Source organism: Silene latifolia, chromosome 9 (assembly GCF_048544455.1).
Source record: "Silene latifolia isolate original U9 population chromosome 9, ASM4854445v1, whole genome shotgun sequence".
NCBI classification, from domain to species: domain Eukaryota; kingdom Viridiplantae; phylum Streptophyta; class Magnoliopsida; order Caryophyllales; family Caryophyllaceae; genus Silene; species Silene latifolia.
In genome coordinates, this window is record NC_133534.1 from 158,536,466 (window position 1) to 158,680,644 (window position 144,179).

A 144,179-nucleotide genomic window follows, 5' to 3' on the forward strand; every position below is an offset into this window, starting at 1 on the left:
TTCTTGTCGAATTTCAAATGTGTTTGCAAATGTCCTTCTATTTATATTTAAAGCGATTAAGTGGGTTGTATCCCATGAAGGATTGCCTACGTATTCATTAAAAATGAAATCAATTCCTTGCGCGTAGTTCGAGTAAATGTAAAAGAATAATTGTTCTAAGCAAGAGCTTGTAATGAACTTTAGAAAATAAGCATGTGCTTTACTTACTCTGAAAATGCAATTTAGTTTATTTGATGATATGAGAATGACAAATTGTCAAAATGCAAGAGCAAGATGACATTAGCTTTATTCAGCTTGGCCAGGGGCCGTTTAGTTCGTGCCACAAGAGCGACACGTGAGGTTACGCGAGGCGCGTTTTTTGCTCCTATTCTAGGCATAATAACATTTTAATTGGTCAAGGTTTGTTGGGTTGGTAAATTCGTTCCGGTCTAGGTCTGTGCTCCTAACCGCACCCCCTGGATATATGGACTTGACTAGGAATGGCCCGGACCAATTGGGTTTGAATTTTCCTTGTGGATCGACAGGTAAAAGAGCCCTAATGGATTTGAGGACCAAATCTCCTTCCTTGATGTTCCTTAGCTTAACCCTTTTGTTGAAGGCTCGTTTGATACGCGTCTGATATATCTGCACATTATGTAATGCATGTAACCTTCGTTCATCCAGGAGGATGAGTTCTTCGTATCTGTCCCTCTTCCATTCGGCTTCGGGTATTTGACTTTCGAGTAAAATACGCAAGGATGGTATTTCTAGCTCGACTGGTTGTATGGCTTCCATGCCATAGGTCAAATAGAAAAGAGTAGCCCCAGTGGGCGTCCTAACGGATGTACGATATCCCCATAAAGCAAAGGGTATCTTGCTTGGCCAATCTCTATAGTTGTCAATCATTTTCTTGAGAATTGTGACAACGTTTTTGTTCGCTGCCTCTACCGCGCCATTAGTTTGTGGTCTATATGACGAGAAGTGGTGATGCTTGATTTTGTACTTGGCTAGAAATTGTTCAGTCTCAGCTTGGAAATGTGATCCATTGTCACTGATGATCTCATGTGGGCAACCATATCTACAGATGATATTGGTTTGTATGAACTTTGCCACATTCTTGGCTATAAGACTGGTGTAGGAAGCCACTTCTACCCACTTGGTGAAGTAATCGATTGCTACTGAGATGAAACAGTGACCTCCTGTTCCAGCTGGAGTGATCTTGCCGATGATGTCTATTCCCCAAACAGAAAATGGCCAGGGAGACGTCATGGTGTAAAGCGATGAGGGAGGAACATGTTGCACATTCTCGAAGATTTGGCAATTATGGCAATGTCTCACATATTTGATGCAATCAGATTCCATCGTGGTCCAATAGTATCCTAAACGTGTGATTTTCTTTGCCATCATGGGTCCACTCATGTGAGGGCCACATTCTCCGTCATGGACTTCTTCCATCACTTTTAGCGCATGTGAATGATCAAGACAACGTAGGATTACACCAAGAGGCGTTCTTTTGTATAGCTCTTCTTGCATGAGGACGTATTGGGAAGCTAGTAAGCGGATAGCGCGTTATCCCCTTTTGTCCATTTCTGGTGGATAGGTGCCGTTGAGTTTGAAGTTTAGGATTGCTTGGAACCAGGGTTCCTCCGCCATTTCCTCTTCATCGGTGATTTGGTGCACATAAGCTGGCTCTGATCATCGTTCGATGCATAAAGGCATTTCTACCATACTATCTGGCATGTTAATCAAAGATGCGAGTTTTGCAGGAGCATTCGTAAATTGATTTTCTTCTCGAGGTAGATGTAAGTAGGTTACTTGATCGAAGAATTGGGCTACTTGGTCTTTTCTGGCTTGATAAGGCGCCAAGCTTTCGCTTCGGATTTTCCAAGATCCCGTAACTTGATTGATTATCAAAGAGAAATCCCCATGTACTCGAAGATTCTTGATGGCTAAACTTACTGCCGCTTGCAATCCAATGAGACAGGTTTCGTATTCTGCAGCGTTATTTGTCACCTCGAAGTCGAGTTTGACAGAGATCGGTGTATGCTCGCCTTCAGGAGAAATGAGCAACACTCCTATTCCAAATCCTCTTAAGTTCGATGCTCCATCAAAATAGAGGTCCCAGGAGTCTACATCTGTTTGGAGTATGTCCTCGTCCGGGAATGACCAAGTGTCTATTGTTTGTGCATCATTGATGGGGTTTTCTGCGAAGAATTCGGCAACGGCGCGCCCCTTTATGACTTTCAAAGGTACATATTTAAGATCGAAACCAGAGAGCATCAAAGTCCATCTCGCTAGACGTCCATTGAGAACGGGTTTCTCGAAGAGGTATTTGACAGGATCCATTTTGGAGAATATTTTGACGGAGTAGCTAAGCATGTAGTGGCGTAGCTTCTTCGTTGCCCACACAAGAGCGAGGCATGTCTTCTCGAGTGGTGTGTATTTGCACTCTTACTCCAAGAACTTCTTACTAAGGTTGTAGATGGCTCTTTCTTCTTTTCCTACGGTTTGTGCTAGCATGGCGCCCATGGCCGTTTCAGTTACCGTGAGATATAAACCAAGAGGTTGATCTCGTTGAGGTGGCATGAGCACTGGCGGTTTGGCTAGTATTTCCTTGATTCGGTCGAAAGCCTTCTAACAGTCATCATACCACATGGTGTGATCTGTTTTCTTTAACTTCTTGAATATGGGTTCGCAGATCATGGTGAGTTTCGATATGAATCGACTTATGTATTGTACCTTTCCTAGGAATCCCCTAACTTCTTTCTCTGTTTGAGGTTGCGGTATTTAGATTAAAGCTTTGATCTTTGAAGGGTCTATTTCTATACCTCGTTGGCTAACCACATATCCCAGGAGTTTGCCTGATGTCACTCCGAATGCACATTTCTGAGGATTGAGCCTCATGTTGTACTTCCGTAGCCTCGAGAAGAATTTGCGAAGGTTCGTAATATGTCCCTCTCTTTCCTTGGACTTGACAATCATGTCATCTACGTATACCTTAACTTCTTTATGCATCATGTCATGTAAGAGCGTAGTTGCGATGCGTTGGTATGTAGCTCCGGCGTTAATTAAATCAAATAGCATAACCGTGTAGCAGTAGGTTCCCCATTGAGTGACAAAAGCAGTCTTATGCATGTCCTCTAAGGCCATCTTGATCTGGTTATATCCCGCGTATCCATCCATGAAGGATAGCATCGCGTGATCCGCTGTATTATCCACTAATATGTCGATATGTGGTAGAGGAAAGTCATCCTTAGGGCTTGCTTTGTTTAAGTCTCTAAAGTCAACACAAACACGGATTCTCCCATCCTTTTTGGGTACGGGTACTATGTTAGCTACCCAGTCTGAGTATTCGGAAACTTTGATGAACCCGGCTTTGAATTGTTTATCGACTTCTTCTTTGATTTTAAGAGCCCATTCCGTCCTCATTCTTCGAAGCTTCTGTTTCACGGGTTTGAACCCTGATTTGATTGGGATTCTATGCTCTGCAATCTCCCTGTCGATCCCTAGCATATCTTTGTAGGACCAAGCGAAAACGTCTTTGAACTCGTGTAGGAGGTCTATGAAATTGGCCCTTTCGGTGGGGCTCAGGGTTGTCCCTATCCTAAGTTCTTGAGGTTCTAGTTCAGTTCCTACGTTGATGGGTTCAGTATCTTCTATCACGGGCCCCCCTTCCTCCTCTTGTAGGATTTCTTTGGCTATGTAGGGAGGTATCTCGATTGAGTCAGGGTTTGGGTCATCCTCATCATCATCATAAAAAGAATTGCATTCAAGATAACACGAAGAGTAAGCAGAACCTGATTTATTCATATTAAGATTTAAGAAGAGTTGAAACAGAGAAGCCATCTTATCTGTGGTCAGTGGCGATAAAGGGACAACGGTTAGGATATTTCCCGAACTACTGTTGCTGTTCGACACTAGGCTAGGAGAAACGAGGGGAGTGGGAATGACGACAGGAGGAGACTCTCTAGGAACTTCTCTAGACTCTGACTCTGACTCCGACTCTGACTCTGACTCGAATTCATCGTCTTCTGGTTCTCCTTTGAACATCTCTCCTTCTCTAGTAGTGAGCTTGAAGAGTCTTCCTTGGTTGTTTGTCCACTTGATCGATTTTCTCCATCCTTTCTGCTGGTTGGTGTTGATTTATGTGATTAATGCGGTAGGGTTGAAGTGATCATCTTGAAGTATCATAGTAATGATCTCGTCCTGCGCGGCTCTAACAAATCGATCTTCTCCAAATAGTAGACTCACAGCTTGTTCGTCTAGGCAAGGTGCTTGACGAGTCTTGACGATAGGAACCGTTTCTGGAGGAATGAAGTAGCAATCGTGAAAGATCTCGATTCCGGCTAGCTTCCTTTCGAGATAATGCCAAGGTTCGGGAAATCCATGAAATAATTCTTGACTTCCTTCCCTAACGAAATATCCATTTAGGATAGGGAGGTAGGTCGTATTTGAATTCCCACATTCTTACGGTTTTGAATTTGAGCGAGCATCTTGAGAACTTCCTCTTTGGTGGGTTTGTATCCTAATCCAAGGGGTATTCTTTGTGAATTACCCTCCTTTTAGGGGGCAATGGTGCTCCTTCGGATAGGATTCAAAGGCATTCCCTGGAAGTATCCCTGAGTTTTGAGTATGTGGTTGACCACTAGGTTAGAGCAGGGATTGAAGTATAATGGTGCCAATTCGCTTTCTATGACGTTTATGATGTGAAAGCCCCCAAGTTCATGTACTGGATCTGTAAGGACTTGATTGCTTGACTTCTTTTCGATGATTGCCTTGATGGGCGACGAAGTGATCGTCACCACCTTACCATTTAGTGGGATTTTGATTTTCTGGTGGAGTGTGGATGTTATCACTTTGGAAGCGTGAATCCAGGGTCTTCCCAGAAGTATGTTGAAGGATGCCTCGATGTCCACTATTTGAAAATTGACCTTTCGTTCAATTGGCCCTGTGGCTATGGTTAGGTCAACAAGTCCCACCACCTTTCGTCGTGTACCATCATATGCACGAACACCTTGATTGGTAGGAGTCCACTCTGATTCTTTCATGCCCAATTTATATGCCGTTTTCAAGGGTATGACGTTGACCGCGGAGCCATCATCTACTAAGGTCATTGGCACATTCTTCTTTAAGCAAATGACGGTGATATAAAGAGCCAAATTATGACTAGCGCCGAAGGATGGCAAGTCCTCATCCGAGAAAGTAATAGGATTACTTAGCTTTGGTGATTCTTGGAAGACCAAGTTGACCACGTCGTCGGGTGTGGAGTTATGTGCCATATTTAGTTTAGCCAAGGCTTGCAGCAAAGCTTGGCGATGTGGGAATGAGCTTGACACTAGTTGCCAGACTGAAAGATCAGCCTTTGTCTTTTGTAGTTGCTTTAGTAGATGGTCGGTAGAGCCTTCTTCAATGTCATTTGGTGCGGCTACATTAGTTGGACCGTTTGCTATGGGACCATTTTGAGAAGTATTTTGGTATGGGCGTCCTAAACGAGTAAGGTGATCTACATCTTGATCTTCACAATTCTGGACTATTTCCTCACTGATTTTGACTGAGTAGTGTTCAGTGAGATACAGATCTTCGTCATCGTCAGCCCATATTCCATTGATAGCAACAAGTTCCCTCATTCTTATGATTTCAGCTTCTAATTGGATAATCTGGTCGACTAGTTCATCAACCACGGCTACTACTTCTTGCATTGTAGTATTTTGAGAGAAAACTAGCGGTGCACATTTTCTAGATGTGGCGTTGCGGCCTCGTAAGGTTGCCACTGCACTCTCTAGTTCCAAGACTTGTCTATCCACACTTTTTGCCCATGCGATGAAATCAGTGATAGTTGGGGAAATGGTGGAGTAGTTCCCTTTATTTTCTATTACATGAACTTCATCTTAGACTGGGGAGATGAGTTGTGAACAATCTATGGTAGATTCTTCATTTGTAATCACTAGAACTCCAAGAGGATTCTTAGTGTTGTTAGGCTTACCTCCAGGTGGTATTGGTAGGCGACCGTCTTCAATCATGTCTTGAAGTACATTTTTCAATTTGTAGCATTTCTCTGTATCATGTCCCTTACCTGTATGGTATTCGCAAGATGAATTCTCATCCCGAACTTGGATTTCTTTTACTGTTCGGTGTAGGGCCTATGGGTTGAAGTTTCCCAAGCTTTATCAATCTTTTCAGAGCGTTGGAATATGTGTCCCCTAGATTTGTGAATTTCCTTGGAGGGGTACTCTTTTTAGATGGCTCAAGGAGGTTAACTTCATCAGTCTTGCTAGTAGAGCCGTAAGAACGACTTGTTGAGCCTTGATATCCACGACCTATCATTTTGGACAAGAGCCCTTTACGAATGTCATCTTCAATCCTTGTCACTAGTACGGTCAAATCTTTGAAAGTCTTGATGTTTTGATACCTCAAATGATTTGCGTAGATGGGCTTTAGATTGTCCACGAATTTCTCCACAAGGGTAGCCTCATCCGGACGTTCAACAAGTTGAGTACGAGTCTTCCTCCACCGACTTAGGAAATCGGTGAAACCTTCTTTGTCATTTTGGGTAAGAACCTCTAAAGTGCGCATGTTGACTTGGATTTCAGCATTATCCGCATATTGTTTAGCAAACTCGATTGCGACATCGTCCCAAGTAGCGATTTTCTTGTGATCTAGCGAATAGAACCATTGCTTTGGGATGGTGTCAAGAGATGAAGGAAAGATTAAGAACATCTCGGGTTTAATGCCCTTGATAGACATGTAATCCTTGAAGGCACGGATATGGTTCAAAGGGTTTTCATGCCCCTTGAATTTAGGGATATCCGTCATGTTGAAGTTGGTTGGCAACTTGGAACTCACGGCCTCATACTTGCGATTATTCTCCCTATAAATGTCATCCCCTTTAAGATACATCAATTTCTCCTCTACGTATTGGAGTCGTTTCTCAGCTGCAGTGATACCCATGGGAGGGTTTTCATCCCAGAAGTCATTCACGAAGTCATCAACGATTTCACTTTCTCGAGGAGGCATCCTCATTTCTACGGCATATATTCGGCCCTCAATTGTGTCACGGCGATCATACACTTGGTCTTGAGTAACTTGGAGACGAGCTAGCGTGGTTAGGATTTGATCATTACTATCTTGGAGTTGATTGAAGTTCACGTCGCTTGTTCTAGGCATCTTTGGAAACTGGATAAGAGATCGACGATGAATCAAAACACGATCGACTACTCTAGCACACTTACTTGAAAAGAAATGTTTTGACTCGTGAAGTGGGAGTGTGCCACTTATGTCAGTGAGCTTTGAGGAAATGATAAAATTTGAAAAATGTTGGTCCTTGTCAACTTTAGCGTAGTTGTAGGAGTGGACTCGAAGTGAGGTTTTGAAATGGGTTTTGAGGCCCGAATTTTGACTCGACAATTGGACAGAGTTTCGGCTTGTTTTGCGCTAATATTAGGCCCAAGTTCGAAATTTTACATGTTAAAGAAGGATTTTGAATTTTACAAAAAATCGTCATGGTTTCGTTTAGAAAAGGGTGATCACGTATGGTACAAACAATATACAAGCATTATAACGGGATGCTGAGTGCATTTTAAATGGGTTTTGGTTTTAAAGGGTGGGTTTCCATACCGAACAATCAAACCCGAAGTCTGTGGAGAGGCTCGTACCAAACAAGAGTAAGGCCGATTCCTAGTCCATTTCCTCAAGTAGTGAAAGTCCTTGATACAAACAAGAGTAAGCACCATGGTATGGATGACGTCAATCACTATCCATCCTTAGGCCCAAATAGGAATTAGGATCGTTTAGACGGGACAATTGGTCGAATGGGTTGGGTTGGGCCTAGGAAGGCCGAATGAAACGATCTAAGAAGACCGAGTTATGAAAACCGACAATTTTCTTGTACAAACTATTCCCTAACCTTGTTCAGGTTTCACCCTTTTGGCTACACGTAAGTGTATTATCCCCAGCGGAGTCGCCAAACTGTGGACAATGGGCCCACGGGGGTGCTTGGGAGAGAACAAGCATTTGCATTTGTGGAGTCACCACCAATTTATTGTGGAAAATTGGAAACCGTTCGAATACCTCGTGCTATGTCAAGACACAAAGTAGTGACATGAACACCAAGAACTCGGTGAAACCTTCTTTGTCATTTTGGGTAAGAACCTCTAAAGTGCGCATGTTGACTTGGATCTCAGCATTATCCGCATATTGCTTAGCAAACTCGATCGCGGCATCTTCCCAAGTAGCGATCTGCTTGTGTTCTAGAGAGTAGAACCATTGCTTTGGGATGGTATCAAGAGATGAAGGAAAGATCCTTAAGAACATCTCGGGTTTGATGCCTTTGATAGACATGTAGTCCTTGAAAGCACGGATGTGACTCAAAGGGTTTTCGTGCCCCTTAAATCTAGGGATATCCGTCATGTTGAAGTTGGTTGGCAACTTAGAACTCACGGCCTCATACTTACGGTTATTTTCCCTGTAAATGTCATCCCCTTTGAGATACATCAATTGTTCCTCCAAGTATTGGAGTCGTTTTTCAGCTGCAGTTATACGCATGGGAGGGTTTTCATCCCTGAAGTCATTCACGAAGTCATCAGCGACTTCACTTTCTCGAGGAGGCATCCTCGTTTCTACGGTATAAATTTGGCCTTCGATTGTATCGAGGCGGTCATGCACTTGGTCTTGAGTGACTTGGAGACGAGCTAGCGCGGTTAGGATTTGATCATTACTATCTTGGAGTTGATTGAAATTCACGTCGCTTGTTCCAGGCATCTTGGAAACTGGATAAGAGACCGACGATGAATCAAAACACGATTGACAATTCTAGTACACTTACTAAGAAAGAACTGTTTTGACTCGGGAAGTGGGTGTGTGCCACTTGTGTCAAGTGAGTTTTGAAAAGATGACAAAGTTTGAAAATGTGTGTCCTAGTCAACTATAGTGTAGTTGTAGGAGTGGACTCGAAGTGAGGTTTTGAAATGGGCTTGGGCCCGTAATTTTGACTCGATAAATGGACAGAGTTTCGACTCGGTTTTGCGCTAATCATTGGCCTTTTTCGAAATTTACATTTTAAAGGGATTTTGATTTTACAAAAATCGTCATGGTTTCGTTTAGAAATGGTGATCACGTAAGGTACAAACATTTATACAAGCATTATAACGGGATGCTGAGTGCATTTAAAAGGGTTTTGGTTTAAAGGGTGGGTTGCCATACCGAACAATCAAACCCGAAGTCTGTGGAGAGGCTCGTACCAAACAAGAGTAAGGCCGATTCCTAGTCCATTTCCTCAAGTAGTGAAAGTCCTTGATACAAACAAGAGTAAGTACCATGGTATGGATGACGTCAATCGATATCCATCTTTAGGCCCAAATAAGAATTAGGACCGTTTAAACGGGACGATTGGTCGAATAGGTTGGGTTGGGCCTAAGAAGGCCGAATAAAACGATCTAGGAAGACCGAGTTATGAAAACCGACAATTGTCTTGTACAAACTATTCCCTAACCTTGTTCAAGTTTCACCCTTTTGGCTACACGTAAGTGTATTATCACCAGCGGAGTCGCCAAACTGTGGACGCGGGCCCACTGGGGCGCTTGGGAAACAAGCGTTTGCATTTGTGGAGTCGCCACCAATTTATTGTGGAAAATTGGAAACGGTTCGAATACCTCGTGCCATGTCAAGACACAAAGTAGTGACATGAACACCAAGAACTCGTTACCCTTAGTATTCTATGTTTAGAATGACTCTCTTGGATGCCAATGAACACGGATGTTCACAGAGATCTGGAGTAAGGGGTGAGGGTACGTATTAGGAAGCTCTTTTGATCGAACACCTAATCCCGCCCGCCTCGATAGCGGCCTCTACTAATGATTAGGGAAATTATCTATACTTGATATATTGTCGATTATATGCATGCAATGCAACATCCAACGTTTTAATCCTAAAATGTGAGAATTAATACTAAGTCGGTAAACAATTAATTTAGCATACAATTACGTCGAATCGGGATTTAAGATTGATTACATGTGAAAGCATAAAAGTGATAATAAAGAGATACAATAAGAATACAATAAAGGAAAATTACAATAAAGAAAATTACAATAATTACATCGGGTTTAATGATTTATGTCGAAAATACATCTAAAACGGATAATTTGGAAAAGAACAAAATGAATGAATTAACGAACAGGAATTAAGGTGATAATATGAATAATAGTTAATTAATTACGTAATTAAATAAACTAGGTCAAGGCAAAATGGGAGTTCAGAGACAGAAGTCAACCAGGAACAGGCGCAACAGAGCTACGCCCTCTGGAAGAGGCGCAACAGTCGCTGCGTCTATTCCTTGGCTCAGTTCTGCCTGTGAAGCCGGAATTGCAAGTCGTTAATGTTCGTTGGTGATTTTAATGCTTGATTAATAATATTTACTCGGATGAAAGTGATTAGCATATTAGTTACCTATGATTAAGGGTCATGAAAGCAATAAACATGAATAAAAACTAATTAGGACAAATTATTTACAAGATTAATGAGGATTAATTAACAAATTAACGAACTAAACTGATTAATTAGGTTAAACAGATGAATTAATGACGGATTAATGACGGATTAATGATAAATATGATAATAAACAGGTGAGAATATATCAACGATCGAATTCCAGAAACTCAATATGAATGAATCGAATTTCTACAACCCAGATTTGACTTTAATGACGAAAACCCACAAATATTAATTACTTGGGATTTAAGTCGGGAATTAATGAGAAGAATTAATATTAATGACGATGAACAATATGTTACATGTTAAATTATTATTCTATTATATCATGGAATCGAAGAACAAACGAAAACAAATAAAAACAAACGAATTGACAAAGGACGAAGGAAGAAGAAAGGAAGCAGGAACTGCGGCAGCCTCACGAAGAGGTGCAGCTGGTACTGCATCCCTTCGAAGAGGCGCAGCAGTTGCTGCGTCCTTTCTCAACGGTTGTCCTCTGATAATCCGTAAAAAGGGTTTTAAACAAAGGGTTTTATAAATCGGTTTTAATTGTATTTTCGACATAAGCCTTACAATATGATTACAAAGGATAAATAACAATAAATAAAAGAGAGATTTACACCCTCAGACTTACATGTTTGACGAAACGAGATGAATTAAGTTAACGTTTAGTGATGCTCGACTCGAATGTAACGAAAGTGCCCTCGTAAGAGCAAAAACGATTAAAGTTGATTAAAGTTGATTATGGTGGAGTTGGTCAAATTGGTCGGTCATGCAAAACGAGGCTGGTACTCAGAAAGATCCGAGCTTACGTGGTCGAAAGTTCAAGCACGTAGACGCCAAAAAGTAAGAACGTGGTCTAGAATGCAAAGGGAGAAGAGAAGGGCGGACACTCGCGTGAGAAATATGAGGAGCGAAGGCTCCTATTTATACTAATCACGTGGAGGAAGTAGGGTTTTCGGAGAGACTTTAGACGTGAATTTCGAAAAGATATGAAAAAGATACGAAAAATACGCAGAAAAGGACTTGGGAAGAGGCGCAGCAGGCACTGCGTCTCTTGGAAGAGGCGTAACACCTGCTGCGTCTATTCCCAAGTGGTTTCCTCCTGCGGAAGAAAGATTTCCGTGTTTAGTTTATGGAATAACGGAATAATTTGGTTTTCCTTAATATTTTGTGTGAATATTACGGGAAATTGTTTACCAAAGACTAAAAGATTTATAAAATATGGAATAGAAATATCCGGAATTCCAGAACATTCCGACTCGGCATTTTAATGGTTGTCAGAAAATGAAGGCGGTTTTAGGCCCGGACTCCAAATGTACTCTAATTACTGTCAAAACGACCGTATCGGCGCGTAGATGACAATTAAGAGGTAGACATAAATGTTTGAGCGATCACTTGACGATAAACTTACGAACTGTCACAAACCGTTCCGCGTACCAAACATGCGGCTCAATCATCACCGGGTGGTTTGCGGGAGGTGCAGAAATGAGGTATCTACAACACCCAAGTACCCCGTGAAAAACCCACGATACAAACCACACACAACCCGTTGAAACCGTGCTCAACACCCCAACCAAAACCCGTCCTTCACCACTTCCTTAACCACCATCAGCCCTGACAAATCCTGCCACCTCCTAGCCCACACCACGACTTACCCAACCACCCCTTTACCACATGTCAAACCACCACCAGCATCCCCAAAAACCGTTCCCTAACCAGACCCTTCACAACCGTCATCACATCACCAACTCAATCCCCGTGTAAAACACCCCTCACTAACACCACCACAGCCACCCACACCACCACTAGCCACCACCGTTGACACCACTATTCCACGGTGGTTCCAGGGGTGGTCCCCACTTCCCCAACGGTCGCCTTACGAAGACACGACACTCGTTTTTAAGACGGTATCATAACCGCACCCCTGCTCTGCCTGTTCATCGCCACCTCCCGCACAAACCACCACCTGCCACCACTACGCCACCACCAACCAGACCGCCCACCATCCCCCATCACAACCAACCCTTGCCCAGGTCACGACGGGTCAAAATAGGGGTTCAACTTGTAACACCCCCTCATACCAAGGTACCTTACCAAGGACTACCCTAGCATGAAAGGCTGTTACCATCTCGGTTGCCCGAGGTAAGTATATATCAAAAGCAACAATCCAAAAACACATGTTGTGGACAAGGCCCTCGGGAACTGCGTCCGCGGGATCCACACCAGGCATAATCGACTCGAGGTTCTTTCGAATCGAATTAAGACAAATTAGAGTCGCCACCAAGTTTTTTGGGAACTTGGAACCGTTCAAGTCAACTTTACACCTTTCATCGAAAAGCATAAAGCCAATCGACTACGAGTGATTAAAGATAAAGACTTGTACCCTATATCACTCGATTTGAATGACTCTCGTAATCCAATGGTATTTAGACGGATCCACAAACCATAGATCTTGAGTAAGGGGTGAGGGTACGTGTTGGGAAGCCCATAAGGACACCCAACCCCGCCCGTCAATAACGGCCTCTACTAAGTCAAGTGTCGAATTTCAAACAAGGTCATAGCTACTACGATGTATGATATGCAAACGTTGTTTTAACCCTATCATGTGACAACAATTTCTATGTCGTTTTAGATGCAACTAAACTAACTTTGTCAAAGTTGTAATTTAGCATGTGGGTTGATTGATCTAAACAACATGTAAACAAAGCAAACAAGGCTTAAGGGGGAATGGGGGAGGCGTTGGGATCTACCTATTACAAACCAGGCATTTCATGCCGACACAACAACAAATTAAAGATACAACTCGATCTAAATACAAATGCTACATACGACGCAATACGTGACAACACACACGGCCGTTTGGCCTTAAAAACCGTGCACATGGGGGGTGACTCACGGCCTACATGACACACGGCCTTGGGTCACTCCTCGTAATGCGTGCTTTCACTTAATCTCATCGAATTAGACATAGGGCCACGCGCCAAAGCATGCATTAGCATAAACCGGCCATGTTGCTTTAAACAACATGCGGTTTACTACGCTCCTACAAGCATTGGGGAACAACCGTCTAACCAAACAAGACTAAGGTTTTAAGAAATCATTTGACTCGATAAAAGAAGACTAATTACAAACAAATTACAAAACGCGACTCAAAGAAACATAAATTAATTACAAGTGACAAGACAAATAAAGAACGAACGATGCAAAAACAAACGCAATAGGAAAGGCCAAAGGCCACGGCCAAATCACGGCCCAAACCAAACAGGCTACCCTAAGTCCTAGGTTAAATTCATTAGTTAGATCAATTGATTGCAAAACGGGATAGGAAACAAGTTGGAAAACGAGTTAGAAACCACGTTGATCGATTGAGATAAAGTCGCGCAAAGGTGTATTCTACACGGCCTAAAAGGGGTCAAATTAGGTCAAATTCGCTAATTAATTTAACTCATCGAGTGTCAATAAGAAGGTGCTAATCACGCACTCTTATTCTAGCGAGAAATTAAATGAAAGAGAGAGATGCATTCAATTGTTTACAGAATCGTCGATTGATTTTATAACTCACATCGAAGCCACCTATCGTGTCTAATTAGGTTATTAAATTGATTTAAAGCCATCTAAATACGTCATAGGTTAACAATCAGAGGTTAAACTAACATGCAACGGGTCCTAGGGTATGTCGATTTGGCCGAAACAAAAGGGGGTCGAAAACGAAGAACAAAGTTAGATAATTGTTTTATTTATGCCCTACTTTGAACACGAGGATATGTAAATGAGACGGGGGTGTACGACCGACATATGTAGCGGTTTCTTTTCCCATCTCAAGTCAACGCGGGTGTTCATAGTGGTACTTTAACTCATACTCGGACTAACTAGTTTCATCGTTAATTTAAAACAATCGATAAACAAACAAAAACAAACGAAAAACAAACTAAAAAAAGCATAAAAAAAAAACGAAATAAAAAAGGAAAGAGAAGGGGATTTGATGCACCCTCAACCTACATGTATCGTTGACACCGTCTTGGGTCGTAATCGAAGGTAGATTTTATCTCGAGAGGCCGTCGTCGACGAAGAACAAAGCACACGCGCGTTTTGGAAAGTTTCTGGACAGCGATTTTAAAACAGTGATATCTCCCTCGTTTCACGACGAAAATTCGATTTAAAAGATGTTTTGGAAACTAGAAAGAATGGAGAACAAGGATATTAAAGCAACCCCTGCTCGTTTTGGGTTATTGGGCACGAAAAACGAGCACAAACAGAACTGGACAGACAAGAAGAAACCGCGAAAACAGAGTGTTATTTCACTCTGTTTTTCGAGGAATTTCGTGTACTCTCAAGGGCAATTTGGCTCGTAATTCTTTATCTAATGTGTAGATGGATGTTATATGGTTAATTAGGAACAAGAAACTCGAATTTTTATGGTGATTTGATGGAGGAACGAAAGGGTTTTCGAAGGAGACACACAAACAGTTTCAGTTTGTGTGTCGGTTTTGTTTAGGGTTTTTGGAGGACGTTTAGGGTTTGTTTCTGAGGTTTAAAGCTTATGGGTGACGGTTGGATGTATGTAGAACTTCGAGGAATGAATGTATGATGAAGGGGTGGTATTTATAAGGGTTTAAAATAGGGTAAAAGGGAGGAGGAAGCAGTCGGGCTCAATCCCGTATGGCTGCTGTCCATGGGTTTTTTTGAGGGTTTGAGAGGAGTTTTCTTGGTGATTAAGCTAGGATAATATGGGTAGGATACTAGGGTATGGGTTAGGGTTAATGGGTACGGGTCTTGGTAGTGTTTGGAGCGGGTTTGGGCTCGGGAATTGGCACGCAAAAACAGGGGACTGCATTGGTGTTTTGCGGGCTGCTTGTGGCCTGTTTGGGACGAGGATTTGGGCTGCTTGTGAGGGGGTTCGAACATGGGTTGATGGGTATTGGTTTAGGTGGGTTAGTGTACTCGAGATTCGTGCCAATTCGTAAAAGAAACGGGCTCAAAAATCGAGCTAAAATCGAGCTCAAAAACAAGTGTTCAAAACGAGTTTTCTTCGCTTTTCAAATCGATTTTTCAAATCAAATAATCCCTTAAAATAAATGACTTTTCAAATCAAAAATACTCATAAAATGATTTTTCAAATCAATTATTTATTTTATTTTCAATAAAATAAACTTGGAAAAATAAATTCAAAATAAAATAAATTAAATTGAAATTACTTTAAAAAAGCTTTAATTTAAATATCATTTAAATTAATAAAATGAACTCACTAAAAAACATTAATTTAAATATCATTTAAATTAATAAAATACTTCATCGACGACGCCCATTCTACCTCGTAAAACGAGCTCCAAATAATGACAATGACAACTAAAGAATACATGTGTCCTATCATCATCGGGTGTTTGTCGGGTTCTCTATAAATTCCAATATCGACGGATACGGGTATCTCTGAGCCCCCACTTTGACCGAGGCTTGGACAAGGCGAAAGTCAAAAGTATACCCCAGTCCCTTTCGACCGGGATTCTCGGGTCGTTTATTGTCCATTAGACTTGCGTATATAAGCTCGCCAGCCATAAGAAGAGATCATACCTGAAACTTCGTTGGGGTTGACTCTTGCTTCTGTTGCGTCGAAATATCATCGTTGGTCATCGACCCATAAATTGCATAAATGGTGGGTTGAGCCTTATCCTTAGGCGCCTACGTATCCGTTTCTGACGGAATCAAACCCGCGTCGTAGTTCGGCCACTGCTGACACTTGCCCAAAGTTTATCATCTGCTGGCGTTTGTCCGAATGGGACGGAACTTTCCGAGGAGGTTGCCGCCGCTTTCATCATTTGCTTTCAGCTACGGAATTCTTCCCTTTCATACTCTTGTATTGAATTGAATTCTTGGTGGATGTCATCCTTTTCATCTTGATAATGGTCTCTGAAGCCCACAGCTTCAGAGCCCCCAGTTTGCAATGGCTCTAAAGTCGAAGACTTTAGAGCCCCCAGTTGAAGCATATCCTGCTACATTTGAAACACAAAAACGCACTTGCAATAATCATCACATAAGCACATTTGGATCATCGATCTTGAAATTGGATCATTTGAAATACTGGGTCATCGACCCGAAAATTGAATTTGAAGTTTTTGAATAATTGGGTCATCGACCCGAATTTTGATTTTGAAAATTTTGGTATGTTGGGCCATCGACCCAAAAAGATTCTACTACTTGGATCATCTATCCACAATTCGAAAAAAGTTTTTGAAATTTTGAAATTTTGGCATTTTGAAATTTTTTGAAATTGAACCTTGATGGGTGAGCATGAAATACGACTCAGACACTCTGTATGACTCGTAAACAACGTGGGCGTAGCCCGCTACCGTAAAACAAAAAAGAAAATAAAACCCGAAGTGTGCACGGGTTTTAATTCAATCATGGACTTGTCGAGGGTAGAAATGTAAATCGGCCGTTCCGGCGCTCCCCAAAACGCGATAGATGTGCGAAAACCCGATGCATCATGCCAAAGACTGGTGTGAGCTGGGGCGGGCCTAATAGGCGCGCGACCCAAGGCCCACACGGCTAAAAAAAAACGGCACCCTAGGAGTGTCATCCTAGGTGCTTCCTTCCCTTATACTTTCTATATATATAAAGAAGAGCTGCACTGCCAAATTTATTCTGCCTTTTCCCCAAACTGGTGCAAATAACATAAATCATTATGAATAATTTAGTGAGTGCTATGCGAGCATGGGAGACCGACTTTACTAGCGCAGAGAGACAAGAATTAAGGACCGTTCACTTGGCGCAATTACTTCCCTTACGCCAGATCCCTCTTCAACCTGCCCTGTTGGAACACTGCCTCAGCTACTGGGATCCTTACAACCATGTCTTTGCTTTTCCCGAGGGGAGATCGCCCTCTACCCGAAGAGTTTTCTCGCCCTTGGAGGATGGGATGCTTGAGGCCATACTGGCTATACCTAAATTTCATTCGGGGTGGCGTGGAACATATCTAGATCGCCTTGGCCTTTCCGGGGCGGAGTCTGAAGGGATAGTTACTGGTGACGAAGTCAACCTTTTTGCTATACATCGGAGGTTTTGTATCTTGCGAGACAGTACTTCACTGCCAGCGTACTGCCGCAGGGCCTTTGGATTGATCATGCTACACCTTTATGTCTTCGAAGGTAGGATGAACAAGACCACTTGTGTAGGACAAGCGAAGCTTTTGTCTATTGTGTCTCAGATGGAGACGGGACATAACCCTTCCTGGATTATTCTTGCTGAAACCCTTCGAGGTTTAGATGCTAAGAAAATGAACCCTGGTGCCGATTGGTCGGGATGCTCCCGTCTATTGCAGGTAATAAGATTTATCCTCTTGATTTCGCATTCTTAATTGATTTTCTCTTCTTTTTTTTTTTTTTTTTTTTTACCACAATTCTTGTGTTGTTGCCACGATTTTGTCACGGTTTTGCTGCATTCTGCCACGATTTTGCTGTATTCTGCCACAATTCTCGTCACAAATCCGTTTTTCCTCTTTTTCTTTTTTTTTTTTTTTTTTTTTTCTTTCTTTTTTTTTTTTTTTTTTTTTTTCTTTTTTTTTCACGTTTTTTTTCTTTTTTTTCACGTTTTTCTCTTTTTTTTTTTTTTTTTTTTTTTTTTTTTTTTTTTTTCAGGTGTGGCTTTGCGAGAGATTTTGGCTCTTCGCCCCGCCGCGTGAGCCCAGCTCGTATCTCGCTCGTATGCTGACTATGCGTGCCAAGCGGTATGAAGACGAGCGTCAAAATGACCTTGCCTATTGGCGAAACAAACGACGGGGAGGGGAAGGTCGCCCTCTGTCTTTGGATCATGCCTTGGCTTCGCCTCAAATCCTTTACTATCCTTCCGGAAGATGACAAAACCAGGCGTTTGCAACTCACCGGGTTTAGAGAGGTCTATCCACATTTACCCGACCGCGTCTGCGTCGGATGGGCCGCAGACAAATGATTCCCAAGTGCGAGGTCATTGGGGACGAGCAAGAGAGCTGAATTCCTCTATATGTGATGATTGGCTCAAGAGGTGGCACCAAAGGCGTCTTTGGTACGTATCTGCGCGCCCTCAGACTACCTGGGTATCCCCATCTTATACTAAATGGCTTAAAGAGAAGACCGAATCAGGTAAGGACTTGTGTCGGAAGGATGAGCATGTCGACATCAAATATTATGACAGAAGCAAGAACAGTCGCGACTTCTTTGTTAACGATTTTTCGTCTGCATCTGGACCTGAAACTAAGACTGAGAAGACTCCTAAGACTGACTCACAGGCGGCAGGTGTGTGGAAACGGTTGGGTTCGAAGGTACACTCGGGCTCAGCCTTAGAAGGGAGGCTTGGTCCTCGCTTGAGTGTAAAAGATAGGCTGGGCCCTCGGGAGGAAATGACAATCCCTCCTAAGAAGCGCGCTAGACAGAACGCAACTACCCCTCCTCTGCAGGAGCCTCGGTCACGTGACCCAAAAGGCAAAGGGAAAAAGAAGATGTAGGAGCCTTCGACTCCAATTTATTATTTGAATACTACTACTTATTATTTATCGCTTGCTGCGTGTTGTTGTTTTTTTGGATGTTGTAATGGGCATCGCCCGATTTTAATAAGACTTACTATTTATTAAAAATTCCCAGTTTCTGCATAAAATTTCATTTTATTTAAAGGAAGGGTCGGTTGTACTCTTTTAAAGAGCTGCCTACGTATCTGTTATCAACAGAATCAAACCGAGCTCGTAGTTCCACAAAACAAACGCGCTACAATCATCGATTTATAACGCACAAAAGCAGCGAAGCAAAAGTGCCGCGGCCTAGACTCGCTCACGAGCACTGCAATTCAAAATTTTATTTTACGACATTGAGAATGAGTTATACGGATAGTATTTCTTCAGTTGATCCAAATTCGTCGGATTTGCGAAGTCGTTTCCATCTAGATCTGTCAGTCTGACTGCGCCTCCCGATAATATTTTCTTCACCAGGTAAGGACCGGCCCAGTTCGGTTTGAATTTTCCCCTCGGGTCAATTGGTAGTAAAGCGCGAACGGACTTTAGGACCAAATCCCCATCCTTTATTCCTCGAGGTTTCACCTTTTTGTTAAATGCCCTTTGTATCCTTTTCTGATAGAGTTGAACATGATGTAGCGCATTTAATCGTCGCTCGTCGAGCATGACCAAGGAATCATACCGGCTTGCGGCGATCGGCTTGAGGACGACTTTCTAACAGGATCCTTAAAGAAGGTACCTCTAATTCGATAGGCTGAACTGCTTCCATCCCATATGTCAAATAGAATGGAGTTGCTCCAGTGGCTGTGCGAATAGACGTTCTGTATCCCCACAGTGCGAACGGTATCTTTTCTGGCCACTCGCGATAATTGTCGGTCATCTTTCTGAGAATCACAGTGATTGTCTTGTTAGCGGCTTCCACCGCACCATTGGTTTGAGGTCGATATGGTGACGACTTGTGGTGTTTGATTTTATACTTTTCAAGTATTACGGCCGTTTCAGCCTGGAAGTGAGTGCCATGGTCGCTAATGAGCTCATGTGGCACCCCGTATCTGCAAATGATTTCATTCTGAATGAACTTTGCTACCTGCTTTGCTTGTAGAACTTTGTATGATTTTACTTCTACCCACTTCGTGAAGTAATCGATGGCGACCAGCATGAAACAATGCCCACCTGTTCCAGATGGGTTGACCTTTCCAATAATGTCGATTCCCCATGTTGAGAAAGGCCACGGTGATGTCAAAGTATATAACAGTGATGGCGGCACATGCTGTATGTTTGCGAAAATTTGGCAATTATGGCAATGTTTGACATATTGGCGACAATCTGTCTCCATCGTGGTCCAATAATACCCTAATCTCATGATTTTGCGAACCAGCATATGGGCATTCATGTGTGGGCCACACTCTCCGTCATGGACTTCTTCCATGACTCTTTTCGCAGTTGGTGAGTCTATGCATCGCAGAAGGATATTTTGCGCAGTCTTCTTGTACAATTGTCCGTCATTGGTCCTAACGAACTGAGCGGCTAGCATTCGAATAGCGCGCTTTCCGCGGTTATCCATGTCGGGTGGATACTCTCCCGATTCCTTGAATTTCAGAATAGCGTGATACCAGGGTTCGGCCTCGGCCTCTTCTGTGTCTCCGATTACATTAACATAAGCAGGTGATGATCTTCGTTCGACACATATCGGCATGGTATCCATATGATCCGGTATGTTGATCAGAGCAGCTAGCTTTGATAGTGCATCAGCAAACTGGTTTTCGTCTCTGGGGAGGTGCACATATTTGACCTCGGTGAACAATTTTTCTAGTTCTTCGATTTTTGCTTGGTACAGAGCCAAGCTATCACTTCGGGTTTTCCATGTCCCGGCCACTTGATTGATCACTAATGACGAGTCCCCATGTACTATAAGCTTTTTGATGCCTAACTCGAGAGCACTGTGCAAACCGAGTAGGCATGCTTCATATTCAGCCGCGTTATTAGTGACGTTAAAGTCCAACTTGATCGAAATAGGAACATGTTCACCCTCCGGTGAAATGAGTAGAACTCCTATCCCGTATCCCCTATAGTTCGATGCTCCATCAAAATAGAGGTCCCACGTATCATGGTCTATGTGAACGATATCTTCGTCGGGAAACGACCACGTATCCAAAACCTCAGTTTCTTCTATCGGGTTATCCGCCAGGAAGTCTGCAACCGCCCTTCCCTTTATCACTTTTAGCGGTACATATTTCAGGTCGAACTCGGAAAGCATTAGAGTCCATCTTGACACCCTGCCATTCAGAACTGGTTTTTCAAACAAGTATTTGATTGGGTCCATCTTCGAGTGGATGCAGACACTATGACTGAGCATGTAGTGCCGTAACTTCTTTGTCGCCCATACTAAAGCCAAACATGTCTTTTCGAGCTGAGTATACTTGATTTCATATTCCAAGAACTTTTTACTAATGTAGTAAATCGCTCTTTCCTCCTTATCAACTATCTGTGCCAGCATTGCCCCCATTGCAGTATCCGTAACTGTAAGATACAATAAAAGTGGTAACCCAGCCGTTGGTGGGCTAAGCACGGGAGGGGAAGATAGTATTTCTTTGATCTTATCGAACGCAGCTTGACAGTGATCATCCCATACGACGTGTTCCCCGACCTTCAATTTCTTGAAAATTGGCTCGCATATCATAGTTAGCCTTGCCACGAACCGACTTATGTATTGGATTCTTCCCAGGAAACCTCGAATTTCTTTCTCGGTTCTCGGGTGAGGCATTTCCATTATGGCCTTTATTTTCGATGGGTCCACCTCGATGCCGCGGTGGCTAACGATGTGACCCAACAGTTTGCCGGATGTGACTCCGAATGCGCATTTTTGTGGATTCAACCTCATGTTATACTTGCGCAATCGTTCGAAGAATTTGCGTAGTGTACCAAGGTGGCCATCACGCTCCTTTGACTTGACAATCATGTCGTCAACATAAACCTCGACCTCCTTGTGCATCAAATCATGTAACAATGTTGTCGCGGTCCTGCAGTATGTAGCCCCTGCGTTTATCAACCCAAAAGGCATTACTTGTGTAGCAATAGGTTCCCCATTGCGTTCTGAACGCAGTCTTATGCATATCTTCTTTCGCCATCTTGATCTGATTATAACCGGCGTACCCATCCATAAAGGATAGTAACGCGTGCTTTGCCGTGTTGTCAACCAAGATGTCGATGTGAGGTAATGGGAAATCGTCCTTCGGACTTGCCTTGTTTAAATCCCGGAAGTCAACACAAACCCGAACTTTACCATCTTTCTTAGGCACTTTGAACGACGTTAGCCACCCGGTCAGTATTCGACACCTTGATGAACCCGACTTTGAGTTGCTTGTCGATTTCTTCTTTGACCTTCGAGAGACCAATCGTATGCATTTTGCGTAGTTTACGCTTGACCGCTTATATCCTGGCTTGATTGGGATCCTGTGTTCCGCAATTTCCCTATCAATGCCTGGCATGTCTTTGTAGGACCATGCGAAAACATCTTTGAACTCATGCAACAAATCAATGAACCCTTGTCTTTCGGTGGGACTTAAAGTAGTTCCTATTTTAAGCTCCTGTGGTTCTAAGGTTGTACCTACATTGATAGTTTCGGTATCTTCGATGATCGAAGTTTTCTGTTCGTACTCTTCCAACCCTTTTATCAACTGTAGAGGTGGTTCCATTTCTTCTTCTTCTCCTTCTTCTTCGACCAACTTCTCATCCTCGACCTCAGTCTCAATGTCATTATTAAAACAATCATTTTCAAAGTTTGAATTGCAATGTAAGTAAGACAAGTCGTAAGCAAACTGGTTCATATTATTATTGATTTGAAATTTCGCGAAATGCGCTAACATTTGAGCCAACTGGTCAGAGCTCAGTGGCGAGATAGGGGTATTCGGGACAGGCCCCGGAATACCACCATTAGGAAAAGGTGCATAGGAAGGGAAAGCTAGGGGAGGGGTATTTTCAACACCTGACTCCTTAGACTCAAACTTAGGACCTAACTCGGACTCGGACTCGGACTCGACTCGGACTCGAGAATCGGTAACATCATCCGGCTTGAACATCTCTCCTTCTCCCGTTGTCAACTTGAAAAGAAGTCCTTTGTTGTCAGTCCACTTGATTGTTTTCCGCCATCCCGTGTTGGTCCTAAGAGGATCCACATCGGTGATGAGGGTAGATGGGTCAAATCGCTCGCTCCTCAGTATCATGCTTACCAAATCTTCGTTTGGTATTGGTGATTTCTTCTCTTCACCGAAAAGGAGACCCATGGCATTCTCGTCACTTATTGGATCCGGTTTGGCTTCTATTGGCATCACGGTCAGAATGTCTTCAGGGATGTAGTAGCAATCTTGGAATACTTCGATTCCTGGGACCATGATGTTCTTCTTTGGGTCGAGGATAGGTTCGGGGAAGTCCATGCAAGGGAGCTCTTCCCCAGCTTTCACGAAGTGACCGTTTAGAGTTAGGTGATACGGTCCCATTTTAATATCTCGATCTTCGACCGTCCTTCCCCTCTTTTCCCGTAGATCTTTCTCAGTGGGCTCATATCCAAGCCCGAAGGTTACTCCCTTGGCTACGGGTGGTTTCAACTTGAAAGCCTCCTCCCTTCTAGGATATAAAGAGAAACCGAAGTACTTCCCGGTTTTGAGAATCACCTCGCAGACGTGACTTCCCGTATATAGATCCATATTTTCGGCTTCGGAGTTCAGCTCGATCATATTGACAATCTCGAAACCACATGCGTCATTGGCAGTTTCGACCCTTACTTCAGAAGTAATGTCTCCTCCTGCCACAGTAATTGGCGTGGCGTCAATGGTGACGGTTTTGCCATTGAGTGGAACCTTGATTTTTCGATGCGGCGTTGATGTTACGGCCCTTGCGATGGATCCGGGGCCTTCCCAACAATAAGTTGAAGGATGAGCAAATGTCAATTACTTGGCAATTTATTTTCTTTTCCACTTGCCCGGTCTGTACTACCAGTCGACAAGTCCACTCACTCGACGCACGTGCCATCGAATGCCCTGACTGTCGTGTAGTGGGGATGAAGTCATTCTTCTCCAAGCCCAGAATGTGCGCCGTTTTCAGAGGGAGTACGTTGACAGCCGATCCGTCGTCAACCAAGGTCATAGGGATATGCTTGTTGAGACACACGGTAGCAATATAGAGGGCCAAGTTATGTCGAGGCCCGAACGGTGGCAGATCTTCGTCGGAGAATGTCACACCGTTGGTAGTCTGAGGCCGATTCTGGGCGATGTGGGTGACCATGTCCGTGGGAGTAGTATTTGACGACACGGTCATGTTCATCAAAGCTTGTAACAAAGCTTGACGATGCTCGAAAGAGCTCAGGATAAGTTGCCAGATAGATACGTCGGCTTTAGTCTTTTGGAGTTGCTTGATGAGGGAAGCCTCGGAGGTCGACCCTTCACCAAGAACTTCGACCACTGCCGGCTCCTTTTGAGGTGCCTTACTCGGGATATCCTTAGCTTTCTCCACACGATAGGGGCGCCCGGATCTAGTCAAATGGTTTGACTCTAGGGCATCTTGGCTCACTTTTAAGATTTCTTCTTGGGTGTGAGGAATTGTTGCACCTTTGACGAGGTAAACATCATCCTCATCATCAGCCCAAACGCCATTGATTTCATTGCCGCTTCGGAGAATGTAAGGAGTACAATCGACAACAAAATCCCCGAATGTAATCTCGTTTCTCGAGCTTGGTAGGAATTCGGAGCAATCCACGAATATTCTTCCGACGAAAACCCCTTTTAGACGGTATGGGCGAATCAAGTGAGAGTAATCGACACTATCTTCGGTAGAGACAAAGTTAGTGTGGTCGCCGAACGGATTGGTGACGTTGTTGGGCTTTATGGCCGGGATTGGGAGCGTTCCGTTCTCGATCATATCTTGAATTTCGTGCTTTAGTCTAAAGCACCTTTCAGTATCGTGTCCCTTCCCTTGATGAAAGGCACAGTAGGCATTTGGTTTGTACCATTTGCCTTGTTGTTCAAAGAGTGGATCCGGAGTTGGACCAATGGGCTTCAACTTTCCTTGGGCCATGAGCCTTTGGAGAGCATAGGCGTAAGTGCACCCGATATCGGTGAATACCCTCGGAGCTTGGCGCGGAGGCCTTTTTGACTGTCCATCTAAGAGATTGACAGTTTCAACAAAGTGGGCATTGCTAAGGGCGCTTTTGCTTTAGATGACGAAGCCCCTTGGTATCCCTTTGGCTTCTCAGCTTCAGCAATTCGGACATCGTCCTCTACCTTTATCCCGATCCTTATCAATTCTTTGAAAGAACCAAAATTCTGGTATTTCAGAGCATTACGGTAAACAGGTCGTAAATTCTTTACGAACTTATCTACCATTTCGACTTCATCAGGCTTCTTAGCTAGTTTTACGCTTTCAGCGCGCCATCTTGCGAGGAATTCAGTAAAGCCCTCTTTTTCCTTTTGCGTCATTACCTCCAAAGTTCTTATGTTGGTTTGAATCTCAACATTGTCAGCATAGTGCTTACAGAACTCCACCGTAATATCTTCGAAAGTGGGGAAGTTCTTGAGGTCAAGATTGTAGAACCAAGCCTTTGGGTGTTCACCCGAGAGATTGGGCGAAGATTTCGAGAGCATATCGGCGGTACTCCCTTCGATGCTAAGTAACCTTTATAGGCCTTAACATGGTGGACTGGATCTTCGGTGCCCTTGAACTTTGGGATGTCAGTGAGTACCATGTTCGTGGGCAGCTTGTCCTGAACCGGGGCGTAGGCCCTAGCATTCTCATAGTGGATGTTCTTCCCCTGGGAGAGTTTCAAACGGTCTTCGATGAACTTGAACCGTTTCTCCAGATCAGTCAGTGGTGGAGGGGGTGGAGGTGAATCTTCACTCAGCTTAGATTCGATTGCATCCATTCTAGTCATCATGAGGTTCACGGCCTCAGTAAGCTTGTTAACAACATCTTCCATTGCTTGACGTCGGGTTTTTGGCGGCCTTTCTACAAGGAAACCCCGTACTGAGTCAATATTTAAAGCAAGAGCCCCTGCACACTTAAGGACTCGACCCCAACTTGACTCAAACAAAGACTCGACTTGAGATTGATTAAACAAGGGTTCGACTCACGGTTTGATTTAGACATTGGTTCATTTTAGACTCGACAAAACGACATGACTCAAACTGTCATAACTCGATTCTAAACTGGACTTGGTGTGACCAAACCCGTGATTGGGCTAACATAGCCCATGGGTTCGTGTGAAACGTCCATAAGGGCCTAGCTTGGACGTTTTTGTGGACTATTCTAGACCAAAAGGTCGACCAACATGACTCGAAGCCCAAGAGGTGAGCTTGGGTGACCCAACTAGGTCGTGTTCTAGACTCTTAGAACAAAACAAACCCGGCCTAACACGGCCATGACCCGGACACGACTCGACGCATTTCATGCTTGGTTGAGGTTCGAGAAACAATTTGGATTGATTTTGAAAAAAGAAGGATTGATTTGAAAATGAGATTTGAAATGGGCAGCATGCCGGCTATAAAAGCTTGTTTTGGGCCGAAATTCTAGTCCTATTTGGGCGGCATTCCGCGTTTTGAAAATCATGCTAGGTTTGAAAGTAAGTTGTTCAAAAGTTCGGTTTTGAAAAGGACTTGGAATTTTCGAAAAAAAGGACTCGGGAAAACATATTGCACATTGTCATTCTCATGTTATAAGGATGTATGCTCCTAGACATTTCTAAGTCTCGGCAAGTCTTCTACAAGAAGGTCTATGCCCTCCATCCTTTTGCGGTCTTATAGAGCAAGGTGTCTTAAGGTAAAGTACCTAGAAGATCGTCCCCACTCCCAAGAACCACGCGAGGCGAAGTGGAAGCGAGCAATGTGCAGCTTCCTGGCATAGTGGGACGTCGCCCCCACGCATCACGAAGAAACGCCGGGGACGGCCTGGCAAGTCCTTAAGGGTTTATGCATGAATCGTAGCACTATGAGTAATGTTTTACTTTCCAACACTTTCTTTTCAAGTTTCACCTCGGAGGAAAAGACCCTAGAAACACAAAGTGTAACTAGTCCTCTTTTCCCCAGTGAGTCGCCAAATCAGGGACAAGGCCCTCGGAATCTGCGTCCGCGGGATCCACACCAAGCATAATCGACTCGAGGTTCTTTCGAATCGAATTAAGACAAATTAGAGTCGCCACCAAGTTTTTTGGGAACTTGGAACCGTTCAAGTCAACTTTACACCTTTCATCGAAAAGCATAAAGCCAATCGACTACGAGTGATTAAAGATAAAGACTTGTACCCTATATCACTCGATTTGAATGACTCTCGTAATCCAATGGTATTTAGACGGATCCACAAACCATAGATCTTGAGTAAGGGGTGAGGGTACGTGTTGGGAAGCCCATAAGGACACCCAACCCCGCCCGTCAATAACGGCCTCTACTAAGTCAAGTGTCGAATTTCAAACAAGGTCATAGCTACTACGATGTATGATATGCAAACGTTGTTTTAACCCTATCATGTGACAACAATTTCTATGTCGTTTTAGATGCAACTAAACTAACTTTGTCAAAGTTGTAATTTAGCATGTGGGTTGATTGATCTAAACAACATGTAAACAAAGCAAACAAGGCTTAAGGGGGAATGGGGGAGCCGTTGGGATCTACCTATTACAAACCAGGCATTTCATGCCGACACAACAACAAATTAAAGATACAACTCGATCTAAATACAAATGCTACATACGACGCAATACGTGACAACACACACGGCCGTTTGGCCTTAAAAACCGTGCACATGGGGGGTGACTCACGGCCTACATGACACACGGCCTTGGGTCACTCCTCGTAATGCGTGCTTTCACTTAATCTCATCGAATTAGACATAGGGCCACGCGCCAAAGCATGCATTAGCATAAACCGGGCCATGTTGCTTTAAACAACATGCGGTTTACTACGCTCCTACAAGCATTGGGGAACAACCGTCTAACCAAACAAGACTAAGGTTTTAAGAAATCATTTGACTCGATAAAAGAAGACTAATTACAAACAAATTACAAAACGCGACTCAAAGAAACATAAATTAATTACAAGTGACAAGACAAATAAAGAACGAACGATGCAAAAACAAACGCAATAGGAAAGGCCAAAGGCCACGGCCAAATCACGGCCCAAACCAAACAGGCTACCCTAAGTCCTAGGTTAAATTCATTAGTTAGATCAATTGATTGCAAAACGGGATAGGAAACAAGTTGGAAAACGAGTTAGAAACCACGTTGATCGATTGAGATAAAGTCACGCAAAGGTGTATTCTACACGGCCTAAAAGGGGTCAAATTAGGTCAAATTCGCTAATTAATTTAACTCATCGAGTGTCAATAAGAAGGTGCTAATCACGCACTCTTATTCTAGCGAGAAATTAAATGAAAGAGAGAGATGCATTCAATTGTTTACAGAATCGTCGATTGATTTTATAACTTACATCGAAGCCACCTATCGTGTCTAATTAGGTTATTAAATTGATTTAAAGCCATCTAAATACGTCATAGGTTAACAATCAGAGGTTAAACTAACATGCAACGGGTCCTAGGGTATGTCGATTTGGCCGAAACAAAAGGGGGTCGAAAACGAAGAACAAAGTTAGATAATTGTTTTATTTATGCCCTACTTTGAACACGAGGATATGTAAATGAGACGGGGGTGTACGACCGACATATGTAGCGGTTTCTTTTCCCATCTCAAGTCAACGCGGGTGTTCATAGTGGTACTTTAACTCATACTCGGACTAACTAGTTTCATCGTTAATTTAAAACAATCGATAAACAAACAAAAACAAACGAAAAACAAACTAAAAAAAGCATAAAAAAAAACGAAATAAAAAAGGAAAGAGAAGGGGATTTGATGCACCCTCAACCTACATGTATCGTTGACACCGTCGTGGGTCGTAATCGAAGGTAGATTTTATCTCGAGAGGCCGTCATCGACGAAGAACAAAGCACACGCGCGTTTTGGAAAGTTTCTGGACAGCGATTTTAAAACAGTGATATCTCCCTCGTTTCACTACGAAAATTCAATTTAAAAGATGTTTTGGAAACTAGAAAGAAAGGAGAACAAGGATATTAAAGCAACCCCTGCTCGTTTTGGGTTATTGGGTACGAAAAACGAGCACAAACAGAACTGGACAGACAAGAAGAAACCGCGAAAACAGAGTGTTATTTCACTCTGTTTTTCGAGGAATTTCGTGTACTCTCAAGGGCAATTTGGCTCGTAATTCTTTATCTAATGTGTAGATGGATGTTATATGGTTAATTAGGAACAAGAAACTCGAATTTTTATGGTGATTTGATGGAGGAACGAAAGGGTTTTCGAAGGAGACACACAAACAGTTTCAGTTTGTGTGTCGGTTTTGTTTAGGGTTTTTGGAGGACGTTTAGGGTTTGTTTCTGAGGTTTAAAGCTTATGGGTGACGGTTGGATGTATGTAGAACTTCGAGGAATGAATGTATGATGAAGGGGTGGTATTTATAAGGGTTTAAAATAGGGTAAAAGGGAGGAGGAAGCAGTCGGGCTCAATCCCGTATGGCTGCTGTCCATGGGTTTTTGTGAGGGTTTGAGAGGGGTTTTCTTGGTGATTAAGCTAGGATAATATGGGTAGGATACTAGGGTATGGGTTAGGGTTAATGGGTACGGGTCTTGGTAGTGTTTGGAGCGGGTTTGGGCTCGGGAATTGGCACGCAAAAACAGGGGACTGCATTGGTGTTTTGCGGGCTGCTTGTGGCCTGTTTGGGACGAGGATTTGGGCTGCTTGTGAGGGGGTTCGAACATGGGTTGATGGGTATTGGTTTAGGTGGGTTAGTGTACTCGAGATTCGTGCCAATTCGTAAAAGAAACGGGCTCAAAAATCGAGCTAAAATCGAGCTCAAAAACAAGTGTTCAAAACGAGTTTTCTTCGCTTTTCAAATCGATTTTTCAAATCAAATAATCCCTTAAAATAAATGACTTTTCAAATCAAAAATACTCATAAAATGATTTTTCAAATCAATTATTTATTTTATTTTCAATAAAATAAACTTGGAAAAATAAATTCAAAATAAAATAAATTAAATTGAAATTACTTTAAAAAAGCTTTAATTTAAATATCATTTAAATTAATAAAATGAACTCACTAAAAAACATTAATTTAAATATCATTTAAATTAATAAAATACTTCATCGACGACGCCCATTCTACCTCGTAAAACGAGCTCCAAATAATGACAATGACAACTAAAGAATACATGTGTCCTATCATCATCGGGTGTTTGTCGGGTTCTCTATAAATTCCAATATCGACGGATACGGGTATCTACACATGTATTAAAGTATAAAGAGTTAGCGATTACATAAAACTCGGCCGACTCAAAACAAAAGTATAAGGTCTCAATACAACTGAAATCAAAGACAGCTAAACTTGTAACAGCGGAAGCTAGACTCAAGTGATGACTCCCTATGACTGTCCAATAGCTAAACATCTGCATTACTTGTCATAATCTGCTCACCATCCCCGAATGGATCACCGCAGGTTTTACAAAACAACAACATGGGGTCAGTACCGTTCAATCAAGATAAGACAAACAAATAATGTAACCGGCTGATCATCCTCTATCCACGGTCTCCCGATCTCACACAGTAACCAACTACACACCAAAGTGTGTAGCCTTGCCAGATTACCCATCGCAACAGGTAATCCTCGCCGCCAGTGGGTGACCGCAGCCTATCCCCACCTAGTCCAGCTCTTCAACGAGCGACTAACAATCCCTGTCCCTTAATGTGCACATCCCCTCCCGTGACTGGTTCCACGGAGGGCGAAGTAGGGTGTGAAACCACTCCCGCAAGTGACTCCACCACAATCACACACACACAGCATCACAACTGTCACCACACCAACACCGTCACAACACAACCACACCAACACCGTCACCACAACACCCATCCTCCGATGATCAGCAGATAACAACAATTATGAACATATGCAATCTCAATCAATTAACAGTACTGAGTAGGAGAAACCCTACCTTTTCGCAATCCGCTATGCTGCAATCAATTATATAGTTGCACAACAATTACCACATCGTCACCTACAACAATTATAATCCACAATCAACACACATATGATGAACAAACCCTAAACCCCCAAATCACAAATTGGGGCAAAACCCTAAAAGACAACCTATTGGAAGATTACAACGAACTAGAGACTTACCCATTAAATTGAGACAAGAGACGGAAGTGTAGACTTGCGACCGATCAATTAGCCTTAAAAATGGTTAGGGTGATTAGAGAGAGAATTGAGCGTCGTTTAGTTTTGGAAAAATGATTCAGAAACCGTAAAAGTATAATTTATAATAATCTCTAATCACCTTAACCAAATCGCGTAATTAAACCTATCAGACCGGATACTCGGTCGAGTATAAAGTATACTCGGCCGAGTACCCTCTACTCGGTCGAGTATTACCCATACTCGGCCAAGTATTCCTGGGCAGAAGCCAAACAGAATACCCAACACACTTTACTCGACCGAGTAGGCCATACTCGGTCGAGTACTAGCCTATAAAATCCGTTGTATTACAGTCTTCCCCCCTTAAAAAGAACTTCGTCCCCGAAGTTCCAACCCAACCTATAAAACATGGACACCTAACACTAACTCCACTAACACGCTACTAGATAACAAATCCTCTCGGTATAAACTCCATAATATTATCGAATAACCACAATATAATGTTGCCAACCTTGTCTCACTTCCATAACACTCACTAGCAACTCAATACCAAGACAATTCACAAAATAAGATCAACCATCAAAACGGAATGTTACATTCTATCATCCTTAAAACGAACTTGGTCCTCGAAGTTTACTCACACACATAAACATCCTCACACAATCCGTTACTCACACTTCTAAACATCATACTACTACGAGCACTGCCATTACTTGTAATAAAATCGGCAATCACACAAATCCATCCTTATCCTGCACCAACACTCAAACTTCCAATTGCAACCTGTATGACCATCAAACTATCTTGTCGTATCCTACTCCTCTTAAGATAAATGTTACGTCCTCGTAACTCACTAATACTAGGTCCTTTGCTATACCTCCCATAATCCTCATTACTACTGCATGACAACCATTCTTATATCCAGGACTCTCTTTCTTTAACAGTTCTCGTGCCTCCAATTATTCTGCACTCCCGTAACATATATCATAAAATCCTCAGTATGACCACTACTCCATCTCTTCTACATTACCACAACACGACATACCTCTATATATATATATACACTCATCTCCACCATCTTATCTCACAATCCTCAAGTGTTACACATACTTACATTAGCTTCTCAAGTTCATCTTCTTTATTACCACTACTCCTTTAACTTGACAAGATACTAAGTCCTAAAACTCCGTACTTCCTGTCCCAAGGAAAAGTGCTAAACCACTTGTAGTTTCAAGTTCAATACCACACACAATTTCTTTTCACAACTATGTCCACCAATGCCTCATCTAACACAAGATCAAAAGCACTCAAACAACCTCTCACAACGGTGTCCCATTAACAGAATATTACTATGCCATGACATCAACAACACCATACCCAACTCTCTCTCATACCATACTCTATTCTCACTCCTAAGCTGACACTGGTAAGAAACATCAGGAAACAACACAACCGTCTATATGCCCCGACCGACACTAACAAGAAATAGCAGTAAACAAACAACGATCGATGACAACACGAAAATACTCGTATCACAACACGAATTACCGTGCCCAGTGCACAACACCACTTCGATTGTCATTGCAACTCTTACAATCTCATAACACTGACTCAACACAACTTCCTTGACCACAAGATTTTCTTAAAACTGCTCTACCAGATCACGACGCAGCACATTAGACTGGATCACAAATACCAACCTTATGAATATTATCCATACCATGATTCTTGAGGCCGGAACCTCATACCATTACTTACAGATATTATACATACACATATAAGTATAACATATGACGCGGAACACACATATAACGACTCGTAACTATCAAGCCACACCATTACTCGTGAGGCCAGGACCTCACACAAAGTTTTACACACCCCATGGACCCATAATCGAATCTAACTAGCCAATCCTGACCACGTAAGTTACCACTTGACAATGAATACCTCTCATCCCGACTTAACTCAGGTGCCTTTCATAACATATCCTCTCATACACGCAATTATCACCCCTCCGGCAAATGTAGCCATAACATTATTTATCAACTTCCAGCGAGCACCTCATATATCTACATCTTATACTCCCTCACAACCAAACATACTAATCACCTCCACAAGATCAACCTCATTAGGACAGCTAACTTCCCTAAAGTTACATCATCCCCAACCACTAGTGACAATACTATGACGCCAACATCCTTCATGTGATTACTCTCTTACTATCACTTCTTAATATAACAATCCGTTTCCTCCCTTTGGTTATCATCCCAAATAACGAACATTCAATCCATCAACAAAATCTACCTCAACATTATTCCCAATTCTATCCTTTATCATATCGTTACCTAACTCTCCACCAAAATCTCAGTTCGTGCAAACACTCTACCAGCTTCTTATTCCCTTAATACCTCGAAACTCACGGCTAACATGTCGTCCTGCTCTCCTATATAACTATTAACTCACACCCTCTAGTGAGGCTATCATGCATATCCATGATTTCCTACCTTCATGCTCCTTAACTCCGGTCAACGTTCTCTCAACTTACTTCCATCCCTCTTTCCCCTTTTACTCAATAACACCAATTAATAATTCATCTCCTTTCTCTTTCTACCTAACTCTTTAGTAATCCGATGACCTTCTTGTTACTCCACAACTCAAATTCCAGTAATTCATATCGATATCTTCTCTTTATTTCTTATCACTTATCTCCTCCCATCATACTATTCACTCGCACTTGTTACCATCAAGTCTACACACTAACGGTTATTCTTTAATAAGCCGTATCTCCCTGTCGTATCCCTAGGAAACCAAAAATTCATCTCATACCGTTAATTGCCCAAAGAATTACACACTAGGCTCACTTATTGATATTCCAAATTCCCAAATCAACCACTGTCTACTCATCGCGACATAACTTGACCTCACTATACACTATTCGTTTCCATCTCTCTATAGCGACCTTTTATCACCTATATCCTTAAGCAACTCAATCCAAACCATCTCCCTCCATAAATCCTTACATATCCCAATATGCCACTATTCGTATCCCTCATCTCAATCTTTCATTCTCACGTTTCTTTACACTTACATCACCCTTGCCCATATACACTTACTTTTATATTACCCAACCCACGACTATATCACTCATTATATCTCACAAAACATGCTCCTTGTCTCGATTAGCTCATCAATATACTCTTTTCTTGTTCCACTATCCCTCACAACCACATATAACTCATGTCCTTTATATCCAACACCTATCCCTCATACACCGGCATCCTCCCTATCATAGCATTTGGTAACTTACGTATCAAGACTGTCACATATATAAAAGAATGCGTTAAGACTCAAAACATACGTGTGCACATACCCCACGACTCAAAAAAAATGTAAGAACATAGCCACCGACTTAAATATTAAGGTGAAAATATAGCCACCGACTCAAAATAGCCGCCCACTGAGGTACTCGGTCGAGTACATAGCATACTAGGTCGAGTACAGGATACTCGGTCGAGTAACTATATTACTTGGCCGAGTTTTCGACTCCAGAAGCGAGCGTAATTATCACAGAGGATTACTCGGTTGAGTATTGGGAATACTCGGCCTAGTAGCCCTTACTCGGTCGAGTATTACTTTACTCGGTCGAGTACCAACACAATTCTCAGCATCGTCCAATTTTCGTAAAACAGTCATATCTCACTCGTTACTTGGTCGTTTTAGGCGTGTGACCTATCGTTAGAATCGTAAAAAGACAAGATATCACCTCAACTTAGAATCACAGCCATATCATTTCTAGAACTAGACATATGACAGTTTTAAGATAACCCTTCCGCAATCGATCTTCGTACAAATCAAATTTTCTAAACCCAAACAATTTGAACATGCATAAGGCAACAACAACAACTCAATACTTCAAGAAAGCAGTACATAATTGAACTCTTATCATACTCACATGAAAATTAAACACATCATTCATATATATATATAGACGCATGACCTTAATCACATGCTACTACCAACAACCAAACATTAACATCATCATAATCATATATACATGCACCACTACCCTTTTGAAAGCCACATATTAAACAGGTAACATGCTCAACATATTTCATGCTCAAGATCTATCTTATACGAATTCGTAATTCACCTTTCATGTTTTACCACGTTCCAACACTTAACATGGCAACATATTCCATGCTCAAAGTTTAAAATCAACAATCCTCAATACATCTTTCAACCACTATCACATTCCACTTCTTTCATCACACCATCCAATCATGCACAAGATTCAAACTATAGGTATTAAACACACATGACTCAAACATACAACAGTTTCCCCCCATGTGACCGGCTTGAGATCGTAAGGGCCTTAATGCGACTTCAGGACGTCTCCCAAGTCTTTGCGGTAGCTCCAAACAACTCTCCTCAGGTTCATTTTATTTAGACTCCCTAAGTTCATTGGGTTCATTAGTTTTAGGTGCCGGGATCATCGGCTCTGATACCACTTTGTAACACCCCCTTATACCAAGGTACCTTACCAAGGACTACCCTAGCATGAAAGGCTGTTACCATCTCGGTTGCCCGAGGTAAGTATATATCAAAAGCAACAATCCAAAAACACATTTATTAAATTATAAAGAGTTAGCGATTACATAAAACTCGGCCGACTCAAAACAAAAGTATAAGATCTCAATACAACTGAAATCAAAGACAGCTAAACTTGTAACAGCGGAAGCTAGACTCAAGTGATGACTCCCCATGACTGTCCCATAGCTAAACATCTGCATTACCTGTCATAATCTGCTCACCATCCCCGAATGGATCACCGCAGGTTTTACAAAACAATAACACGGGGTCAGTACCGTTCAATCAAGATAAGACAAACAAATAATGTAACCGGCTGATCATCCTCCATCCCCGATCTCCCGATATCACACAGTAACCGAGTACACACCGAAGTGTGTAGCCCTGCCAGATTACCCATCGCAACAGGTAATCCTCGCCGCCAGTGGGTGACCGCAGCCCATTCCCACCTAGTCCAGCTTTTCAACGAGCGACTAACAATCCTTGTCCCTTAATGTGCACATCCCCTCCCGTGACGGGTTTCACGGAGGGCGAACTAGGGTGTGAAGCCACTCCCGCAAGTGACTCCACCACAATCACACACACATAGCATCACAACTGTCACAACACCACAACCGTCACAACACAACCACACCAACACCGTCACCACAACACCCATCCTCCGATGATCAGCTGATAACAACAATTATGAACATATGTAATCTCAATCAATTAATAGTACTGAGTAGGAGAAACCCTACCTTTTTGCAATCCGCTATGCTGCAATCAATTATATAGTTGCACAACAATTACCACATCGTCACCTACAACAATTATAATCCACAATCAACACACATATGATGAACAAACCCTAAACCCCCAAATCACAAATTGGGGGCAAAACCCTAAAAGACAACCTATTAGCAGATTACAACGAACTAGAGACTTACCCATTAAATTGAGACAAGAGACGGAAGTGTAGACTTGCGACCGATCAATTAGCCTTGAGAATGGTTAGGGTGATTAGAGAGAGAATTGAGCGTCGTTTAGTTTTGGTAAAATGATTCAGAAATCGTAAAAGTATAATTTATAATATTCTCTAATAACCTTAACCAAATCGCGGAATTAAACCTATCAGACCGGATACTCGATCGAGTATAAAGTATACTCAGCCGAGTACCCTCTACTCGGTCGAGTATTACCCATACTCGGCCGAGTATTCCTGGGCAGAAGCCAAACAGAATACCCAACACACTTTACTCGACCGAGTAGGCCATACTCGGTCGAGTACTAGCCTATAAAATCCGTAGTATTACACAACTAACCATCCCAAACCCACGGTCAAACCCGTAGCACCCCTCCTGACCAGCCACCTTTAGCCACCCCAAAAACCACCCTAGGAAGGTCCACGTCGGTCAAATAAGGTCAGGTCAGAATCTCGGCAGTCCAAGGTTACTCTAGGTCCAAATCTCGAGTCCTATGGTGGTCTAGTTATCGAGTTATAATATGCTAAATTGTATACATAAGATGGTCTGAAATATTACCTTGAGGCGAGAATAAAAATTAATCCTTTTGCTTTTCTCTTCCATAATTCCTTTCTTCTTTCCTTTAGATTTCTTCCTTCTTATTTTATGAATTATTTCTCAGATTATTGTGTATTTATAGTATAAGATTAGAGAGAAAGCGAGGTCAACTAGGAAACTATTATAATTTACCTTATTCTAATTAGTATAGGAATTACCATTATTATTATTACCATTAAAAATTATATTATTATTACATGTATTATTAATCTTACCATAACTAAGATTTTCTCATATAATGTTTACTAATTTATTATTGCCATAACTTTATTATTATTATTGATATAATTATTATTACCTTTATATATTATTATTTCCATATTATATTATTATTAATTCCCGATACAAATCCCGATTACACTCATACCAACTTAATAAGTTTTGGCCCAAGCAACAATGGCACACGACCCAATGCTAAATATTAGCTAAACCCAATTCCCGACTTGCATTATTAATTTATTATTTAATTAACGTCTTATTATAATTACTATTAGAAATGTCTTTAATCAATTATTAAATTACATATATTACTTTCATAAATTATTATCAAAATACGGAGTATTACACTTACTATTAGTATTAGAAGTGTCGCTGTTTAAGTTTCTGAATTCCGACCAATTGGAAAAGAAAATTTGCAAAGTTATAGTCATCTCTATTATGATTGACTATTGCGAACAAATAAATTTAATTAAACGACTTAGGGTTATTTAAGACAGGTATATCGGGGATATTGAAATGGAGAAAGTATTATTTAAGACCGCTATATCGTGGATATTCGTCTTAAGCTTAAGACGGGTCAAGTAAGTAGAATAAAACATACATCCGTCCTAGGGAAGGCTAACAAACTTTAATACTTGGATTTTATTTGCATTTGAAATATAAAGAAATGGTTCATTTATAGTGTCAATCATTCCTAGGCATGGCTATATAGTTTAGTTACTTGAGAACATCATACAAATGTAATTTAATCACGCATTTTCGGCTCAAGATGTATTGAACATTGATTTTATGTTTCTTTTAATTTACACAATGATATTTTTCACTTATATATAGCTGTTAGAAATGGTGATGCTTGACCGTCCACCATATAGATTTTGTGATAGATTTTATGCATTTTCGGCCCACGATGTATTGGGCATTATAGAAATGTAACTCAACTAACATCATATTTTATATTTCTGCACATGTCCCTTCAGGTCCATATGACCTATTCAGGCTATACTAATTAGAACGGAGTAGTATAATGGGATGAATTGAATAATCCTTAGACCATGTACTCGATCCGTCTCAGTCTTTTATTTACTTATTTTATTTATGGGTGTCTCATCATTTGTTTACCTTTTTATACTGGAATATATTCGAACGGTAATTTAATCATCTACATAAGCCATCATTTGTTTGATCATTCACATAATCCGTCGTTCATTTGTCTAATGGTCTTATATTGGGTCTTTGCACCGAATTTTCCAACTATTTAGAACTAATAAATGGTAATCTATTTTTTTTGTGATATTTAAACATAGTACAACCTTAGAGAGACTTTTTTTTTTACTTTTGGGTTGGGTCGGAGACTCGTAGGCGCCTTGATTATGTCTCTGGAAATAGGATTTGTTGGAGGAGGTGAACGATTAAAATCATTAAGAAGATATCATTAAGAATTTAAGATGACTTCAAGATTAAGGATTTTTAGTGTCATCATTTTTTTATGGCATACTCATTATAAATTTGTTCGATTGAATATCATGGCACCCTCATAATTTCAGACTCTATTCACTTTTATAAGATGTTTGTACATTCAAACTAATATTTTATTTTTAGCTATAATTTAAGACTTTTTTATTCATATTATTTATTTATATCCATGCAATTTTGCACGTGTTCTAAGCTAGTTCTTTTACGTATTAAGACAACGATCAAACTCTATACATTTGATTAAAATCATTATAATTTACCTAACATGAAATTAATTTTAAAGCAATGACTAAAAATAATTCTACTAATCATCCTATACATAATAATTAGGGCAGAGCATGGATCAGATATCCGATCTGAAACCGATTTCGGATCGGATATCCAAGTATCCGTTATCCGATCCGATTTCAAGACTATTACTTTCTTTGTATTTTTCTTTATCTTAGAAATCGATTTTCAATATAAACTTTTTACAATAACTAGTTGTTGCATCGCGCGCGGTGCACGCGATACCCCAAGATATAGAAATCAATTTAGTTTTGTTCTCTTTTTTTTTTTTTTTTTCATTTAGGTGTTGTTTGGCCTTACTTATGGAAAATGAATTTTCCTTTTTAAAAGGAGTTTATTCACAAGTTACTTTTCGGAAAAATTTTAGTTGTTTGACCATATTTTTGTAAAAGCGGTTTCTCACAAAATTTATATGTTTGGCCTAACTACTTTAATACAATTTTTGTTTGCTTATTTGGTTCTTTATGTAAAAAGTAGAAGTAGAAGTAGTAAATATTTACTTCTACTTTTGGGGGGTAAATAATCAGTTTTTGACTTCTCAAAAGTAGCTTTAAAACTCTCTAATTTACCATGTTTGACCAAGCTACTACTTTCCAATTACAAAAGCACTTTTTAAGTTTGGCCAAACAACACCTTAATTTATTGGTATATAAGTGAATTATCTTGTATTACTCAAGTGGTTCATTTCATTTTACGCTTGCATTTCTAGATACTTAGTATCTTGTTTTTGGTGGGTGTTTAAACTTTCATTAGTCCATATCACTTCGCGAACGGTACCTCAAGATATGTATATCGACATAGTTTTATTCTTTGACCATGGCGAGATTTAAAAAGTCTCTACACAAAACACTCACAATTGAGACCGCTTTTTGAGACCTCTAAAAAGGGTCAAAAATGCAATTTTGGAGATACAATCGGTCCAAAAATTTTGAAGGCGGGTTAGTAACATTTGTGGTCTCTTATGTAATGGCAGAATTGTCCTATGTAGTGGTCAAAATTATATCTACATTTAAGAAACTCAATCACTAACAAATCAGGCGAAATTAATAACGTGAGTTTTTGTTTTCCAAATTCCACAATTATATATCCTTGGATGAGAGACAAAGGCTTGTTCTACTTGAAAGATTCAGGACTTCGAACAAGTGAAAATGAACCCCGTCTTTTAGACGCGTGCATAATGGCAAAACTTGGTCTACCAGGGAACTACTCCTTGCTTGTTCCCTCCTTGCTGAGCTTTAGTTTAGCCAGGGAATGTAAGACCAGAGAAAGGAAGGCAGCTCGTAGCCTATCATCATCTCTGAATGGTTCACAATTGAAGGGAGCGGTTGTGGCACTCCCTCTAGCCAATCTCGATAGAGGTATAAAGGGAGGTGTGTTCTTTCTTGCCTTGACATAGCGGGAACGGATGGTGGGTTGATTTTAGGATATAATATCCATATTCAAACTCGAGAACAGGTCGACTTGTATCTCTTGACTGGGAAATGGGTTAGCGAATAGCTGGTCTTGTTGGCTTAATTGAATTCACGGATGGACTTTACGAAACATTTGTTATTGGGAAATAAGCTAGCCATGCCAAGAACTCTTCCTCTTTTGCAGCGCCTCATCAAAGCCTATTATATGCACAAAATATCACAGTTTGGTAGCTTTAAAACTTGCTTGACTTGCTTCAGATTTTTTCACAAGTTCAGTTTGGACAGCAAAAATTGAATACATCATATTGCCTGTAATCAAAGTATCTGGGTGTGTGGCAATATAATCTCTAAATCTTCAATTAGGACCTGATTTTTGCTTGTTTTCATAAATGTTCAGAGTTTTATGTTTTTCATCTTTATCATGAAGGAGAAGTCATTTATGTAACTACCACCGACACAATTTTCATAATGGGTCATCCAAAACAACCCCTTTAAAGGTAAGGCGTGCATATCCATCAACTCGTCATCTTGCAATTTACAAAATCCCTTGTTGCGCCAGATAATAATTCTTCTTTGAAGTAAATATAGTGAGTTCATATCATTTACATAAATACAGGAAAAAAAAAATGCAGAATCAAGACAACAAGAACAAATCCCAAGGGCAGCAAACATATACCTTTTGTGTAGTAAAAAGAGCCTGCTCAAGGCATCTACACTATCAACAGCAACATTGAGAAGATTCTATCTTTTTAAACCAAAGCTTTGCGTTAGTTTGCAAAAAAGGAAGAGACAAAAGGAGACGGCATATAAAAAAAGATCGAATCAGTAAATTATCGAACCAATCACTACTTCATTATTTAAAGACGTAGAAAAATAACTTGACTACAAAATTACTCCATTTAAACACTAAATTATCGAACCAATCTAATCAAACTAAGCGGTGTTTGAACATTATAGCGGCCAGGAAAATATCATTCTTGTCCCCGGATGAAGTCAAGACTACTTCATTATTTAAAGACTGCTCCATTATTTAAACATTGAATTACCGAACCAATCAAATCAAACTTAAGCGGTGTTTGAATGTTATAGAGGACTAGAAAATATCATTTCTTTCCCAGGGTGAAGCAATAAACTCTGGTACTTACTCCATGAGAATAGTTTGGCGCTATTCTAAATATGTGAGAGGGGATCCCTCAAAAAAAAAAAAAATGTGAGAGGGGCTCAATATCTGTCTTCAGTAGCAAATGAATATCATATTTGACCAGTAAGGCAGTAACCAATATCAAAGCTCACATTATTAAAACAGAAAATTCAGATGGGTTTAGTATAAAGGGAATCGAATACTTAGTAGGCATAAAAACTTAAAACTTGAGATCATCATACCAACCTACCATACTACCAGTGGCATTATTAAGAGGGTTTAACAAGGGTGATCGCCCTTCCATAGATTAATAAGTTCACATCTTTTATTTAAGATTTCAAATATGTTTCCTAGTTTATCTTATTCTATTAAGGCCGCCCCCAAACTACAAATCCTAGTTACATCGCTGCTCACCACAGTAGTGGATCTAGGCCTCTAGGGGGCTAGTAGGGGTAATGACCTTTTAAACAATGGTAAATTTGAGATTTTCAGTCCGATTTTTTCTAGTTTACCTTAATCTCTCCCTTCCTCAGAAAACATTTTTTCCAAAAAACAAATCCCAGGGATTCTGCCAAAAACAATGAACCCAAACAAACAAATGAAATGAGGAAAGCATGCCTTGGAATAACGAAGAATGTTATCAACACAATGGCATAAGAAACCAGGAGTCCAAGACTACCGAAAGACGGAATTTTCGAGTGGGTCCCTTGTCCAACGATCTCGCATAAGCTCCCCACTCCAAAATTTCTCTAAAAGCTTCAAAAAAATTATGAATGAGGATGCAATTAGATTGCACAACTTAGATCATAGTTTCTTTACAAATTATGAAACTTGGTTAGTATAATTTTATACTCGAATTTTTGCCATGACACACTCACAGATGAAAAAACAAATTCCTTTGAACTTTAGAAAAAGAACACTGGTACTGATGTGGGTGATGTCGTCGGGTCACATCCAATCAAACATATTTATAATACTCAACAAACAACTAGTTAGCGGTAAGTCGAGGTCGATCCATGAGACGGTGTGCTTTGGGTTCTAAGTCTATCTATCTCAATTTATGCTAGTGTTACAATTGATGGGGTTTGTAGTTGTAATCTAAACTAATGAAAGTAATAAAGTAAAGCAAACAATGAACTAAGAAATGTAAACAAATGACTAAAAGCACTAGGATGTCATGGGGTCATATGGGATTCAAGGTGTTGATCATACAAACATGTTTACAAAGTTGCAAGCAATTAATGTTGTAAAGGAACCGAGTTGGTTTATGTCTTACGGTTCATAGGAAGAGTTGGGTTCCGGAGCCGAATCGATTAGATTGTACAACACCTACAAGTCGACTTACTTTCCTCCTATTCAACTTCTATGCATGGTCTAACAAGACTCGAGTTGGTTTATATCTTACAATTCTTGTTGAGTAAATAAGAGAAGGGTAAAAATGCAAGGATTCATAGGCTTAGCATTTCATCAAACATAACATGTGCATAGGTTGACATCACAACAAGCAAGCAATTTAATTATGAAAACATATTAGATTAAGCATGATTAATCCCATATTGGTTTCCCCTAATTACCCACTAATCCTAGTTAAGAGACTACTCACTTATTATCATGGTAAACATGTCATTAATGGTGTCAATCATCACAACAAGTGTTAACATGATAAGAGAATGAGGAAATAAACAATAAAGAGTAAAGGGTAAAATAATTATACCAACTTAAGATGATCTAAATAATAAAGCAAAGAATAATAGAAGAAACTTGATTGATTGACGAAGAGTTGTCAATCCTCCAATAATAACCCAATAATCTTCAACTACCCAAAAGTAACAAACTTGAATAATAAACTTGAACAATAATTAATGAAAGATTAATGTGTAATTTTGAGGAAAGATTGAGATTAATCTATTCTAATCTACTCCTAATCTAATCTAAGTGAGTTTTCTAATGTGGAAGCTCCCTTTGATTATCATCAAAATGGGGTATTTATAGTGGGGATTAGGTACATAAATTAGGGTTTACTAAGGGCTTAAATGGCGATTAAGTCCTTGAGGAATCGCCGGTCTCAAGAGAGACTCCGGTCTCCTTTTCGCCGGTCTTTGAAAAATATGCGCATCCTTCATAGAGGAAAAAGAGAACGTAAGAGCTGTAAGAGAATCCGAGCGGATTGGTCTCAGGACGCTCGGATTCTGGGCTGTGTATTTATCTTTTCTTTCATTCTAACAATCCGAGCGTCTTGTGGGGAAGACGAGCGGATTGGGTCTCAGGAATCCGAGCGTCTTGAGGGGAAGACGAGCGGATTGGGTCTCAGGAATCCGAGCGTCTTGAGGAGAAGACGAGCGGATTGGGTCTCAGGAATCCGAGCGTCTTGTGTCTCGGGACGAGCGGATTGGCGGACAGCTTCTTTGTTTGACCTCGGATTGTAAAACGGACGTCATTTTCTCATCCGGAGTCCTATTGGAGTGATTCAAAAGCCTAGATCACTTGATTTCTTGACGCCGTTCCATCTAGCATACTTTCAGAGCCAAAGGAGCAACTTTTGATTTGGGTTCCGAGCAATTTCTTCATGAATGGCTTCATTGCTTTTCCTCCTCTTGCATACCCATTATTCTTGTATTGTTGGCTCTCATTTTTGCCTCCTCTTTATACTAGTCCATCCAATATCATCAATAACCTTCCAAATAAGCATGAAAGACGGGAATTCCCGCCTCATTTATCTCCTTTTTTACAGAACATATGAAATGCGCTAGAAAAGCAAACAGGAAGGTTTTGACGGATAAATGGCCATGAAATGATATAATAGTATGCAAAATGGGTTCAATTAAGGGACTAAATATGCGCAAATAATGTTCACATCAAATATCCCCAAACCGAACCTTTACTCGTCTCGAGTAAAGAGGTGACTAAAACTAGACCTTTATTTAAACTATCCTACTAATATAACCGATATGAGACAATTAGCGGGTCTCACTCCGCCCCTTCAACTCACAACAAGACAACCATGAGGTAGGATGCCTTCTTGCAAGGCAAGGTGGGTCTTGCCAAAATGGCGACACATCCAAACATTAAAGCACACAAAACAAGTAATGGATGCATCTACAAAAGAATAACCACTTTTCTCATCTAAGTGGCGGAAATTATCTATAGGGGAAGCAATTCAAGGGTACACACTCCTTCATAGATGCAATTTCTTCAAACTACTAAGCCTAGAAGGATACCAATAAATCACCTCCAAGTTGTGTCGAGCTAGGGTACCTTTGTCCTCAATCGTTAAATGCTTTTGTCAAGAATATACTCCCTATGGTGTTAGAAACACTGGAGGATCGCGGAATTCCCCCTCTTGCCTAGACAAGAAGAAGGGTCGTCCCCTCTCTACCATGCACAAAAGTGGATACGATGGATAAAGGGATCAATAGATATTTGAGTTTCATTTGGGAGTTTGATTTTGTTGTTGTTTTTCCCCCCAATTTCTTGTGGCATATAACATTTGGGAACACTTTCTTTGCCATTTCTTTTGATGTTTGGCATTTTCAACACTTGACAACTTTTCAACTTTTGCATTTTTCTTTTTGAACATTTTCAAAGTCACCCCAATTAGTAACGAGGGTGCCTTATATTTGAAGCATACGAGTTTTCATTTTTGTTACTCCTCTTTTCTTTTGATGCAATTGCAAACTTTTTCTTTTCTTTTCATTTCTTGAACTCAAATTTTTGAACAATTTTTGTGCCCATTCCCTTTTTGATGATAAAATGTATGGTAGAACATGGATGAATGATGGTTGCATGGTTTCAAGGGTCACCTTGGAATAAACGGTAGCCAAAGAGTTATCACACCACAATGTACTCTTGACTAGGCCTTAATCCATGGGTCAAAGGATACTAGCATGACACATCCTAGGGTGTTTTACAAGTATTCTAACAAGCAAAGTCTTAAGAAGAAAAAGCATCTACTAGGGCCTATATACACTTGTCAAGCTTCCCAAGTAGACGGTTTCACAAAATTTTTCTAACATGCAACTACATGCCATGATGCGACTAACATTTATACATCCTAATGCATATGATTCTACTAACTAATGTGACAAATAATCTAAATGCATGTCCTAATTTCACATTGTTTATACCGCATCAATCAAAATAAAGCCACATAGTCATTAACATAGAGAGGAAAAATGAGATTGAAAAGATTATACCATGCGGTCTTCATATTCCTCATGCCTCGGATGTGGCGTAGTCAATAAATGTGAACAAGGATGAACAAACATAATATATACAAGTAATATACAAGACTACACAACAAAGGAAATGAACTTGTTTTTGGATTTTTAATTTTTCAAATTTTTATGGGTTTTGTTTTTATGAAATTAAAACAAATATTTTTGTGATTTTTCAAAAATTTTCAATTTTTATGCATTTTTGAAATATAAATTCCCATCCCCCACTTTATTTTGGACGTTGTCCTCAATGTACATGTAAAAGTAGGAATGAAAAAAGAAAGTACATGTTTTTGAATTTTTTGAATTTTTTGAAATGAAGTAAAAATGCAATGATATGATATGAATGAATGCATGCTCTAACTAAATGCAATTTTATATGACATATATAACAAATGAATGCAATCTAAACTATACTAGATGATGCATGTTTTTAAACAATGGTCACTTATGATCAAACCTCCCCAAACCGATTTAAACACTATTTCTAGTGTAGAAATGAATAGGTTTGGCCATTAGTGACTATGCATGAATTCTAGTCTATATGCAACTATCTACATGAATCATGTGAGATATATTACAATGCAACTATACTATATGAACTAACTAATGTAAATGCAATATGAAATAAAATACAAATGCAAGCTAAATGTATATGCAAGGTCTAGGGAAAGGGTATCTTACAAATGGTGGTTTGAGGGAGGACTCCACCAAACTCATTCCTTGTTGAGGTCCTTTTTTTGTCCATAGAGCTCAAGGCTCTTAGAAGAAGATTAAAAGCTTGTGAACAAGCTCCAAACAAGCATAAGTATGGGTTGCTCCATTTAAACGTGAAATTAGGCCAAGGAAGCTTGCCATAAGTTCTTTCTTTCACCTTGTCCTTGGTACTAGAGGTTTCCCAATGATTCAAACCAATAAGCCCATGATTCTCGTCAACACTAGGTATGAAGTATGGTTCATATTCGTCCGAAGACTTCCACTCACCACCTTCTCCTCTAAGTCCGGTGATGATGATAGAAATTTGATTTGTCAATCCTTCCAAAGTAGAAGGAGAATTCTCATAACATTGATGATCGGATACCTTAGGAGTTGAAATTGTGGGTGCCAAATCTCCACAAGCACGTTCATTTGCAAGTTTGTTCTTGAGCTTTTCCGCCAAGTACCCTTTATATGATGTTTTAACCTTTTGGAGAAGGTCTTCCACATCATCTCCAACAATCATAGGTTCCATAGTGGGTGAGAAGAGGTCTTTATGGTCAATAGGAAAGAGACATTCATCTTCCTCATGGAAGCATACTTCAAACTTCTCAAGGATAGGCTCCTCAAGCAAGGTGATATCACAAGTCCATTCTTCTTCCCTATTCCAAAGGTCCTTGTAAGACACATATTCCGCATAAGCTCCTTCCATAGGCTTGTCATCATCGCTATCTTCATACGAATCATAGATAGGGGCTTTATTCTTCTTCAAAAATTCTTCCTCCAACACCTCAATGTTCACATCAAATGACACACCCTCATACTCACAAAGGCTAAGAGTACTTGGCTTACTCAACCTCATATCTTCTTCATCAAATACCACACTTTCATACTCACAAGAGCTCAAAGAGATTGGCTCTTCCCACTTGTCATCAAAGGTAACTCCTTCAAACTCGCATTCATAGTCTAAGGAATGGTGAGGGGTAGTTATTTGGGCTTCCTTCATTTGGGCAATTTGAATCTCCAATTCCTCACCTTGGGCAACAATGCCTTGAACAACATTGTCCCTCTTTTGGCTTTCCTCTATCATTTGTTTGAAGAAGTTTTGTTGATCTCCCATCATTTGGAGAATCACATTTTGAATGGGTTCATCTTCTTGTTGTGGGTAGGTGTGAAAGTGGTTGTATTGTGGCAATTGAAACTCATTATGAAGTGGGTATTGGGTGGGTGGTTGTTGTGGATATTGGGTGTGGTGATTTTGGTGGGAAAAATTGGGGTAGTAGTTAGGATTTTCATTGTATGAGTAGTAAGGTAGGTTTGTGTTGACTTGCTCCTCAAACTCCCCATACCCATAGTCATACTCAAAAGATCCACCACATACTCCATATGTAAGTCTTGGGTCATCATTATAGCCAAAATAAATATACAACTACGAACAAGGAAACTACAAGAAAATGGTAAAACGAACCTTGAGGAACAAGTTCCTCAAGGTTAAAGCACAAATAAAGATAAACAAACAAGTAAAAACTTAATCACATAGCACCATCCCCGGCAACGGCGCCATTTTGATGTGGGTGATGTCGTCGGGTCACATCCAATCAAACATATTTATAATACTCAATAAACAACTAGTTAGCGGGAGGTCGATCCATGGGACGGTGTGCTTTGGGTTCTAAGTCTTTCTATCTCAATTTATGCTAGTGTCACAACTAGTTAGCAGTATACTCTACTCACTCTCAAAAGCCTCTTGAACCACACAATAATTTTACTAAAATCTGAATATGATGATTGCTAAAAGCCTTTAACAAATTATTACAAATTACCGACAAGGCCCTGGAAGACTGGAATCCCATAGGCAAGTTAGGCAACCATCTTAGACCCCGAATAGAAAGTCTCCAACATAGGCCCCCGAATAAATGATCTCCACCATAGACCCTCTAACAGAAAATCTTATATTTATATTAAAAAGTCAAAAAAGACTATTAGTTTACATATCCTAATTTACTAAATTACAAAGACGTTAAGGTTAGGTGTCATCTTTTGAGGATTATAACCTACAATTACAAATTAATCTCTTTCCTCCTACTTTAACTACCACCATGTTATACAAAAATGAGCGACTTTCTTTCCATTTTACTGTATTCTTAACTATTCAATACATTAGAATATTCATTACATTTTCTTAACTTTTATCTTTCATCATTTTCTTTCTCTGTTTAATCGAGATATCCGTGAGGTATAGTAAAGATTGCCCTTTTGGTCATACTACGATGATGGGTATGTCGTTGGTGTGGTAAAGATCGCCCTTTTGTTATACTATGATGATGGGTATGTTGTACTCTGTAAATATGTCCAAGCTAAGTTCACAGGAACTTGTTTATAAGGCATCAGAATTACACAAACATGTTATTTATGGACTTCAGTATGGCATCCAACCACACTGTATAATGGCAGCTTAGATCAACTGGCACACAACTTGAAGAAGACGGATTGATCCACTTCAATACACAACATACGTCAGAATCAGAGCTCTCCGATAAATTAAGGGCAGTATTTAACTGTCGGAAAAGATAATAAGAACAACTAAATGATAACATAAAAGAACACACTAATCACATCAAAACCTCAAAATTAACCATGAATTAGAACATAATATGGAAATTACCATTTTACCAATCAAACTAAAATCACCAAGTTGATAAAAAAAAAATAGGTCAGAAACTGAGTCAGAGTGACATAGAAACGATAGAATTCTCTCTCAGCATTTTCCTATAAACATCAATCCAATAGGCTACACAATCATTTAACATGTTATAAAATTTAGTTATTCATAAGCCTATGAAAGATTAAGCTGTATTAAGATGAAATTAGTACATTCTCCACACATTGGCTTTCATGTATCTTCTTTTACAGCAAAAAGTTATTCTAGAAACCCAACAAAAAGCAAATCAAAAGTAATTTTCTAAGTAACTTGTTTTGCGAGTCTCATGACCGCCACGCGGTCTCTTTCCTATCCCTCCCCCTCCTCACCATCCTCTATCCCTCCCTCTCCTTCTTTGATCAATATGTCGTACTCTCATTCCTCGGCTTACTTGTCAATTTGTCATCCATTGAGCCTTCCCTTGTGGCTCCCCTCTCTCTCTCCTCTGTTTTCCTTCCCCCTCTCTTCCTATTGGTACCCCACTGGTTATACACTAAGCTCCCCTCTCACCATACCCTCTCTTTCCCTCCTTTCCTCCCCCTCCCCCTCATACTCTTCCTATTTTTGTTACTGATGGGTCTGGAACCCATATCACGGAGTTTGAGTACCACCTCTTAACAATTGGGTCATTAGTTTGTCAATATGGTGATACTAATTGGCAAAACACAGTCTTTGAAGAAAGTATACCTCTATGCCCTTCATTTGTCTCATCTCAATCTATGATTATTCCATTCTGGAATTAGTTCACTACAGTTGGTAGCCTTGAAAGTGCCACATTTAGAGAGGTAACCATACTGTATTTTTGGTAGCAAGAGCATAGAATCAGTCAGTGAGTCTGTAAGTTAATAGACAACAACTTTAACACAATGAGTTTCATAGTCCACCCATACTATAGATATTAGGGAGGTATTACACACAGAGACAGACAGAGAGGCGTTCAACACACACACACACACACACACACACACACACACACACACACACACACACACACACACACACACACACACACACACACACACACACACACACACACACACACACACACACACACACACACAACGACCCCATAAAAACATATCGAAAGTAAAGAAAGCGTATAGAGGCCATGTTCAACAAAGATACCAAACACCCTATACAAGTGCCTCGCATTGGATCCACTCATCTGATATTTGACCCTTAAGCAAAACACAACGGTATGATAAAACTATTGAAGGGAACAACTTGCATTCAAAAATAAGCTCATAGCAAATAAAAATATATTGCTTCTCAGTGGCAATATTGAAATCGCACAATTGCAGTTACTTGTATCAATCAGTTACTTATCAATCAGACAAAAGAAGCATCTTCTGCAGATGAGCCTCTTCCTCATGAAAGTTGGGTTATCAACTGCGAGTACTATCTTCCCCAAATCAATGACTTCAAACTTCCTGATATCATAACAGCCTCCATATTGGTAACCTTTTGGATTATCACTGTGTAACCATTCTCGGTGCTTGGGGACAAACGCGGCAATGAACATCAGTTCCCATCCCGTGAATCCAAGCACCCACATGATGTATGTCTACAATATCAAAAACATCTTATAAGAACTTCACAGTTAGTAAGTTGTCGATAAATAAAATGATCAAATATGATCAAATGGTAGATCCGCACCGGCCCATATTTTTAAGAATGCGGTAGTCAATTTAGCTATTAGCAATGTAACAAGTATAGTTGTACTATTGAATTAGATGGATTAGCCTCACATTCAAATTAACTAAGACCATTTTACAAGATAGTAATCTGTAGATACCTCATTTCTGCACCTCCCGCAAACCACCCGGTGATGATTGAGCCGCATGTTTGCTACGCGGAACGATTTGTGACAGTTCGTAAGTTTATCGTCAAGTGATTGCTCAAACACTGATGTCTACCTCTTAATTGTCATCTACGTGCCGATACGGTCGTTTTGACAGTAATTAGAGTACATTTGGAGTCCGGGCCTAAAACCGTCTTCATTTTCTGATAACCGCTAAATCCTGAGTCAGAATGTTCTGGAATGTTCCGGATATTTCTATTCCATATTTCACAATATTTTAATATTTGGTAAAGAATTTCCCGTAATATTCACACAAAATATTAAGGAAAATAAGATTAATCCGTTATTCCATAAACTAAACACGGAAATCTTTCTTCCGCAGGAGGAAACCACCTGGGAACAGATGCAGCAGCTGCTGCGCCTCTTCCAAGAGACGCAGTGCCTGCTGCGCCTCTTCCCAAGTCCTTTTCTGCGTATTTTTTCGTATCTTTTCATATCTGTTCGAGATTCACTTCCAAAGTTTTTCCGAAAACCCTATTTCCTTCACGTGATTAATATAAATAGGAGCCCTTACTCCTCATATTTCTCACGCGAGTGTCCGCCCTTCTCTTCTCCCTTTGCATTCTAGACCACGTTCTTAATTTTTGGCGCCTACGTGCCTGAACTTTCGACCACGTAAGCTCGGATCCTTCTGAGTACCAGCCTCGTTTGCATGACCAACCAATTTGACCAACTCCACCATAATCAACTTAATTAATCTTTAATCGTTTTCCTCTTACGAGGGCACTTTCGTTACATTCGAGTCGAGCATCACTAAAACATAAACTTAGTTCATCTCGTTTCGTCAAACATGTAAGTCTGAGGGTGTAAATCCTTCTTTTCATTATTGTTATTTACTTTTTGTAATCATATTGTAAGGTTTATGTCGAAAGTACTTCTAAAAACCGATTTGTAAAACCATGTTTAAAACCCCTTTTTACGAATTACCAGAAGATGACCGTCGAGAAAGGACGTAGCAACTGTTGCGCCTCTTCGAAGGGATGCAGCACCTGCTGCGCCTCTTCGTGAGGTTGCCGCAGTTCCTGCTTCCTTTCTTCTTCCTTCGTCTTCTGTCAATTCGTTCGTTTTGTTATTTTCTTTCGTTTATTGTTCATTGTTCATATGACGACTTAAGCATGATAATTCTAATAATTTAACATATCGTTCACCACTGTTAGCATATAATTCATCGTTAATTCCCGACTTAAATCCCTTATAACCAATATTTGCGGGTTTTCGTCATTAAAATCAATCCGGGTTGTAGAAATTCGATTCATTCATATCGAGTTTCTGGAATTCGACCTTTGATATATTTCCATCTGCCTATTGTCATATCCGTCATTAGTTCTTCATTAATTCGTCATATTTGCCCTATTTAGTTCACTCATGTCACTAATCAATCTTTCATTCATGTAATTAATTCATATTAATCGGTTTTATCCATGTTTTATCGCTTTTATGACTCATTCACATGTAATTAATGTATTAAATCACTTTCATCGGAGTCATATATCGTAATCAATCATTAATTTCACCCACGAAATTTAACGATTTGCAGTTCCGGCTTCACAGGCAGAACTCAGCCTTAAAACAGACGCAGCAACTGCTGCGCCTCTTCCAGAAGGCGCAGTTCTGCTGCGCCTCTTCCAGGTTGATTTCTGTCCCTGAACTCCCGTTCTGCTTTGACCTAGTTTAATTAGTTTACGTATTTAATTAATTGTTATTCGTATTATCATTAATAATCTGTTCGTTTATTTCCTTTATTTCTTTTCTTCCCAAATTATCCGTTTTAAAGGTATTTTCGACATAAATCATTAATCCGTTGTAATTATTGTATTTATTGTATTTCTTTTATCGTATTGTTTGTATGCTTCCACATGTAATTGAATCGAAATCCAACTTTGACATTTATTGTATGTTAAATTAATTGTTCACCGACATAGTCTAATTCTCACATGTTAGGATTAAAACGTTGGATGTTGCATTGCATGCATATAATCGACAATATATCAAGTATGAATAAATTCCCTAATCATTAGTAGAGGCCGCTATCGAGGCGAGCGGGATTAGGTGTTCGATCAAAAGAGCTTCCTAATACGTACCCTCACCCCTTACTCCAGATCTCTGTGAACATCCGTGTTCATTGGCATCCACGAGAGTCATTCTAGACATAGAATGCTAAGGGTAACGAGTTCTTGGTGTTCATGTCACTACTTTGTGTCTTGACATGGCACGAGGTATTCGAACCGTTTCCAATTTTCCACAATAAATTGGTGGCGACTCCACAAATGCAAACGCTTGTTTCCCAAGCGCCCCAGTGGGCCCGCGTCCACAGTTTGGCGACTCCGCTGGTGATAATACACTTACGTGTAGCCAAAAGGGTGAAACTTGAACAAGTTTAGGGAATAGTTTGTACAAGACAATTTTCGGTTTTCATAACTCGGTCTTCCTAGATCGTTTTATTCGGCCTTCTTAGGCCCAACCCAACCTATTCGACCAATCGTCCCGTTTAAACGGTCCTAATTCTTATTTGGGCCTAAAGATGGATATCGATTGACGTCATCCATACCATGGTACTTACTCTTGTTTGTATCAAGGACTTTCACTACTTGAGGAAATGGACTAGGAATCGGTCTTACTCTTGTTTGGTACGAGCCTCTCCACAGACTTCGGGTTTGATTGTTCGGTATGGCAACCCACCCTTTAAACCAAAACCCTTTTAAATGCACTCAGCATCCCGTTATAATGCTTGTATAAATGTTTGTACCTTACGTGATCACCATTTCTAAACGAAACCATGACGATTTTTGTAAAATCAAAATCCCTTTAAAATGTAAATTTCGAAAAAGGCCAATGATTAGCGCAAAACCGAGTCGAAACTCTGTCCATTTGTCGAGTCAAAATTCCGGGCCCAAGCCCATTTCAAAACCTCACTTCGAGTCCACTCCTATAACTACACTATAGTTGACTAGGACACACATTTTCAAACTTTGTCATCTTTTCAAAACTCAATTGACACAAGTGGCACACACCCACTTCCCGAGTCAAAACAGTTCTTTCTTAGTAAGTGTACTAGAATGGTTAATCGTGTTTTGATTCATCGTCGGTCTCTTATCCAGTTTCCAAGATGCCTGGAACAAGCGACGTGAACTTCAATCAACTCCAAGATAGTAATGATCAAATCCTAACCGCGCTAGCTCATCTCCAAGTCACTCAAGACCAAGTGCATGACCGCCTCGATACAATCGAAGGCCGAATTTATACCGTAGAAACGAGGATGCCTCCTCGAGAAAGTGAAGTCGCTAATGACTTCGTGAATGACTTCAGGGATGAAAACCCTCCCATGCGTATAACTGCAGCTGAAAAACGACTCCAATACTTGGAGGAACAATTGATGTATCTCAAAGGGGATGACATTTACAGGAAAAATAACCGTAAGTATGAGGCCGTGAGTTCCAAGTTGCCAACCAACTTCAACATGACGGATATCCCTAGATTTAAGGGGCACGAAAACCCTTTGAATCACATCCGTGCTTTCAAGGACTACATGTCTATCAAAGGCATCAAACCCGAGATGTTCTTAACGATCTTTCCTTCATCTCTTGATACCATCCCAAAGCAATGGTTCTACTCTCTAGAACACAAGCAGATCGCTACTTGGGAAGATGCCGCGATCGAGTTTGCTAAGCAATATGCGGATAATGCTGAGATCCAAGTCAACATGCGCACTTTAGAGGTTCTTACCCAAAATGACAAAGAAGGTTTCACCGACTTCCTAAGTAGGTGGAGGAAGACTAGTACCCAACTAGTTGAACGCCCAGACGAAGCTACCCTTGTGGAGAAGTTCGTAGACAACCTAAAACCCATTTATGCGAATCATTTGAGGTACCAAAACATCAAAACTTTCAAAGATTTAACCGTGCTAGGAACAAGGATCGAAGATGACATCCATAAAGGGCTCTTGTCCAAAACGGTAGGTCGAGGATATCAAGGCTCAACAAGTCGTTCTTACGGATCCACTAGCAAGACCGATGAAGTTAACCTCCTTGAGCCATCCAAGAAGAGTGCCCCACCGAGGAAATTTACAAATCTTGGGGACACTTACTCCAATGCTCTAAAAAGGTTGATGAAACAAGGCAAACTCCAACCCATAGGCCCTACACCCGAACCAGAAAAGAAATCCAAGTTCTGGGACGAGAATTCATACTGCGAATATCATAGGGGTAAGGGACATGACACAGAAAAATGCTACAAATTGAAAAATGTTCTTCAAGATATGATTGAGAATGGTCGACTACCAATACCGCCGGGAGGTAAGCCCAACAACACTCAGAATCCTCTTGGAATTCTAGTGATCACAAGTGAAGAATCTACCTTAGATTGTTCACACCTCATTTCTCCAGTCGAAGATGAGATCCACGCAATCGAGAATGAATGGTTCTACTCTACCATTTCCCCTACCATTACCGACTTCATCGCATGGGCAAGGAGTGTGGATAGGCAAGTTTCAGAATTGGAAAATATGGTGACAACTTTACATGACCCCAATGCAACACCTAAAGAACATGTGCCACTAACTTTCTCCCAAAATGCTACTATGCAAGAAGTAGTCGCCGTGGTTGATAAACTAATCGACCAAATCACACAATTAGAAGACGAGATCATGAGAATGAGGGAACTAGCTACAGTCAATGAAGTATGGGCCGATAACGATGAGGACGAGTATATCATTGAACACTCCCTAGTCAAGGAAATAGTCCAAAATGGTGAAGACCAAGATGTTGACCACTTAACTCGTTCGGGGCGTCCATATCAAAGTACTACCCAAAATGGTCCAACCAACGTTATCACACCAAATGATATCGAAGATGACTCTACTGATCATTTGCTCGAGCAATTACTGAAGACAAAGGTTGATCTTTCAGTCTGGCAACTAGTAGCAAGCTCATTCCCACATCGCCAAGCTTTACTGCAAGCTTTGGCCAAACTAAACGTAGCACATAACTCCACACCCGACGATGTAGTCAACTTGGTCTTCCAAGAATCACCGAAGCTAAGTAATCCTATTACTTTCTCAAATGAAGATTTGCCACCCTTTGGCGCTAGTCACAACTTGGCTCTTTACATCACTGTCATTTGCTTAAAGAAGAATGTGCCAATGACCTTGGTGGATGATGGCTCCGCGGTCAACGTCATACCCTTGAAAACGGCATACAAACTAGGCATGAAAGAGTCGGATTGGACCCCTACCAATCAAGGTGTTCGCGCATATGATGGTACACGACGAATCATAGTAGGACTCGTTGACCTAACCATAGCCACAGGCCAATTGAGCGAAAGGTCAACTGCCAAATAGTGGACATTGAAGCTTCCTTCAACATACTTCTGGCAAGACCTTGGATTCACGCTTCCAAAGCGGTAACATCCACCCTTCACCAAAAGATTAAAATCCCACTAAATGGCAAAGTGATGACGATCACTTCGTCACCCATTAAGGCAATAATCGAAAAGAAGTCAAATAATCAAGTCCTTGCGGATCCAGTATATGAACTTAGGGGCTTTCAAAGCATAAGTGTCATAGAAAGTGAGTTAGCACCCCTGTACTACGATCCCTACTCCAACTTGGTGGTCAACCACATACTCAAATCCCAGGGATACTGCCCAGGAATGACTTTGAACCCTGCCCGAAGAAACACCTTCGCACCCTACAAGGAAGGCAACTAAAAAAGAATACCACTTGGACTAGGATATAAACCCACTAAAGAGGAAGTTCTCGAGATGCTCGCTCAAGTTCAAAGCCGTAAGCACGTAGGAGTCCAAATGCGACCATATCTCCCTACCCTAAATGGATACTTCGTTAGGGAAGGAAGTCAAGAACTATTTCACGGATTTCCTGAACCTTGGCACTATCTCGAAAGGAAACTAGCCGGAATCGAGATCTTTCACGATTTCTACTTCATTCCTCCAGAAACGGTTCATACCGTCAAGGCTCGTCAAGCACCTTGCTTAGACGAACAAGCTGTTAGTCTACTATTTGGAGAAGATCGATTTGTTAGAGCCGCGCAGGATGAGATCATTACCATGATACTTCAAGACGATCACTTCAACCCTACCGCATTAATCACAGAAACAAACGCGAACCAGCAGAAAGGATGGAGAAAATCAATCAAGTGGACCAACAATCAAGGAAGACTCTTCAAGCTCACCACTGGAGAAGGATAGATGTTTAAAGGAGAACCAGAAGACGATGAATTCGAGTCAGAGTCGGAGCCGGAGTCAGAGTCGGAGGCTAGAGAAGTCACTAGGGAGTCTTCTCCTGTCGTCGTCCCCATTCCCTTTGTTTCTCCTAGCTTAGCCTCAAATAGTAACAGTAGTTCGGGAAATGTCCCAACAACTGTCCCTTTACCGCCGCTAACCACAGATCAGATGGCTTCTTTGTTTCAACTTTTCTCAAACTTTAATATGAATAAATCAGGTTCTGCTTACTCTTTGTGTTATCTTGAATGCAATTCTGTTTACGATGATACTGAGGATGACCCAAACCCAGACTCAATTGAGATACCTCCCTACATAGCCAAGGAAATACTACAAGAGGGGGAAGGGGGACCATTAATAGAGAACACCGAACCCATCAATATAGGAACAAAACTAGAACCCCAAGAACTTAGGATAAGGACTACCTTGAGCTCTGCCAAAAGGGCCAGTTTCATAGACCTCCTACACGAATTCAAAGACGTTTTCGCTTGGTCCTACAAAGACATGCCAGGGATCGACAGGGATATCGCAGAACATAGAATCCCAATTAAGCCAGGTTTCAAGCCCGTGAAACAGAAGCTTCGTCGAATGAGGACATAATGGGCTCTCAAGATTAAGGAAGAAGTCGATAAGCAATTCAAAGCCGGGTTCAGCAAAGTTTCCGAGTACTCTGACTGGGTAGCCAACATAGTACCCGTACCCAAAAAGGATGGGAGAATCCGTGTTTCTGTTGATTTTAGAGACTTAAACAAAGCAAGTCCTAAAGATGACTTTCCTCTACCCCATATCGACATATTGGTGGACAATACCGCAGATCACGCGTTACTATCCTTCATGGATGGGTACGACAACCAAATCAAGATGGCCATAGAAGACATGCATAAGACCGCCTTTGTCACTCAATGGGGAACCTATTGCTATACGGTCATGCCGTTTGGGTTAATCAACGCTGGAGCTACATATCAACGCACCGCAACTACACTCCTACATGACATGATGCATAAAGAAGTTGAGGTATATGTAGACGACATGATTGTCAAGTCCAAGAATAGAGAGGGGCATATTGCGAACCTTCGCAAATTCTTCTCAAGGCTACGAAAGTACAACATGAGGCTCAATCCTCAGAAATGCGCATTCAGAGTAACATCTGGAAAGCTCATGGGATACGTCGTTAGCCAACGAGGTATAGAAATAGACCCTTCTAAGATCAAAGCTCTGATCGAAATGCCACAACCTCAAACGGAAAAAGAAGTCAGAGGATTCCTGGGAAAAGTGCAATATATAAGTCGATTCATATCGAAACTCACCATGATCTGTGAACCTATCTTCAAAAAGCTCAAGAAAACAGACCACACCATGTGGGATGACGACTGTCAAAAGGCATTCGACCGAATCAAGGAGATATTAGCTAAACCACCAGTGCTCATGCCACCTATACGAGATCAACCTCTTGGTTTATATCTCACAGTAACCGAAACAGCCATGGGCGCTATGCTAGCTCAAACCGTAGGAAAGGAAGAAAGGGCTATATACTACCATAGTAAGAAGTTCTTGGAGTACGAATTCAAATATTCACAACTCGAAAAGACATGCCTCGCTCTTGTGTGGGCAACGAAGAAGCTACGTCATTACATGCTTAGTTACTCCGTAAAAATATACTCCAAAATGGATCATGTCAAATACCTCTTCGAGAAACCCGTCCTCAACGGACGCCTAGCAAGATGGACCTTGATGCTGTTAGAGTTCGATCTCAAATACGTGCCTCTGAAAGTCATAAAAGGGCGCGCCGTTGCCGAATTCTTTGCAGAAAACACCATCAATGATACACAAACAATAGATACTTGGTCATTTCCAGACGAGGATATACTCCAAACCGATGTAGACTCTTGGGACCTTTACTTCGATGGAGCATCAAACTTAAGAGGGTTTGGAATAGGAGTGTTGCTCATTTCTCCTGAAGGCGAGCATACACCGATCTCTGTCAAACTCGACTTCGAGGTGACAAATAACGCCGCAGAATATGAAGCTTGTCTCATTGGACTACAAGCGGCAGTAAGCTTAGGAATTAAAACCTCCGAGTGCATGCGGATTCATCCCTGATCATCAATCAAGTTACAGGATCTTGGAAAATACGAAGCGAAAGCTTAGCACCTTATTAAGCCAGAATAGACCAAGTTGCCCAATTCTTTGATCACGTGACCTATCTACACCTACCTCGGGAAGAAAATCAATTTGCAGATGCTCTTGCAAAACTTGCATCTTTGATTAATATGCCAGATGACATGGTGGAGATGCCTTTATGCATCGAACGACGATCAGAGCTAGCTTATGTCCACCAAATTACCGATGAAGAGGAAGTCACAGAGGAACCTTAGTTCCAAGCAATCCTGAATTTCAAGATCAACGGTACCTATCCACCGGATATGGACAAAAGGGGACAACGTGCTATACGCCTGTTAGATTCCCAATATGTTCTCATGCAAGGAGAGCTATACAAAAGAACACCTCTTAGTGTAATCCTACTGGTCGGACTATATCTTTTCCGTTACTTGTCGTTAGGAGAACCTAGACCAAAACACAATTTATAACTTCACCAACAATTCTACAATTAGTAAAGAGGCAAGTAAAGGCCGGATCCCAAGGGACGGGAATTGAGATGAGATTTCTATTGCAACTAGCGGTGTCTTAGGGGTGTCACAATTGGGGTTGATGTAGAAGATCACTAAGCTAAATAGCAATAAAAGTAAACAAGCAAGATGAATTAAAAGGGATGTAAACAATTGATAAAAAGCACTAGGGTGTCATGGGGTCATAGGGGATTCATGGGAATTGATCATACAAACATGTTCTCAAATTATAAGCAAGCAATTATTGTTGTGATGGATTGAGTTGGTTTATTTCTTACAATCCTAGGAAAGCTTGGGTCCCGAAGCCGAATCGATTAGATTGTACAACACCTACAAGTCGACTTAGTCTTCCCTACTCAACAACATGCATGGTCTAATGAGACTCGAGTTGGTTTATGTCTTACAAGTCTCATTGAAAAGATAGGTGATGGGTAAAAATATGCAAGGATTCATAGGCTCGTATTTCATCAAACATAACATGTGCATGAGTTGAGATCAAAACAAGCAAGCAAATAAACCATGAAAGCATATTAATTTAAGCATGAATCATTCCCCATGTTGGTTTCCCCTAATTACCCATTAACCCTAGCTAAGGAACTACTCACTCATTATCATGTTGAACATGCTAGCAAGGTTGTCAATCATACCAACAAAGTGAAACATGATGAATAAATGAAAGTAATTAGCAGTAATTAAAAAGGGATAAAGAGAATTATACCTACTAATGATTCCAATAATAAAGCAAAGAATAAAGGAAGTACTTGATGCTTGATTGAGAGGTTGTCAATCTCCCAACAATAACCCAAATAATATTCAATTACCCAAAATAAAGGATGAACAAGAGAGAGATTAAGGAAATAAAACTTGTATTAAAACTTGATTAATTATTGATTACAATATTAAAGAGAGATTTGATTGATATTAACTATACTAAAGATTGCTAAGAAGAACATGCTCTTCTAATTAGACTAATGGGGTATTTATAGTGGGGATTAGGTGTAGGAATTAGGGTTAACTAAGGGATTAAATGACGATTAAGTCCCTAATTAAGGAAACGCCGGTATTTTTGGAAGGATGGGCATCTTTCTTGAAGCTTGAAGAAACGAAATTGTCTGCCTGGGAATCCGTGCGTCTTTAGCACGGGACGGGCGGATTCTGGGATCTCTGCCCGGGCGTCTTGGGGAGAAGACGGGCGTCTTCTGGAGTTGCTGCCCGGGCGTCTTGGAGTGAAGACGCACGGATTGTGAAGGTGGAGGACGGGCGTCTTCAGGACAATCCGCACGGATTGCTGTGCAGTTTCATTTCTTCTTCTTTTCTTCCTTTTTTTTCATAAGATCCTTGGGTATTTCCTCGGGGATGCAAGGATCTTTTCTCATCATTGCCCATTTACTATAGTATGTACAAAGGCCTTCTAATCTTGTTTGTCCTTGATGCTTTGTCATTTGAATTCAATCAATTTAGTCTCGTTTCGCCATGAAAATGCAAGGTTTGCACTCCTTTCCTACCAAGGACACAAAACCTCAAAGAATATGCAAAACAAAGAACTAAAGACAATAAATGACCCAAATATGCACTAAAAAGCATGGGAACAAGGCTAATTCGGGGACTAAATATGCTCTAATTATGGTCACATCAAATATCCCCAAACCGAACCTTTGCTCGTCCCGAGTAAAGAGGTGACAAAGACTAGGACCATTATTTAAACTAACCTAATAATATAGCCGATATGAGACAATTAGCGGGTCTCACTCCGCCCCTTCAACTCACAACAAGACAACCATGAGGTAGGATGCCTTCTTGCAAGGCAAGGTGGGTCTTGCCAAAATGGCGATACATCCAAACATTAAGCACACAAAATCAAATAATGGATGCATCTACAAAAGAATAGCCACTTTCCTCATCTAAGTGGCGGAAATTATCTACAAGAGAAGCAATTCAAGGGTACACACTCCTTCATAGATGCAATTTCTTCAAACTACTAAGCCTAGAAGGATACCAATAAATCACCTCCAAGTTGTGTCAAGCTAGGGTACCTTTGTCCTCAATCGTTAAATGCTTTTGTCAAGAGTAGACTCCCTATGGTGTTAGAAACACTGGAGGATCGCGGAATTCCCCCTCTTGCCTAGACAAGAAGAAGGGTCGTCCCCTCTCTACCATGCACAAAAATGGATACGATGGATAAAGGGATCGATAGATATTTGAGTTTCACTTTGGGAGTTTGCTTTTGTTTTTGTTTTTCCCCCCAATTTCTTGTGGCATATAACATTTGAGAACATTTTCTTGCCATTTCTTTTTGATTTTTGGCATTTCAACGCTTGATAACTTTCAACTTTTCTTTGCCTTTCTTTTGAACATTTTCAAAGTCACCCCATATGTAGTGAAGGTGGCTTATATTTGAAGCTTTAGGAGTTCTATTTTTGCTCCTCTTTTCATTTGATGCATTTTTGCAAACTTTCTTTCACTTTTCATTTCATTGAACTCAAATTGATATCTTTTTGTGCCCATTCCCTTTGATGACAAAAATGTGGTAGAACATGGATGATGGATGGATGCATGGTTTCAAGGGTCACCTTGGAATAAACGGTAGCCAAGGAGTTATCACACCACAAGGTACTCTTGACTAGGCCTTAATCCATGGGTCAAAGGATACTAGCATGACACATCCTAGGGTGTTTTACAAGTATTCTAACAAGCAAAGTCTTAAGAAGAAAAAGCATCTACTAGGGCCTATATACACTTGTCAAGCTTCCCAAGTAGACGGTTTCGCAAAATTTTCTAACATGCAACTACCTGCCATGATGCAACTAACATATAAACATCCTAATGCAAATGTTTCTACCAACTAATATGACATATACACTAAATGCAAGTCCTAAGTTCACATTGTTTACCGCATCAATCAAAATAAAGCCACATAGTCATTAACATAAAGAGGAAAAAGGAGATTGGAAAAATCATACCATGCGGTCTTCAATATCCTCATGTCTCGGATGTGGCGTAGTCGATCAATGTGAACAAGGGTAAAACAAACACAATATATACAACAATATATACATGACTACACTACAAAGGAAATGAACTTGTTTTTGGTTTTTCAATTTTTCAAATTTTTATGGTTTTTTCGTAATTTTTCAATTTTTTTGGATTTTGGAATAAAAGTTAAGTTAGAATTCCCCATCCCCACACTAATATAGGCATTGTCCTCAATGGCCAAAATGATGGGAAATCATGCAAGCATGATGCATGAATTCTACACTAAATGCAAGCTATACTAATCTACACTACATGATGCATGGTTTTTGTTTATGACGGAGAGCGTAATTTAGATTACCTCCCGTTGCGTATGCATGTACTTCCCCAAACCGAGTTAGACATTATTTCTAATGTCCTAAGGTTGGGTGTAGTTCATGCACACACGATGCAATGCATGAAACTAAATTTGTAATTTTGGATTTTCAAAAGTGGGAACAATGGGGCCGAGGTGTTAGTCCTCTATGTTGCTAGGACTACTCCAACCATGATTAAGATTGATAAAATACAAGTTAACAAAACATAAACTTCTTTCAAGAAAATTGAAACTTAAAGAGAGGAGATGAGGAAACTTCACTTAAGCTTGTGATGGGTGCCTCTCGCCCGCTCCACCTAGCTATGAAGTAATCCTTTAGAGATCGACATCATCTCCCTCTAGATCACTATCCCATATCTCCTTTGATGCATCACTCATATTCGGGTCCATGAACTCGTCCTCTTCACTTTCAAGCTCCACCGTGTCCCCTCCGCAAGAATTGTTGCTCCCCTCCTCTTGTCTCCCGTTTGCCCCTTCATTTGCCCTCTCCGAATTGAGGAAAAGTAAGTCCATTTGTGCCCAAGAGGGAAATGCTCCCTCTTCACTAACCTTTCCCTTATGAATCATATCGTGGTATTGAGGATAGAGTGCGTAGTAATTGTCCACGGTAGCTTCATATTGTCGGTAGTGCAAATCTTGTAGAATTCCCGTGACAAAGTCATCACAGGAAAGGATAAAGGGGTTATGATGGTTATACGGTTGATAAGGAAATAGGTAGGGAGGCACTTTGATCTTCTCATCTTGAGATTGTTGCTTTTGTTGTTGTTGGGGATTTGGAGGTGGTGGTGCTTGTCTTGCTTGAGTTGGGTTTGGAGGGATGAGGTAGGATGGGATTGGTGACAAAGGTCCTCTTCTTGGGGAAATCCGTGGTAGGCCGGTCATTGGTAGATAAATCGGATCACTTCTTTTCGTTATCCACTTGATCCGCTTATCAACCCCCTCAAGGGTTATCTAATGATGATGAATAAGAAGATCTTCATTTATCCTCGTGTTTCCCGAAAGAGGAGCATACTCATTATTCTCATTGAATCTCGGATTGAAATGCTTCGCAAGCCTAGTAATGAGCCCTCCATTTACAATGTGTTTCATCCCATCATCATCACCATTCCTAAACTTTGCCCATTTCTCGAGTAGCACTAGAGGTGCATTGAAGTGGTATGATGCGTGTCTTTTATATAAGGTTTTTACCTCATTTTTACACGCATTTCTGTACTATATATGTAGCGTCTAGCTACAAATACCCTCGAATATCCTACTTTGGTTCGTTTTATGTAATTTGCAAGAATTAACCGAAGAGGAGTTAAATCAAGCCTAATTTTTCCCAATTGCATGCATTCATGGAGAATAAGGAGCCGGAGCTTGGAATCTAACATTTTGGAGACGCGTGAGCTGGTTTCGGAAGGCGTTTCAAAGTCTAGCGTGCCTAAGTAGCTCGATCGAGTGGTTTCCTACTCGATCGAATGCTTTATTTGCTCAGGGTTGCTCGATCGAGCAGTTCAAGAAGCTAGTAGAGGAGACAAAGCAAGAAGTGCTCGATCGAGTAGTTTATTTCTACTCGATCGAGAGGATTGGTGCATAGTTGCTCGATCGAGTGGTTTATTTCCACTCGATCGAGTAGTTTGTCCTTCTAAAGACTTTTTCCGCCTAATTATTTTATGGGCTTTTGTAATTAGTCCATAGATTAGGTTTAAGAGGGATTTTTGGTATAAGACAGAGTAGAGGGACTACATGACGGTCTCTTCCTCTCTTCCCTTCGTTCGTTTTACTCTTTACTCTATCACTGGTTACTGTTCTTTGGATTTTGCTCTTCTTTTAGAATTTGCGACTGAGATTTGGATACGATTGGTACTATTGTTCTACTTTAATCTCTTAATTCTTAATCATTTGCTTTAATTCCTTCTTCCCTTTACTGTTATCATAATTACTTCAATTCGATTCTTATTAGTTTTATTATCATGTTTAGTTTTAATTATCTATTTGTTGTTGTTGTTGTTAATTCGATAATGATGAGTAGCTAATTCCCCTCTGCTAAGACTAAGGGGATCCATAGTTATGAAGGGATAGTAATCGGTTTATTGGGTTGATGCTGGTATAGTCTTTGTTGTTTAAATGCTGCACTTAACTGTTTCTGTCTAATTGAGTCGACGCGATTAGACATTTATATCTTAGTGACCCTTGACCTGGACCGAATGATTGGAAAAGGCGAGACTAGTAGCGAATAATACGGTATTGTAGTTAGGGCGAAAGCTAAGCTATTCAGGCTCTAGGGCGAATTGAGACCGAAAGGAGATATTCACTGCTTCTTAGACCGTATTTGTATTGACCTGAGACCTAGATTTGTTGACCGGATGATTATGGTGAACCATTTGTCTTAGCTGTTTTTCTCTCCTTGGTTAATCTTTCTTCTCTTATTTTCTCTTCCTTACCTTCTTGTTAGTTTAGAATATCACAATTAAAAACTCCCCAATTTGGTTACCTTGACGAACTTAGATTAAGCTGACAATTTCCTACCTCTCTGTGGATTCGACCCGACTTCCCTAGCTATATTAGTTAGAGCCAGTTGGTATTTTTGATAGGTACGCGACAGACGTGTCAAATTTTGGCGCCGTTGCCGGGGAGGTGGCGCAAATTTTTGTTGCTTTAATTAAGTTTGTCTCTCGTCTTAAGGAATTTATTCCTTGAGGCTGATCTTATTTCTGCAAAGTTTTGATAAGTTTTGCAGGTTGTTCGTTGCTTTGTAAGTCTATTTGCCAGAATGTCTAATTCACAGCCATGTGGTAGATGTGGCACAGAAGGGCATGACCCTATTGGGTGCATGGAAAGTGTAGAGCGCGTCCTTGCTTATCAGAAGTACAAGCAAGGAGTTCCTTTTTCTCAGCTGTATGAAGAAATAAAGAATGTCTCTACTCCTTCTACGCCAGCGCCGCAACCGGTTCCTCCTTCTGCAAATGAAGAATTTGCTGAATTAAAATCCTTTGTGATGAGCATATCACAACAGTTTGATGAGAAGTGCAATAGGAAAGAAACAGTCATAGCGGAATTGAGGGAACAAGTCGCGCAGTTAACACTCGCGAGTGACCAAGCCAAGCTTCTATCTACATGCAATCTAGTTAAAGTGGCGAATCTCCAAGTTGGCCTTACTCATGAAGAGCCAAAAGAACCTAAGACGGGGTTCGATAGGCAAGATGCCCCGGAGGATGATATGGATGATATGGATGAGTTTTTAGCCGAAATACTTGCTGCGTGTAATCAAGACACTCGATCGAGTGAATCAATTCATCCCATCACTCGATCGAGTGAAAATACTGGTCGGTCGAGTAGTGCAGAAATTAAAGATGGTCGATCGAGTGATATTCTTACTCGATCGACTGAATCTGCTGGAGAAATCACTCGATCGAGTGATAAAGATGGTCGATCGAGTATATTGCAATGTGAAACCACTCGATCGAGTGGTAATTGTGTTCGATCGAGTACCAGAAGTGGCGGAGATCCTATTTTACTATCTAATTCCGCTACCGTGTCATCTTCCCCTACTGTGGAGGTGTCACGCATTGATAAAGGTAAAGAGAAAGTTCCGGGTCCACTCATTGCTACCAGAGTGCCCTTCCCAGGTCGTCTGAAGGACGCAAAGATCGAGCGACAGTACGGTAAGTTTGTGGACGTTGTGAAGGACCTCCAGGTAACTGTCCCTTTTTCCGAACTTGTTACTCAGGTACCTACTTACGCTAAGTTTATGAAAGATATTGTGATGCGTAAGAGAAATTTAAGTGAATTTGAGACGATTTCATTTATGGAAGAGTCTAGTAATTTGCTTTTAAATAAAGGTCCACCTAAAATGAAAGACCCGGGCAGCTTTTCTATTACCTGTATTATAGGCAACATGGTCATTGATCAGGCTCTTTGTGATTTAGGAGCCAGTGTTAGCGTCATGCCCCTTCCTGTCTGCAAGAAGAAATCGAACATGAGTCATTTTAAAGTGACTAACATTACCCTACGAGATGGTGATAGATCTGTTAAGAAGCCCTTAGGTGTCTTAGAGGACGTGCACGTGAAAATAGGCAAGCTCTTTATCCCATGGATTTCATTATTTTAGATATAGCTGAGGACACCCGGACCCCAATTATCTTAGGAAGACCTTTCCTTTGTACAGCTGGGGCCGTTATTGATGTCAGACAAGGGCGTTTGACTCTTGCAGTTGGGAATGACGCGATCACTTTCAGTCTGTATAGTACTTTGGCTCGCCCAATGATAGAGGATACTTGTTATTCGGTGGATATTATTGACGAGTCTATCTATGATTTCTGGTCGGGTTCTTTTATGAAGGACCCACTAGAAGCCATTATGCTTTTTGATGAGTGTGCAGATAGCCCAAACGACGATGACGCTGCGTTGGATTTGCTTGTTGATGATTTGGATGAGCATGAGGGAGAGCAAGTGGAACAAATGATTAGCACTCTTTGCTCCATTGAGGTAAAGGTACCGGAACGTAAGCCTCTTCCTTCTCATCTAAAATATGTTTTCTTAGACGATACAGAGAAATATCCAGTCATTGTTAGTGCTAAGCTTAATGATGATCAGCCGACTTCTTTGTTAGCTGTACTTAAGAAAAACAGGAAAGCGATGTGTTATTCACTGGACGATATCAAGGGGATTAGTCCCGATATTTGTATGCATAGGATAGAGCTGGAGGAAGATCACAAACCTTGCAGACAGGGTCAGCACCGGCTGAACCAGAAGATGCAGGATGTTGTGATTGGCTGAGGTAATGAAGCTGCTAGATGCAAGTATTATTTATTCTGTCAGTAATTCTAAATGGGTGAGTCCAGTACAGGTGGTCCCGAAGAAAGGAGGGACAACTGTTGTTAAGAATGAGAAGAATGAATTAATACCTACTCGAGTAGTGACTGGTTGGCGGATGTGCATAGATTACGAGGCATACCGAATGCCGCCACCAAGAAAGATCACTTTCCCCTTCCTTTTATTGATCAAATGGTAGAAAGGTTAGCTTCTCATAAATTTTTCTGCTATTTAGACGGGTATTCAGGGTTCTTTCAGATCCCTATCCACCCAGACGATCAAGCTAAGACTACATTTACTTGTCCTCAGAGCGTTTTTGCTTATCGCAGGATGGATTTTGGTTTGTGTAATGCCCCTGCCACCTTTCAAAGGTGCATGATGGGGATATTTTCAGAGTATATTGAGTCTATTATGGAAGTCTTCATGGACGATTTCAGTGTTTATGGAAGTGATTTTTCTAACTGTCTGTCTAACCTTGAGAAAGTGTTGCAGCGCTGTATTGAGGTCAATCTTGTGCTGAACTGGGAGAAGTGCCACTTTATGGTCAACGAGGGAGTTGTTTTAGGGCACTTAGTTTCTAATAGGGGAATAGAGGTTGATAAAGCAAAGGTGGAAGTGATTCATCAATTACCACCTCCTGTTAATGTTAAGGGGGTGAGGAGTTTCCTTGGCCACGCTGGCTTTTATCGCCGGTTTATCAAGGACTTCTCAAAAATTGCTAAACCACTTACACAGTTGCTACTTAAGGATGCCCCTTTTGTGTTTACTGATGATTGTCTTTCTGCTTTTAACAGGTTAAAGCAGGCTTTAGCTGCGCCGATCATACAGCCTCCCGACTGGGACTTGCCGTTTGAGATTATTTGTGATGCGAGTGACTATGCACTAGGAGCGGTGATAGGCCAAAGGAAAGACAAAGCTTTAAATGCTATATACTATGCGAGCCAAACTCTGGATGAGGCTCAAGTGAAGTACACTACCACTGAGAAAGAGCTGCTAGCTATAGTTTATGCCTTAGAGAAGTTTCGTACTTATTTAGTTGGGTCAGAAGTTACCGTTTTTACTGACCATGCAGCTTTGAGGCATCTACTTGCTAAGAAGGAGGCTAAACCATGGCTATTGAGATGGATACTCCTTCTTCAGGAGTTTGATTTGTAGATTAAGGATAAGAAAGGATCTGAGAACGTTGTAGCTGATCACTTGTCGCGACTGGTGCGACAAGAAGGGGAAGATTCTCTACCTATAGATGATTCTTTTCCTGACGATACTTTAATTGCTGCTATATCGTCTATTGTTAACCAAGAACCTTGGTATGCAGATATAGCTAACTTCGTTGTCAGTGGCAAGCTTCCGCCTGACCTTTCTCATCGCCAGAGAGAAGCGTTTTAGTATAACGCTAAGCGATATTCGAATGATCCTTGCTTGTTTAAGGAATGTGCAGACGGTCTCTACAGACGGTGTATTCCGCAGTGGGAGGCCAAAGTAGTCCTGGAAGGCTGTCACTCCTCTTCATATGGTGGTCACCACGGTCCATCGCGCACCATGGCTAAGGTACTTGATCACCTGGTTTTTACTGGCCTTCTTTGTTTGCTGATGCTAAGTCTTTTGTTTCAGCTTGTGATGCTTGCCAACGATCAGGGAACATTTCAAAGAGACATGAGATGCCACAAAACGGCATCTTAGAGGTTGAGTTCTTCGATGTCTGGGGCATTTATTTCCAAGGACCATTCCCATCCAGTAAAGGTAACAGGTATATCTTAGTGGCTGTAGACTATGTGTCAAAATGGGTTGAGGCAATTGCCTCACCTCATTGTGATGCTAAGACCGTGATAAAGATGTTTAAAAAGATCATATTCCCCCGATTTGGTGTCCCTAGGGTCGTCATTAGTGATGGGGGAATGCATTTTAAAGAAAAGAAACTCACTTCTATTCTGTCTAAAGTTGGTGTCCAACACCGGCGAGGTTTGGGGTATCATCCCCAAACTAGTGGCCAGGTTGAGGTCTCTAACCGTGAGCTGAAAGAGATCTTGTCTAAGGTAGTTTCTAAATCACGGAAAGACTGGAGTCTTAAGTTAGATGACACATTATGGGCTTATAGAACTGCCTTTAAGACACCAATTAGTGCATCACCTTATAGGCTAGTTTATGGGAAATCGTGTCACTTACCTGTTGAGTTGGAATGTAAGGCTTGGTGGGCAATTCGTGAGCTTAATTATGATCCTAAGTTGTGTGGTCAGAATCGTCTTTTGCAGCTGGATGAGTTGGAAGAGTTTAGGCTTAACGCCTATGATAGCTCGCGCATTTACAAGGAAAAGACGAAGAGATGGCGTGACAAGCGAATTCTACCTCGGGAATTTCATGTTGGGCAAAAGGTGCTGCTGTTTAATGCCCGATTGAGATTGTTTCCTTTCAAGCTAAAGTCTAGATGGAGTGGTCCTTATACGGTGACAGCTGTTACCAAATTTGGATCCGTGGAGCTCGAAAATTCTGAAGGTCATAGGTTCAAAGTAAATGGCCAATATGTGAAGCATTACCACGAGGCGAATGAAGCAGACAATCGTGTTGAAGTCTTGCACTTTGACGAGCTAGACGCGCCAGTTAATTGATGCCAGAAAGGTCGTGCGGCACCTCATAAACCAGCGCTCTCCGGGAGGCAGCCCGGACTGTTTTATTGTATTATTGTTGAACTTTTTATTTTTCTTTAGCTTTTTGTTGAACTTTAGACGCTGTTTTACGAACTCTTTATGCCTCCCTTGCTTTGAAATGCGTGTTTTGCAGGTTACTTCACTCGATCGAGCAGTTTTCTACTCGATCGAGCGCTTTTTGGGGTAATTTTCACTCGATCGAGTGATATTCTTACTCGGTCGACCAAAGAAGAAATCACGTTTACTCGATCGAGTAGAAATCTACTCGATCGAGTCCTTCCATTTGCCAGTTACTCGATCGAGCTGTTCCAGGTTGCTCGATCGAGTAGTTTCGTCTTCCAGCGGCTGTTTTACGTCTATTGAGTTACTGCTTGACTCTCTTTGACCTCCCATGTTCATGGTCGGTTTGGGGAGGTCCCTCCTTATGACGTTTTGTAAGTTTTACGACTCCACTCCTCCTTTTATTTTCAGTTTGCATTTCTTTCCCTATTTTTGGTACAATAAGGGCATTGTACGGTTTGGTTTGAGGAGGTATGCATCCATATCTATGTCTGTCTGCATGTTTTCTTGCATTTTCGCTTGCACGTTTAATTATTTTCGCATGCATTGTTGTCTTATTTAATTCAAATATTATCATAAAATTCAAAAAAAAAAAAATTATTAGAAAAAATTTCAAAAATTCAAAAAAATTCACGTTTAATTTGAGTCGGAACGTTTGAACTTTGACGCTACATTGAATCTTTACTTGAGCCTTGCATATTCTTGACATTTAGTTGGCATGATTATGTGCATGATCTATGAGTTTTTTTTCTCTCTAATCTGAACGAATAGACTTGATTCATCATATTGGCAAGCTACATTACATTCTGAGGTTAGAGCTTTATAAACTGGTGACATTCATGACCGGTTTCATTTAGGATGTGAGTAGTACTCTCTTTAAGACATGTAACATCAATTTGCATAAGCATGAGTCTAGTCTTCTTAATACCTATATGCATTCGGTCTGTGGATGGTCACACATGTTAGGAGAGGCAAGTTCCCTTTATTTCATTCTACCCATGAGCTCCACATAGCCAAATTGCCTTTTTGTCCTATCAGCTACTTTCTATAATACTTCCTACCCTAGCCGAGCTAGCGACGAGCAGCTGTTGGAATGTTTTATTGCAATATGGTTATTTTGTCTGATTTTCAGAAGATGGTGGAAGAACTGAAGGGAATAAAAGGAAAAGAATTATAAAAAAATGGAACGAAAAAGAAGAAAAAAAAAAGAGAATGGAAAAAAAAAAAAAAACGAAATAAGAAAAGAAGGAAAAGAAAGAAAAATCATATGGATAAGAAAAAATTGTATAATGATTTTCACTCCCATGTTCTACCTATACTTTATGGGGAGTTGACAAGTATTGGCGTTTAGTGAGTTTAGTGCATGGAATTTGCACTGGTTCATTTTTGTGGCGTTTAGTGAGTTTAGTGCATGGAATTTGCACTGTTTTATTTTTGTTATATTGAGTATGAAGATGGGATGCAGTTATATTTGGATTCGTTGTTGCTAGCCTGGCTATTATCCCACATATCCAAATTCATTTTAGCCCCTTCTTACCCATTACCTCACTTACCCAAATGTAAGTCCTCGGCATGTGTCTTGGTCACTAGTATGGTTGGAATGCATATGTACGGTTTTAGAGACTTTATTCATGTTAACTGCATGCATGTTCTTATAGGTCGAGTTAGGTGAGTGTCTTTACATCTGTCTATCTTTCACATATATACTCACCTTGAGCCTAATTTTGAGTGACGAGCGACCCGTGAGAGTCCGATATCTTTTGAATCTTGCAAGGTCGACGGTTCAGTAAGTTTGAAACATTGATTTAACTAGTTTGCACTTCTCATTTGCCACTTTGTCAGTTATTGCATTAAATTGGTTTAGTGGGTGATTTGTAGCTGATGTGTTGGTCCCGTTCCACTGTTATTTCTTAGTTGCATTCATATTTGCTTGGGGACAAGCAAAGGTTTGGTTTGGTGAGATTTGATGCGTGTCTTTTATATAAGGTTTTTACCTCATTTTTACACGCATTTCTGTACTATTTGTTGGGAAATGTGTCCTCAACAATAGTGCGATCACATGATTTAAATATCATTATTAAATCTCATATAAAGAATACGTAAGGGATGATTTATTATATAGTCAACTGATCAACATAAATCGGTAACGATTGGCTTACTAGAGTTTGACGTTACTGTCGTGGGACGGTGGTGGTCAGTTGATCCCTTAAGGTTACACCTAAAGGATGATGCCCTTATCCGTAAAGCTGATTGATTGTATGATGATACAAGTTAATCAATTCCTTAAAATTGAACCATTCGATTTGTGAGAGAGAATATTGATATCTTATTTTAATGGGATTAAATAAGATTTATTTTAGTAATAAAATGCTTTATTACTAAAATTTTTTATTTTTTGAGAAATAATAAAGATAAGAATGAATGGTTGATTATAATTACAAGATATTGTGAATTATAATTATTTGACCCATTTTATTTATGTGATCAAGTATCACTAATCAATTTGTTGAATGTAATTTAATTAATTCGTAAAATGGTATTTATGAGATAAATATGCATTAAATTAATTAATAACATGTAATATATTACATGAGACATATTGTGTGACAAATGACAAATTGACAAAATAAAATGGTAGTCCATATTATGGAGGATGGACCGAATGGAGGGAGTTGTGATGGTGTAAGATTGATTTATTTTATGATAAATAATCATAGGCTTTGCTTTTGTACCCTTACACCTATCCTACTTTGTCTTACACACCTACACATTGTGAAGACAAAAAGAAAGAAAAAGATGCTTTCCTTGTCTCCTTCCCACCGTGTGCATGCATTAGAAATAAGAACTTTTGTTCTCATTTTTATTTACAAATTCAATCTCTTAATGCATGAAAAAGCTACACATGCATTCTTCTCTCTATCTTCATCATCTTTTTCAAAAACTTGAGATTTTTGATTCTAATTGTTCCAAAAGATTACTAAAATTATTAATTTAATATATGAGTGTTAGTAATCAATTTTAAGGTAAACTACTAAACTAATATCTAGTTAATATTATTTAGTGGGGATATGGGATAGTCTTGGGTGAAATCAAGAGGAAAATCTCTACTTTGGGATTTTTGAATGTTCATCCTTATATATGGATAGCTCAAGAACTAACAAGAAGGAGATCTTGTTGGTGCCCATTTGACCGAAATTTATTTGGTGAGAAATTGATTTTCTTATCTTTTGTTTTAGTTTGCATGCATAAGATCTAGTTTTAATTTTATGACTAAATTAAAATGATATATATATGAATATGTTGTATAATGAGATAGAGATTTCCAACAAGCGGTATCATGAGCACAAGGTTGTTTGCATGCAAATCGGTTATTATTTTTCCGAGTTATATGATTAACAAACAAAACTTGTAAATTTGTGATATTACGATATATCACGAAAATAATTTATGCAAGTTAACGTTTATGATCCTAAAATGTATTTAAGATATTTTGGTTCATTTATGGATTTTATTGTTCATTTTATATAATATTGGCATTAAAATGTGATTTTTATGATAAAAATGTCATTTTTGGACGAAAATTAGCTAAACTTCGAATTTTCCAGTGGTTTTTGGATATGTTTTCACATATATTATTTTTAGATGATTTGGAAATTTTCATAATTTTATGAGTTCTTATACTCGAAATATGGATTTTTCATGTTAAAAATCGAATTTAGATGAAAAATAGGTTAATATGAGAAATATTTCGAATCTGGTCATAGAAATTTAGTATGTTGTCACATGCAATTTTACAAGATGTGTATAAAATAATCGGCTATAATGAAGTCTTCATGCATGATTTATTTATTTTTGATGAAAAATAGCATAAATAGTGACTTAATTAGTGAATAATTGCTAAAACATACTTCATGACTAAGGAAAAACGTCACATGTTGCATTTTATTATCTTTTTCAGATCTAAAATTGAAAAGTTGATGAATATAATTTTTCTCATGTTTTATGATTTTTATTGATAAATCCGATAAACCGCAACAAAGTTTTTCCGATAATATTACGAAATTTTAACCTAAGTTTTTGAATATTATGAGTGTCATGGTATTTTTCCAGAATGTTCACAAGTTTTAAATTTCAAATTTCAAATTTATTTGAAATTTTGTGATTTATTTGAAGTTTATAGCTTTTTATTGTTATTTTAAGTCCTTTTATGAACAATAATAAGAAATATGAGTTAATTATGGTCAAATGGTTAGTGGAGACTAATTTTTGAGTCCTAAGAAGTTAGGGTAATTAACTTGTGCATAAATATGAATTTATGTAATTTTAGTGATTATAAAACGTTGAATCACGCAAATCCTTAAAAACCGAGTAATATACGATATTGGCTAATTAAAGGCGATTTAGCATAAAATTGGGCATGTTCATACATATTATAATGCTGCATTTTCTTTATGATTGTCATAATTTTAATTTATGTAATTTTTGAATTATGTAATTTTTACTTAGTATGGCCTTAGTTTTAATTGGTATTACCCGAAATGTATGGGAATATCGATTCGGTTGTAATTTATTGTGATCTCGTATCACCGTCTTGTAATTTAATAGATTTATTTTTATTTTAGTTACAAATGTATAATAGGAAATTATGTAATTTGCTATGTAATTTAATTTATCTCGGAGTTCCCCAAGACGGATTTCTTCAAGATGACGATACATAAAGACAGTGTTACCTCGAGATGCGTGCCACAACCGAAGTTCAAGGGACCAATGGAGTTGGTTTCCGAATTTGTAATAGTTAAATAGTTTTTCTATTTTAGGAAAGGCCATACTAGGATTTATTTTATGCTTGCATTTTATTTTATGTCACATGCATCGCTAAATCGCCATAACTAAAACATGCATCATCTTCTTCATCGAGTTTATCGACCGTGTCAATTCGAATTATCGTAGTTCACCGCTTTAGTTCACTTAAAACGTGATAGATAATAAATTGACATGACCTCGCGCTAAAACAATTAATTGAGACATAGCCTTACCAAATAGTAGAAACCATGAAAACCTATTTCGTGAGGGAGTGCACTCGGCCACACCGGGGTACAAACCTTGTTACGTAGGAGATTTGGGTGATAAATGTCTATCCACCGAATTCATGTTGATGAGGGTTTCATCGGCCACACCGTGCCCAAGTTAATATGGGTTTGGATCATGGACACATTTATTCGAAATTTGGATTGAACTCAACAAAAGTTTTTCGATAAGGGTTTTATCGGCCACACCGTCCCCTTGTTGAATGTGTTTTGGGCTAAAGATAAATGTTAATGTAATATTATCGACCAAGAGTTCTAAAAGTAGAATCGATTAAAGCGTTAATCCACCGAGTTATATTGATGAGGGTTTCATCGGCCACACCGTGCCCAAGTTAATATGAATTTGGGTCTTGGAATCATTTATCATAGTTGGGTAGAGGTCACTATGTAAATCCTATACTTGTTTTTCAAGTATTAATAAAACGATAAATGTTAAGTTTTCCACTATTCCATTATTATATTGTTCTATTTCTTTACCACAATTCATATACGATATCATTTCGATTCAAATCTCCATTAAAACATCGTAACTAAAGACAAATTTGAATTTTCTTCTAAAAACCTCGGGGTACTCTGGGGGCTCGATGCTCGCCGCCTCAACCTCCTGCAAAGACAAAGAGTTGCCATTAAATCGATGATCATTCATCATGCTTTCGAAATGGTGATAAGGAGAGTAAATGCTCACCACAACTGGCCAGTACGCCAACCTCCCATAGAGGAACGCCGAGTAGTCCTCACCTAGAAGCAGAAGGGCGTCACCACCAACGCCAGCCAAGTCAGCCTCCCTCTCAGCCTCAGAAGGTTCCCTGTACATCATTCTAGGAGGATCGATGGGAACCGTCAAGACATCCCGAGAGCACTGGCGAGCCAAGCGCTCACCCAAATACCACACGGGACCCATCGACGTCCTCAACAGCAACCGGCTCGAGCTCCTAGGTCGAAGGACCTCAGCCACGAAAGGAGGAACGCCAGCGTACTCCGCCCAAGGCCTGGGCACCCACTGGGAAAAGACAAGCAAGAAATCATTCTTATGATCGGTAAAAAGTAATAAAGAAGCAAAACAAATATAAGTGAGATGCTCACGCTGTCCAGTTGCAGAGCGTTCACGTCCCGCCGGTAGATACCGTGAGAGGAACGCTTGCTCCTCATGCGACACATCACCCAATCCCTCACAACGGGATAAGCCTTCTCCAGCGGCTCCTTCCTCCTGGGCGAGAGGCTCGGAAAGTAGGAGTACACCCACGCCTGTGAAGCAAGATAGTCAATAATGATCTTTCGTAATTCGATAAGGAAAAGAAGTGATTTCAGTCTAAATGAAGGTTCGTACCTTCAACAGTAGTCTAGGGGCGACACCACCAGGAGAAGTCCTCTTCTCCATCAACTCCGGATGAACCATGGCCCTCATGAAGCGGGTGAGGACCGCAAAACCAGCAGTGACCCAGTCCCAACGTCCTAGGGAGCTCAGGTCAGAAAGGAAGGGAAGAAGCTTCGTCGACAGCCTCTCTCCCTTGTCTCCGAGGTAGATCGAAGACAAAAACCACCAAAGACACAAACGGGCCCTCTGCTCAGCTGTACAGGGAGGAGGAGCCATCTCGCTCCCGTTAATCACCACCCGCGCCGGGGTCTTCCTCGCAAAGTAGTCTCGGACATAAGAACTAGGCACCAAACCAGGAACTGTAGCAGCCTTCGGTGCCAAGTTCCAGCCGATCAACCTCCTAGCCTCGGCCGAGTCCACCCTCATGGCAGTCTCCGGCCACTCCACCGCCTCGGTCCCACACACGGACCCAGATCATGCCGTAGTCCTCCAACGTGACTCCCACCTCACCAAAAGGCATGTGAAAAGTGGAATTCGTATCCCAAAATCGGTCCAAGAAAGCGCAGACCAGGCTAAGGTTAGCCCGCAGCTTCCTCTTCGCGATATCCCTCCTAGCCTGCACCAAGGCGCCGAATGCTCCCCGCTCAATCATGGCTCGCTCCTCCGCCGACAGCTTCTCGTAGAACTCCATCGCCGTTGTGTAGCCCGAGAAGATCTGATGTTCCCGGCCTCCTATGGTGATTTGAAACAAAAGCTATCTTTAGTTTGAATGAAATTGGAAAAGATATGAGCAAATGAAATGAAAAAAGATGAATGATGAGTAATGAATCCAAGATTACCAAGCTCTTCACCGTCCTATAGGACAGGTGACCCTTCGCAGCCCAAAGCAAGTGCTCATTGTCCCGTGTCTCGGCCACGCAGTAATCCCCTCGGACGACCGCCTCGCCCAACGTTGGCCCGCCTCGGGGCCTCATCCTCCTCCACCTCGTCCTCAGCAACTGCCTCCTCGAGAGCACGAGAAGCGTCGACGGCTGTGTCTATGTCCATGGGAGCTCTCCCGGAAGTAGAAGCCTCGTCACCTGCAACGTTAAAGTAATTTTAGGCCGCGTCAAGTGACGACGAACCTTGATTAGGGGATTTTCGAGTTTTAGAAGCCCCGAAGTCGCTCTTTTCTCGCCATCTTTGGCCGTATTCCCACAAACCCGATCACTCAGGTGGTAATTTGGGTTAATTCAAGCCTAAGTTGAAGCCTAGTCATGGGTTTGAGTCGAAATTTCGACAGCATTTCGTTATAACGGCGATTATGCCCTAGAAAAGTTTCCTGAAAAAGCCGTCACAAACCAAAATTCCGAGATGGTAGGAAGTTTTCCCATCATCCAAGGATTCCAAATGTTAAGTTTCATCGCAAACGGGCAATCCTAAGGCTACTTTCGAAGCAATTTACGGTTTAGATGTGAAACCGTCACAATTTCACTCAAATGCCCAAAACTCAATGAAAATTCAAAACAAATACATGGTTATGATCCTTATACTACCAATTAGCCATTTACAAGGTCAATTTTACAAGGCAAGATTATTTGGAGGAAAAGCCCCAAATTTTCGACATTTTAGGGTTGAAAACCCTAACTTTTGTCGATCCAATTCGTCCATTATAGAAGATTAATGCAAGAATGATATACATATCTCGATTAGTCATGGTAAATGCAAGCTTTTGGTTCAAATTTTGGCGGAAATGGTTGAGATTTGAGAGAGAAATTGATAATTTGTGTTTCGAAATAATGAAATGAAACCCCTGTTTCATCGTGTTTTACGCAGGAAAGACACCACCAGGAATAGACGCAGCAGGTGCTGTGTTGGAATATGTGTCCTCCGACAATAATGCGGTCACAACTGTTGATCATGGTGATCACATATTTAAATCTCATTATAAAGAATACAATTGGGAAGTAATATTTACTGTCAACTGATCAACATATACCGGTAATGATTGGCTGACTAGAGTTTGACATTACTGTCGTGTGACGGTGGTGATCAGTTGATCCCCTAGGTCATACCTATAGGGCAACACTCTTAATTGATCAATTAATTGATCGTATAACGTTACGAGTCAATTAATTTAATTAAAATTGACGGACGATTTTGGAAGTAATATTTACGTATCTCATTGAAATTGATTAAAATAAGATACGGTCTGAGTAATCGAATTGTATCATTACTCAGATGAAATTATTGTTTACGGAAACAATTAAATTTGAATGAATTATTATAAATACAAATTGTTGTCATTTATAATTGGTAAAATATTTTGGTACAATTAATTATGAATTACTAAGTCGATTTTTGTATGTGACGTATTTTTAATAATACGTTGATTTTTAATATGTTAAAAACGCACAACAAATTTATGCAACATATGACATGTGACATAAGACAAAATTGACATTTTGACAAAGATAATATGGAGTCCATATTATCCCAATGTGCCGAAAATATGAAGAAGGATTAGGCAAATATTAAGTTGATTTAGTTAGTGGTAAGCACCATGATTACCTACTAAACTAGCCATGCATACCTATTACTCATTGTGAAGAGCAACTAGAGCATGCATTGGCTCCCTTTTGCCCCTTCTTCCACCCGGTTTTAGAGAGGCAAAAACCACTTGGGTTTTCCTCTTATTTTTACCATATACACAAAATGTTTTGTAGTTGTTCATTCATTCATTCATCTCATCAAAAATATTTTTAGAGAGATAAAAATATTTTCCTTCCTTCCTCTTTCTCCTACCCGGTTTTAGGAGACAAAAACCAAAATTATTTTGGGTCAATTTTTCTTACAAAATTAATATTGTACTAGTATTTATAATATTGATTTTAATTAAGAGTGTGCTTTGGGTATAATTCCTTGGTAGAGATCCTACACTTGGGTCTTTGTTCATCCAAAAGGAAAGCTCAAGAACAAGAGAGAAGGTGATCTCTCTTGTGCCCTAAAACCGAAAATCCAATGTAAGGATGGATGTTTCTTCTTATTTTGTTTGGATGTTTGCATGCATAAGATCATTTAATTAAAATAAAACATATATGAGTATGTTAAGTATATAGATCTACTTTTCCTTCAATCGGTATCAAGAGCCATGGTTGTTTGCATGCAAATCGGTTAAAAGTTTTTCCGAGTTATAAAGATTAACATATAAAACTTTTATAATTTGTGTTATTATGATATATCACGAAATTAATTTATACATGTTAAAATTTCTGGTCCTAAAATGTTTTTAGGATATTTTGGTTAATTTACGGATTTTTATTGTTCATATTATACAATAATGGCATTAAAATATGATTTTATGAGTAAAAATGTCATTTTCGGACTAAAATTAGCTAAACTTCGAATTTTCCAGTGATTTTTGGATATGTTGTCACATATATTATTTTGAGATGACCTGTAAATTTTCATAATTTTTGGACTTCTTATGCTCGAAAAATGGATTTTTCATTATTAAATTCGGATTTAGGTGAAAATAGGTTAATATGAGATAAATTTCGAATCTGGTCATAGAAATTTAGTATGTTGTCACATGCAATTTTATAAGATGTGTGTAAAATAATAGGCTATAGTGAAGTCTCTTTGCATGATTTATGATATTTTTGAAGAAAAATAGCATGAATAGTGACTTTATTAGTGAAATATTGATAAAACATACTCTATGACTAAGGAAAAACATTATATGTTGCATTTTATTATCTTTTTCAGATCTAAAATTGAAAAGTTGATGTATATAATTTTTACATGTTTTTATGATTATTTTAGTTAAAACCGATAAACCGCAACATTGTTTTTCCGGATAAATTTCGAAATTTTTAACCTAAAGGTTTTTGAACATTATGAGTGTCATGGTATTTTTTCCAGAATGTTCATGAGTTTAAATTTCAAATTTTGAATTTATTTGAAATTTTGTGATATTTTTGAAGTTTACAGCTTTTTATTATAATTTTAAGTCCATTTATGAACAAATTTTAGAAATATGAGTTAATTATGGTCAAACAATTAGTGAAGACTAAATTTTGAGTCCAAAGAGGTTAGGGTAATTAACTTATGCATAAATATGAATTTATGTAATTTTGTGATTATAAAATGTTGAAATCACGCAAATCCGTAAGAACCGAGTAATATACGATATTGGCTAATTAAAGGCGATTTGGCATAAAATTGGGCATGTTCATACATATTATAATGCTGCATTTTCTTTATGATTGTCATAATTTTAATTTATGTAATTTTTGAATTATGTAATTTTTACTTAGTATGGCCTTAGTTTTTAATTGGTATTTTCCGAAATGTATGGGAATATCGATTCGGTTGTAATTTTATTGTGATCTCGTATCACCGTTTTGTAATTTAATAGATTTATTTTTATTTTAGTTACAAATGTATAATAGGAAATTATGTAATTTGCTATGTAATTTAATTTATCTCGGAGTTCCCCAAGACGGATTTCTTCAAGATGACGATACATAAAGACGGTGTTACCTCGAGATGCGTGCCACAACCAAAGTTCAAGGGACCAATGAAGTTGGTTTCCGAATATGTAATAGTTAAATAGTTTTTCTATTTTAGGAAGGCCATACTAGGATTTATTTTTATGTTTTGCATTTTATTTATATGTCACATGCATCGCTAAATCGCCATAACTAAAACATGCATCATCATCTAATCGAGTTCATCGACCGTGTCAATTCTAATGATCGTAGTTCACCACTTTAGTTCACTTAAAACGTGATAGATAATAAATTGACATGACCTCTCGCTAAAATAATCAATTGAGACATAGCCTTACCAAATAGTAGAAACCATGAAAACCTATTTCGCGAGGGAGTGCACTCGTCCCTACCGGGGTACAAAACTTGTTACGTAGGGGAAGTGGGTGATAAATGTCTATCCACCGAATTCATGTTGATAAGGGATGAATCGGCCCTACCGTGCCCGAGTTGATGTGGATTTGGATCATGGACACATTTATTCGAAATTTGGATTGAGCTCAACGGAAGTATTCGTGACCGTAGTCGCATGTGTTCCGGGCTATAGATAAACATTAGAGTAATTTTATCGACCAAGAGTTCTAAAAGTAGAATCGATTAAACGTTAATCCACCGAGTTATATTGATAAAGGATGAATCGGCCCTACCGTGCCTAAGTCGATATGAATTTGGGTCTTGGAATCATTTATTATTGTTGGGTAGAGGTCACTATATAAATGTTCATATCTTGTTAATTTATTTGCAAGTATAATTTAAAAAGGACAAATGTTAATATTTCTTTTTCCTCCACACTTGTAGTTCATTACAATGAATCCATCACATGCTACCGCACCGATAACTATTGAGTCTTACCACAATGTTTTTGACGACGTTTGCTCCAACAATGATTTCGACACTACTAGAGAACTTTATTTTGGGATAGGTTGGGATGGAAACCTTAACTTCATCACTTCTTCTAAACCACCTACTACTACTAGATCTCGTGTGAGCCCGTCTCAGGAAGACTACCTCATACAATCTGTAGGGTCTTTGTCTCTGGAAGATAAAGATGCCAAAGCTAGTGTGAGCTCAAGCAATCAAGCTCTTGCTTGAAAGGGCAAAAAGCTCAAGAAGAAGGGAAAGAAAATCAAAAACTTCAAGCAAGTTAATGATGAGTGCCATTATTGCTATGGCGTGGGACATTGGCTTAGGAATTGTCCCGTATATTTGCGAAATATAAGGGAAGGAATCATCACTCCAAAAGGTAAAATTCCTAAGGAAATGTATGTTATTGATATAAATTATACTTCCACTACGACATGGGTACTAGATACCGGTTGTGGTTCTCACCTTTGTAATCATTTAAGGGGTTTAAGAGACGTGAAGAGGCTTAGCAAGGGAGATGTGGATCTACACCTTGGAAATGGAGCTCGGGTAGCGGCCGAATCCAAAGGAACTTATGTTTTAGCTTTGCCTAACGGATTTGAGTTGTATTTACATAATTGTTTTTATGTGCCTACGCTCTCTAAAAACATTATCTCAATCGCCATGCTAGACATGGACGGTTTTTGTTTTGTCATTAAGAACAATCACTGTACTATTTCAAGGAATGATTTGGTTATAGGCCAAGCTTCTTCCATCAATGGCATTTACATTTTAGAGACCTCAAATCCGACTAATGATATTTATAACATTCAATCAAAGAAACTCAAATCAAGTGACCCAAGTGAAGCGTTCATTTGGCATTGTCGATTAGGTCACATAAACGAGAATCGCATCAAAAGATTAATTTCGACTAATGTGATTATACCATTTGATTATCAATCATATGGTACATGGGAATATTGCCTACTTGGCAAAATGACTCGTAATCCTTTTAGTGGTAAAGGGACATGAGCTAGTGAACTATTGGGACTCATACACACCAATGTATGTGGACCAATGAGTATCACCGCTCGTGGTAATTATGACTACTTTATAACCTTCACCGACGACTTGAGTAGACATGTGTATGTCTATTTAATGAAGCATAAGAGTGAAGCGTTTGAGAAATTCAAAGAATTTCAAAACGAAGTAGAGAACCAATTGAACAAAAGGATTAAGGCACTACGATCCGATCGTGGTGGAGAATATCTTAGCCTTGAATTTGATTCACACTTTAAAGGTTATGGTATCATATCACAACTTACTCCACCCGGAACACCACAACTCAATGGTGTTGCGGAAAGGAGGAATCAAGCCCTACTTGATATGGTTCGATCGATGATGAGTCAAACCGAGTTACCGAACTCGTTTTGAGGATTTGCGATTCAAACCGCAATTCGATCTTTGAACAATAGTCCCACAAAGTCCACCGAAAAGACTCCATGTGAGATATGGACGGGAAAGATCCCCAATATATCCTATATGAAGATTTGGGGATGTGATGCTTACGTCAAGACTAAGAACGACAACAAGCTTGCCCCAAGATCCGAAAAATGCATATTTGTAGGTTACCCCTCGACCTCTCGAGGATACTACTTCTACAAACCTCAAGATAACAAAGTGTTTGTGTCTTGCGAGGTTGTCTTCTTAGAAAGAGAATTTATTTCTAAGAGACAGAGTGGGAGAAATTTTGAACTTGATGAAGTTCAAGAGCCACAAACCGAGCCAGAGACGCAAGAAGAAGTTCCTTCGTCGTCTAATACGGTTATTCCTCCTCCTCTTAGAAGAACGGGCCGTGTTTCTCGTCATCCCGATCGATATGTGGGACTTATCGAAGAAGATGGAACACTTGATGTGTTGCTTATAGAAAGTGATGAGCCCGCTACCTACAAGACCGCAATCTCTAGTCCAAATTCCTCCTTATGGCTTGAAGCCATGAAGTCCGAAATGGATTCTATGCATGAAAACCAAGTTTGGGACTTGGTAGATTTGCCTAAAGGGGCAAGACCTCTTCAATGCAAATGGATATTCAAAGTCAAAAATGGCATAGAAGGACATGATGATGTCTACAAAGCTAGGCTTGTGGCAAAAGGATTTACCCAAGTCCAAGGTCTCCATTGTGATGAGACCTTCGCCCCCGTAGCCATGCTAAGATCCATACGGATTTTGTTAGCGATTGCCGCATTTCATGATTATGAAATATGGCAAATGGATGTCAAAACCGCTTTTCTAAATGGGCATTTAGAAGAGGAGGTGTACATGATACAACCCGAAGGTTTTGTTGATTCTAAAAATCCTAACAAAGTGTGCAAGCTAAAGAGATCCATTTATGGTCTTAAGCACACATCTAGAAGTTGGAATCATCGATTTAATCATGTGATAAAAGAGAATGGTTTCACTCGAAGTGTTGAGGAACCATGTTTATACATGAAATTCAGTGGGAGCAATGTTGTGTTCCTAATCTTGTCTGTCGATGACATACTACTCATTGGAAATGATATTCCAATTTTGTCTTCTGTTAATAAGTGGTTAGGTAACCACTTCCAAATGAAAGATTTAGGAGAAGCACAATGCATATTCGGTATCCGGATCCATAGAGATAGATCCAAGAGGATATTGGCACTAAGTCAAGAGTCTTATTTTGATAAGATTCATCGACGGTTCAGCATGGACAAATCCAAAAGGGGATTGGTACCTATGGTAACCGGGACGATATTGAGCAAGACTCAATCTCCCTCCGAACCCCATGATGTTGAATGCATGAAGATGATCCCTTATGCTTCCGCTGTTGGATCAATCATGTACGCCATGATATGCACACGCCCTGATGTCTTGTATGCCTTGAGCATGACGAGTAGATATCAAGGAAATCCAGGTGAGAGTCACTGGATAGCCGTCAAGAACATCCTTAAGTACTTGAGAAGAACTAAGGATTCTATCCTAGTGTTTGGAGGAGACACTGAGCTGCGTGTTAATGGATACACGGACTCAGGTTTTCAAACAGATAGAGATGACATGAAATCACAAGCTGGTTTCGTTTTCATGCTCAATGGTGGTGCCGTAGTAGCGGAGAAGCTTCAAGGAAGTCAGAATCATGATTCTACAACGGAGGCCGAGTACATTGCGATCGGAAGCGATAAGGAAGCTGTGTGGATCAGGCAATTCACGAAAGGTCTAAGAGTAGTACCTACCGCCAATGATCCCATCACTCTCTATTGTGATAATAGTGGGACAATCTTCCAAGCTAAGGAGCCGAAGTCTAGTAATAGATCTAGACATGTACTTAGAAAATATCATGTAATAAGAGATTTCATTGAAAGAAAGGAAATTGCGATTTATAAGGTTGGGACGGATGACAACATAGTCGATCCGCTCACCAAGCCTTTATCGCAGGCTAAACATGATGGACATATGACGTCCATGGGACTTAAGCGTGTACCAAGTCTATGTTTGATTTTGAAATGAAATAAAAGTGTTGTTTTTGTTCATGTTCATAATCACATTTGTCTTTTATCTTTAATTTATACATTGTTACATCCAAACGGGTTGTAGCGACAATTGGACCCCGTTAAAGTGAACACGGATTAACATAGTATTTGCCCATAGTCACTTGTATGAGGTGACGTCTCGAAGTGACTAGAGTGTGATGCGATTGATGGCAAGTTCAATTGCCATAGAGTCATGTGAGATGACTAGTCGATCACATAGGCAGACTGTTAGGAACATTTTGTCGGGCCTAATGACCGCTTATAGAGTTCTGGCAAATTTATATAGTCTGTTCGTGGCGAGAGCTACTATAGTATTCAAATGAGTCGATTCTTTTGACTAAAGACTATTCGCCTAAGATGGCACAGTTTCAGATTAACTTTGATTTGTGTTACTACGACCTTCGTAAATGGGGTCAAATGGGCATATTTTGGGTTATGATGGCTGTGGCTAGTTGAAGGGAATGAGTGCGATAGGAATTGTCCACCCCTAGTCAGGGTTATAACAATATCTCAGGGCCACTCGAGGAGTAATGAACTGGAAATGCGTGGCCACGCTCGGAATGTATCCATGGTGGATAAATCCGGTCAATCAGTTATTCTCCAGATCGAGGAAACCACTCTCGATATGATCACTTGCAAGTACGGCCTGAAAGACACGTTGCATTGAGTGGGAGATAGTAATAGGACAAGAGAATTGGTGACGCACACTTGTCGAGGACAAGTGGGAGATTGTTGGAATATGTGTCCTCCGACAATAATGCGGTCACAACTGTTGATCATGGTGATCACATATTTAAATCTCATTATAAAGAATACAATTGGGAAGTAATATTTACTATCAACTGATCAACAAATATCGGTAATGATTGGCTGACTTGAGTTTGACATTACTGTCGTGCGACGGTGGTGATCAGTTGATCCCCTAGGTCATACCTATAGGGTAACACTCTTAATTGATCAATTAATTGATCGTATAACGTTACGAGTCAATTAATTTAATTAAAATTGACGGACGATTTTGGAAGTAATATTTACGTATCTCATTGAAATTGATTAAAATAAGATACGGTCAGAGTAATCGAATTGTATCATTACTCAGATGAAATTATTGTTTAAGGAAACAATTAAATTTGAATGAATTATTATAAATACAAATTGTGGTGATTTATAATTGGTAAAATATTTTGGTACAAGTAATTATGAATTACTAAGTCGATTTTTGTATGTGACGTATTTTTAATAATACGTTGATTTTTAATATGTTAAAAATGCACAACAAATTTATGCAACATATGACATCATAAGACAAAATTGACATTTTGACAAAGATAATATGGAGTCCATATTATCCCAATGTGCCGAAAATATGAAGAAGGATTAGGCAAATATTAAGTTGATTTAGTTAGTGGTAAGCACCATGATTACCTACTAAACTAGCCATGCATACCTATTACTCATTGTGAAGAGCAACTAGAGCATGCATTGGCTCCCTTTTGCCCCTTCTTCCACCCGGTTTTAGAGAGGCAAAAACCACTTGGTTTTTCCTCTTATTTTTACCATATACACAAAATGTTTTGTAGTTGTTCATTCATTTATTCATCTCATCAAAAATATTTTTAGAGAGATAAAAATATTTTCCTTCCTTCCTCTTTCTCCTACCCGGTTTTAGGAAACAAAAACCAAAATTATTTTGGGTCAATTTTTCTTACAAAATTAATATTGTACTAGTATTTATAATATTGATTTTAATTAAGAGTGTGCTTTGGGTATAATTCCTTGGGAGAGATCCTACACTTGGGTCTTTGTTCATCCAAAAGGAAAGCTCAAGAACAAGAGAGAAGGTGATCTCTCTTGTGCCCTAAAACCGAAAATCCAATGTAAGGATGGATGTTTCTTCTTATTTTGTTTGGATGTTTGCATGCATAAGATCATTTAATTAAAATAAAACATATATGAGTATGTTAAGTATATAGATCTACTTTTCCTTCATGCTGCGCCTCTTCCAAGAGACGAAGCTCTTGCTGCGCCTCTTCTCCAACTTCCCTTCATACGAATTTTCAAAATTCGTTATGAGTTCGTTATTTGTGGGCCCATCTTTGGTGCGCCTCTTCCCCGATGCCATTTTATCTTTTCTGGTGCGTTTGGCGATTATTCTTCGCTCAGACCCGCATTTCTAATCCAACTGCAGACTATCGTACATTATTTATTGCTTCCAGGACCTTGCTTGTCACAACGAACAGGTATTCTCTGACAGGTGTTTCGACACGCCTTCATTATATTCCCCCAGCGAGAGTAAGCGGGTAGACAATCCCTCTCGAGACATGGAGATGAATTCCGATAAGTTTTTCCCCAACGAGAGTTCACAACATACAATTGTCCTTCTCAAGTTCTTCTGAAGTTTGTTTGAAGATGCCCCAAGCAGATTTCTCCTAGCAGTTCCCGCATGTGTCCTGCTACTCGCGATATTTCTTGTTTCCCCACGGAGTGCGATAAAGGTGTCGTTCTCCAGAAGTTCCCAGACCGGCAGAGTTCTTACACTCGAGCCTTAGTTACCCCTTAGGTCGAACTTATATTTGGCCTCCTTCCCGTCGATGCTTTTCTTTAGGGTCCCACACCCTAGAGCACAATCCTTATATATAGTTTAGGTCTTACCCTTAGCTCCTATGCTTACCCTTAGCTCCTATGCTTACCCTTAGCTCCTACGCTTAACCTTAGCTCCTACGCTTAACCTTAGCTCCTATGCACCTCCAGAAGCATCTCGAGAAAGACGTTTAAGGTATGGTCTCTTCTTATGGCTGGCGAGCTTCCTTACGTAGTCTAATGGACTTTAAACGACCCTCCCCGATAGTCGACAGACTCTATAATGTTCCGGATATTTCTATTCCATATTTCACAATCTTTTAATCTTTGGTAAAGAATTTCCCGTAATATTCACACAAAATATTAAGGAAAATAAGATAAATCCGTTATTCCATAAACTAAACACGGAAATCTTTCTTCCGCAGAGAGAAACCACACAGGAATGCAGACGCAGCGATTCTTTGCGCCTCTTCCAAGAGACGCAGTGCCTGCTCTGCCTCTTCCCATGTCCTTTTCTGCGCATTTTTTCGTATCTTTTCATATCTTTCCGAGATTCACTTCCAAAGTTTCTCCGAAAACCCTAATTCCTTCACGTGATTAGTATAAATAGGAGCCTTCGCTCCTCATATTTCTCACGCGAGTGTCCGCCCTTCTCTTCTCCCTTTGCATTCTAGACCACGTTCTTACTTTTTGGCGCCTACGTGCTTGAACTTTCGACCACGTAAGCTCGTATCCTTCTGAGTGCCAGCCTCGTTTGCATAACCGACCAATTTGACCAACTCCACCATAATCAACTTAATTAATCTTTAATCGTTTTTCTCGTACGAGGGCACTTTCGTTACATTCGAGTCGAGCATCACTAAAACATAAGCTTAGTTCATCTCCTTTCGTCAAACATGTAAGTCTGAGGGTGTAAATCCTTCTTTTCATTATTGTTATTTACTTTTTGTAATCATATTGTAAGGTTTATGTCGAAAGTACTTCTAAAAACCGATTTGTAAAACCATGTTTAAAACCCCTTTTTACGAATTACCAGAAGATGACCGTCGAGAAAGGACGCAGCAACTGCTGCGCCTCTTCGAAGGGACGCAGCACCTGCTGCGCCACTTCGTGAGGCTATCGCAGTTCCTGCTTCTTTTCTTCTTCCTTCGTCTTCTGTCAATTCGTTCGTTTTGTTATTTTCTTTCGTTTATTGTTCATTGTTCATATGACGACTTAAGCATGATAATTCTAATAATTTAACATATCGTTTACCACTGTTAGCATATAGTTCATCGTTAATTCCCGACTTAAATCCCTTATAACCAATATTTGCGGGTTTTCGTCATTAAAATCAATCCGGGTTGTAGAAATTCGATTCATTCATATCGAGTTTCTGGAATTCGACCTTTGATATATTTCCATCTGCCTATTGTCATATCCGTCATTAGTTCTTCATTAATTCGTCATATTTGCCCTATTTAGTTCACTCATGTCACTAATCAATCTTTCATTCATGTAATTAATTCATATTAATCGGTTTTATCCATGTTTTATCGCTTTTATGACCCATTCACATGTAATTAATGTATTAAATCACTTTCATCCGAGTCATATATCGTAATCAATCATTAATTTCACCCACAAAATTTAACAATTTGCAGTTCCGGCTTCACAGCCAGAACTCAGCCTTGGAACAGAAGCAGCAACTGCTGCGCCTCTTCCAGAGGGCGCAGTTCTGCTGCGCCTGTTCCACGTTGATTTCTGTCCCTGAACTCCCATTCTGCCTTGACCTAGTTTAATTAGTTTACGTATTTAATTATTTTTTATTCGTATTATCATTAATAATCTGTTCGTTTATTTCCTTTATTTCTTTTCTTCCCAAATTATCCGTTTTAAAGGTATTTTCGACATAAATCATTAATCCGTTAAAATTATTGTATTTATTGTATTTATTTTATCGCATTGTTTGTATGCTTCCACATGTAATTGAATCTAAATCCTACTTTGACATTTATTGTATGTTAAATTAATTGTTCACCGACATAGTCTAATTCTCACATGTTAGGATTAAAACGTTGGATGTTGCATTGCATGCATATAATCGACAATATATCAAGTATGAATAACTTCCCTAATCATTAGTAGAGGCCGCTATTGAGACGGGCGGGATTAGGTGCTTGATCAAAAGAGCTTCTTAATACGTACCCTCACCCCTTACTCCAGATCTCTGTGAACATCCGTGTTCATTGGCATCCACGAGAGTCATTCTAGACATAGAATGTTAAGGGTAACGAGTTCTTGGTGTTCATGTCACTACTTTGTGTCTTGACATGGCACGAGGTATTCGAACGGTTTCCAATTTTCCATAATAAATTGGTGGCGACTCCACAAATGCAAATGCTTGTTTCCCAAGCGCCCCTTGGGCCCGCGTCCACATAATCGTAAATTAATAAACAATCAACGACTGATTTAGCTGGAGTCTACAAATTCTGAACTTACCTCAGAGCATATAAATTGATTCTACAGTCATAATAGTCAACACTTAAGCCACCATACTGAGTTGGAAGGTACTTTGGAAATGGAAATATATATCTGATGCACCAAGGATATGAAATTGTCATTACTCCAACCCGCAAAATGATTGAATTTAGCAAATAATTTGGCTAGAAACATCTCCCCCAAACCTGCAATGGGTGAAACCAACAGTAAAGTGATTGTGGAATAAACCCGACCTAAACACTAATCATTGAAAGTGCCAAAAACATTAGACGAAAACTTAGGTTTTTAGAAAATAAGGACACAGACCTATAAATGACGCGATCTGTAATACCCGTTTCAAAACTACCCACATCAATTTATCTGAAGCAGAAGCTATACAATCCATATAATCCGGATTTTAATTGGTTCACTCGACGCATAACCATGACAAAAAATGAGCTTTCTATTCAAGTGTCTTTCTATAGGTATTTTCATTAACGTTGTTGTTGACTCGCAGCATGTGAATTTGATATAATGAGGAACATCAACCTATTCAGTACAACCCTATAAATTCTACCCCCTCCGTCTCAATCATTTGCTTACCTTTTAATTAAGATACTCCTAACAAAGAATATAAAAGGTAAACAAATGACTGGGAAGGAGGAGTACCTGAATTCCATTTATCTCTTTTTTTTTGCAGCAAAACTATAATCGTCACACAGTCAAACCAAGTTTTCTAATTAATCAATGATCCAATAGTTTTTTAGGTAAACCAATGTGCTCGAACAATAACAACTAAAACCATTTTAAAACACTTGGAACAACAATCCACGACTTATGCCTCTTCACTAAACAATGCACCTAAGAAATCGACTACAACAATTTTACTAAACCAAGATTTCTACTTGATCGATGATCCAATATTTAAAGTTTTCGGCAAGGAATCCACCATTGTAGTCACACCAAAACTTGAAAACGTTACAGTAACCTCAAAATTGAAGTAGCGCTGAGAATTACATTGCTAATCAACAATAATCCATAATTTACAAGTTTTCAGCTAGAATTCCACTAATGTAGTCAAACAACAGCTGAAAACCGTAACATTAACCATAAAAATTTAAGACCTACTTGGAACAATATTCTTATTTAACAATAATCGACAATTTACGCCTCTTCCCCAAACAATGGCACTCACTAATATTTCCGCTTGGACCACGTACTTTTATATAAAGAAGGAAGAACAACGAGTGACATACCCACGAAAGAGAAGGCTGGCTTCCTTGCAGTATATAGATAATGGCGCCTATGAAGCTCTTTGTACAAGGGTTTGATTTGATGTAGTAGACAATGTACGGCGTAGGAAATGTGTCGACAGTGAAGAATGATTGAACGTCAATTCATTCCCCTAAAAAATAAGAACCCTAATTCTTAGGAGAAGAACACAACCACCAGAAATTTTGAACACCATGAAAATTGACCGTCACCACTGCCGCCCTGTCCTCCGAGGCTTCATTGTCTTCCCTGCTGCTGTCATCGTCATCAAAAGTTAATGTTTGTGGAAGGGAAAGCAACATATTTAATTAAAGAGTCCTAATCATCAACAAAAAAGTACAGGAACCTAATTGTTCAATAAACACCACAAATTTACCGTCATCGTTATGTGATCCGCCGTTGATCCCGATGTCTTCTATGCCATTGTAAGGATTGTCGCCATTCGAATTAGGTTTCGTGAGAGTGAGAGCAAAGGGAAAATTTGAAGTATGTATGTATGTATGTATGTATGTATGTATGTATGTATGTATGTATGTATGTATGTATGTATGTATGTATGTATGTATGTATGTATGTATGTATGTATGTATGTATGGCAGATTAAAAGTCAAGGGAAAAGGTGAGGTGTATGTAACTATGTGTTTGGGCTAAAAATAGCGCAATAAGGAAGGCCCACTTAATAAAATAAAAAGCTATGGAAGGAGTGATAAGGAGGAAGGAAGCCCGCGGTTGGAGAAAGGGGAAACGGGCTAAAGGGAGTCAAGAGCCTATCATGAGAAGGCGTCCGGATTAAGGAAAAAGGAGTTAGGGAGAAGTTAGGGAGAAGTTAGGGAGAATTGAGAAAGGCGGCCAAGTATGGAAAGAGTTCTTATGGAAATTATATTCCCTTTCCATAATCAAAGTAGCATATATCTAGGGTTCATACCCTATAAATAGCCAAGAAAGCAAATCAAGAAGGGGATTCACGGAGACACACATTCACACATTGACATTCAAGAATACATCAACACCACGACATTAGCATAATATTGTACTCAAATATATATCCGCCCAAGATCTTGCAGGCCTGACGCCTAGTGCCAGCAAGATTAGCTTTACACCTTGGTTGTAATCATCCTCCCATTCAAGCATAGTGAAATAATTGGCAGGGTACCGTCCCTTCTGCGGTTGTTCCCACCTTGGGTTTTCCGCGTCACCAAAATATTACGTGTCAATTTACATTACGTGCTCTATTTATTTATTGACGTGCTAACGATCATACAATCAACCAACGAGTAAGACCGCATTAACCCTAATCAATCAACCTGGTAAAAAATACCTAAACAGTTTGGCGCCCACCGTGGGGCATTGTGGTCGTCAATCGTTGATACTCTAGATACACAATGGATAACCAAGCGTCAGACGCCGTGTCAGGGAGCAGACAGCCATCGTCACCACCACCCTCTACTCAAAATCCGACATCAACAGTGGCTACACATGCTCCCGGGCACACTTTAAGAATCATACCTACAACAAAAACCTCTTTACCTCCTAGGACTCCTGCTGTCGTGGCCCAAGCTAGATCAGATAAGGGAACAGCAAGTTCAGGCCTCACTCCGCCACCTAGTCTGACACAAATCTTACTCACTGGCGTAGAAAATCTTCAGAAAGTTATGGAAAACATGAGAGAGGACCAGAGGAAAGCTGAAACTGAAGCAAGAAAGAGGGACAGAGAGCTCTGGGCACAGATAGATATCCTGAAACAAAGAGCTGTCACCCCAGCAAGCAGGACAGACGTGGGAAGGCCTACACTAGTAGATCTGACGCAAGGGGCATCAGGCAGCAGGAATCAGCTTCGACAGGTATCGGCTGAATTGATAACGAGATTGGATCTGTCCACGATACCATCAAGTGGAAGAATAATCCCACAAGGGCTGGGATACCTCACAGCGGGAAATTGGCCTACGACCAGCTGTGTGGAGGCACTAGCAGGTGGCATCCCCGTCAGCAGCCCCGCCACGATCGATCAGACGCCTGGAGTAGGATCCGAGTCAAACCAACAAATGGACTGGCAGCAGGGGACAGTCGTTACAACAACTCCTCTAGCAACTGGAATACATCAGAATCTTCAAGAGCTCGGATCATGAGGCAATACCTTGAACCAGCAGGCACCCGATAGACGGACCCCAGATTCAGGTAGCGTAACGAATCAGCAGTACTTGGAGTTAAAAGAAATACTGAGCAGGGTCCCAGGATTGCCACCCATACTCAAGAAAGCGGCATTAGACAGCTATGTCGACTCACCATTCGTGGACACCATATCCATCACAGCCATACCAAAGGGATTCACAAATCCAAATATGCCTCTCTTCGACGACACAGCAGATCCCTTTGATCATATAAGCCAGTACAAGCAGAAGATGATGATAGTAACAACTATAAGGCAAGTCAAGGAGGCTTGCATGTGCAAAGGGTTCGGGTCCACCCTAACAGGACCGGCACTTCGATGGTTTGTGAGCCTGCCCAACAGGTCGATATCTACATTTGCTGAATTGATGAACGCATTTACACAACAGTTCGCAAGCAGCAGAAAACCGCTGAAGCATGCAGGAGATCTGTACAGAATCGTCCAGGGGGCAGGAGAGAGCATTAGAGAATACAATACTAGGTTCAAATTATGAGAAGGTAGCAGTACGAGAATGTGATGTCTCAACAGCAGTAGAAGCCTTCAGAAGGGGCCTCCACCACGACTCCGACCTATATAAGAAGCTAACTATGCATCCCTGCCATAGTTTCGAGGTAGTGCAGGAAAAGGCAGCTGCCGTAGTCAGATTGGAGGAAGATATCCAAGCCAGAGCCAGCTTACTAAGTACGCCAAGTATCTCTAGTACTTCAGCCGTGGAGAAATCGGGAAGAAAGCAAACCACCAGCATGAAGGATGAGGGGTACAGACCATATGGAAGGGGAGTCAACAGAATAGAGGAAAATCAACAACTCCCTACTCTGGCAGAATATGGATTCACTACAGGTATCGGAGGAATCTTGAAGGCCCTGAGGGAGATGGGAGATGGAGTCAGGTGGCCCAACCCGCCAGTGGGAGAGAAAGCATGGAGAAAGGAAAGCAAGAAGAAGTGTGAGTTCCATCGTGATATCGGACACAACACTGAGGACTGCTACACATTACGAAGAGAGATCAAGCGTCTGTACGAACAAGGAAAGCTGAGCCACCTATTACTGTTAGAAATCTAGATCTCTTACTCAACATATTCAAATATGTTATAAATTTTAATTTAGTCATAAAATTAAAAGGGTGATCTTATGCATGCAAACAAAATCTAATTAAAGAAGAAATCATCATCCTACATTGATATTTTCGGATCAAAGGGCACAAGAGAGTTCTCCTACTCTCTTGTTCTTGAGCTTTCCTTAATTGGATGAACAAGGATTCAAGAAGAGAATCCCTCCCAAAAGTATTATACCCAAGATAACAACTTAAAAAACTAATATTATTATTACTAAAATAATACTAATTTTGTATAAAAATTGACCCAAAATATTATTTGGTCTCTCTATTATTTCGGTCAAGAGAGAACGATGAGTAGGAAGTTTTTATCTTTCTAACACTCTAATTTTAGATGAATGAATAATAAGCTAATACACTAATTTTTAATGTAGTGTATAAGATAAATTATAAGGCAAAAACCCTTGGCTTTTCTCCATGAAAAACCGGGTAAGGGGGGAAGAGAAGGGGCCAATGCATGCACTAGGAGGTCTTCACAAAAGCAAGTAGTGTTGCATGGCTATGTTTTGTAGGAAATGATTATGTTTACCACTAACATAATCAACACAATATTTTCCTAATCCTCTCCAATATTTCGGTTAAAATAGATAAAATGGATTCCATTTTATCTTTGTCAAATTGTCAATTTGTCATATGTCACATGTCACATGTCACATAAAATTGTTATGTATTTTTAACATATTAAAAATCAACGTATTAATAAAAATACGTCATATACAAAAATCGACTTAGTAATTCATAATTACTTGTACCAAAATATTTTACCAATTATAAATCACAACATCTTGTATTTATAATAATTTATTCATTCAAATGCAATTATTTCCTTAAACAATAATTTCATCTAAGTAATGAAACAATTCGATTACTTAGACCCTATCTTATTTAATCAAATTTCAATGAGACACGTAAATATTACTTCCAAAATCATCCGTCAATTTTAAGTAATTTAATTGACCCGTATCTACATACGATCAATTAAATGATCAATTAAGAGTGTTACCCTTTAGGTATGACCTAACGGGATCAACTGGTCACCACCGTCTCATGACAGTAATGTCAAACTCTAGTCAGCCAATCATTACCGATATGTGTGGACCAGTTGACAGTAAAATATTACTTCCCAATTGTATTCTTTATAATGAGACTTAAACATGTGATCATCATGATCAACAGTTGTGATCGCATTATTGTTAGAGGACACATATTCCAACGATCTCCCACTTGTCCTCGACAAGTGTGCGTCACCAATTCTGTTGTCCTATTACTATCTCTCACTCAATGCAAGGTGTCTTTCAGGTCGTACTTGCAAGTGATCATATCGAGAGTGGTTTCCTCGATCTGGAGAATAACTGATTGACCGGATTTATCCACCATGGATACATTCCGAGCGTGGCCACGCATATCCAGTTCATTAATCTTCGAGTGGCCCTGAGATATTGTTATAACCCTGACTAGGGTGGACAATTCCTATTGCACTCATTCCCTTTGACTAGCCACAACCATCATAACCCAAAATATGCCCATTTGACCCTATTTACGAAGGTCGTAGTAACACAAATCAAAGTTAATCTGAAACTGTGCCATCTTAGGCAAATGGTCTTTAGTCAAAAGAATCGATTCATTTAGAATACTATAGCAGCTCTCGCCACGACCAGGCTATATAAATTTTCCAGAACTCTATAAGCGGTCATAAGGCACGACAAAGTGTTCCTAACAGGCTGCATATGTGATCGACTAGTCATTCTCATATGACTTAATGGCACTTGAACTTGCCATCAATCGCATCACATTCTAGTCACTTCGAGACGTCACCTCATGTAAGTAACTATTGGCAAATACAATGCTAATCCGTGTTCACTTTAACGGGGTTCAATTGTCTCTACAACCCGTTGGATGTAACAAAGTATAAGGTGAGTTAATAATAACTCAAACGACAAATGTCGACATCACACTCGGGTAGTCAATACCATATTATAACCTTGTGATGCATATCGTAAGTGTGTAAACACTTGTTGATTGCAATAGAAGTTTAACATACCATGTGTCCATGTGTTCAAAACTTTTTAATCGCATTTTCCTTTACATTCATGTTATCTCTCATAGCATGAACCTTACCAAGTACACATCTGGGTTCCTAACCTCGGTTTCGGTTCTTTATCTTGAAAGAACTTCCTTGTCGATTATCACATAACAAACGAATTTGTGGTGAATGATATAACTTCTACTGATCAAGTACTCCACACACAATGCACTAGGTATATGTTTTGTAGAATCTTGCAAAAATTGTCAAGATGATTAGCCTAGCACTTGTCACAAGTCCTAGCATATTAGGAAAGATTAGTTTTGAGTAACTTCTTATTCAACTAAGTATCTTTCCAAACTTCCTATTTCTCCTTCTAGCTTGAAAAGCTTAGGATTTTCATAAGTCCTTACATGTGTTCGCACTGCAATATGTGCAACCTCTTGACACACAACAGTCTTCACAAATACATCGAAATCGCTTATCGGATTCTCCTCGAGAATTCATGACATTTCTTCTATGGCTTCCCAATGATCCATCATGCTCTTATGCATCTGATTTATTTTGGACATGTGCATGATTATTCTAATGGCGGAAACATTAGTAACCTTTAATCATGTCATCAACAATTCTTAGGTTCAAGGAACGACCATGACTGCTAATGGCAATTCCATTTTCATTTACATGAATAACCTACGTTTCTTGTCGATTCGATGTGTATGTCTCAATACTTATCCAACATATCATGATGTGATTGGATTCATCATAGTCCATTTTCATCCAGAATTGAAAACTCAAATACTTCTTTGTGAAAGAAAGTACTAGCTCGTCATTCTCAATGAGTAGTGAGTTGTAAATTTTTACAAGGTGACTGCTCCCACTAAATTCCATGTCTTCACATGATAATTTCCAACTCCCACTTAATTCGCAATTGACAAATCAATTGAGACATTTCAAGAATTGAAATTTATTGCTTTGTTTAAGTTATTGAGATAAAACCATATATGTTCCCATCATATCCTTTCAAAATACCTATTTTGAAGTGGTCTCATCTTTAACCTTATGGAAAGAGATTTTAATCTCTAACTCATTCATATCATAATGATGCGTAGTAATGTCATTATTTAAATATAAATGATATCTAATACACGTCCTTCAAAAATACCCTTTTCGGAAGGAGGTTTAACCAATTCATATTCATAATGAGGTTAAGTAATGACATTAGCGTGGTTAATACTTAACTTAGCTATTGAGGATATCGGTATGTCAATCCTTGCAACTTCTAGTCAAAATCTCATTTATTTTCTAGGATGTAACTTTGATTCATTTAGGCTCTTAAGTAAATATCAATATTGAAACTATTGGTCAAAATTTATCATAAACTAGTCAAAAACTCTTGTTAAGACTTTATATTAGTCATTCTTATTCCAAAACTTTCTTTTGGTCTCCTCGTGTAGTTATCTTGAGAACATATTCTTTTGATTACTTCACTTGGTCTCTTTGGTCATGTAGATCTATCTGATACCATAGATCTCATCTATTTGTGTATACCATATAAATAGGTATACCTTCATTCAAATCATTCTCCCTTGCGTAGATCTCATTTACACAAGTACACAAATTTATCTTGGTGTTCTTTGTGTCCTCATTTTTCTCCCACTCTATTCTTTAGAATAAATACACTAGAGATTCAAAGATAGTATATGAGACACAAATAATGATTTTTGAAGTATAAGGAGAACTATCTCATAGGTTGACTAATAGTTTTAGATTTTGTAAGTGTACTTGGTGATTGACATTCCTTTAAGAGAGTTCATTAACTCAATATCACTTTATAAATGATCATACACAAGCCTTAAGCATGTGGACATATAATGAATCCCAACGTAATAGTTGTCTATTATATCACCTTAAGTGAATAATCATATGTTTCTATGAGCAAGCATGTAAAGACGAATTTTAGAACAAGGATAAAACGATAAAATGGGTGACTTGGGTTGCAAACCAAGCCACCATTATCAAAAATACAACCATTATCCAAAATACTTTTCCATGTCGAACACGGAAATTAAAAGGTTCTAAAATCCGAAACATAATTAAAATAAGACAATAAAAAGCGAAGCTTCATGAAAGCTATTCCTAGCTTCTTGATGGTTTCTCAAGCTTGCTTTTCTTTTCCCTTGTCTTTGCTTGGTGGAGGCCCTATTTACAATAAAAAGGGGATACATTATCACAACTTTGTATCATAATGCCATAGTTGAATTAGAAACATAAAAGAAAGGATAGTCATTTACCTACTGGAGTGATCTTTCCAGCCTTAATATCACCAAGGTATTTGGAACAATTTCTTTTCCAATGTCCAACACCATTACAATAATGGCATTTATCAAGAGGACCCTTCTTGATTTTGGAAGTGCTAGCTTCATAAGACTTAGCTTTGGTGAAAGTGGGAGCTTGCCTCTTACTCTTCTTCCCATTCTTTTTAAACATCCTCTTGCTTTTGGTGCTAATATTAAGCACATCCTTAGGTGGGTTAACATTTAACCCCATGTCTCTTTCGCCTTACACAAGTAACTTGTGCAATTCTTTTAGAGACACGTCCTTGTCTTGCATGTTAAAATTCACCCGGAATTGAACATATGCCTTGACCTTGGATAAGGAGTGTAGAATCCTATCTACAACAAGTTCTTTGGGGATTTCAACTTTTTGAATCTTCAGGGTCTCGACTACCTCCATTAATTTGAGCACATGTGGGCTAACCTTTTGGCCCTCTTTGAAGTCGAGATCAAAGAATGCCGCGGCCGCCTCATATTGGACGATCCGTGGAGTTTGTGAAAACATTGTCACAAGCTTGGAGTAGATTTCATTAGCGGTGCCCATTTTAAAGGCTCTCCTTTGGAGATCCGCCTCCATCGCAAAGATCAACACATTTTTCATTGCGGCGGACTCCTTATGGTAAGCCTCATATGCTTCCCTAGTGGCGGCGGTCGACCTAGTATTAGGTTCGGGTGGAGAGGCCTCGGTGAGGTAACGAAGCTTGTCGTCACCTTGGGCAGCTAGTTTGAGTTGGGCATCCCAATCGGAGAAATTTAACCCATTATTTTCAAGTTTACATCGATCCATAAAGGAACGGAGCCATGAAGAATTAGCGAGAGGTGTGGCGTTTGGGTTTGGAGTATCCATTGGTTATGAGAAATAGAAACGGTCTACAAAAAAAAAAAAAATAGAAGGAGTAAAACAAATGTCGTTTTCAATAATAATAATACTCGTAAATATTATAATTTAAACAAGTTTTATGCATTTTTGTAGTGACCTCTACCCAACTAGATAAATGATTCCAAGACCCAAATTCATATTAACTTGGGCACGGTGTGGCCGATGAAACCCTTATCAATATAACTCGGTGGATTAACCTTTTAATCGATTCTACTTTTAGAACTCTTGGTCGATAAAATTACATTAATACTTTATCTTTAGCCCAAAACACATCCAACAAGGCCACGGTGTGGCCGATAAAACCCTTATCGAAAAACTTTTGTTGAGTTCAATCCAATTTTCGAATAAATGTGTCCATGATCCAAACCCATATTAATTGGGCACGGTGTGGCCGATGAAACCTTCATCAACATGAATTTGGTGGATAGACATTTATCACCCACTTCCCCTACGTAATAAGGTTTGTACCCCGGTGTGGCCGAGTGCACTCCCTCACGAAATAGGTTTTCATGGTTTCTACTTTTTGGTAAGGCTAAGTCTCAATTAATTATTTTAGTGAGAAGTCATGTCAATTTATTATCTATCACGTTTTAAGTGAACTAAAGCGGTGAACTACGATAATTGTAATTGACACGGTCGATAAACTCGATTGAAGATGATGCATGTTTTAGTTATGGCGATTTAGCGATGCATGCGACATGTAAATAAAATGCAAAGCATAAAAATAAATCCTAGTATGGCCTTCCTAAAATAGAAAAAACTATTTAACTATTACATATTCGGAAACCAACTCCATTGGTCCCTTGAACTTCGGTTACGGCACACATCTCGAGGTAACACCGTCTTTATGTATCGCCTTCTTGAATGACACCGTCTTCAAGGAACTCCGGAATAAATAAATTACATAGCAAATTACATAATTTCCTATTATACATTTTTAATTAAAATAAAATAAATCTATTAAATTACAAAACGGTGATACGAGATCACAATAAATTACAACCGAATCGATATTCCCATACATTTCGGGTAATATCAATTAAAAACTAAGGCCATACTAAGTAAAATTACATAATTCAAAAATTACATAAAATAAAATTATGACAATCATAAATAAAATGCAGCATTATAATATGTATGAACATGCCCAATTTTATGCTAAATCGCCTTTAAGTAGCCAATATCGTATATTTAACGGTTTTTACGGATTTGCGTGATTCAACCTTCTAAAATCACAATAAAATACATAAATTCATATTTATGCATAAGTTAATTACCCTAACCTCTTAGGACTCAAAATTAGTCTCCACTAACTATTTGACCCTAATTAACTAATATTACTAAAATTGTTCATTAATGGACCTAAAATTACAATAAAATGCTATAAACTTCAAATAAATCACAAAAATTCCAAATAAGTTCAAAATTTGAAATTTAAACTTATGAACATTCTGGAAAAATACCATGACACTCATAATGTTAAAAAAACTTAGGTTAAAATTTCGTAAAATTATCGGAAAAACTATGTTGCGGTTTATCGGATTTAACAATAAAAATCATAAAAACATGAGAAAAATTATATTCATCAACTTTTCAATTTTAGATCTGAAAAAGATAATAAAAAGCAACATGTGACGTTTTTCCTTAGTCATGGAGTATGTTTTAGGAATTATTCACTAATTAAGTCACTATTTATGCTATTTTTCATCAAAAATTCATAAATCATGCATGAAGACTTCAATATAGCCTATTATTTTACACACATATTGTAAAATTGCATGCGACAACATACTAAATTTCTATGACCAGATTCGAAATTTATCTCATATTAACCTATTTTTTTTCTTAATCCGATTTTAAACATGAAAAATCCATATTTCGAGCATAAGAACTCCAAAAATTCTGAAACTTTACAGGTCATCTAAAAATAAAACATGTGATAACATATCCAAAAATCACTGGAAAATTCGAAGTTTAGCTAATTTTAGTCCGAAAATGACATTTTAATCATAAAATTACATTTTTAATGTCATTATATTATAAGATGAACAATAAAAATCCATAAATTAACCAAAATATCCTAAAAACACTTTAGGACCAAAAAATTTAACATGCATAAATTTATTTCGTGATATATCATCATAACACAAATTTACAAGTTTTATATGTTAATCGTATAACTCGGAAAAACTATAACCGATTTGCATGCAAACAACCTAGGCTCTTGATACCACTTGTTAGAAATCTAGATCTCTTACTCAACATATTCAAATATGTTATAAATTTTAATTTAGTCATAAAATTAAAAGGGTGATCTTATGCATGCAAACAAAATCTAATTAAAAAAGAAATCATCATCTTACATTGATATTTTCGGATCAAAGGGCACAAGAATGTTCTCCTACTCTCTTGTTCTTGAGCTTTCCTTAATTGGATGAATAATGATTCAAGAAGAGAATCCCTCCCAAAAGTATTATACCCAAGATAACAACTTAATAAAACTAATATTATTATTACTAGAATAATACTAATTTTGTATAAAAATTGACCCAAAATATTATTTGGTCTCTCTATTATTTCGGTCAAGAGAGAAGGATGAGTAGGGAGTTTTTATCTTTCTAAAACTCTAATTTTATATGAATGAATAATAAGCTAATACACTAATTTTTAATGTAGTGTATAGGATAAATTATAAGGCAAAAACCCTTGGCTTTGTTCCATGAAAAACCGGGTAAGGGGGGAAGAGAAGGGACCAATGCATGCACTAGGAGGTCTTCACAAAAGCAAGTAGTTTTGCATGGCTATGTTTTGTAGGAAATGATTATGTTTACCACTAACATAATCAACACAATATTTTCCTAATCCTCTCCAATATTTCGGTTAAAATAGATAAAATGGATTCCATTTTATCTTTGTCAAATTGTCAATTTGTCATATGTCACATGTCACATGTCACATAAAATTGTTATATTTTTAACATATTAAAAATCAACGTATTAATAAAAATACGTCATATACAAAAATCGACTTAGTAATTCATAATTACTTGTACCAAAATATTTTACCAATTATAAATCACAACATCTTGTATTTATAATAATTTATTCATTCAAGTGCACTTGTTTCCTTAAACAATAATTTCATCTAAGTAATGAAACAATTCGATTACTTAGACCGTATCTTATTTAATCAAATTTCAATGAGACACGTAAATATTACTTCCAAAATCGTCCGTCAATTTTAAGTAATTTAATTGACCCGTATCTACATACGATCATTTAAATGATCAATTAAGAGTGTTACCCTTTAGGTATGACCTAAGGGGATCAACTGGTCACCACCGTCTCACGACAGTAATGTCAAACTCTAGTCAGCCAATCATTACCGATATGTGTGGACCAGTTGACAGTAAAATATTACTTCCCAATTGTATTCTTTATAATGAGACTTAAACATGTGATCATCATGATCAACAGTTGTGATCGCATTATTGTCGGAGGACACATATTCCAACAATTACCACGTGGGGGCAAACAGCAGGATAAGGTAGGTTCCGCCAAACCTGCAGACCCACCCACATGCACCAAAATCATAAATGTGATAACAGGCGGCTCAGACTTAAGCGGGCTGACATACTCAGCAGCTAAAAGACGTGCCACCGAGATCAAAGGAGACAGGCCAGCCAATTCTTGTAGAATTTCTCACAGCGACCTACCAGCGGTCAGCTTTGATGAAGGAGATACATACGATGAACGAGAACATCATGACGCACTTATTATCACCTTATCAATGGCCAATTGCACAGTTAGAAAGGTCTTGGTAGATACAGGAAGCTCGGTCAACCTAATCATGCTGAAAACTATAGAAAACATGGGATTCAGTGAGAAGGATTTGCAGAAGAAGACTATTCCGCTAGTAGGCTTCAGTGGAGAAACAACCAGCTCACTAGGCGAGATAGTCATCCCAACCTATGTGGGAGGAGTCAACAAGCAAGTCAGGTACCTAGTTATAGACGACCCCTCCACCTACAACGTCATATTGGGAAGACCATGGTTGCACCAGATGAAAGCAGTCCCCTCAACATACCACCAGTGCATAAAGTTCCCCACACCATGGGGAGTAGAAACAATAAGAGGAGACCAGGAGGAAGCTAGAGGCTGCTATAAAAAGGCACTCAAGTGCACTGTCAGCCCTCCCGCATAGCAATTACAGAAGCAGCCTATCCAGGACGAGTACATCGAACCCCCAGCAGAAGAGCTGGATCAAATCAACCTGGACAAGCTGCACCCAGAAAGAAACGTGCTCAGTGGAGCAGGATGCACAGGATGCTTAAGACAGCAACTAGTCAAGTTCTTACAGGTTAACATGGATTGTTTTGCATGGTCACACGATGACATGATAGGAATAGATCCGTCCATCATATCACATAAGCTTAGTGTGGACCCAAAGTGTAAATTCATCCAGCAGAGAAGAAGAAAGTTTGCAGCGGAAAGAAACAAAGTGATCAACCAAGAGGTAGATAGCCTGCTGGCAGCGAAGAAAATAAGAGAAGTAAAGTATCCAGAATGGCTGTCTAACATAGTGGTGGTACCTAAGAAGAATGGGAAGTGGAGAGTATGTGTGGACTTCACCGATCTCAACAAAGTATGCCCTAAAGATCCCTTCCCGTTGCCTCATATTGACGCAATGGTAGATGCGACAGCTGGACATGAGATGTTAACATTCCTGGACGCATGGAGTGGATACAATCAGATTAAGATGGATCCTGCAGATCAAGAGAAGACGACATTTATGTCTGAAAGAGGAATATATTGCTACAATGTCATGCCATTCGGCCTAAAGAACGCAGGCTCCACATATCAGAGGCTGGTTAACAGAATGTTTAAAGAGAAGATAGGAAGAACTATGGAAGTGTATATTGATGACATGATGGTGAAATCAGAGAAGGCTAAAGATCACATGCGGCATCTGACAGAAACATTCAGCACCCTCAGAGAATACAAAATGAAGCTAAACCCATCTAAATGCACCTTCGGAGTATCTTCTGGCAAATTCTTGGGCTATATTGTAACTCAAAGAGGGATAGAGGCCAGCATCAAGCAGATCAAAGTCGTCTTGCAGCTGGAGTCACCTGAGAAACCTAAAGATGTTCAAAGACTAGCTGGAAAGGTAGCAGCCCTGAACAAGTTCATTTCAAGATCTTCAGATAAATGCAGGCTGTTTTACGACGTGCTAAGGAAAAGCCAGAAGTTTGAATGGACCTCGGATCACGAGCAAGCCTTCAGAGAACTGAAGCACTACCTCAGCAGCCCGCCACTGCTGTCGAAACCAAAGCCAGGGGAACCACTATTCCTATACCTAGCCGTCACAGAGGTGGCAGTAAGTGCTGTTCTGGTCAGAGAGCAGGAAAAGGAACATAAGCCAGTATACTACGTGAGCAAGTCTCTACTGCCGGCGGAGACCAGGTACACATCTCTTGAAAAGTTAGTTTTAGCACTGGTAGTAGCATCTCGCAAACTGCGCCCCTATTTTGAGTCTCACATCATACATGTCATGACCAACTACCCGCTAAAGTCTATCATGAGGAAGCCTGAACTATCAGGCAGAATGTCAAAATGGTCTGTACACCTCAGTGGGTACGATATCCAGTATGACCCCAGAACAACAATCAAATTGCAAGCACTGGCCGATTTCGTGTCAGACTTCAGCCCAGCCATCCAGAATCTGGCAGATACGGAGGTCCTCACCTTAGAGGGAAGCAAGGAGACAGAAGTCTGGCAGATGTATATTGACGGAGCCTCCAACCAAAGGGGGGCAGGTGTGGCATTAATCCTGTGATCACCACAGGGAGACCTGATAGCGCAAGCAGTAAGAACTGAATTCAAGGCAACGAACAATGAAACAGAATACGAGGCCTTGATATTAGGAATGAAGCTAGCTTTGGAATTAGGGGTCAGGCACCTGCTCATATCCAGTGACTCTCTATTAATAGTCAACCACGTGAATGATGAGTTTATAGCCAGAGATTCGAAGATGATTGCATACCTAAAAATAGCAAGGGAGTTAAAACAGAAATTGGAAACTTGAAAGCTTAAGAAGATCCCCAGAGATCAGAACGTGGAAGCAGACGCCCTAGCAACCTTGGGGGCAACATTTAAACCAACAGAGCTATCCAGCATTCCAATAGCACACATGCTGGAGCCTTCCATCCAGAAGGAAGATGAAATAGATAGAGGTGAACTGGAGGATCCACAAAGCAGGAAAGAAGTCCAGGCAGTTATAGAGGAAGGTGAGAACTCCCAGCCAAACTGGCAGACGCCTGACCAAACAGCCGAACAAGCAGGCGACTGGCGCACACCATACCTAGACTGGCTGCGCCATAACAAGCTACCAGATGACAAGAAGGAAGTGAGAGCCTTCAGAGTGAAGGCCTCCATATTCATACTTTTTGATGATATATTATTCAGAAAATCGCTAGCAGGCCCCTAGCTACGGTGCCTGGACAAGGAAGAAGCACAGACTATGTTACATGCTCTCCACAGTGGCGAATATGGAAACCATGCAGGGGGCAGGGGTCTGACAAATAAAGCCCTCAGACAGGGATACTATTGGCCTACAATGAAGGCAGACGCAGTAGAGTACGCACGTAAATGTGACGCCTGCCAGCGTTCAGCACCAATGATCCACCAGCCAGCAGAGCCCCTGCACCCTATCATTTCTCCCTGGCCATTCATCTTATGGGGCATGGACATAGTAGGCCCTCTACCACGGGCCACAGGAAACAGAACCGGGATGCTAGCAATGACAGATTACTTCTCCAAGTGGATAGAGGCAGAAGCATTCACAGAGGTAAAAGATAAACATGTCATTTCGTTTATAAAATGAAACATCATCTGCAGGTTTGGTATCCCATCGGAAATCATATGTGACAATGGCTCACAATTCATCTCCTACGATACCGAGGGATACTGTGCCAGGTGGAACATCACCTTAAAAAAGTCAGCACCTAGAACTCCAAAGTCCAACAGGCAAGCTGAATCCAGCAACAAAATCATCATGGACAATCTGAGAAGGAGTTTACAGGAGTTAGGAGGAAAGTGGGCAGATGAATTGCCACTAGTGTTATGGTCAGACAGAACGACACCAAAGGTAGCAACAGGTCAAACACCCTTCAGCCTGGTGTTTGGCGCAAAAGCAGTCATTCCGTCAGAAGTTCTAGTTCCCACTCACAGGGATGAAAATATGACAGGGGAACTTAACAATACAGAGATGATCAGAAGCCTGGACACAATTGACGAGCTGCGAGCAAGCGCAAAAATCCGTCTGGCTGCCTACAAACAGTCTGTAGCCAGGAGTTATAACAAGAATGTGAAAGTCAGGCTCCTTGAGGTAGGAGACCTGGTTCTCCGAGAAGTGTTTCAAAACACCCAAGAATCGAAAAGCAGGCAAATTCGCCTACAAATGGGAAGGACCATACCAGGTAGAAGGAGTTGTTGGCTATGGTGCATACAGACTGATGACTATGGACGGTCAAATCATACAACACCCATGGAACATACTTCACCTGAAGAGATATTACATTTAATAATAAGTGGACTTTAGCTTTCAGAATAATGTACTATGAAAAGCCAAATCACTTTTAAAGTTAAAATAAAAATCCGGTAGTAGGCATACTGCCAATTTCACTTTTATTTCTGGTGTCTATAGCTCTTTTAAAACTCTAAACTACTATTAGATAGTGTGGTCTGGCAGCGTCCTTGGACCACAATTGCTCTGGTACCCCATGAGATGGCGACAGGTACATCACATCATTATAATAGATTTTCTTAATTTCAGGCTTCTCTAAGTACATCACTTTGAATCCTAGTGTCTATGGTACTTTGAAAGGATGTCTAGCAGATCACAACCGCCAACGCGGGTGACAAGGCACATGGCACTCCAACATGCCTAACCTATTTTCTCCACAAGGAGCACCCTCACCAGGCGGACTGTGGAACATACGAAAGGGAGCCTGGTTGACAGCTAAAAACGCTTACCCAGCTACCCCTAATACCACCCCCTGGACGTAGTTCACACTAATCGCAATTAATCAGGGCCCCAACATATATGCATACGAACATGGAACGTAGGGATATCTGCGCTACCAGAATCCTGCAGTGTCCCATTGGTCCTAGAATGACGATAAACTTGCCTAAATTACGCCCCTGCTGGCTTTAAACGTGATGAACACACCTTGCGTCATGAACAAGGTTAAGTAGTCCAAAACTGCGGCATACGCCTAAATCAGTCATCAGGCTGACACGGCAGCTAGCTTAGTCTGGATCAGCCTCTTAGGTTGACACGACCACTCCTCCTACATTGCAGCATATGCCTAAATTAGCAATCAGGCTGACACGGCAGCTAGCTGAGTCAGAACGTCAGCCTTTTCAGGTCGACAGGACTCGCCTAAATCAGTCAAGCAGGCTGACACGGCAAACTTCCTAAAAATAGGGAAAATAAATAACAAGCACACGATATGTAAGCTAAAACCTTGCCAAACTATGACAAGGGGCATTTCAAAACATGGCCAAAATACGGCCCTAAAGTTTTAACCGCCACCTTGGCGGATCAACCACAGAAGAGAGTTTCAAAAACTTACAGGTCAGCCACCTCTGGGCCAGACTACCAAAATTCACCAAAAAACATAAAAATACTTAATTATCGGTCACATTAATGACCTCCACCTCATCATCTCCTCCGCTCGCCGACCTCCCGTTTCGTGTACCGCACTTTTGCTTGCACATCCTCAGCTGCCATAGCTTCGTGAGCTCCGTCAGCAGCATCCTGGGACATTCCAGCTCCATCCCCAGCAGCTTGCTCAACCAGTGCAGGAGAATTCACCTCCCCAACTTCAGGCATCAGCACACTCAGATTAGATTGGGTGGGGTAGAGCATCTCCAGCTGCTTCTCCTCTTCCTCTATAGCCTGTTGGGTAGGAGCCTCCACGAGAGCAGCACGCATCCCGCTGATCTTTCCCCGCCAGGTAGCATAAGACACAACGTTGGTGGCCAGGGAGATCAGCTCGCTGATCTTCTCATCAGAGCGCTTGAGGGAGTCAGAGAAAGTGCTGCACACCGCTTGAGTACGAGCCAGCTGATCAGCCCCCTCCTTCAGCTTCTTCTTGGGGACAGCAAGCTCAGTCTTCAGCTCCACCACACGCTCCTTCAGATCAACCCACTGCTGTGCTAGATCAGCAATAGTCCCCTTCAGCTCCTGGTTTTTTACGTTGGTAGCACGGCTAGTGGTCTGCACTATGTTGATCATATTCCTATTATAGAGTGCAAATTGAAGGGTCTGGGCAGGAAAAATCAAAAGTCAGCAAGGAAGTCAAGAGGCGAAATCTAAGCAAAAGCAGACAAACAGACAGGTGGAAAATGAAGAGTATTTACCATGAAGGCATTGTGCACGTCGTTCTCAGCCATCTCCTCTGGGGAGAACTCTGAGAATGTCTCCTTAAGAGGAGGGAAGAGAAGCTGGTCAATCTCCGGCCAATATGGCACCTTGTCCACATTCCCAAAGCCCTCCGGGAAATGAAAAGTAATGCCTCCACTAGATGAAGCACGAGGACTGGCAGGAGGAGTAGGCGGATAACGAGACAACGGGTCGACCTCCAAAGGCTCGCGTGCAGCAGAATTGGAAAGCGTGGGAGGAGTCTGGAAGGAGGCAGCAAGAGCACTCCTCTTGGAGGCAGAGGCCACATCAGGGCTGGCGGAAGGTCTCTTTCTTTTGGAACTTTGGAGGATGATTTCTAATTGATCAACTTTTGAACCTGCAAGAAGATCTCAGACGACAGGATACTTAAAACATCAAGAGGAATAGGGCGGCTGATATGATGGATTGCATGGGAAGGAGTGTAAAAGACGGCTTAGGGTTTTTGGCATTCGGTTACGTAAAATTCCTTGCTCGACACCTAGAAGCGTACATCATAAGAAATTTGGGGCAAACTGTTTGGGCTAAAAATAGCGCAATAAGGAAGGCCTACTTAAAAAAATAAAAAGCTATGGAAGGAGTGATAAGGAGGAAGGAAGCCCGCGGTTGGAGAAAGGGGAAACGGGCTAAAGGGAGATCAAGAGCCCATCATGAGAAGGCGTCCGGATTAAGGAAAAAGGAGTTAGGGAGAAGTTAGGGAGATCAGGGAGAATTGGAAAAGGCGGCCAAGTATGGAAAGAGTTCTTATGGAAATTATATTCCCTTTCCATAATCAAAATAGGACATATCCAGGGTTCTTACCCTATAAATAGCCAAGAAAGCAAATCAAGAAGGGGATTCACGGAGACACACATTCACACATTGACATTCAAGAATACATCAATACCACGACATTAGCATAATATTGTACTCAAATATATATCCGCCCAAGATCTTACAGGCCTGACGCCTAGTGCCAGCAAGATTAGCTTTACACCTTGATTGTAATCATCCTCCCATTTAAGCATAGTGAAATAATTGGCAGGGTACCGTCCCTCCCGCGGTTGTTCCCACCTTGGGTTTTCCGCGTCACCAAAATCTTACGTGTCAATTTACATTACGTGCTCTATTTATTTATTGACGTGCTAACGATCATACAATCAACCAACGAGTAAGACCGCACTAACCCTAATCAATCAACCTGGTAAAAAATACCTAAACACTATGTATGGCGAAGGAAAAGAAGAAAAATGTATGGCGGAGGAAGAGAGAAGAGTGTTTATAGTACATGTGAAATTGATGGTAATAAGAAGGCCAATGGATGCGTTTGTATAAGGCCCAATTATAGAACCCAACAGTAAAAAGGCCCATTGAAACACATAAGCCAAAACGACAGAAGGTGAGTCGTTTTGCACTGTTCAAATAAACAGTGGCATGCCTAGGGGACTTTTAGTGTAAGGTGAGTAGATTTGACTTTAAATCTTCCTTACTTTTACATCCGAGCAAATTTCGTTTTGGACATTGGACTAGAACAAAATCTAGTGGTAATAAATCATATGTAGTCATAAATCTAATAAATTATCGGATATCGGATATCCGAAATTTTTTAAACTACTATCCGATATTTGATCCGTATCCGAAAGTTTTGGATCGGATATCCGATCCAAAATGCTTTTCGGATCAGATATCCACTTTTTCAGATCGGATCCGAATCGGATATCAGATCAGTTCAGATAATCGGATTTTTTGCACAGCCCTAATAATAATAATAATAATCATAATAACAAAAATCACAAAAATAATACTGATTCTTTACTAAATAATAAATATCCAATAGTAAATAAACGGAGTACTAGTAATTCTAATACTGATTAATAGAAAGATGATAAGGTTGATATGGTGCAACAAGAAATTGAGAATTCTTGTAGAGATGTTAACGAGTTATTGAATGGGAATTATCAGGTGGACGGAATAGTTACTGATAAGGAAGAGGATGATTGGCGAGAGGTTTCTCTACAGAGGAAGAAGAAAACAGGGACATTTGATCCAATTCTTGAGGAACCTGATCAATCTAAGTCAAGTGCTCTTAAAGTATTGAAGTTGCAGATTGAGTATGTTTAGGAGGATATCGAATACTAGAGACTTGCTTTATACGGCTATGTTCTTGGGGGTAATCCTCCGACAGAGGTTATAGAAGGTTTCCTGAGGCGTACTTGGTCGAATTATGAGGTATCTCAAATTTCATTCCTCCCTAATGGTTTATCCGTGATGAGGTTCGCTAAATTTGAACATCTAAATCTGATTTTGAAGAATGGTATATGTTTCTATTTGATGGTAAGCTGCTTATTATCAGAGCCCGGGAACCGAATGTTAAGATCTCGAAAATTAAGGTGAAAACTATGCCTATCTGGGTTAAACTGGTAAGATTAGATCTTAAACTATGGGGAGCGAAGTGTTTAGAGAAGCTAGTCGCCTAGTCTCATTGGTCGGGAAGTTTATTCGCAATTGATGAATTAACTACTGCTAAATCACTATTGGGATTTGCTAGGTTATTAATAGAGGTTGAGATTGATCAAAAGTTTCCAACTCGTATCATGTTTGAGTCACTACAAAAAAAAGGTTTCATTGCGACGGAGACATTGCGACGGACACATAGTCCGTAGCAAATAAATACTGCGACGGACCTTGCGACGGGTCGTACATTCTGCGACGGACTTGCGATGGAAATTCCGTAGCAGCCAAATCTCCTAGACCGCCAATTTTTCTGACATGGCGGGAAATCCTGCGACGGAAATTCCGTCGCAATAATAAAATAATAATAAAGTCTGCGACGGAAATTCCGTCGCTACAATAAAATATTATTTTTCCTGCGACGGAAATTCCGTCGCAGGCTTTGTTTAATGCCTCCCTTTACAGCTCATAGCTAGTTGGTTTTTTAATATTTTTAAATGTTGTGACGGAAATTCCGCCGCAGGTTTTTTTTATACACGGGTTTGTCACCCGTCTCCCTCCTATCTCTCCTCATTTATTTTTACTCAAATATTTTCCAAAAACCCCTAAATTTTCGACGACAACCACTCATACCACCACCACTCCCACCACTACCCTACTCCGCACATCTCTCCTCCTCTTTCCCCTTTCCCATTTCCCCTTTTCCCTTTCCCCTTTCTTCTCCTTTACCCTTTCCCTTTCCTCTTTTCTGTCGCTGCCCTTGACGCTGCCGCCTCCTCTTGGCGTGCTCCTCCCTCCCCTTATCTCCTTGTCTCACTTAATTTAATATAAGGTTTGTTTAATTTATTTTATTATTTTGATTAATTAGGGTTTATGGTTATTATTTTGATTAATTATGATTAGTTTAGGATGCTTAGACTAATTTAGGATGGTTAGTTTAATTAAGTTTAGGATTATTAGAATATTTTAGTTTTATTAAAATCCAATTTAGGATGTTTAGTTTAATTAAGTTTAGGATTATTAGAATAATTTAGTTTAATTAAAATCTAATTTAGGATGTTTAGTATTATTAGGATAGTTTAGTTTAGTTGAAAGCCAATTTAGGATGTTTAAATCAATTTTAGGATTCTTAGTTTAATTAAGTTTAGGATTGTTGAAATAAATTAGTTTAATTAATATCCAATTTAGGATGTTTAGGATTATTAGGGTAGTTTACTTTAGTTAAAAGTCAATTTAGGATGTTTAAACCAATTTTAGGATGCGTAGTTTAATTAAGTTTAGCATTATTAAAATGATTTAGTTTAATTAAAAGACAATTAGGATATTTAGGATTATATTAGGGTAGTTTAGTTTAGTTAAAAGCCTATTGATGATGTTTAAACCAATTTTAGTATGCTTACTCTACTTTTGCTTAGTTTTATATGGTTTATTAGTAAGCATTAAGTTTGTTTTGATAAGTTGTGTACATTTGTGTCATGTGTATTTTTTTACAAATATTAATTCATCTTATGCTTGTGTTGTGATTGTTAATATATTTTTGTATCTTATGCTTGTGTAGTTTTGTATATGTGATTGTTAATATATTTTTGACCTAGTACCCGTTCAGGGATTTCACATTAGGTTTAATTCTTGAATAGTCCCCGTTTTGGGGCTGTCTTGAATCTTTTACGCCATTTAGGTGGTAAATACTCATTTTTTTCTTGATTGTTATGAGACAAAATTTGGTTGACATTTCCTTTAATGTTCTCCGAATACATATGTAGAGTGAGAATTCATTCTAAATAATGTATTTGGAGAACTGTAATGAAGTGCTGCCGAAATTTTGTCTCATTACAATCAAGAAAAAAAATGGGTATTTAATAATGGTATGAAAGATTCAAAGATGGGTTTAGGTTGGAGAGATAAGGACCCCAATACATAAAGTAGTTTTTGCAGGTTGTGGTTGTTGTTGTTGTTGTTGTTGTTGTTGTTGTTGTTGGTGGTGGTGGTGGTGGTGGTGGTGGCGGTGTTGTTGTTGTTGTCGTCCTAAGAATATGGATATGAATGCTCTTACAATTTTTATTAATAATTGTTATTTACTAATATATATGTAGATTTGCAATGAAGAGATTAGAACGAAACTGGATGTATGAAAGGTTGGATTCCAATAAAAAATTAAGGAAGGAATTCGTAATAAGGGTTGATAAATTCATTGATTATGTTAAGCAACAAGACGAATTCATTAGATGTAAAGAAATTAGGTGTCCATGTACTAAGTGCAAAAATAAAAAGTATTTAGTTGAACAAGAAGTACGAAAACACCTTGGTCTAAAGGGTTTTTGTGACAACTATTATGATTGGGTGTGTCATGGAGAGAAATTCCCCGTTGAGGAAGAGGAAATGGCAATGCCCTCTGACAATCCTTATAGGTATCTGGTAGAGGATGCATTGCGCGATAGCATTGATCAAATTAGGGAAGAGGCTCTTAGTGTCGAGGTGGTTGATGAATCTCCAAATCCCAATATATTAGCCTTTTTCAAATGTTAAAACGTGCCGAGCAACCTGTCTACGAGGGATGTCGACTCTCATTGCTACAGTCAGCTGCAAGGCTTGTCACTCTGAAATGTGAATTCAACTTAGCCCATAAATGTGTAGATGGTTTCACGTCATTTATGGGAGACCTTCTTCCTCAAAATCATATTTTGATGCGTAACTTCTATGAAACCAAAAATGTTCTCAAAGCTCTTCAACTTCCTCATGAAAAGATAGATGCATGTTTTAATGGATGTATGCTTTTTTGTATGGACGACGCTCTTCTTGACAAGTGTAGAAAATGTGGTAGAGCTAGGTACAAAAGTGCAAAGAATGCAAATGGCAAAAGGGTCCCCGAAAATTTATTAAATTATTTCCCAATAGGGCCACATTTGCAACGTATTTATGCCATAAAAAACCTCGTGGAACAAATGGGTTGGCATTATGAAAACCCCCCGTGTTAGTGGGACAATGTCTTATCCAAGTGACAGTGAGGCTTGGAAACATTTTGATCATCTTCATCCTTCTTTTGCATCTGAGCCTCGGAATGTTAGACTTGGACTTTGCACCGATGGTTTCTCGGCTTTTGGTCCATTTGGGAAGTTGTATTCATGCTGGCCCGTGATGCTTACTCCTTACAATTTACCACCCTAGTTATGCATGAAAAGACAATTTATGTTCTTAACATTAATTATTCCTGGACCAAAGAGTCCCAAACAAAACCTTGACGTCTATTTACAGCCTCTAATTCACGAGTTGAAGCAATTATGGGACACGGGATTGTTTACATATGACGTGTCTAGGAAACAAAACTTCGACTTAAGAGCTGCACTCCTATGGACGATCAACGACTTTCCTGCTTATGGCATGTTATCTGGTTGGTCATATGCTGGTGAGAATGCATGTCCATGTTGTACGAAAAAAGAGACTAAATCAATTTGGCTTCAGCATAGCAGAAAACGGAGTTGGTGTGATTTTCATAGACAATATTTAGACAGTGAACATATTTTTCGCAAGGATAAGGTCCACTTTCAAAAAGGAAGAATAGAGAACGATGTTGCTGGAACGAGGTTATCGGGCGAACAAGTGTGGGAATGTGTGAAAGATTTACCAAAAATTGGAGCTGATGTAAAACCGGGTACCAATTTGGTGTGAATTTTAGACACAAAAGGGGCCTGATTTGGTGAAGTGTTTTGAGTGATATTTTTGTGTTTTTAGACTTTAGTCTGCAGCGAAAAATGTTAAGTAAAATGGATATGGATTAGCTAAGAAACCTCGCAAGATAATTCAACTAAAACTGAAATTTCCAACCAAGACCACGCAGGAATAAGGAGGGAAACAAAGGATATTTTAACCAAGAACACATAGTAAACAAGGATGAAATAAGGCGCCAACCTCGCAAGGAAGACAAGAACACTCGCAAGCGTTCAAAGTTTGAGAAAAGTTCTAAACACTTGGGTTTATATTTCTGAAATTGGCTGATTTACAAATGGGGGTATTTCGGCCCTTATATAGCAAAAGATGTGCTTGGGCTCCAAGGCAACTTTAAATGCTAGATGCAAATTTCCTAAGTGTGCTTAGGCTCCAATGCATTATTTAAGACTGTAGAAAAATATGCTAGATTTTTGTAAAAACTAGGTGAGGAAAACTAGGTGAGGAAGACTAGATTTATCCTCTCCTTGAGCGGCACTCTTTTGGACGACACTTCTTGGGCCCTCACGGGTTTGTGCTGGCTTGTGCTAATACCGACGAACTTGACTTCACATTATTTCTTGATGGAATGTAGGAATACGACTTATTGAGCAGTTGGACTATCAAAGGACGTCCAACTTATCATTGTGACATAGCTTGCATTTCTTTTAGCGCCAAAATAAGGATTCGGACCAGCGTTAAGTAAGAGTGCGCTAGAGCTCGACATTGCTCCTGCATCATTCTCTCCTTCTTCAAAACAATTTGTCCTCAAATTTTCATCATCCAAGTATGGAGATAGATCACCAATATTGAAAGTAGCACTTATACCACCATATTCATCAGGGAGTTCAATTTTCTAAGCACTTTCACCGTAGCGCTCAAGTACTCGAAATGGACCATCGACCCCTGGCATTAACTTGTTCTTTCGCTTCGAGGGAAACCTTTCTTTGTGAAGATGTAACCAAACAAGATCTCCCACCTTTAAAGTAGGTTGCTTTCGATGCTTATTAGCTTCTCCTTGTATCTTGCATTAGCCTTCTCAATTTGAGCTTTGATTTGCTCACAAGTACGCAAAAATGCAGCTTGTCTTTCCTTAGCTTCAAAACTTACCATCTCCTTCTTTGGAATAGGAATAAGATCAATAGGGAGATAAGGATTTACCCCATAAACGATCTCAAATGGTGCACGACCAGTAGTCATAGACGGTGTACGATTATAGGCAAACTCAGCATGTGCCAACTTCACATCCCAATCCTTTGTGCTTTTACTAACTAAACCTCGTAACAAACTTCCAAGAGTTCGATTTGTCACCTCCATTTGACCATCAGTTTGGGGATGGTGAGAATTACTAAACAACAACTTAGTACCAACCAAACGCCATAATGTCTTCCAAAAGTAGCTTAAAAACTTAGTGTCTCGATCGGAAACAATAGTTTTTGGAATGCCATGTATGTAGACGAACAACTTCCTTGTAATACAACTCAGCAACTTTAGAAGCGTCATCAGTTTTGTGACATGGTATAAAGTGAGCCATTTTTTAGAATCGATCAACCACCACCATGATTAAATCTTTACCCCTTTGAGTTCGAGGCAAACCAATAATGAAATCCATGCTTACCTCGTCCCATGGTTGTGTAGGAACTGGTAAGGGAGTGTAAAGCTCCTTAGTGAATGAACTCTTCGACATTTGGCATGTAGTACACCTTGCTATCACATCTTGCACATCCTTGAGCATCTTAGGCCAGTAGAAGTGCTCTCCAAGAATGTCATAAGTCTTATTGACGCCAAAGTGTCCAGCCAGCGCTCCTCCATGTGCCTCTCTAACCAGTAGCTCTCGAATTGAGCTCTTGGGAACACAAAGTTTGTTTCCTTTGAACAAATAACCTTCTTGCACCGAGAACAAATTAGTAGGACTAATTAGTTCATTTGAAAAATATGGATCATCTTTGTACAACTCTTTCAAATGCTCAAATTCAAGTAACCTTGCATCGAGTGCAACAAATAAACAATGCCTCCTTGAAATCGCATCAGCCACAACATTAGAGTTTCCTATCTTATACTTGGAAGAAAAGGTAAAATATTGTAAGAACTCTACCATTATTTTTGAAATTGGCGGTTTTGATCGCCGTTTGCTTGAAAATTTTCGAAAATAGTGAATTTAAATTTTCACTATTTGATTGGAGGGACGGTTTATGTGCCGTCGTCTAAAGCTTTCGAAAATAATGAATTTAAGTTTTCACTATTTGTTTTCGAGAAAAATGACGTCCTTATATATCGTCCAATGAAAACTTGAAGTTTATCACGGGAAATTGGGCTAAAGCCAAAAATCCGCTGAAAGAGCAAAGGGGAGGCCTGGTTTAGGCGCGAGCCACCTGGCGAACCAAAGGGGCTTCCCTGTTTTTCTGCAAAAGACGCGAGGTTGGTCCGCATATCAACCTCACTTCATCTTCTTCCTTTCGACACAAAAACCCGCAAAAATCGCCATTTGAAGGACCTTTGCTAGCTTCTACTCGTGCCACTATCAGCAATGTCATCTCAAGGTAAGTATTTCCTCTTGAATCCATTCAAATTTGTTAATCTTTAACTTGATTGAATTAGGGCGAATTTTATCCTAGAAAATCGAATTGGGCGTTTTTAATTGAGCCTATTTCGAGTGAAATTGATGCTTGCATTAGGTTAGAAACCTGTTTAGGAGTATATGGGTGCTTTTAGTTTGCATTTTGGTCCCCGTTCCCGCTCCCTATGCTCGAAAAATATGAGTGAGGCGAGAAACAGTCTCATTTTGCAATGCCAAGTTTATTTGCTTGGGTAGTGGGTCCCACTAGGTTGCATTGTAGTTGGGAAAACCCGTATTCGCCATTTATGGACCTTCGTTGGATATTTGTGGGCAAAATTTGGATTTTTGCCCTTTGTGACGGTCTTACGTCTGACCAAATAAGCGCCTGTTTGGGCTTGAATTGAGTCAGTTTGCCTTGAAATGGACCTTATTGGTAATTTAGGTCGTTTTGAGGCGTGATAAAATCACGTTTGCCTTTTTACGATCGTTTTCGAATTTTTGACATGTTTGGGCTCAAATTAGCGTATGAATTGCCTTTTTGAGCCGTAGAAAAATACCCCATTGTGTCGGGAATGTATTTTGGTTTGTAGGCGGACCTTGTATGGGTCTTGAAATGCCGTTTTTGTGATTTTGACTTGTCTTTTGCTTGAAAAGAGGGGCGAGTCGTTTTTGTGTTTGTTTTTTTTTTGTGAATGGTTTTGTTTGGTTGGACTTTGGGCGGGATTGCCCTTGTTTTGCATTGTAGGTTGTTTTTTTTTGTTTGGATTTATGCATTTCATGCCGTCGTAATGCCGAAATTCCGGCTGATGTTTTTTATTTGTTGTTGTTTTTTTGATCGCAGGGTATCGTCTGGGACCTATGGGGTCCGTCATTGAGGCTTTGGAGGAGGAAGTCGATCCTGGAGTGACTGTAGCGGCCGAGGAGGCTGCCGTATTCGAGGCGGTGGTGGAGGATGCTTCCGTAGAGGAGGAGAGGCGGCTGATATGGCCGGCTTGTCCTTTTCGTTGTGGCTCATAGACAGGGTGGCTGATGAGTGGGGGTAAGTACCAGGGTGCTGCATCGCATCACGGTTCTTGGCCTCCTCATCATCCGAAGTCTGCAAGACACTGTCTTCATTTTTGTCGTGGAGCAGGAACGGGGTATTACCATAATGTTAATCACCTCTGCTTCCGTTGTTGCTCCTTTTTTCCCTATGTTGCTCCCTTTCTTTTCCGATCGGAAGGGTAGGGAGTGCTTAGTTCGGTAGGTGGCAGATAGCCCCCAGTTCGTTGTCTTAGGCCAGTGTCTGTATGATAGACGGTTGTTTTAGGCCAGTGTCTGTATGATAGGAGGTTTGTTTTAGGCCAGTGTCTGTATGATAGACGGTTTGTTTTAGGCCAGTATCTGTATGATAGATGTCTATACTGAACCCTGTTTGTACGGTCAGTTGTTTGTATCGAACGTGTGTCGATGTATTTTGCGTAAGTCGATTTGTATATATGTGTTTTTGGATTGTGGTTCATTTTGTGATTTTTGGCTTTTTTGTGTTGTGTTTCGGAGGAGCGCTGTCGGCTGTCGATTCTCCTTTTGATTTTTGCACCAGTTCCTGCATCGTTAGTGTAGAAAAAAAGCAACAGATAGCACATACGCATAAACGTAAACACATAGAAGCATTTGATTGAAAACACGTAAAGCATTTGTTTGAAAACCAAAATTAACCAAGATGACTTGAAGTTAAAATTGGAATTTTGAAATGAATTTTGAAAATTCCGTGACGAATCGTCACGTTCGGAATTCAAAAAGGAATGATTTGAAAATTTGAGCAATTAACTCGTGTCGTGAATTAAATTGCGTCGAAATTATTGATGTTGACTCGAAAAATTCAAACTCAAACCGTCAGGAAAGAATTTTAGAAAAGGATTTTTGCGAGTATATTTGATTTTTGAGGTCAAGACTCGAATTCGTGAGTGCTTAAATTTTTGAGAAAAATTGATGTTGTGTTATCAATCTTCGATTTTGATTTTTGATGGAAAATTGCGAAAAAGCAAAAAAATTTCGGAATTTCGACTGACGTGGAAACGATCCATCGCGGATCGGGGCGACTAGCCCTTCCCCCCTAAAAAAAAGAAAGAAAAATCCGTATGTTTAAAGCTGCGTCATGGAAACCGTGTCGGATTTCGTAAAACGCGAAAACGAGGAAATGTGAGTGTGAGGAAACACAAAAAAACCGGATTATCCCGAAGAGGCGTGAGCTTCCTGGCGGGAGGTTTGAGGTGTTAGGAGAAAACACATGTTGAAAGAGACAAGTCAACATCGGGAATCCTGGAGAAGCCTCAAAGAGGCGCGAGCAGCCTGGCGATGGAAGCCGGCTCTCCTCTTTTTCTGAAAAAATGCGCTGATCATTTTGTATAAATAGGGACGTTTGCACTTCATTATTTCATCATCCAAAACACAAAATCATCTCTACAAAACCTCTTCTTCTGCCACAAAAATATTTCATGGATGCTTTTGAGAACGCATTGCGACAATGGTGCCGAGATTTGTCGCCTCCCGAAAAGTATCAACTCGCTTGCATGGGAGTTGGTCAATTGTTGGTGCTTCGTCAAGTCAAAGTGCAACCTTCGTTTCTTGAAGCATGTTCTCGGTTTTGGGATTCGAAACACCAAGTTTTCATTTTCCCGAAAGGTGAGCTTTGTCCTCTTGCCGAAGAAGTTGGAGCCATTGGTGGGTGGCCGGGTTGTGCTTCGGTGCTTCCTCCGACTTGGTTGTGCTACAAGGAGAAATTCCGTTCCATGTTGGGCTTATCAACAAGCCAAATCAACTTTCTTCTTGCTCCACATGGTGTGGATATGTTGGCTCTTATCAACATCTTTTCAAACCGATTAGATGTTAATGTCTCGGAGGTGGCTAGGAGAAGGGCTCTTGCATTTTGCCTTGTCCATGTGTACCTCTTTGTTGATGTCTTGAAGAAGGAGGGGCCAAGATGCCATGGTAGCATGACCCTTATCCATGTGATTGAGCAAATAGAGCATGGTAGAGATCCATCATGGTTGGTGCTTGGGGAGATTATCAAAGCTTTGGACAAGGAAGGCTCTTGTGGAGAAGCTCCCTCTTTCGGATCCCCGAGGATCCTCCAAGTGTGGCTATTGGAGAGGCTAAGGTACGTGGAGCCTCCGGTTAATCCTTCTTCTTACTCCTTCCGTCACCTTACTATGAGGAAGAAGTTGTACCCGGATAGTTTTGCTTCCACCGAGGCCTATTGGGCAGCAAGATTGGCGGAGGAGGGTGGTCCTCATATCCGTTGGGTGGTGCCGTGGTTGCACATGAGGTCCTTCACGGGGTTGCCCGCTTCGGGTGATAGTCCTCGCTCTTTGATGGTGGTGGGCTTGAAGGTTGTTTCCTTCATATATCCCGAAAGGCTCATGAGGCAAATGGGGCGTCAACAAAAGGTGCCCGCTCAAGATACTCTTGTCCAAGAGAATGTTTTCCGGAACTCCAAGCTTGTGGAGTTCTTTGAAAGGTGGTGGGCCACTCGGCCGCTTTGGGAGGTACCAAACCCCATTGCCACGACATGGGTGACTCCCGCTTATGTCAAATGGTCACAAGCTTCGTTCTTGGAAGAGAGATCCAAATTTCGTAAGGACGAGGTTGTTGACTTGAAGTACCGAGAGGTTGGCAAGGCCAACCGCGCCTTCTTTGAGGAGTATGTTGATGGTGTTACTCCCGATGTGATGAGACCACAGAAAAGGAGGAGTTCCGGCCCCATGAATATGGTGGGTCGTGCATTGGCTCATCTTGGGTCGAATATGGGGTCTTGTGCTAGACCGGAGGCCATCGCCGTCTTAGATCCGTTGAGGATCTGCTCCGAGGAGGAAATCCATGCTAGGCGGGTCAACAAGAAGAGTAAGGGGAAGATGTACCCCGAAGGAAAAGGCAAGGGTAGAATGGAAGAGTGAAGACCTCCATTACCCACTTTATTATTATGTTGTATTATTGTTGTGAGTTTTTATTATGTTGTACTAGCTAGTTGTTGTGTGTTTTGTGCTAGTTTTACTATGTGAGGTGTGTTAGTTGACACTTTAGCTTTGACAAGTTGTAGACTCGTCGAGCTTTATTTGTTGTTGAAATTGTAATCCCTCCCATTATTAATTAAATAAGAGGATTGCCCGTGTCGAAAATTGTGAACGATTGTTTCTTCCATCCATTTGGTGAAGGCAATTCGATTTGAATCGTCCTAAAAAATTGCACTTGGGAAAGTGGTACTTTGTGGAAAGGGAGAAAGGCTCATTTTTGTATGTTGGTGGGAAAGGGAATGGTTTTCCCTTTCTTCCTTTTTTAGGATGTTGTTTGTATGTGGGTAATGTTTTTTTTGATTGTGGGAATGGTTGTATCCTTCTTGTGAAATAAAGGACTGCCTACGTATTCACCCGAAGAGGTGAAATCAAACCATGATCGTAGTTCGAAATGTTTTGTGAATTTGAATTGGGTTTTGTGGTTGTATCCCTCAGGCATAAGAGGGACTGCCTACGTATCCACCTGAAGAGGTGAAATCAAACCATGCTCGTAGTTCAGGGGGTTTGTTGTTTTAGTGCAAATGGAGGTTGCCTTTGACAGATCAAAGGACATTAGAAACGGGCAAGGTGCCGCAGCTTAGACTCGATAAAACATGCAATTTCAAATCAGAAAACGTTGAGGAACTTGACTTGAAAAGGGTTGAGGTCGTTGCTAGTTGTAAAACTAGGCTAGGTCGTTGGTTGCTAGGGTTCAAGGGTAGTACTTCTTGAATTGGTCTAGGTTGGTCGGGTTTGTAAAGTCCTCCCCATCTAGGTCGCTCAGTCTCACTGCGCCCCCGAAAGTATTTTCTTGACCAGGTATGGCCCGGCCCAGTTGGGTTTGAACTTTCCCCTCGGATCGACGGGTAATGGTGCTCGAACTGATTTGAGGACCAAGTCGCCCTCCTGGATGTTTCTGGGTTTAACCTTCTTGTTGAATGCCCGTTGTATACGTCGTTGGTATAACTGGACCTTGTGCAAGGCATTGAGTCGTCATTCGTCTAGAAGAGTGAGTTGTTCGTACCTTCGACGTGTCCATTCCGCCTCAGGGACTTGACTCTCCAGTAGGATGCGTAGGGAAGGGACTTCTAACTCCACCGGTTGAACCGCCTCCATACCGTATGCTAGGTTGAAGGGTGTGGCGCATGTTGGTGTTCGAATGGAGGTTCGGTATCCCCATAGTGCGAATGGGAGTTTGCTCGGCCAATCGCGGTAGTTGTCTTGCATTTTCTTGATAATGGTCACAAGAGTTTTGTTCGCTGCCTCCACCGATCCGTTAGTTTGGGGATGATCGATGTCGTTTGATCTTGTATTTGTCCAGCAAACCTTGAGTTTCCGCCCGGAAGTGAGAGCCTTGATCGCTGATGATTTTATGGGGTACCCCATATCGGCAGATGATGTTGTTTTGAATGAACTTGGCCACTTGTTTGGCGGTCAAGACTGCATATGACTGTTCTTCTTCCCATTTGGTAAAATAGTCGATGGCGACGAGGACGAAGAAATGTCCCTTGGTGCCTATCGGGTTGACTTTCCCGATGATGTCGATGCCCCAGGTTGAGAAAGGACAGGGTGACGTCATGGTGTACAAAAGGGATGGTGGTATGTGTTGTATGTTGGCGAAGATTTGGCAATTGTGGCAATTTTGACGTAGTTACGGCAATCGGCTTCCATGGTGGTCCAGTAGTAACCTAGCCGCATGATTTTCCGTGAAAGCATCATTGCACTCATGTGAGGGCCATATTCTCCGTCGTGAACCTCTCCCATGACTTTTTTGGCTTTGTGATGGTCAATGCAAAGGGGGAGAATTCCTTGGGGTGTTCTTTTGTAGAGTTGATTTTGGTTTATCTCAAATTGTGATGCAAGTAAACGGATGGCTCTTTGTCCTTTTTGATCATAGTTGGGAGGAAATTCGTTTTTGGTTTTGTAATTGAGGATGGCTTGGTACCAAGGTTCATCATGGCTTTCCTCGTCGTTGATAATGGCACAAATGTGAGCTGGCTCGCTCTGTATTTCGACACATAGGGGAATTGACGTCATGTCGTCAGGTATGTTGACGAGCGCGTCAAGTTTTTCCAAGGCATCAGCAAATTGATTTTTCTCTCGTGGCAGGTGGAATTAGTCGACTTGGTCGAAGAATTCGGCCTCTTGACTGATCTTTGGTTGGTAGGGAGCTAAGCTGTCAGATCAAATTTTCCATGATCCGGACACCTGATTGATGATGAGCGAGGAATCGTCGTGGACCCTCAATCTCTTGATGCCAAGTGTGATGGCTGCTTGTAGGCCGATGAGACATGCTTTATATTCAGTGGCATTGTTGGTGACGGCGAAGTCTAGCTTGACCGAGATCGGAACATGTTCTCCCTCTGGTGATATTAGAAGAATTCCTACCCCGAAGCCTCTCAGATTAGATACACCATCAAAGTATAGGTCCCATGCGTCGGAGTCGGCACAAAGGATGTCTTCGTCAGGAAGGGACCATGTGTCGGTCGTTGGGTCCTCGTTGACGGGATTCTCTGCCAAGAAATCAGCGACTGCTCTTCCCTTGATAACCTTGAGGGGTACGAACTTGAGATCAAACTCGGATAGCATCAGTGTCCATCTAGACAGCCTTCCGTTTAGTACGGGTTTCTCGAAGATGTATTTAACCGGGTCCATCTTGGAGCAGATGTGGATCGTGTAGCTGAGCATGTAATGTCGCAGCTTATTTGTTGACCATACTAGGGCAAGGCTTGTCTTTTCCAGTTGGGTATACCTCGTCTCGTACTCAATGAACTTTTTGCTGATGTAACAGATGGGCCGCTCTTCGCTACCAACTGTTTGTGCTAGCATTGCTCCCATGGCTGTGTTGGTAACAGTCAGGTATAGGGATAGTGGAATCCCCGGTTGAGGTGGCATGAGGACAAGAGGTTTGGATAGGATTTCCTTTATCCTGTCGAAGGCTTTCTGACAGTCGTCGTCCCAATCGGTGTGATCGGAGGCTCGAAGCTTTTTGAAAATTGGTTCACAAATCATAGTGGGCTTGGCAATGAACCGGCTGATATATTGGACCTGACCGAGAAATCCCCGAATCTCCTTCTCGTTCCTAGGCCGAGGCATTTGTTGAAGGGCTTTGATTTTGGTTGGATCAATCTCAATGCCTCTCTTGCTGACGACATGTCCCAAGAGTTTTCCGGAGGTGACACTGAATTCACACTTCTGAGGATTTAGTCTGATGTTATATTTCCGCAGACGAGCGAAGAATTTTTGGAGGGCGCTGATGTGGCCGTCCCGTTCTTTTGATTTTACAATCATGTCATCGACATACACCTCTACCTCCTTGTGAATCATATCATATAGGAGAGTGGTAGCGGTTCTCTGATAGGTTGCTCCGGCGTTGATGAGGCCGAAAGGCATGACTTTGTAGAAATATGTACCCCACTGTGTAGTGAACGCAGTCTTGTGCATGTCTTCCTTAGCCATTTTAATCTGGTTGTACCCAGCATACCCGTCCATGAAGGATAGGAGAGCATGCTCGGCAGTGTTGTCCACCAGAATGTCAACATGTGGCAAGGGGAAGCCGTCCTTTGGACTCGCCTAGTTCAGATCCCTGAAGTCGACGCAAACCCGAATTCTTCCGTCTTTCTTTGGTACGGGCACAATGTTGGCCACCCAATCTGAGTATTCAGACACTTTGATGAACCCAGCCTTGAACTGTTTGTCCACCTCTTCCTTGATTTTTAGGGCCCACTCAGGACGCATCCAGCGTAGCTTCTGCTTCACAGGTTTAGCCCCAGGTTTAATGGGTATCCGGTGCTATGCAATTTCCCTGTCAATCCCAGGCATGTCTCTGTAAGACTAGGCGAACACGTCCTTGTATTCGTGGAGGAGGTCAATGAACTGTTGTCTTTCCGAGGGGTCTAGGGTTGTCCCTATCCTAAGTTCTTGAGGTTTGTTGTCGTTTCCTACGTTAATAGGCTCGGTTTCCTCAATGATGGGGGTTCTGGTTTCCCGTTTGTCAAGTTCTTTGGCTAAGTGAGGTGGGTAGTCACTCAAGTCAAGTTCCTCATAGTCATTCAGAATTGCATTGCAGTTAAATTGAGACGAGTCATAAGCAAACTTAGCGTTCATTAAGTTGACACGAGCGAAAAGCTCGGAAAGGACAGACATCTCGTGATCAGTCAGAGGCGACACAACAGAGGAAGTGGCCCCTGGAAAAGGCTCCAGGTTGTCACCTTTCAGGGGAACGGGGGTGACCCTAGTAGACTCAGCCTCTGAATCAGCCACGACTTTGTGATAAAATAGTGGGAAGGGGACCTTGACTGGGATATCAGGAGTGTTAGGAGCTACGACGGACTCGGACTCGACTCGACTCGACTCGACTCGACTCGAGATCCTTCTTCACTTCCCTCCTTGAACATAGGGCCTTCTCCAGTTGTTATCTTGAGAATGCGGCCCTGGCGATCGGTCCACTTGATGGTTTTCCTCCAGCCCTGGGTGGCTTTCTCCGGGTCAGTATCGGAGATCAAGGCGGTTGGATCAAATTGATTGTCTTTCAGGGCGATGTTGATGATGTCCTCATAGTCGAGGTGTTTGACGTTATCTTCCCTAAAGAGGAGTGTGATAGCTTGTCCGTCAAGGCACGGTGACGGCTTGGACTCAGTTGATGCAGCTTCGATGTTGTCGGGGATAAAGTAGCAGTCCTGAAAGACTTCCACTCCCGGGTACCTAGCCTTCGCCACAGAGTCAAAGATTGGTTCCGGAAAGACGTGGTATAGCTCAGACTCTCCATCGGGGACAAAGTATCCGTTGAGCGTCGGGTGGTAGGGACGGAGGATAATCCCGTGCTTCTTACGTTTTCGAACTAGGAGGTTCATCTCCCGGATATCTTCGTCAGTACTGGATTGAGCGGCAAGGGAGCCAATGGGTCCTTTAGTGGATTGAGCGGCAAACCCGGGAAGTAACCCTGACGCATCTTGATATGGTTGACCGTGAGGTTGGTGAATGGGTCACAATCAGAGGGCGTCAATTCATCAGTTATGGTGATTGTTTTCTCGTTGAAGGGGACCCTGATCTTCTGGTGGAGAGTTGAAGTGACCGCCTTGACGGCGTGAATCCAGGGACGCCCCAGGAGTATGTTGAAGGACGCGTCAATGTCGACCACTTGAAAACTGGTTTGTCTTTCTAGTGCTCTGGTTGCGACGGTCAAAGTGATAAGCCCAGCGACCTTGCGACTAGTGTCGTCGTAGGCGCGTACTCCTTGATTCGTTGGGATCAAATCAGATTCCTTGATACCCAGCCTGTGGGCAGTTTTGAGAGGAATGACATTCACGGCGGAACCGTCATCCACGAGGACCATGGGTATATTTTTCTGGAGGCATTGCACGGTGATGTACAGGGCCAGGTTATGATTGGCTCCGAACGGAGGGATGTCCTCGTCGGAGAAGAAGACCGGGTCTTTTAGATCAGGGGCGTCTCTCATCATGTGCGCCACTATTTCTTCTGGGGAAGAGGTGGAGGGCACGGTTAATTTTCCCAAGGCCTGCAGTAAGGCATGTCGATGCTCAAAAGACGTTGCGATCAGTTGCCAAATTGAGATTTCGGCTTTTGCTTTCTGGAGCTGTTTCAGGATTGAGTTCTCGGGGGCTTTTGGTTGAGTGTCCACCTCTGGGACGATTTGGTCATTCGTTGTTGAAAATACCGTTGGGTTGTTCGGATTTTGATAGGGACGTCCGGACCGGGTGACATGTCCGATTTCTTTCGCCCCCTTCTCCTTCCCTGGGAGGATATAGACATCCTCAACATCATCTCTCCATATGCCGTTAATTTTGGAGTCTCGAGGATACCTTGGAGGGGTATTCCTCGGTGGGTAGTTCTTGTGGGGAATATTTTTGTGAGGGCAATTTTTATGGGGGTAGTTATTTTGGGGGTAGTTATTTTGAGGGTGATTTTCGTGAGGTCTATGCCAGAATGGTCGCGGGAGCAATCCATCCTGGGGTGGGTAATTTTGAATGCTTGGGGAATTCTCCCTTGGGCGCCGTGTTGGGGGATTGAAGATGAGTCGACGGTAGGCGTCGTCGAGTCGGGTGATTCTTTCAGAGAGGCTGGCTATGGCCTCTTCAACTTGCTGAAACATTGTGAGCATAGTGGCAGCACTAAACATAAACACTCCGTCTGAAGGATCCTTTTCCAAAGCATTCACCTCGTCGTCAATTGGCAGGATGAGGTGTGAGGGGTCCAGGGTCGGCTCATCATCAGAAATGGCGTGGATTCCCAAAGGATTCGTCTTGTTGTTCGGTTTAGTTGGTGGGGGTAGCGGCAAATCTCCTTTCTCAATCATGTCTTGAATGAGGTGCTTGAGCTTAAAGCAATTTTCGGTATCATGCCTTTTCCCTTGATGATACTGACAGTAGGCATTGGGGTTCTAAAATCGGAACTTCGTGACGTCGGTCGGATCCGGGGTGGGTCCGATCGGTTGTAGCTTCCCTTGGTCCATGAGCCTTCTCAGGGCACTTGCATAAGTCGACCCTATGTTGGTGAACACTCTTTGGGGGCGCTCAGTTTTCTTAGCAGATGGTTCGACGAGGTTAACCTCATTAATCTGGTTGAGGTGGATCCCTGGTAACCTCTGCCAGTGGTCTTGGCTAAGACACCCTTTCGGAGGTCGTCCTCAATACGCGTCCCCAGAATCTGCAGATCTTGAAAAGTTTTGATATTCTGATACCTCAGTAGGTTGGCATAAACCGGGCGGAGATTGTTGACAAACTTTTCCACCATAGTTGATTCACTCGGCTTACTGACCAATTGAGTACTCACCCTCCTCCAACGGGTTAGGAACTCAGTGAACCCTTCCTTGTCGTTTTGGGTTAACACTTCGAGAGTACGGGTGTTGGCCTGGATCTCGACATTGTCGGCATACTGTTTGGCAAACTCAACTGCAATCTCATCCCAAGTAGTAAGGTTTTTCGGATCCAAGGAGTAGTACCATTGGCGAGGAATCAGCTCTAAAGAGGATGGGAAGATCCGGGTAAAAAGCTCCTGCTTGACCCCCTTAATGGCCATGTAGTCTTTGAAAGCACGGATATGGTTGAGTGGGTCCTCCACTCCCTTGAACTTAGGCACATCAGTCAGGGTGAAGTTGTCAGGTAACTGGTCCCCAACGGGTTCGAACCTTCGGTTGTTCTCAAGATGGATATTGTTACCCGGGCTAGGAGTCTGTTCTTCCAAGAGCTTGACCTCTTCTCGATTTCGATCGGAGGTGGGGTATTATGTTCCCCGTTTCTTTGTTCTCCAGGGCGTCGATCTGAGTCTCGACGCGATCCAGGGTGACCTTAAGAGCGGTAAGCGGTGGCTAGCTGATCGATCGGTTGTGACATCTCTGTTGTTATCATTGTTGTTGTTGGACGAAGCTGAAGACGGGGCCATGGCTCTGAGGCAGAAAAACGGCTCACATTACAACTCAACCCGACACGGTTCCAAGACTAAACGCAAACAACACAAAGGACGAGACGGAGATCAGACCCAACAAGACGGGGTGACCGTGTGTGGTCCCTCGGTGCTGACTCGATTTATGACGTGACGGTGTTTGACTGAACCTTTAACATGAGTCCAACATGACGGCGTGACGCCATTGGACGGGTCTCGCGGTGAGACGACTCATAAGTAAAGACCCATAAGTACGTGGCAGAATTGGAATGGTGGACTGAAGTTTTCGAAAATAGAAACTTTCAAAAAGATTCGGTTGTCGCTTTAATGGGCGGCTTCCGAAGATAGAGATCTCCGCAAGTCGATTATTTGAAAGGGTTGTCTTAAGTTTATTTTCAAAAGACGGGTTGAGTTTGAGTCGGCTCGGGAAAACAGTGCATTGTTTCCCAAGACGGTTTTTGAAATTCAAAATTGTATGTTTTGAAAATCGAGTTTGAAAGGTTTGAAGAGGTCTCGGGGATGGTGCATGGTCCTCGGGATCCCGAAAGTGTCACGAGAAAAGGGCGTGTGCTTTTCTCGGGTTTTGAAAGAGCCATTGTCGACGCGAAAACGGGTTAAAATCCGTGTCTAGACGCGGCGATTATAACGGCGTAAAAAGGTGATTTGAAATGGTTATACAAAACCGAGTTTGAAAATCGTCATTATGACGGCCTAGAAAGGCGTGTTGAAATGGTTATATAAAACCGGGTTTGAAAATCGTCATTACGACGGCCTAGAAAGGCGTGTTGAAATGGTTATACAAAACCGGGTTTGAAAATCGTCATTACGACGGCCTAGAAAGGCGTGTTGAAATGGTTATACAAAAACGGGTTTTAAAATCGTCATTACGACTGTAATACCCGCCCTTTTAGGGACCCTTTGACCATCGTTGACCGACCTTGGGAGCGGAAGTAGTCTTAGGAAAGTATACCAAAACCTGTTTGAGCTGCGTGTAAGAGTGGTACTCGATAGAGTAGAGGCTACTCGATCGAGTAGCTAGGGTACTCGATCGAGTAGGGGGTTACTCGATTGAGTATGTTGGGTACTCGATCGAGTGCCCAGTTTCCAGCGAGGGTTATATATCGCGTTTTGTTAAATCCGCAAATCACTTTCGCCACTTTCCTCCTATCCTTCAGCCGCCTCTTTCCCTTCCCTTCACCTCAAAACCTCCATGGATGTCTTTCGAAGATTCTTGAGCCTTAGGAGAGCGTCTTTTGAGTCGGGTAGCGGTCTCTTGCTGAGTTTCCCCTATTAGGTATGTCATATTCATCATCAATACCTCTGCTTCTATAGTTAGGGTTTTGCTTGTAGTAATAGATATTTGCATGATGGTAATAGGCTTTGCTTGGTTCTTTGGATGTGTTATCGTCGGCATGGATTGGTTGCGGTTGCTTAAAGGTAGGTTCGCCTACTCAGTTTCTGTAGATGGTCTAGTGTGTCGGTCGTTATGTTGGTATTGTGGTTGTTTGACATGGTAATTGATTGTGCTGTGTTGGTGGTCGTAATTACTGGTGATGGTTCTCGAGATGCGTTCTCGGCTGAGTGGAGTCACTTGCGGGAGTGACTTCACGCCCTAGTTTCGCCCTCCGTGGAACCCGCCACGGGAGGGGATGTGCACATTAATGGACAGGGTTATCGCTCATTTGATGAGCGGGGCTTAGGTGGGAACGGCTGCGGTCCCCCACTGGCAGGACTGGTCCAGTGGACAGTCAGTGACAGGTTTGGTTGGATTATGGTGATTGCGGTTGAGACTGATCTCTTTGTTTGTGTTGTCGTTTATAGTTGCTGTTGTCTTGTCTTGTCTTGTCTCAGTACTGACCTTGTGTGGTTGTTTGTTTGTTATGTGTCTGCCGTGATCCCTTATGGTGAGCAGTCGGTCTTAGCAGGTGTTGATGGTGTTGATAGCTGATTTCCGGGCAGGGATGAGTCTTCACGAGTTATGATGGTTATAGCGAGTAGTTCTTGAGTTGTAACATTGTATTGTATTTGGTTTAAATCACTTGTAACACAACTTAATAGTTCTTTTATTGACGTTTGATAATTACTTACCTCGGGCAACCGAGATGGTAACGCCCTTATATGCTAAGGAAGGCCTAGTTAAGGCTCCTCTGAATATCGGGGTGTTACAAAGTGGTATCAGAGCGACGATTTTGGAACCTGTAAACAAATGAACACAATGAATGTAGAGAGTCTAATAAAATGAACCTGGTGTATGTGTAATGGGAGCCCCGGCTGATGCTAGATTTTGGGTGAGTAGGCGCCCTCATTTCAAAATCTTGGCCCCATGATACTTAAGCCAGTCACATGGGATGGGAATGTGGAGTCCGTGTGTCTATGTGTGCTATGTATGTTAATTGTACCGGAGCTACCTCCGGTTAAGTTTTGTTAGAGTTAATAGAGGTGTGATAGTAATGTTTGGGCCGAGTATGGTAATTATTGATGAGATTATTGAAGCTCGTTGGATGATTAGTGAGCCTATAGGATAGCTAGGAGTTATGTGACGAGATTATACGTCATGGGGATGCGTGAAAGTGTGAATTTGAATGTGTAATGTGAATAGCGAACACGTAGGTGTTTGTCATAAAATTAATGATGACGGAAGTTGTAAGTGAACTTGTAGATCCTACCGCGATGACTATAACGATGATTATAGTATGGATGAGTAATAATTCGAATCACGGTATATGGTAATGTGTATATGCTTTATTAGCTAGTTGAAATTTTTCCGCTGCGAAATATTTGAATTATGCAAAATAGATTGCTTAGAATAACATATAAGACATAATTGATTAAGTGATTTGCAAAGTATATAATTGTGTGATAAGTGAATATGGGGAATTAATGTTAATTATACGTTTCAATTTGATGTAAACACGAGTTTAGTAATAGCATGTAAAGTAAGTAAATGTAATAAAATGGCACGGCTAGGTTTATACATAACTCGGTGACAGGTAGACCGAGTTGAGTAATTTGTATAACGTAACGTGATATGTCTCTTAGTTGTTGAAGAGTTGTATTTTGTGTGACAATGGTTATAAAACATGATTGAATGCGATAATTAGTGTCGAATTCCGAACTTAGTTGGACTCGACACGTGGTGTTGTTTTGCAGGTATTCTCGACTTACTTCGTACTTATGGCCGAGTACTTAACTACACTTGATCGAGTGCAAGTGCTTACTTGACCGAGTAGACCTCACTCGATCTAATTAGGAAGCTATGAGGTCGGGATGTGGGAAAATTCCTGCAGTCACTCGACGATTTAGCTCCTACTCGATCGAGTAGGGTGGTACTCGATCGAGTACCCTAGGCACTCGATCGAGTAGGTTACTGTGCAGCATTCCTACGGGTTTTCTTAAAACCCTTCATCTTTCTAATTCTTCTTCTTATTCTTCTATATTTCGACACACCAATCCTAAAACACTCTCAAATTCCTTTTCCCTCACAAATCCTCTCTTTCTCTTGGGTTAGTAGTGATTTTTGGGGTCGATTTTCCTTGTTTAATTCGTTTCTTTACTTTACTAATCAATCAAGGTATGTTATTCTTCTTAATTTATGTGATTTGTTACTTTGAATGTGTTAAAATAGTGAAATAATCTGAAAATTTCGATCCACATGAGTAAGTTGTTGTTTTGATGGTTGAAACATGATTCACATGCCTCTTATTCGTACTTGTTGGTGACTAATTGCTGTAGATTAGATTAGAAACATACATAGTTGGAATCGAAATTTCTAGGGTTACCAAAATTGAAGTTGATTTTTGATTGTTTTGTAATGGTTAGATGGTAGAATTGAGCCTTAAGCATTGTTTATATTATGTTGGAGGATAGATTTTGATGATTTTACCCTTAAAAATTCGCCTTAAAACTCCGTCTTAAAAGTGCCCCAAATGGAAATTCGTGATTTATAATTGAAAATTTATGTTGCCATTCACATTATAAGTGTAAGTTGAACCTCAGTATGATAGTAGGAACGATTGATGATGAAAATTATGCCAAAATTGTCTCAGCTGTAAAGACCGTCTGAAAAATTTATTTGGGATATTAAACATGATATGGAAGTGATGATGATATGCTATGAAATTTTTTACTATTTCTCTTAATTTAGTAATATGTGATTGGAAATGTGTTTGGAATAACTTTAGAATCATGCTAGGATACTCAAATTTGTCGAACATAAGTAACCGCCATGATAATTTCCTTCACCACCGTGGCTTGTGAAGTAGTAGTAATTTGACCTGGTATGTTAAAATTTTAGAAACTGTTGATAAACATGAGTACTTATCTTAATATTCAAGGTTAATAGCATGAGTTATGTGCTTCACATGTCAAAATTTGTTGGAAAATTGTATGCTTAGATGGGTATGTAAAATTCAAATTACATGAAACAAGTGTTTGGATGTTTATACAAGTTGTTGGACTTATGCCTAAAACAGATGCCGAGACTGAACCTTGGGCTTCGCCAAAGTAAGCGGGGAAGGGGTAACCCACTTGAGACAGGGGAGGGGAGCGGGCCCGTGGTACCCGCGGTCCCCGAATACCCTACAGTTGTGTTTGTTGACTTCAAGCAAAGGGAGCGTTTTGTAGTTCTACAAAAACGCAAGATGAGACCTACAAAATGTATTGACACCGCTGTGTTAGAGGAGTTGGAAATAGAGACGGATGTCCGTCACATATTCGAGACCTTGGGGTTTACGGGTTTGTACCGGCTGAGGAAGCACACTTACCCCTTCCTTACCCTAGAATTCATGAGTTCCTTTAACTATGACCCAAATAGGTCGATCGTTGAGTTTAGATTGATGAATACCGCTTTTTACTGTTGACCATGGATTTGTTTGCCTCTCACCTTGGGTTGGCCAAGCCTCCCAAGGACTCCATCACCGACATTCCACTGAGTGCGGTGTCCGCCGCCTAATGCCTTGCTTGACTGGGAAGCAAGCTCCCACCTCGAGCAATATGCTGATTAATGACGTTCAGCACATCACCCTGAGAATCTTCCTCCGTTCTCTTTCAAACCTCTTCTATGACAGAAAAGATATCAGTAAGTTGAACAACCATGAGGTCTTACTTCTGATGTCGTACCTGAACCCGGAGCGGACCAGGAAAGTGGTCTTCAATGCTCCTTCCATAGTTTGTGCTGCTCTTGCCTTGATGGCCTCTTCTCCTTCTCGATACTTGAGCTGTGGTGCTATTGCCACTCGGTTAGCTGAAAAGCTAACCTCCTTTGAGGCTTCTTCAGCGTACGTGCCTCTAGCTACCCCTGTGCCTACCATGGATCGTGAATACTATCTCGACCTGAAATGGTTGAGAACCTTGGCTGACGGTAGCCTAGCATGGAGAGTATATGGCATGAGTTGGATGTAGATTCCAGCTCCTGAGCACCTCCCAGCCACAGAGCCCTTGGAGCCGACTGTGGTGACGGTAGACGTGGACGATGACGAGGAGGAGGAGGAGGATGAGGATACACCACGCCAGCTACAGACCTACCTCATTGACGGCACCATCCTTGAGGAGATGTCGGAACCGACGAAGGGCGAGAATGCGGGAGCTCGGGTGGTGGAGAGACCCAGAGTGGTGAGGGGACCCCGTCGAGTGAGGGAGAGGGCCCCGGAGGCTAGGCCACAGCCGGTAGCACCACCACAGCAGCAGCCCTTCCCATGCTACCCTTACCTTGATACCCCGGAGACGCGATCCAGTTACCTGGCGGAGAGAGTGTCATCTACCTTGACACTCCGGAACATGCACGAGATGGCTTACGCTCAGGGGATAGGGACCGAGGGACCGCATCCAGTTTGGTGGAGTGGAGTTGGGAACTACTCGGGGGTTTTCCATTCCTACGGGGTGGATCAGTCGACATGGGGAGCCCCTCAGTCCTTTCCCTATGGAGGCTTGACTCCATGGTACGTGGCCCCGGGAGCAGGAGCAGGAGGTGATGCGGGAGTAGGTTCATCTGGAGGTGGTGGTGGTGATGATGAGGTGATGTTTGAGCAGCAGCAGCAGCAGGAGTGATCCTCCTTGTTTTCTTATCCTGGTTGATAGTAGTTGATGTTGGATGATGATATTGGTGTTAGACTTTAGTAGTTGTTTCCTTTTATTGTTGAGATTTAGTTGGATTTGTATGATTGGCCATAAGGCCGGAATTGCTACACTAACCTTTTGCAGGATTATTGAGAGTCGGGGCATCACCCCGACTCAATTTATGTGACAGTCTTGTGTTATATGTCGGTTTACGACGGTTATGAAAAGTACTTGACCTGCAGGTACTCGACAGAGTACCCCACACTCTATCGAGTAGCTTCAGGAAGGGAAGTAAAGAGACATTCTGATCTCGGGCTACTCGATCGAGTAGCCAAGACACTCGATCGAGTAGCATGGCACTCGATCGAGTACCGCTAGTTACTCGATCGAGTAGCACTGTTACAGGGGGTTTTTGAAAATTAAAAATGTTCAATTGTTTTATAATTGGAAGTTTACTGTTTAATGTGGTTATTAGTGTGTAGTAACACCTTTGAACCGTTAATTTCATATGTTACAAGTCATGATTGAAGTTTTATAAACGTATTTGTCACAATTAGTAAGGCGGTAATAATTTCTTGTTACTTTTATGTTGCATACGCCTCATTACGATCTATTTATCGGAGTTGTAACTTCTCGTACATTTGTACATACCATGTTAATATATGTTATCAACGGTGACTAGTTGTTCCGGTGGCGTGTGTATGATTTTAATCTAACGGGTGTGCAATTAGTGAGTAATGTCCATAATAATGTGGTTTTCTTTCATGTTTTGATGCCCATAATAAGTAATACGTGTCGATATTTGGGTGGTGAACTTCGGGGACGAAGTTCCTTTTAGATGGGAAGAGTAATGTCGCGAAACAAAAAGGCTGTTTTTGAATAATGCTTTGCTTGTTTATAATGTTGTCGGTATTATGTTTTGCTTTAACTACAAAAATTCTGAGATATAACGAATTGCTTTAGTCATTTAAAGTGAAGGGGCTGTATGTTTCAAGAGACGGTCATAATAAAAAAAAAAAAAAATATATATATATAGTAATAAAAATAGTTATAGTGTGATAAATCGTACTCGAGTTACGTTGCCAAGTAACATGGTGGCATTGGTTGTACCATATGATAATTAATGTGAGACATGTTTTGGATTGACGGGTGGATAGTAATTATTGTATGTTGGGAGATCGTGAGTGACGATTCGCATTGCGGGTTGGATGCTTTATATATATATATATATATATAAAATAACGGTGATGATGATGACATGGGGGGGATGGTGTTTTACAAGGAGTAGTGGTTTAGCCGGGAAGATTGGTGAGATTATGTTGGTTCCGAGTCGTGAGCGGGAGAGGTGAGTTGAACTTCGGGGACGAAGTTCTTTTTAAGGGGGGAAGACTGTAATACCCGCCCTTTTAGGGACCCTTTGACCATCGTTGACCGACCTTGGGAGCGGAAGTAGTCTTAGGAAAGTATACCAAAACCTGTTTGAGCTGCGTGTAAGAGTGGTACTCGATTGAGTAGAGGCTACTCGATCGAGTAGCTAGGGTACTCGATCGAGTAGGGGGTTACTCGATCGAGTATGTTGGGTACTCGATCGAGTGCCCAGTTTCCAGCGAGGGTTATATATCGCGTTTTGTTAAATCCGCAAATCACTTTCGCCACTTTCCTCCTATCCTTCAGCCGCCTCTTTCCCTTCCCTTCACCTCAAAACCTCCATGGATGTCTTTCGAAGATTCTTGAGCCTTAGGAGAGCGTCTTTTGAGTCGGGTAGCGGTCTCTTGCTGAGTTTCCCCTATTAGGTATGTCATATTCATCATCAATACCTCTGCTTCTATAGTTAGGGTTTTGCTTGTAGTAATAGATATTTGCATGATGGTAATAGGCTTTGCTTGGTTGCTGGATGTGTTATCTGTCGGCATGGATTGGTTGCGGTTGCTTAAAGGTAGGTTCGCCTACTCAGTTTCTGTAGATGGTCTAGTGTGTCGGTCGTTATGTTGGTATTGTGGTTGTTTGACATGGTAATTGATTGTGCTGTGTTGGTGGTCGTAATTACTGGTGATGGTTCTCGAGATGCGTTCTCGGCTGAGTGGAGTCACTTGCGGGAGTGACTTCACGCCCTAGTTTCGCCCTCCGTGGAACCCGCCACGGGAGGGGATGTGCACATTAATGGACAGGGTTATCGCTCATTTGATGAGCGGGGCTTAGGTGGGAACGGATGCGGTCCCCCACTGGCAGGACTGGTCCAGTGGACAGTCAGTGACAGGTTTGGTTGGATTATGGTGATTGCGGTTGAGACTGATCTCTTTGTTTGTGTTGTCGTTTATAGTTGCTGTTGTCTTGTCTTGTCTTGTCTCAGTACTGACCTTGTGTGGTTGTTTGTTTGTTATGTGTCTGCCGTGATCCCTTATGGTGAGCAGTCGGTCTTTGCAGGTGTTGATGGTGTTGATAGCTGATTTCCGGGCAGGGATGAGTCTTCACGAGTTATGATGGTTATAGCGAGTAGTTCTTGAGTTGTAACATTGTATTGTATTTGGTTTAAATCACTTGTAACACAACTTAATAGTTCTTTTATTGACGTTTGATAATTACTTACCTCGGGCAACCGAGATGGTAACGCCCTTATATGCTAAGGAAGGCCTAGTTAAGGCTCCTCTGAATATCGGGGTGTTACAACGACGGCCTAGAAAGGCGTGCAACGGTCGGTGAAAGACCGAGGTTTAAAATGGCCATTATAACGGCGCGAAAAGGGTGTTTTGGAAAGTTTGAAAATGACACGGAAGGACTTACGATCAGATAGCACATAAGCACTCACAGTTTCATTATATTATGCATTATGCTGACACGGGTTTTGGCTTAAAAGGGTGGGTTACACACTAAGCAATCAAACCCCTATTTGCGAGAGGGATACCAATCCAAACAAAATGTGTAAGAAGTGTGCCCTAACCTCGTGCTCGAAAGTGATGAAAGCTCTTTGACGAAACAGAAATGTGTAACGTCAATGGCATGCTTGACTCAATCAGGATTCAAAACGCGGGGATGAGAAAACTCACGCCGACGAAACGAGCCAATTGGTCGAAAAGGGTTAGGTTGTGGGCCCAGACAAGGAAACCCGACCGTAACCGTAATATCAATTAATGCATTCCAACCAAGACCTCATTCGAGTCTCACCATCTAGGGATCACAAAGACGTAAGTGTCCTAGTTCTCCCCAACGGAGTCGCCAATCTGTGGACATAGCCACCTACACGCCAGGCCAATCTGTGGACGTATAGCGGTCTTTTTGAAAGCCACGCTCGGCGGCGTAAAAATGCTTTCGACCGGATCGTTTTAGATCGGTCGGTTTCGTCTAGGTAAGGGTCTCGAAATGATTAGAGATGTTCGGAGTCACCACCAAGCATTTGTGGGATGCCTGGAACCCGTTCAAATTCCACTTTATACCTCGGTCAAATCGAAGCACAAAGCAGCGTTTGACATAGGTACTAAAGATAAGGAAATCGTCCCTCTTTAGCATCCTATCTCTAGAATGACTCTCGTACGCTCTGGATAAGGTCGTCCACTATCCAAAGTTTCTGAGTAAGAGGTGAAGGTACGTATTGGGAAGCCCTTTAATCAGAAACCCAGTCCCGCCCGCGTTAGCGGCCTTTACTGATCGATCTTGGTTGGTTGAATGCAAAAGTTGATAAAACGGTTTAAATGCATGAATGCGCATCCAATAATTTAAACCTAACATGTGAGAGCTTTCTAAGTCGGTTGATTTAATCCAAGTATCAAGTATAAGATGTCGAGTTGAATTAATGGTTGATTTGCATGCAAGACGGAAATTAAACATCCATTTACCATATTAGGTTTAGGGTGCATAACATGATCCATTTGTCTTATTAAGGCATTTTGCAAATATGGTTTTGGATAATCAAATAGTCATCTGATCCGTCCTATATCCGGGTTAGCCGGAGTCGGGATCGTCCTAGACTAATGCTGGAAGGGAACATGCCCTGTACCAGACGGCTACAAACTTTAGTTTCCAAACTCAAAAGGGATTTGTCGAAATCCTAGGCTGCCTTATTGACTAAGGAGTAAGAATATTAAGAAAAGTGTTTTAGTTTCGTTCATTGCAAATTTTACAAAAGGAATCCACGTAAATTGTGATAAAATCGTCAATGAAGGGATTAAGGGTAAATCCTTCTACAAATGACTTTGTCACATGTTATGCGATAACAGTGGGAGCATCTTTCATGTTAAAGAACCCAAGTATTGTAAGAAGTCTAGACATATACTTAGATAAATTCATGTCATTGGAGATGACATTGAATAGAAGGAAACAACGTTTGAAAAAGTTGGAATACATGGATATCGGGTATATCCACTTGCCAAGCTTTTAATTGCATCTAAACTAATGTTAATAATACACTAGAGATTATGGGATATGAAGTAGTAATAGTGTATTAATTATTCATATGTGATAATCCCATTTATTGTTTGAGTTTCATTAAACTCGCCCGCTACCTTGTCGTATCCGAATGGGTTGTAGAGATAAATTGAACCCCATTAAAGTGAACTGGATTGACATGGTATTCGCCCCTAGTTACTTATATGAGGTTATGTCTCGAAGTGACTAGAGTGTGATGCGATTGATGGCAAGTTCAAGTGCCATAGAGTCATATGAGATGACTAGTCGATCATATAGGCAGACTGTATGGGACACTCTGTCGGGCAGTGACCGCTTATAGAGTTCTGGTAATTCATAAAGCCTGGTCGTGGCAAGAGCTACTATAGTATTCTTATGAGTCAATTCTTTTGACTAGAGACTGTTCGCGTAAGTTGGCACAACTTCTGATTAGCTTTGATTTATACTCTATAATTTCGTAAATGAGGTCAAACTGGGTATATTTTGGGTTATGATGGATTGTGGCTGAACGTAGGGAATAAGGCAATAGGAATTGTCCACCCCTTGTCAGAGTTGTTTGAAATCTCAAGGCCACTCGAGGATTAGTTAACTGGAAATGCGTGGCCACGCTCGGAAGGTATCTATGATAGATAATTCCGGTCAAACAGTTAATCTCCAGATCGAGAAAACCACTCAAGATATGATCAAATGTAAGTACGACCTGCAAGACACCTTGCATTGAGTGGGAGATTGTAAAAGGACAAGAGAATTGGTGACGCACACTTGTCTCGGACAAGTGGGAGATTGTTAGGAAATGTGTCCTCGACAATATTGCGATCACATGATTTAATATCATAATTAAATCTCATATTAAGAATACGTAAGGGATGATAAAATTTTATAGTCAACTGATCAACATTAATCGGTAACGATTGGCTTGCTAGAGTTTGATGTTACTGTCGTGGGACGGTGGTGGTCAGTTGATCCCTTAAGGTCACACCTAAAGGATGATGCCCTTATCTGTAAAGTTAATTAATTGTTACGTATGAGAGGAAATATGTATCTTATTGTAATGTGATTAAATAAGATCCCATTTAGTGGATTAATATGTTAATTCACTAAATTATGTTGAGGTTTTATAAATGTTTCGAGGTAGAGGTAATTAGTTATTTACATTTACAAGAGGTTGTAAATTTAACTAACTAGCTATTATGGGACCCATTATATGTTAATATAATGATAAAATATTACTCAATAAGTTGAGTGAATATATGTTTATTAATTTGTCTCATAATTTTTGTATGATCAAATTAATATTTAGTTATGTAAGATTATTAAACATAAGACTTATAAGCATTTGTGGGACAAATATTATAAGACAAAAATGGACCATAATAAGAGCATAGGCACCGATTTTTGGGAGGTTATAGGACACTTGTCCTAAGTCTTCTATTTTGTCTAAAATGCTTATGACAACAACAACACTTGGCATGTTGCCTCTACCTTATAAGACACTATCAATAAAGCATTTGCAAGAGGATTTTGAGAAGACCAAAATGCTCTAAATAAGAGCATGAGGCCGGAACTCATGGGGTGAGAGAGGACATTTTTTTGTTCTTAGATTTTTCCACTCATTCTCTCACAAGATGCTTTACATGCAAACTCTCACATATTCATCTTCTTCTTCATCAAAACATGAGATTTTTTATTCAAATTGTTCATGAAAGATTACTAATATTATTAGTGTAATATATGAGTATTAGTAATCAATTTTAAGGTAAACTACTAAACAAATATCTAGCAAATATTATTTAGTGGGGATAAGGGATAATCTTGGGTGCAATCAAGAGAAGTGGCTTCTATACTTGAAGTCTTTGGAGGATCATCCTATTACTCATCATAGCTCAAGAACAAGTGAAGGTAGGAGACCTTACTTGTGCCCATAAACCGAAATTTACAATGTAAGGGACATTGTTTTCTTATAAATCCTTCTTATTTTGTTATGCATGCTCTAGATCTAAAGAACAAATAATTAACAAGTTAATTAGTTCATTATTAGAGGAGTCTAATAATAAGTATTTGAACATAACAAATACGTGCAATTTTGTAAGGCTATTTTTGTGAGAATTTTGTGCAATCAGGAAACAAACAAAATATGGTGTATCTTGATAAAAGATAAAGTTTGTATGATAATTAAATTTTAAATAACAAATAGAAATTATGATAAATATTTTCCTATTAACGAAATTATTCATGCAACGCAATATACGGACACAGTCATACAATCTTAACTTAAACTAGTCAGTCATAAAGAAGTTGAACGTGTACAGAAGCTTAGGTACCACCGATTAAACCAATTTCCAACCGTAAAGTCTCAAATCGTTCTCTAGCTAATGATTTTGTTAAAATGTCTGCCCATTGTTTTTCCGTACTACAAAATTCAAGTTTTATATTCCCCTTCTCAACATGGTCTTGAATAAAATGGTGTCTAATTTCAATGTGTTTAGTACGTGAATGTTGTGCGGGATTTTTTGAAATAATAATTGCACTAGTATTATCACATAAAATAGGATTACATCCTACGTCAATACCATAATCACGTAATTGTGGCTTATGCCATAATAATTCAGTACATACCAGTCCTGCAGCAATATATTCGGCTTCAGCAGTTGAGAGAGCAACCAAATTTTGTTTCTTCGAACCCCACATAATAATACACGGTCCGACAAATGTGGCGACACCTGGCGTGCTTTTTCTGTCTAGAGAACATCCTGCGTAGTCGGCATCGGAATAACCGACTACATCGAAGTTACACTCCATCGGGTACTATAAATACAGCTTGGCCGTTCCAATTAAATATCGTAAAATTCGTTTTACGGCCGTCATATGCGATTCTTTGGGAGATGATTGATATCTCGCACAAACGCATATGCTAAACATAATATCGGGTCTACTTGCGGTCAAA

General features: G+C 40.5%; 1 long non-coding RNA gene across 1 annotated transcript; it reads right to left on the bottom strand.

Annotated features, from left to right (window-relative positions):
* Positions 1-50,487: 50,487 nt before the first annotated feature.
* On the bottom strand, positions 50,488-93,197 carry LOC141598353 (uncharacterized). Its single transcript, XR_012523441.1, has 4 exons — positions 93,052-93,197; positions 92,660-92,927; positions 91,425-91,609; positions 50,488-51,035 (listed from the first exon to the last, which is right to left on the bottom strand). It is a non-coding gene; the product is annotated as an uncharacterized LOC141598353 (long non-coding RNA).
* Positions 93,198-144,179: the final 50,982 nt, after the last annotated feature.